This window comes from Tympanuchus pallidicinctus, unplaced genomic scaffold, assembly GCF_026119805.1.
Source record: "Tympanuchus pallidicinctus isolate F22 unplaced genomic scaffold, pur_lepc_1.0 scaffold46, whole genome shotgun sequence".
Lineage (NCBI taxonomy): Eukaryota > Metazoa > Chordata > Aves > Galliformes > Phasianidae > Tympanuchus > Tympanuchus pallidicinctus.
Window position 1 is genome coordinate 1,486,469 of NW_026294765.1, and position 125,806 is coordinate 1,612,274.

General features: G+C 54.5%; 11 protein-coding genes, 2 long non-coding RNA genes and 1 other non-coding gene across 21 annotated transcripts; 8 read left to right on the forward strand and 6 right to left on the reverse strand.

The window, feature by feature from the left end:
• Nucleotides 1-3,017: 3,017 nt before the first annotated feature.
• Nucleotides 3,018-11,087, forward strand: FSTL3 (follistatin like 3). The gene is made up of 5 exons (XM_052702686.1): nucleotides 3,018-3,160; nucleotides 6,215-6,400; nucleotides 8,423-8,638; nucleotides 9,769-9,996; nucleotides 10,101-11,087. The coding sequence occupies exons 1-5, from the start codon at nucleotides 3,094-3,096 to the stop codon at nucleotides 10,151-10,153; spliced, it is 750 nt and encodes a 249-aa protein (XP_052558646.1). The 5' UTR covers nucleotides 3,018-3,093; the 3' UTR covers nucleotides 10,154-11,087.
• A 2,068-nt stretch (nucleotides 11,088-13,155) lies between these two features.
• Nucleotides 13,156-14,765, reverse strand: PRSS57 (serine protease 57). Its single transcript, XM_052702671.1, has 5 exons — nucleotides 14,711-14,765; nucleotides 14,444-14,597; nucleotides 14,160-14,304; nucleotides 13,623-13,883; nucleotides 13,156-13,544 (listed from the first exon to the last, which is right to left on the reverse strand). The coding sequence occupies exons 1-5, from the start codon at nucleotides 14,763-14,765 to the stop codon at nucleotides 13,275-13,277; spliced, it is 885 nt and encodes a 294-aa protein (XP_052558631.1). The 3' UTR covers nucleotides 13,156-13,274.
• Nucleotides 14,766-15,710: 945 nt separating this feature from the next.
• PALM (paralemmin) lies at nucleotides 15,711-30,428 on the forward strand. 3 transcript variants are annotated; one of them, XM_052702670.1, is made up of 9 exons: nucleotides 15,711-15,981; nucleotides 23,117-23,165; nucleotides 23,939-24,019; nucleotides 24,124-24,254; nucleotides 25,246-25,369; nucleotides 25,501-25,522; nucleotides 25,850-25,912; nucleotides 26,797-26,928; nucleotides 28,126-30,428. In XM_052702670.1, exons 1-9 carry the CDS (start codon nucleotides 15,977-15,979, stop codon nucleotides 28,677-28,679), a joined length of 1,161 nt encoding a protein of 386 aa, XP_052558630.1. In that variant the 5' UTR covers nucleotides 15,711-15,976; the 3' UTR covers nucleotides 28,680-30,428. The 3 variants fall into 3 exon arrangements, with proteins under 3 accessions (XP_052558630.1, XP_052558629.1, XP_052558628.1); XM_052702668.1 differs by lacking the exon at nucleotides 15,711-15,981 and adding an exon at nucleotides 17,093-20,088; XM_052702669.1 differs by lacking the exons at nucleotides 15,711-15,981; nucleotides 26,797-26,928 and adding an exon at nucleotides 17,089-20,088.
• Nucleotides 29,258-37,334, forward strand: MISP (mitotic spindle positioning). Its single transcript, XM_052702611.1, has 6 exons — nucleotides 29,258-29,360; nucleotides 32,712-32,830; nucleotides 34,106-36,068; nucleotides 36,266-36,456; nucleotides 36,550-36,588; nucleotides 36,817-37,334. The coding sequence occupies exons 1-6, from the start codon at nucleotides 29,258-29,260 to the stop codon at nucleotides 36,901-36,903; spliced, it is 2,502 nt and encodes an 833-aa protein (XP_052558571.1). The 3' UTR covers nucleotides 36,904-37,334.
• Nucleotides 37,335-37,961: 627 nt separating this feature from the next.
• Nucleotides 37,962-42,916, reverse strand: LOC128090360 (uncharacterized protein KIAA1958 homolog). Its single transcript, XM_052702632.1, is given in 4 exon segments — nucleotides 37,962-38,902; nucleotides 38,905-39,177; nucleotides 40,926-42,105; nucleotides 42,819-42,916. Coding segments are annotated over 4 exon segments (2,016 nt in total). The 5' UTR covers nucleotides 42,822-42,916; the 3' UTR covers nucleotides 37,962-38,342.
• On the forward strand, nucleotides 38,778-57,261 carry LOC128090361 (uncharacterized). Of its 2 annotated transcripts, XR_008210921.1 has the most exons (5): nucleotides 38,778-38,959; nucleotides 39,339-39,424; nucleotides 42,464-48,673; nucleotides 51,770-51,851; nucleotides 51,973-57,261. It is a non-coding gene; the product is annotated as an uncharacterized LOC128090361 (long non-coding RNA). The 2 variants fall into 2 exon arrangements; XR_008210920.1 differs by lacking the exon at nucleotides 38,778-38,959 and having other exon boundaries at nucleotides 39,147-39,424.
• Nucleotides 45,117-58,151, reverse strand: LOC128090363 (uncharacterized). The gene is made up of 4 exons (XR_008210922.1): nucleotides 57,823-58,151; nucleotides 48,869-48,971; nucleotides 45,475-46,934; nucleotides 45,117-45,196 (listed from the first exon to the last, which is right to left on the reverse strand). It is a non-coding gene; the product is annotated as an uncharacterized LOC128090363 (long non-coding RNA).
• A 102-nt stretch (nucleotides 58,152-58,253) lies between these two features.
• PTBP1 (polypyrimidine tract binding protein 1) lies at nucleotides 58,254-86,470 on the forward strand. 4 transcript variants are annotated; one of them, XM_052702605.1, is made up of 15 exons: nucleotides 58,254-58,370; nucleotides 61,687-61,717; nucleotides 71,219-71,294; nucleotides 72,207-72,379; nucleotides 73,549-73,695; nucleotides 74,982-75,152; nucleotides 75,938-76,048; nucleotides 76,384-76,558; nucleotides 77,126-77,215; nucleotides 78,485-78,630; nucleotides 81,259-81,292; nucleotides 81,831-81,923; nucleotides 82,477-82,693; nucleotides 82,935-83,012; nucleotides 83,404-86,470. In XM_052702605.1, exons 1-15 carry the CDS (start codon nucleotides 58,363-58,365, stop codon nucleotides 83,534-83,536), a joined length of 1,683 nt encoding a protein of 560 aa, XP_052558565.1. In that variant the 5' UTR covers nucleotides 58,254-58,362; the 3' UTR covers nucleotides 83,537-86,470. The 4 variants fall into 4 exon arrangements, with proteins under 4 accessions (XP_052558565.1, XP_052558566.1, XP_052558568.1 ...); XM_052702606.1 differs by having other exon boundaries at nucleotides 77,126-77,203; XM_052702608.1 differs by lacking the exon at nucleotides 73,549-73,695.
• A 3,120-nt stretch (nucleotides 86,471-89,590) lies between these two features.
• Nucleotides 89,591-92,323, reverse strand: PLPPR3 (phospholipid phosphatase related 3). The gene is made up of 7 exons (XM_052702692.1): nucleotides 92,094-92,323; nucleotides 91,736-91,921; nucleotides 91,533-91,662; nucleotides 91,244-91,439; nucleotides 91,115-91,172; nucleotides 90,871-91,044; nucleotides 89,591-90,792 (listed from the first exon to the last, which is right to left on the reverse strand). The coding sequence occupies exons 1-7, from the start codon at nucleotides 92,166-92,168 to the stop codon at nucleotides 89,599-89,601; spliced, it is 2,013 nt and encodes a 670-aa protein (XP_052558652.1). The 5' UTR covers nucleotides 92,169-92,323; the 3' UTR covers nucleotides 89,591-89,598.
• A 1,745-nt stretch (nucleotides 92,324-94,068) lies between these two features.
• On the forward strand, nucleotides 94,069-96,380 carry LOC128090391 (complement factor D-like). The gene is made up of 5 exons (XM_052702687.1): nucleotides 94,069-94,193; nucleotides 94,494-94,647; nucleotides 94,751-94,895; nucleotides 95,123-95,380; nucleotides 96,037-96,380. The coding sequence occupies exons 1-5, from the start codon at nucleotides 94,133-94,135 to the stop codon at nucleotides 96,214-96,216; spliced, it is 798 nt and encodes a 265-aa protein (XP_052558647.1). The 5' UTR covers nucleotides 94,069-94,132; the 3' UTR covers nucleotides 96,217-96,380.
• Nucleotides 96,381-97,370: 990 nt separating this feature from the next.
• On the reverse strand, nucleotides 97,371-106,278 carry MED16 (mediator complex subunit 16). The gene is made up of 14 exons (XM_052702672.1): nucleotides 106,029-106,278; nucleotides 105,766-105,873; nucleotides 105,090-105,259; nucleotides 103,979-104,410; nucleotides 102,996-103,101; nucleotides 102,252-102,407; nucleotides 101,705-101,916; nucleotides 101,242-101,448; nucleotides 100,656-100,866; nucleotides 100,353-100,486; nucleotides 99,999-100,191; nucleotides 99,527-99,743; nucleotides 99,116-99,199; nucleotides 97,371-98,123 (listed from the first exon to the last, which is right to left on the reverse strand). The coding sequence occupies exons 1-14, from the start codon at nucleotides 106,252-106,254 to the stop codon at nucleotides 97,997-97,999; spliced, it is 2,583 nt and encodes an 860-aa protein (XP_052558632.1). The 5' UTR covers nucleotides 106,255-106,278; the 3' UTR covers nucleotides 97,371-97,996.
• A 298-nt stretch (nucleotides 106,279-106,576) lies between these two features.
• On the forward strand, nucleotides 106,577-106,683 carry LOC128090465 (U6 spliceosomal RNA). The gene has a single exon (XR_008210951.1). It is a non-coding gene; the product is annotated as a U6 spliceosomal RNA (small nuclear RNA).
• Nucleotides 106,684-106,805: 122 nt separating this feature from the next.
• On the reverse strand, nucleotides 106,806-111,776 carry R3HDM4 (R3H domain containing 4). The gene is made up of 8 exons (XM_052702680.1): nucleotides 111,640-111,776; nucleotides 110,755-110,909; nucleotides 110,522-110,640; nucleotides 109,765-109,888; nucleotides 109,367-109,452; nucleotides 108,290-108,375; nucleotides 108,078-108,133; nucleotides 106,806-107,525 (listed from the first exon to the last, which is right to left on the reverse strand). Exons 1-8 carry the CDS (start codon nucleotides 111,690-111,692, stop codon nucleotides 107,422-107,424), a joined length of 783 nt encoding a protein of 260 aa, XP_052558640.1. The 5' UTR covers nucleotides 111,693-111,776; the 3' UTR covers nucleotides 106,806-107,421.
• Nucleotides 111,777-112,019: 243 nt separating this feature from the next.
• Nucleotides 112,020-117,785, forward strand: LOC128090388 (AT-rich interactive domain-containing protein 3A-like). Of its 2 annotated transcripts, none has more exons than XM_052702682.1 (3): nucleotides 112,020-112,145; nucleotides 113,755-114,632; nucleotides 115,190-117,785. In XM_052702682.1, exons 2-3 carry the CDS (start codon nucleotides 114,223-114,225, stop codon nucleotides 115,908-115,910), a joined length of 1,131 nt encoding a protein of 376 aa, XP_052558642.1. In that variant the 5' UTR covers nucleotides 112,020-112,145; nucleotides 113,755-114,222; the 3' UTR covers nucleotides 115,911-117,785. The 2 variants fall into 2 exon arrangements, with proteins under 2 accessions (XP_052558642.1, XP_052558641.1); XM_052702681.1 differs by having other exon boundaries at nucleotides 112,020-112,138.
• Nucleotides 117,786-125,806: the final 8,021 nt, after the last annotated feature.

Genomic DNA, 125,806 nt, shown 5'->3' on the forward strand with positions numbered 1-125,806 from the left:
TGCTGCCCCGGGCATAGGGCGAAGCTGCGTGTCAGAGCTGGGGGTGGAGTGTGCCCAACCAGGGATCGAAGCACAGAGCATTCAGCCCTGTGCTCTCTCCCCAGCGCCGGTGATGCAGCTGTGAGCAATACATAACTCCCTGGTTTGCCTGGCTATGCAGACACGGCAGAGAAAATCCAACCCCCTGGGGCAGCACCCAGCAGCTCACCTGGCTTTGCAAAGAGGGAAACTGAGGCTGGGGTCAAGCCTTGCCCTGGCCTTGCTGCAATCCGGTGCTCAGCAGGCAGGCAGCCAGCCCCAGCACCCCAACAACCCTGTCCTGGGGGCACACAGGGGGTGGTGCTGCTTGCACAAGTGCTGCTGCAACAGGGAGGGTGGTGGGCTGCTGGGGCCTCCTGCTATGCTTCATGGGGGAATCAGCATCTGGAACTCTGCTGGACTTGTCCAAAACCTCCCAGCTACACCCACAGGGTCGATATGAAACCTCTGTGCCCTGACCCTGGGTTCTGGGAGAAACACTTCTCAACTGACTGTCTGCTTGTAAATTGCAGCTCTAATCGGTTTAGCAGAGTTTAATTAGCCTGAACTGATGAGAGAGGCGAGATTCCCTCCTTAAAGGATCCCGGCAGTTCAAGGGAACAGAGCCATAGCTGCCTCTTGAACCTCAGCCTGAAATCTCGCTGCAGACCAAAGCGTATCGGGAACCTCCTGACCCAGCACAATACCAGCACCCAGACAGAAAAGGTCAGATGCGAGGCTGCCATTCACTGCGGCTGCAAAAAGCTCCTTTGTCCCAGCTCTGCCCGCCACCCCCGAGCCCCACGTGTGGGCCGATGGCTTTGGCTCCCAATCTGCAAGGAGCTGAGCTCCAGGAGAGCAGCGGGGCCTTAAACCAGCCCTAGTGCTGCAGCAGGGCAGCTTTCTCCCATGGTTCCCAGCCTTCCTTTCTCTCCCTTTGCCATAACAGTGCCGACCTGCTGGCTTGCAACTGCTACCTGCCCCATTGGTGCGTGCAGCAAGGGATGCAGTGGGACCCCCCCAGCTTGCAGCAGACTGCTCAGGTGGGTTCTGCTCCCAGTGCTGCTTGAGAACCAGCTCCGGCCCCCTCCCCAAGACCACCTCCTCACAACCATCAGTGCTTCCTGGACAGCAGAGCACGGGGTGATCCTGAGCCCTCGGCACACTGCTGCCCTTCGTCACTCAGTGAAGGAGGAAGGGGCCTGAATTGCTCCCCTCCTGGCCTCCAGCTCCTTCTGTCCACAGCCAGAAAGCAGAGCCCAGCTGTGCTGCTCCATCCAGATGTGGTGGCTTGGAGAGAGGTACGACCCCATCCCTGCCAGACACTCTGGTTGTGCAATGCTGCTCTCAGCCAGGGAAAATCCCTTCTTGGCCTCTGTGAAGCTTCTCTGACATCCATGAACATGTGAGCAAGTGCATCACTGCCCGCTCTTATCGAATCCAGCTCAGGGATTTGGCTCCCTGGCCCTCTGTCCTTACATGGGCAATTGCTTGCAGCGGATGGCACATGCTGGGAACACACAGATGGGATAGAGGCAGGGACAGCTGCTCAGCCTGAGGCCGGCACCATGCTGCAAACCTGTGCTCTCCGGGCTCCCAGGTCCTTCCATCCTCTCTGGGACAGCAGGCGCCTTGCCGTGCCCCACAGCACACGCTCTGCTCACAGGCAACGTGGCACTTCAGGCCCCAAGGGCTTCTTCAGCGATGCTCTACAGCTTATACCAAAGCCAAACCCAATTCTGCACTCCCTAGTGGTGCAGAGGGAGAACAGAGAGGAGACTGACCTCAGTGGAGAGCTGGCAGCTCCCCATTCCCACTCCCTGGCAGGGAGGGACAAGGCAGTGGCAGCAGACACAATCGCCCTGCCTGTGGTCCTGCTGGCATCACACCCCTCTCTGGCCATGTGGCCACTGCTGTTCTGTGTCTTGCTGGACCCAAACTGCATCCAGCCAGATCCTGCACCAGAGTGATCTTCTCATGCTGTGCTGGCATCAGCTCGGAGCGAGGCGGTCGCTGCCGGAGCAGAGGGGTGGTGCGAGCTCCCCAGGGCCATCCGTATGGGGCCCCTTCTCCTGAAAGAGCCAGACCAGATCTGTTGAAAACATGACCTCAGCTGAGGCCAGTGCAAAGGGTAACGTGTTCCCCTCAGCTGCACAGCGTGGAGGGACAGGGAGGTTCACGGGCTGGAAAAGGCCCCTGGAGCAGCAGCGAGGAGGAGTGAGGCAGGAGGGACCCCGTGGTCTGGCTCTCTGCTCTGGGCTGATGGTTGAGGACTCTGGTTGTACCCCAACATGTTGTTGGCATGATGGCACCAGGCAGGAGACCACAGGATGTTGGTAAGGACCCCCGCCCTCAGTGACAGTGTGTGTCGTGGGGGGTACAACCCCCCCAGACCTTCTCTTTGCTCCCACACTGTGCAGGGCTTGCTCTGACAAGGGCTGCTGCTGCCAGAGGAAGTGGGACCTGACAGTGCCTCAGTTTCCCTATTGGCACAGCGTGGGTGATGCCAGACTGCGGAGCTGCACAGCTGCTCGGGAAGCAAAGCTGAAAGGAGCCACGCAGCACAGACCCAGCAGGGTTCTGAGGTTCCAGATGGGATCGGGGGGCTCACTCTGGCTGCAGGGGTACAGGGTCAGGCAGGTGGGCACCCTCCCCTCCCCCAGCAGCAATCAATTCATCGGGGTCTCCCCATGCAAAACTCTCTCCTCCTGCTCCTTGTATGCTCCTCAGCTTGGGGGTACCCCAAAAGCTGGCTGTGCCACTGCTCCCTCTGTATCGCCAGCCAAGGCAGTCCAGCCGTGGACATACGGACACACGGACACACGGACCCGTTCCCCCCACGCCATCACCCCTCACCCCGTACTCCCCGCTCCCCCCCTTTCCCCGCTCCCTTTCCCCGCTCCCTCCCCGCCGCCCCGTTCCCCCCCCGTCCCGCCCGCCGCCCCGCCCGGTGATTCACGCCGCCCCGTCGCTTTATAACGCCGCCGGCCCCCGCCGCCGCCTCACAGCCAACAGGTCCCGGAGCGTCCCGGTCGCGTCCCGTCCCGCCGCCGCCCGGCTCGGCCCGGCCCGGCCATGCCGCTCCGGCTGGCTCTTTGCCTGCTCGTCCTTTGCAGCCTCGCCGGCGGCGACGCCGCTCACGGTAAGGGAGCTCGGGGCGGGGGGAACGGGGCAGCCGCGCCCGACGGGAGCTGACGAGCCGCGCCCCGTCCCGTCCCGTCCTGCCGGCAGGTGCCTGGGGCGGGGGCAGGGGCGGCCCCGAGTCCCGGCGCCGTTACCGGCTTGTCCTCCGCTTTGGTCCGATCCGTCCCGACCCCGCCGGTGCTGGCTGAGGGCTGGTGCTGATCTTGGAGCGGGAACGGGGCTCTGCTGTCGGTTCGGATCCTCTCCGTCCTGTTCGTCTCTTATCAGCGTCGGTTGTGGGGCACAACAGCGGGTAGCGAGTGCACGGCTGGGCAGCGCGACCCCGCTGACACAGCTGTACCGAGGCGGTGCCGTGCATCGACCCGCTGTCCTGGTTCCAGCACCGGGGCTGGAGGTGAATGCAGCCGCTGGAGCTGCCCGTCCTGCAGAGGGTCCCGCAGAGGATCTCACTGCTCGTGGTGCATCGAGCTGTGCAAACCACTCCGCTAAGTTGAGAAGGACTGGGAGCCACGGCCAGTTCGTGGGTTGGGTGTGGAGTTTCCAGCTCCAACCCCTCCCTGTTCAGATGACTGTGCTGGCAGCTTGTACGGGCACTCGTTGGCATCCAGGCGGCTTGGTGGCCGTAGCCATGTGGGGAAACCACAGAGTGCCTGGGTTAGTTGAGACCCCTGGGCTCCAGTCACCCTTCCCAGTCCTTCTCAGCCCTGCTGTGCTCAGCAGAGGCTGCTGCCTGCCAGCACTGCTTCTGCAGCACTGCTGGAGTTTCCATCTTCCCCTCCACACGATCACGTTTGTCTCCATCACACGCTGCCAGCATGGGCAGGGAGCAGCACTCCCTGGACAGCACGGCGTTGAGGTGCCCCAGAGGACAAGAGGGGCTCTTATGAGATGCCCAGGGGTGCTGCAGCCTTCAGAATCAAGGCAGCATTGCTTCACACCGTGGGATTTCCTCTCCCTGCTTCACAAGGTCCCATTCAAACACTGAGAAGCCCCAGGTGTGAGCGCTGTGTGCTACCTCTGGCTTGAGCCCATGTCCTGCAGACTGCTGCAGGTAAGAGCATGGAAAGTGATACAGCCAATGTGCCAGGGAAACGCAGAGGATGGGGTGCCTGGAGAGCCCCCACACATCCTGGGGCACATCCACTTCCCTGCTGTCTGCTGCTTTGAGTATGTGGGGTACGTGCATGGGGATGGAGCAGAAGCTGGGAGCTGCAGGGTCTGGGGAAGGTGCTCCTGTGTCAGTGGGACTCAGCCCTGTGGAAGTGTGAAAGCAGCTCCTGCTTGCACGTGTCACAGCTGTCCTCTTGCTCAGCTTCCCTGCGGTTCCCTGTGAGCACTGGAGTGCCAGGTCCTGAGCCATCCCCTGCTGCATAGCTGCGTGCTGCCAGATGTGTTCACAGCACAGCCCGGAGCCCTCCTGCCCATTGCTGCTGGGGCTGCCATGCATGAGGGAATATTGGAACCACAGTGCTGGGGTGAAGGCGGGAGTTTCCAGTGCATGGCATCCAAGGGAGGCTTCACATTTTCATATTTTGTTGGTTTTACTTAAAAGCATGCGAGCAGCCAACTCACTTTTTGTTGGCGATGATTCTGCAAATGAAGTAGCCGAAGATCCCTGCTGGGATGCTATCAGACTTACATACCATCTCCTGGGCTCTGGAGGCACCAGGAGGCTGCTGGGTTTTACTGGGGACCATGGGCAGGGTCTGGCTTTGCTACCAAGCTCCCACTTTCCTGGCACAGCAAGCATCGCGTGATGGGAATTTCCTGGGCTGTTTCAATGCAGCTCCTGGCTCCGTGCCGGCTCTTCCCTGGAGGTCTCTCCCTCCAGGCACCCATGAGCCATGGAAAACCCAAGGAGAGTTTTGGGAAGCTCTAGGCTTGCAGCGTGCACGTGGGCAGGTGCTGTTGGCATGAGCACATCCCAGCTCCTACCTGCTGCTGGCAGTGGGAGCAGAGCCGGTAGTAGAGTGAGCTTGACCTGGGGCTGCATTCTACTCCTGCCTGCTGCTCAGGCCATGCCTGGCCTCCAGGCTTCCCCTGCAGCAGCACCATTTGCTCAGGCTGCTTCTTTCACAGTCCAGAAGGAGCAAAAAAAAAAAAAGCCAGTGAACTTTATGCAGGGTCCCCACACCGGTGCTGGGATGCAAAGGCTGTCAGTGCGGGTGCCCGTAGCAGCAAACACAGCTCCGTGTGCCAGCACCCCACATCCAGCAGCGTTGGCATTGCTGCAGCCCCAGGTGCTGCAGGTATGTGGCTGTTTCTGGGTAATGTAGGGGGAATTGGGATGGCAGGATATCATGGAGGAAAAAGGGGCTTCAAAGAACCATTGGACAAATTCCCGGAGGGTGCAGGGCCACGCTGACATCGTGCTGCGCTCCGTGGTGCCCAGATGTGAGCTGTTGGATGCCCACAGCTCAGGGCCAGTGGAGTTTGCTCCATCCATGCCCACCCTGATGGGCTCAGGTCCTTGCAGGGAGCTGCTGCCAGCACACCAGCATTCCCTTGTGGAATTCCAAAGCGAAATGGGGCTGGGGGAGGTGGTGTGGGGGGTGCTGATGCTCCGTGGATGAGCCTTTGCTTTGGAAGAGAGCAGCTCCAGCCCCGTGCTGGTGTCTGGCAGTGGGATCCAACCCTTCCCCCAACCCTGAGCACATCTTTAGCCGTTTAACAGACCTCAAACGCAGCTAATGAGAACATAAACCCAAATAAGCATCAGAAGAGGCTGCTTCGCAGAGGCGGAAATTGCAAAGGAATCACTCACAAAAAAAAAAAAAAAAAATAGTATAAATGATTTGCTCATGAGGTTAAGGAACAAACAGGCTTTTGACTCAGTGGGATCAGATGCCGCTGGGCTGGCCGTGTCCCAAGGGCTGTGTCAAGTGCCCTGCTCACAAAGGCAGAGTGTGTGGGGCTGCGTGCTGCAGGGATGGTCCCTCCGTGGGGCTCATGGTGCTGGGCAGGGGGTCCTGAAAAGCTTCGAGGAGATGTTGTCTGCCTGCTGCCAGGCATCACACAGTGTGCTAAGCCCCGTCCTCTGCCCTCCTTGCAGGTGGGATCTGCTGGCTGCAGCAGGGGAAGGAGGCCAAGTGCACCATGATCCTGAAGACAGGCGTGACGTGGGAAGAGTGCTGCGCCAACGGCAACGTGGACGTGGCCTGGTCTAATTACACCTACCCAGGCAACAAGATCAGCCTGCTGGGCTTCCTGGGGCTGGTGACCTGCCATCCATGCAAAGGTGAGTGTGGGGCTGCGGGATGGGGACGGCGGCGGGGCCGAGCTCTGTGCTGGGGGTGGCACTGAACCCACAGCTGCAGGCAGTGCCGCAGTTCCCGGTGCCTCTCTGCATCCCCAAATGTGTTCCATGGGGCATGGCTTGTGGGGCAGCCCCTGCCCCCAGGTAGCTCTGCTGTAACAGAGCGGGGTTGCGTGCCATGGTTGTGGCCATGAGGTGCAGGGCTGAGCTCAGCCAACAGATCACTGGGGCTGCCCGACCCCGCTGCCCTCTCCAGCTCTGATCGGAGGGAAACTTCTTTTATTTATATACAGATATATATATTTTTTTTTCACGGGAAGATGCATTTCTTCCCCTTTGCTCCCCCTTCCTCCTCCCTCCCATATGTGTGAGATGGCTTTATATAACAGACAGTTCCAAAAATGGAAACCCTCCAGCTGTGAGTTCCAGGCCCTCCAGATGTTTTGGCACATGCCACAGGCACGGATCCCCTCGCAGCACTTGCGTGGTCGTGTGAGAACCCACTGAGGACCTGCTGACCACAGGAATCAGGAGCAGGTCTTTGGAAGGTCACTGAGTTATTTGCTTAAAGAGGGGTGGGGAGAAAAGCTCTTAAGAAAACAACTCCTTCCAGTGCCTCCGAGGTCCCACTGCGGCCCCAGTGCTTGAGGTTGGATTCTGTGCCCTGTGAGACACATAGCAGGTGCTCAGCAGGGATGGGGGCATGCAGAGCAGCCCACAGAGGGGCACTGTGGCTGCCCAGGCTCTGCGAGTGGGATCTCAGCACAAAGTGGCCATGAGGAAAATGGGAAAGCTGTGCTGGTTGGTCTGGAGCTGGGTGGGTTCCCCAGGCTGAGGGCTGGGTGCTGGGGGGGTCACTCCAGGAGAATTGCAGCTGGGTGCTGGGGGCTGCTCTGTGGCTTTGCTGGGAAGTGAAATTCCTGGCTCTCCAACCCCCCTGGTGCCAGGGCTGGGGTCGTCACGGATGGATGCTCCTGCGGTGGGACAGATGGACCCCACTGCAGTGTGCATCAGCCGTGCTGTGCCCCCCTCAGCGCCATTCAGGGCAGGCCCCAGCTATGGAAATCAGAGAGCAAAGCAGGAAACTGCCCGTCTCCCACCGGGGAATTTCTCCTGGGAACGTGGGCCAAGAAGACAGGGGATTTCCCCTTCCCCCTCCTCCCCTGGCTGTCTCCCGAAGTGACCCGGTTGCTGCAGGGAAATCCCCCTTCTTTATCTCCCTGCTGACATCTTCCCAGCACACACCCTGTCTGCAGGAATCCCTCCTGCTCTGGGGTGAAGCTCGGGCTGGGGAGGGCTTCCTTCCCTCCTACTGGGTGTGATGGAGCTGGGTCCTGGTCCCTTAACTCCAGGTGGCATCTGTGGCCATTTGGAGGCAGAGATGAGGGGCTCCCAGCCCTGTGTCGTCGTCCCCCCCCTCCCCACAGGCTGTCTTCTCCCTGTCCTTTGCCCTCAGGGATGCAGTGGCTGCAGAGTCCCTTTGAGCCCAGTGCTGTCCCTGCAGGGAGGCACCCAGGGGACAATGCTTCCATCTGTCTCTCTGGGAAGCGGATGGGATGGGGGGGATCTGCCTCTCTCTGCTGTGACCTGCTCTTGTGTTCAAGTCACGGAGGCCTGGAGCAAAACAGGGCTGGGTATTGTCTGATTAAAGCAGAGCTCTTGATTGCCCAGACAACTCGCAAAGCCCAGTTCCTTCTGGAGGATCTGGGGCCTTACAGAGATAGATTTTTTCCATTGCATAAGAAAAAGAAATGTTTCCTTCCAAAAAAATAAATCCGTAGAAATGAATTAGCTGGTGCTGATCTGAGGGCCAGCTCTCTGGCTGGGTTAAGTGTTGGATGATGGCTCTGCGCTGCAGCCAACGACCTGCTCCTCCACAGTGCTGAGCAGATCCAGATGCTGCTGCGAGCGGCGCTTCGTGCTGCTGGGGCCCAGGGGCAGCTCCAGGTATCTCTCCATGGGTGCCGCTGCGAGTCACGCTCTTGTGCTCCCTTCTGTCCCCAGAGAGCTGTGAGGGGGTGGTGTGCGGCCCCGACAAGGTGTGCAAGATGAAGCACGGCAGGCCCCAGTGTGCCTGCGCCCCCGATTGCTCCAGCCTGCCCCGCAAGCTGCAGGTCTGCGGCTCTGATGGCTACACCTACCGTGATGAGTGCGACCTGCTGACGGCCAAGTGCAGAGACCACCCCGACCTGGAAGTGATGTACCAGGGCAAATGCAAAAGTAGGTTCTGCCGCGTCCCTGCTTTGCTCCCATCCCCTGCCCCATGGCTCTCGCTGCTTCCAAGCTGCGTCCAGGAGGGAAAAAGGGATGAACAGCGATGAGCTCCCCAAATTACACTGCTTGGCAGCGATGATGAGAAGCTGCGCTGCTCTGTCATGTTGTGCCAGCACGTCAGGTCACTGTCCCCACCTCTCCTGCCCTGCACAGCCAGATCTCTCTGTTAGCCTAGCCATTGGGGAGCTGGTCCTGCCCTGTGCAGACAGAGCTGCCTTTGCAGCTTGCTCCTCTCCCACGGGAACAGATCTGCAGGCTGGGTTTGCTCTGCACAGGGGCCAAGCGCAGCCCCCACCTGCATCTCCCTGCCTGGGGTTAACTCACGGCTGAGCTCTCTGGCCCTGTGTCGCCTTCACTGCAGGGTGGAGCAGCAGAGCTGGCACTGTGGCAGCTCAAACCGGGCGGCCAAGGGGCTGCCTGGGATGCTGGAGCAGCTCATCGATACGATGGGGGATTCAGCTTCGCTGCAGCTGGGGAATAGCAGTCCGTAAAATGTCACTTCCAAACATCGAGCCCCTTTTTTGTTGTTTTGTTAAAGAGAGCAGTAATCCTCCTCTACCCTGCCAAGAACTGTCAGAATTATTATGATTATTTTCGCCAGCCCTCCTCTCTGAAATGCTTTGCCTGTCAAGCTCTGGACTGCACAGTAAAATTTGGGGCAAGAAATGTGAGTTGCAAGCTGGGAGTTGCAGATGCCAAGTCTCCTTCCAATCCAGCAGGAAAATAGAGGGAGGAGAAGGGAAGGCTTCGAGCCGTGTTTACAGCATCCGGGGAGTACGGCGGGTCTGCTGTGCTCCAGGGCTGCTGGTGTGCAGAGCCCACAGGACGGGGTGCACGAGCTCCCTGCTCTGCTATGGGGCTCAGAGCCCTTCCCAGGTCCTGATCAGCCCCGCTCCTTTAAAGGCCAGGTGCTGGTAGCTTGGGCACTGCAGTGAGGATGTCAGCTCCCTGTTGCATGCACGATTCCCGCTTCCTCCTTGCTTCCTGGCTGCACTGACCGTGGGAGTGGGATGCTGAACTTCACAACTCGCTCTTCCTGAGATGCTGAGCCTCAGACTCGACGTGCTTCCCTTTAGAATCCTGTTCCAGCGTGGTGTGTCCAGGCACCCACACTTGCGTGGTGGATCAAACGGGCAGCGCTCACTGTGTGATGTGTCGGACGGCTCCGTGTCCAGAACCCACCAGCCTGGACCACGCTCTCTGTGGCAACAACAACATCACCTACCCGTCCGCGTGCCACCTGCGCAGGGCCACGTGCCACCTGGGGCGCTCCATCGGCGTGCGGCACTACGGGAGCTGCTCAGGTGAGCGGGACCAGGAGCTCGGCCATCGGTGGGGCTTTGCACATCCAAACCTTTTTTTTTTATATCCCCTCATTCCTTTTCTTCTTTTCTCTCCTCCCTTCCAGCCTCGGCCAGGTTCTCCCTGGAGACGGATAACGCGGAGGAGAACTACGTGTGAATCCTTCCCGCGCCGCGAGGCTGCGGCCGGCAGACAGGGGCATTATGTGTATACTGTACAAAGCATATACCTGATATTTATTAAGATTAAAAGGTCCTTATTTATATCTGTATGCTACGCAGATGCAGAGGGACGGCTCCTGGCCGTGCCTGCTCACATCCCCTGTGCTGCTCCGGGCATCAGGGGAGCGCCTGCACTGCCGCACCCCCCCATAACGTGTCCTTGGACGGCCGCCCCGGGCCTATTTATTTTTGGATTGAATTCTTGGTACTGTGCTGACGTTTCTGGCCAGGACCTCGGGGTCGAGTAGGAATCTGCTCTTTATCTTTCCCCGGAGGGGCTCAGCCCCAGCTGCCAGCAGCACGGAACGGAGCGCGGAGCCGCGCCACGTTTGAGATGGATAGATCTCTATTTTTCTATGTCGTTTTTATTCTCCTGCGGTTTATAGCAACTGATTGCATTTAGGTTCTCCCCAGCCCACCAAGACCCGGCTTCCAGCTCTTCTGGAGGCAATACTGGAGCCGCCCCGAGGTGCTCCAGTCCCCACTCCCAGCACTGCTGCTGCTTGTCCTCCTTCACCCATCCGTGACCAAACCCACGTGGAAGGCAAAGGGCTGCAGGGCTGCTGGGACACCCAGCCCCGCATCCCCACTCCCTCTCAACGCCCTCTGTATTTATTTTAACTTCCTCTCTCTCTTGTTTTTGTGCGTGCGTTGTGATCTGTGTACATACCATCTCATCTCTGACACCTCGCCTTTATATAAATACCGTATATATAATATATATAAATACCCTATTTTCTATTTTTGTATGATTGTGTTCTGATTGCTGAGGCAGGCGTTATAGGAACGTATACATTTCCTATTCCGTATCATTTAGGAGCATTTTACGACTGTGTTACGATTCGGATTACAATTAAAAAAGAATAAAAGCTGCTGTGGTTCTGCTTTTGTTGCGCTGCTCCATGGCCCTGCAGGCTGCTGCAGCCCCGCATTGGAGGAGCGCTTTCCCCTCTGTTACCTGCAATGGAAGCTGGCTGGAGGGATCTGCAATCAATTGGGTCTGTAACCTAAATTGGAGCAGCCTCAGCCTGGTAGGGTAGCAGGTGAAGCCTCAGCTCAGCTCCTGCTCTGTGGCTGCACCCGCCCGGGCCACCACCACATCTGTTTCAGCTTTGTGTCGTGGTTTTTCCACCCCAGCCAAGTCTGTGAGCAGCAGCGGCGAGAAAGGAAAGGGGAGAGAGAAGCAAAAAAAAAAAGAGCAATGCAAATCAAATGTGTTCCTAATATCAGTGTGCGCCGTAAGGGTTTGGTATTTCACAAAACAATTCCTGCCATTAATTGAGTCCTGATGTGCAAAGCGGAGGCGCGGGAGCTGGGCTGCAGCCTGCAGCGTGCCTTTGGTGGCTCCCAGAGCAGTGCTGCTGTGTCCCCAGCTGTGTCCTTGTATGTGGGGATGAGGGACAGCACGGCTGCGCCGTGCCCCTGCTTGTGGGATGGGTGCTGGGGAGCAGCCGTGGTGCTCAATGGGGCTCTGCAGCGCTCGGTGCCGTGCAGCCCAGGCCTGCAGCAGCTGGAGTGGCTGCGTCTCACAGCTCCAAGGTACCGACCTCATGGCTCTGGTGCTGACCCACGCCGTGCAGCAGGCATGGGCTGCAGCAATGACATCAGCAATACCAGTGAGCAAGAGATTTCAGCTTCCAGAACGGCCCTGTGAGTCAGCCGTCTCCTTGCCCCAATGTTTGGGTGGTCTGGGGTGAGCTGGGACAAACGCAGCAGCATCGTGCACACCCTGGGGGCTGGCAGCCCTGCTCTGGCAGCATCCTCCCTGGAGACCCACAGGGATCTGAGGTTCCCCTGTGTCTGGCAGCCTGGTAACATCCATCCTCTGCTGAGCATCCCCAAGGCCTCTTGCTGCAGAGACCATGAGGGCTGTAGGCTGATCTTGGAGTGCTGGCCACGCTCTGCTATTTGTGCCCTCCACCGCTGTCTGAGGGATGCCCTGTGCCAGAGTGCCAGCAATTGGCAGATGAAACAAACAGCTGGGAGCAGGGAACGGCTGAACTGTCCCCAGGGGTGGCTGCAGAGCTGGGAGAGAGCCCTGTGCTGCGTGTTGGCAGAGGTCACGCTGCTGCTCACACACATTCCTGGGTCCCCGGGGTCAGTGCTTGGCCCCATCCCCGGGGAGGAGTGCAAAGTCAGAGCCTTACAGCAGCATCCCAAACCCATCTGCCTGTATGGGTGGGAGCAGGTATGCTGGGAGCTGATGGCTTTGGGATGTGGCTGTTCACATAACACAGTGATCCCGTGGTGTGATGGGGAAGGGGTGGTGTGGGATGGGGCAGGATAAGGAGTTTGCCCCAGTCAGAGGGATGCTGAGATGCTCCATGGGTGGCAGTGCCTGTGTGCAGATCCTGGCTCACAATAGTGCCTGGTCCTGAGCAGGGTCTGCTCCTCCTCTCCTCTCTGCATTTCCATTCATGGAACCCCATAAGGCAAGCTGGGCTGTGGGGTAGCACCAAGCCCATGATCCCAAGAGGGCACTGTCCATCCTCCCTGCGCCAACAGCAGGGGCAGGACATGAGAAGGGACAGCTGGAAAAGGCAGGAGGTGGGCAGCAGCTGCCTTTGGCAGGGCAGGATGAAGGGTGGCCGCAAACAGCCTTTCTGGGATCAGCCACCCAAGGTGGGATTAAAGGGGGCAGGCAGCTGGGGTTGGGTTCTGCAGGCTGTGAGTAGGTGAGGCTGTCCCTCAGTCTGTCCCTCAATCTGTTCCTGCAGGGTTCCTGCAGACTGTGGCAGGATCAAGGTGAGGTTATGCTGGGGTGGAGAGGGGGAGAGGGTCTGTGGGGTTTTCTCCTACACCAGAGCTGGGCTGGGGGCCCCATCGGAGGTGGAAGTGAGATGGGTAAAAAGAGAGCAAACAGACAGAGGTATGGGAATGAGGTTTTATTTAGGGAGCAAAATGGTGATGCAGCAAGGGGGGAATTGAGGCACTGGGGTTCTCTGTGCAGCCGGGGGGATGCTGAGCTCCTCGCTACCATCAGCCTCCTGCATTGCCTTGGAGCACGTAGGGAAACTGAGGCAGGAGTGATGAGCCCTGGTGTCAGTTCCCATTGAACATCAAAGCCTTTGGAGCCGGAGAGGGATGTGGGAGGCCTGGTCTTTCCCACCCCGCTGCTCCTTGGTCCCCCCCGCCTCCTCTGGGCCTGGTTTGTGCTTCTTCTGCCCGTGGGGCTGGCGATGGCTGAGCACAACTTGATGCACCCAGTCGATGTAGTTGGAGATCCTGGTGAAAATGTCGGGGTACCGGCGGTCCCCACATCTCTCCCCGGAGAACGAGACGACACCATAAACCTTCCCTTTGAAGACCAGGGGTCCCCCAGAATCACCCTGTGATGGGGAGTGGATTAATAGCAGCCTTATGGGCCAGGAAGGCCGGGAGGGTTGGGGTGGCTGCGTGGCACTCACCGCACAGACGCCCTGCAGCGTGGCATTGCGGCTGGCCCCGCACAGCATGTTGCCTGAGACACGGCCCTTCCATAGAGTCCGACACAGGCTCCTCTTGATGATGGTGGTGTTGGCTTCCATCAGCTGGATGGGCCTCTCGCCGTAGTTGGAGATGTCCCCCCAACCCACCACGGAGCAAAGGGTGCCTGGTTTCAGGTCGATGTGTGGCCGGGGCAGGCGGATGCGCTTCACGAATGCGTTCAGCGTGGCCATGTGGTTCAGCTGGGCACGGAGTGGGGGGCACGGCTCCCTTCCTCTTCCACACAGACCCCAAGGAAGAGCCCCTCCCCGCTACTCCTGGGCCCGGTTCCCACTGCCCCACTGAGCTCCCAGCGTGCTTCCACGTCCCGGCCCTTCCAAATGGAACCAGTGCGCACCGGAGGCCGGGGGTGCCCGGAGTGCGGGCATCATCCATCCCGGGTGCAGCGCTTCTCCGGAGTACACTGACACCTAGTGTCGGTCCCCAGCCCAGCCCGTGGCACAGGGCGCGGAGCTCACCTTGAGCAGTCGGATGTCGTTGTCCACCGTCCGAGGGTCGTAGAGGGGATGCGCGATGGATTCCTCGATGCCGAACTCTTGCTTGGACTCTTCGGGCTGCTCCAGGCTGTGCGCTCCCAGCACCACGCGGACGGAGGGGTTGCGCCTACGGGGGAGCTGTGAGGAGGGATGGGAGACCTCGCAGAGGGAGAGGGGACAGGGAGCTTGGGGAGAGAGCTGAGCAACGGGGTTTTGCTCCAGGGTGAGGATATCCATGTGAATGGGAGCCAGGGGAAACTACTCACCTGGGAACGGGGCAGTGGGCGGCTGTCATCACCCACCTGGGCCACACCAGGAAGCCCCCACAGAAGTGCTGCCCGTCCATCTGGATGGAGGCGATGAAGGGCCGCGAGTGTGGCACCACTGCCTTGCCCCCGATGACCCAACTGCTGTGAGCACCTGGTGGGTGCAGGAGGTCACCAACCGGGGGGGGTTTGGACACCCAGCACTGCTCATGAGCACAAAGTCCTCAGCATCGCTCCCAACCCTCCCAACTGCTGCCTTCCCATCACCTGTTGGACCCAGCGCAGAGACCCCCAGGCTGAGGATGAGCAGAGCAGGGAGCATGCTGATGCAGCGTGGGCCACCACCACCTCCTGTGAGGCCACCTGAGGCTGGGGGGGGGGTTAAATAACCCTGCAGGGTGGTGCTGTGGGCACAGCCGCTGTATGGGCACCGGCGGGTACCCCCCTGCTTCCTCCTCTCAGTATTTCTGCCTTGTGCAATCATTTTGGATGGAGATATGCAATCCTAAGGGGGTGATGGGGGGTTTGGTTTTGCTGTCACAGAGCTGTGGGGGCAGCTTGGCCTGTGGCACTGCCCGGTAGCTTTTCCTTGGGTGGAGGAGACGTTGCTTGCTGGGAAAGAAGGAAGAGAGAAAGCAGAGCAGCTTCCCAGCCTGTGCCTGGTTGCTTTTACGCCTCGAGCTAACTGGGATGAAATCCCCCATGGCACAGAGGGTGCAAGTGAGAACAGAGCCCTGCCGTGGCCCAGGGACACCTTCCAGGATGTCCCCAGGGCTGACAGTGGCCTGGTGCTGCCTGCTGTGTTGCCTTTCATCCTCCATCAGCTGCTGCCCCTGCTCTGCATTCCCATGGGTACCAGCTTGAAGGGATGGGGGTCAGAGAGCCGGGCTGCCCCTGCTGCAGAGCTGGATTTAAGGAGATCTCGTGCCAATGGTGGGCAGATTTCTTAACGCCACCTTGGTTTGCGACTTGCCCTGGGCTTCCTGTGTCAGTTTGCCAGTTTACCCAATGCAACCGTCATCAGGAAATGGAGGAGCCGACAGAGGAGCAAATAATCCAGGCATCCCTCTGCTGCGGGGGGGGGGAGGAGTGCCTTTGGCACCCTCATGGCTTCGGGGACGCGTGTCGGGAGCAAAGCCTTCGGCACCCCTCCTGCCTCCGCCCTCCATCCCCGGGGGGGGTGGTTCGGGCAGCACTCGCGACCCCTGCATTGCGCTCCCCCCTATCGGGACCCCCGCACCCCTGTAAGCATCCTCGGGGCCGCCCGGGCGCGGCGGCGGCAACGAGAAGCGACGGGCGGAGAGCGCCGCGCCCCGGGGCCGGGTGAGGGGCGGTGGCAGTGGCGGACCGCGCCCGGCAGACGGAGCTGTGCGGGAGGCGGGAGCACCGGCGCGGCCCCGACATCCCTGCGCATCCCGCAGCCCCGCCGGGGATGCCGCCGCCCGCCGGGCCCTGAGCGCCGGGACGCCGGCGGCTGCCGGCCACGCTCCGCCACGCCTCGCCAGGCACGACCCAGCGGAATCAGCCTGGAAAATGGAGTGAGTACCGAAGCCGTTCCCCGCGGGACCCCCGCAACGGGCCTCGGGGCTCCCCGTGCTGCGCACCGCAGTGTCGAGGTGGGGGCGGCCCTCGGGTGCCGAGGTTCGGGACCCCCCCGGTTGGGCTGCGGGGACCCGTTGACGGAGGGTGGAGAAGTCGCTCGCATCGATTCGCATCGCCCCTCGGCGCGGGGATCCCGCACCCCACTCGTGCGGCTCGCATCCCCCCATGCTGCGGGTCGGGGCCCTCAATCACGGCGCGTCCCCGCACAGCGGGCTTGGAACCCGCACCGAGGGGCTGCGGAACCCCCGATGGCGATTGCTCAGACCCCCATAGAGCTCATAGAGCCCCCCCTGCCTCTCCAACCCCCCTCGGTTCCTGCCCTACTGCGGGGCGCCGAAGCGACCACCCGTGGTGCGTGGATGGAGGCCCCGAGCGGGTAGGAGAGCTGCGGGGCTGGAGCGTCTGCCGACAGCGGTGCGGGAGGCGGTGGCGGGGGGGGAGGGGGGAAGAAGGGGGGATGGGGTGGGAAGGGCGTTTATTTTTCTGTTTTGAACCTGTTGTTGCTGCTGCACGTAGAGCTGGGGGCGAGTGGGTGGCTGGGAGCCCGCGGACCCCTCCCTCTGAACGCGGTGCCGAAGGGCCCGGCTTGGAGCGGGGGGGGGGGGGGGGTTGCAACCATCATCGTGCTGGGGAGGAGACCCTCGGGAGCTGAGGAATGCTCCCTGACCTTCTTTGTGTGCTGTTGTGGGGCCCTGCCCTGCACGGTTGGAACCTGCAGGATCGGAGCTGAGGACGGGGCTCTGCAGCCCTTTGCTTCCCTTTGCTTCCCTCCAGCATCTCCTGGGTTTGGCACTGAGGTCTTTCCAGGGGAACCCATCCAGCCCAACCCAGGGGTCAGTGACTGTCTGCTCCTCGTGGGCACCTCGCCCTGATTAACCAGCTGCCTGCTAACGAAGCACTGAGTACTCAACAGGCTCAGACCATCTGCCATTTAGCCCCAGTTTGGGGCAGCCCCACAGGGGTGTTGGAGGGCTTGGGGTGCTTGTTTCCTCCTGTCAAGGCTGGGCTCTGGTTTACTATGCTCAGATAGAGAGCTGGGGAGTGGAAATGGGGTGGGGGTCAGCTCCCAGCCTGGTGACAGCATAGGTGACAGCTCTGCTCCTCTGTGCTGAGCCCCTCTGTCACTGGAGGCTGTAGGATCGACCCTACTGGCTGGTTGTCAGCAGGGGACGAGGAATCCCCTTCAGTCCCCTTCAGAGCTGTGTTGGGGCTTTTGTTTGTGTGCTGGAAATACCAGATTGTTCCTTTTGGTGACTACAGACCCTGCTGGGGAAATGTGCCCTGAAGGTGAGAGTGTGGGGCTGAGCAGCAAAGCAGAGCCAGTGCATGCACAGTTTCTGTTTGGGCAGCTTTGGTGCAGCCCCTTCTGGTCGTTCAGGTTTTGGCTCTTATGGAGATGAATCTTGAGATCTTGGGCTGGAATACACGTGCAAAAGTTGGTGGTGGTTGAAATGCTGACGTGTTTTCCCTGGGTATAAGGACAGACCTGCAGCCCCAGTGTTCCTGCACAGGGTTTCACCAAGGGTCTGGTTTGCTCTGCCAAATTCACACCCTTGTCATTGGGATGGGAGCTTAGGAAAGTCCTGGGATCAGTGGAGCCCCATGGCCAAAGGCTCCCCAGGCACAGGCCTGGCTCTGTGGTTGTTGATGTGTGCTGGGAAGTGTTGTTCCTGGGCTTGGCTCTTGCTTTCCCCTGGCTTTGGCAGCAGCTGGAGGAGGGTGCTGGACACCAGGAGCTGCTGCTGCCAAAGGAGGTTTGGCTAAAAGCTTGTGTCTCTTACAAAAGGCTCTGCTGGTCCCATCAGGGCTGCTCTTGTGTCTTCTGCTCCTCCTGCTAGTGATGCTGTTGAGTAAGCTGGAGGTTTAGCATCTCCACTTCTGGCTGCTGACAGCTCCTGCTGATATCTTTGCACCTTGCTGTTTCTGCTCTCCTTGGGAGCCAGCCGCTCTCCTGTTCTGCCCTCTCCATCACTCCAGCTCTGAACAGGAGCCTCACAGAGGGGAAGAAGGGCTATTTCTGCCCTTAGGGTAACCTGGGACACTCCTTTGGGGTGGGACTCAGCGTCCTACACTCCCCTCCATGCTCCTCTGTTGAGATGCAAAACCCAGTGAAGCCCTGTTCCCAAGGTCCTGGAGGAAGCCATAAAGCCTGGCTGCAGACAGCCACACAATGGCACCTGGGGAGCAGGGGCTCAGAGTTCAGCCCAGGAGTGCACGAGTTGGGGAAGGAACTGAAACAAGAGTGGGTTTCCTTGGGAAACTGCTGCTGGCATTCCTTGTTCCTGGCCAGAAATAGCCACTTGCCCCCATGCAGGGGAAAGGGAAAGGACGTGCACGAGGGATGGGGGCTGATGGAGGGCGGAAAGCTCAGGGCTGGAGGCAGAGGCGGGTTCAGGAAGCCTGAGCTGAGTCTGTATTTACTGCTTGCACCCGTCTGTGAGGCAGCAAACCCCTCGGGCCTCAGACAGAAGCCGGTCTCAGGGGATGAGGATGAGTCCTCAGCAGCCCTGGAGCTGCTGTCGGGGTGGGGAGCAATGCTGGCTGTGCTTTGGCAGGTGTTTCCTGGTGCAGAGGAGCTGGATGGAGGCTGGGAACAGGAGCAGAGCTCTGGGCTCAGTGTCCAGGCAGGACTCTGCACGTGAACCACGTCCCCATGTACTCCACAGAGCCTCGTGTGCCCTGGTGTTCATGGCAGCGTGGGCGCCCTGTAGGACCGAGGATGCAGCCACAGTGACCCCAGTGATGGCAGGACCTGAATTCCACGTCCCTGGGCTGGTGCTGGAGCTGCTGGGCTGCCGGCCTCAGTGGGTTGAGTGCTGCCAGGTGTGGGGAGCTCTGCTTCATTCATAAATCGTGTGGGTGTTTCCTCGTGGAGCCTTGCTCCTCTAGCTGGAAGGGAGCTGGAAACCCAAGCGTTTGGAGGGCACTTGAACCATTGTTTGAAAGATCTGTAATTTTCCAATCAAACTCCCTCCTTGAGCCTCTGTTCATCAAATATTCAGAGGATCCATTTTCTCCTGGCACTTCCAGCCCACGTCTCAGCCTGAAGAATCAATCAGGCAGCTCTGCTTGTTCTAATGCATCCTGCATTTTTTTCAGGAGCCTGGGGCTGCCATCTCCTCCTCCCACCTCATCTCCTCCCAAAGCAGCCACTCGGGATGGGGCTGTGCAGGCAGTGGAGCTGGTGTGGCTCAAAGCAAGCAGCTGGGGGCCCTGGCATCCCCTTTCTGCTGCTTGCTCCCAAGCAAAGCTTTATCCATTCCCTCCTGACCTGCTGGGAGGGATTTGCCTTTACCATGGGACCATTGCTGGACTTGGGCTGTCCCTCTGATCTGCACCCCGCTGTGAGCAGCAGTGCATCAGGGCAGGGGTTGTAGTTTCCCAGCAGCAGCAGCACTCTGGACCCAATTTATCTGGGGTCTGGCTTTTGGCACAGGAACAGCAGTGTAAATCAGTGCTGCTCCATCTATTGCCACCCGTGCTGCCACCAGCTGTACTGGGGCCCATCTTCCCAGAGCTGCAGGATGGAGTTTGGCTTGGAATGAGCCCTCTCCCTTCCTTCTCTTCTGTCTCGGAGCTGAGCTGGTGGGAATGGAGCAGAGGTCGGGGGGTGGAGGAGCAGCTTGAAACGGCTCTTCACACATTTGGATGAGCTAATGGGAAAAAAATAGAGGAAGGCAAATAAACATTATTGTTTCATGTCAGGCGGGGAGGAGACAAAAGGTCATGGGCTTCCCTTGTGATGGGAGGAAACAGCGGCATCAGCAGGGCTGGAAAGAGCTGGAGAGCCCAGGGAGGGAGCACGGGGTGTGCATGGGGTGCGTGTGCACTCACATGTGGGTGTGCAGCTCCATCCAAGGGCTGCTGCTGCAGGTGTGAGTTCCTGGCGCTCGGTCCCTCCTGCATCCCGCCGACCTCACCTCTCTGCCACAGCCACGCAGAGCATCAACAGCTTGAGGAGCTGCCCTGGGATCGGCGGAGCTGAGACCTGAATGCACCGGGCAGAAAAGCATGAATCTGTTTGCAGGAGCTCACGAGACCCGGTGAAATTATAATGGAGGAGGAGGAGGGGAGGGGGGGGATCTTTTTTTTGGTGTGTTTTTTTTTTCTGCCTTTGTGATTCACGAGGAGGACGGTAACCGTGCACCCGGGGTCACCTTTCCAACCCTTCGTAGTGTCCCGGCGTGACGTGGAGCTCACGCCGGCGTGGCTGCCGTCTCCCGGGAGCTTTACAGGTTCCGAATCCCGGCCCGGCTCCGTCCCGCGGTCGGAGCGCAGCGCAGCGCATCGCGCATCCCCCGGCCGGGTGCCGTCTCTCCCGCGTTGCCATGGCGCTGTTGCCGTGGTGACGTTGCCATGGTGACGTTGCCAGGGCAGCCGCCTCCCGACTCCGTGCATCCGCCGGGCCGGCCGTGAGCTGCGGGAGGGGAACGGAGGGAGGTGCGGCCACTCCGAGCCTCTCGGGCTTCATCCGAGTGTGGGTTCCCACCTCGAAACCCGCCCTGAGGCTCTGATCAGCCCCCAGCCCCCATCGGAGCGTGCTGGCTGTAGGATTCCTTCCATCCTCCCGTCTCTTCACCCCATCCCTATGTGCACCAGGCTCGGGCTCTGCCCCTTTTCTGTCTCTCAGGGTGATGGAGAGGAGCCCCGGGTTGGGTGCGTGGGGTCTGGTGCTGATACGGTGCAGTGAGGGGCATCCAGCCTGTTTTGTGTCTTTCCCTGGGCCAGGAAGATTTCTGGCTTTCACCCCGGGAATGCAGAAACTTTAGCAAAATAATGGAAAATAAAGAGGATGGAGGAAGAAAAGCAGAACAGAACGTTTCAGGAACGCTGAAAAAGCTTGGATCAGTTGAACAGTGCGAGATCCAGGAGAGAAAGAGGCTTCATTCCAAAGCCCTCTGAGTCTGGGGTGTGAAAAGCTGGGCTCAGAAGGCACCCCTGGCCCTGGAACAGGTGGATGCCCTGGTGTGGGGCACCCCGAGGCCATGGGCTGCTGCCAGTGTTGTCCCACAGCCCCCATAGTGTGGGGAAGGGCGATGGGGAGCGGCGATTTCTTCCCTGCAACCTCAGTGCGCAGCGTCTGCACGGAGCCATCCCAGCTGCCTGAGCCCAGGGGTTACTTGAAGTCCTGGATCTCGCTCTTGGAGGGGGAAGGGGAATGTTTCACCTCCTGGGCTGCTGCCTGTGGCAGGGTTAGAGCTGTGACGTGGGTGTTACAAGGCCTGGGGATTGCTGCTGCCTGCCTGCTCCGCAGCCCCGACATCTCCCTGCTCAGGGCGTCTTGTTTTGTCATCAGTTCGTCACAACTCCATCTCCAAGTTTTGCAATTTGAAACCAATGCTGTTGTCCTGCTGGCTTGGTGCAGGTGCAGGGCAGAGCCAGTGCAGCCCGGGTGAGGAGCAGCACATGGAGCACGGATGGGGCTCACAGAGGTTCCAGTGGGCGCAGCATTGGGATGGCAGTGGGGCTGCTGATGGCACGTGTGCTCCAAGCATCACAGCCTCACCTCAAACTGCCCCAGAATAACTGCTATAAACGCAGCACCTTTTCCCATCGTGTTTGTTTGCTCTCAGTTTCATTCTCTGCCAAGAACTCTGCATGCACAGCACACGTGGGCAGCCCCGGTGCTGGGCTGGAGCTGAGCCATGAGCATAGAGGTGGTGGTGGTGGGTGGAGGTGACCGTGGGGCGTCACTTTTCCATCAGGAAACATCCCTGTTGTTTTTGTGGGGCTTTCTGGAAAGCAGCAATCGTTTGCACGCTGTGAAAATGTTTTGCTTGGGGTTGGGAAGGAGGGAAACAACCTCAGCACAGCACCGTCCGAGGGGGGGGTTGGAGAGGGAGGCGTTGATGGTTACCGGGGGGCGCCCTGGGCTCTGGGTGCTGTGCTGGGCCCCTCTGAGCTCACAGCCTGAGCTGCTGGTGCTGGCTCCTCACCAATGGCTTTCCCTGCTGCGTGCTGTAGACACAGCGCTGCCATCCCTCCCTGTCCCCATTTACCCCAGTTGAACTGGGAATGCTTCAGGTCACCAAAGCCGGCAGCCCTGAGCTGCAGCCGCCGTAGGGCAGGGTTGTCTGCTCTGCCTTTAATTGAAGCATTGCAAAGCCCTTGGGCCCAGCTGGGTGTGTGCAGGACAGGACCTGCAGGCAGTGTGCCCTGCTGTCCTCCCAGCCTCGGTCACCTGGCTCCAATGCTCTCAGCCAGGGCAGAAATTCCTGGGAGGTGCGAAAATGGATCCGCGCTTTATCACCGCTGGTGGAAATTAAACCAAGAGCTCTCACTGCCACCTCCTTCTGCTCAGCATCATCTGCTGGAGCAGCTTCAGGGTTTGGGGCTGGAGCTCCTTGCTGGGTCGTGCGGCCTCTGCGACTGCAGTGCCCACACTCCACGTGCTCAGGGACCCCAGAGCTCACCCAGCTTTCTCCAAAACCCCATTCCGTGCACCCAGGCTCTGGGAAATGAATGGCAACCAAGCCATCGCCTCACAACACCTCTGAGCCTCCTGCCCCAATTACCGCCGCGGCTAATTGCTTCGTTAGCATCACCTGGCACTCAGCCAGCCTGCTCCCCTCCCATCAAAGCCTCCCCACGTCCCCCCCCCAGGCAGGTGCCTGCAGTTGCAGCTGGTGCTGGGCAGCACAGCTGGGCCACGCGCGCGTGATCTGTGCGTCTGTGTGTGCAAACGTCTGCGCGCGAGCAGCCTGGAAAGGTCGTCGTGCAGGAAGGGTGTCAGCAGCCAAGGAATAGGCTTGAAATGGAAAGTGTGAGCCAGAATAGTGGAAGCAGCCAGAAGCAGTGCTCCTCTCCAACCCTTCTGTCGTGGGCTGTCAGCAGCGCTTGGCCCCAGAGGAAAAAGGAGCACAAAGAGGATCGGGGTGCCAGGAGGAGATGCGTTGGGGCAGCGCTCGGCTTCAGTGCAGCAGAGGGAAGGAGAGGAAGCAGAAGGGAAGAGCCTGGCCTTTGTCTGTGCGCGCTGTCTGGCTCCACAATGTCCCCATTCACACGGCTGCACTCCCCACATCTCTCTGTGTGGGCGACTGCTCTTCACAGCTTCTCTCTGCTCTCTTGCAGGGCTGTGGAGGCCAACACGCTTCAGCAGGAGAGGCTGCAGGCCATCGCGGTGAGTCCCCTCTGGGTGAGAGGGTGGCACCAACACAGCGACCAACACAGCCTGCGATGCCCTCAGCCCAATGGCAGCTCCTCCAGGGCTCGGTTCTGCACCCAGGGACCGAGGGCACAACTGGCAGCCGGGTTAATTAATGAAGCGGTGCCTTAATGAGCCCTGAGCAGGAAGGAAATGAGCGTGAGGGTCTCCCATGCCCTCTCCCAGTGATGTGTGTGAGGCAGCTCTGCAGGGGATGGGTGCTCTGCAGCAGCTCCCCTGCTGCCCCATAGCAGCTCCCTTGCACTCTATAGCAGCTCCCCTGCTGCCCCATAGCAGCTCCCTTGCACTCTATAGCAGCTCCCCTGCTGCCCCATAGCAGCTCCCTTGCTCTCTATAGCAGCTCCCCTCCTGCCAGCTCCCAGCCCCACGCGCTATCGGCCGATCTGTGCCTCACAAAGGGCAAATTGTTCTGGGCCAGAAGAGAAAAAGAGCGGGTGACGCTTCCCTGGACTGGGACAGACTCTGCTAAAGCAATCTGGACCGAAACCAGGATGTGCAGCAGAGGGGGGGCGGGGGGGTCGGGGAAGGGACTGCCTAGGGCTGTTTTCCCCTCGCTGCCTGGCTCACACTTAGCAGGGCCAGCCTGGGGGAAGGTGACATTTAGAGTCAAGGGACAGCCGGTGCTGTGCACCCTCTCTGCTCCCAGAGCTGCTGGGATGGAGGTTTCCCCCCAGCAGTTTCCAGTGCTGCCCCATCCCTGCACTGACCCCGGCTCTGTGTCCATCCAGGAGAAGCGAAAACGTCAGACAGAGATTGAGAACAAAAGGAGGCAGCTGGAAGATGACCGGCGGCAGCTGCAGCATCTCAAGGTGAGGATGACCTCCCCCCCCCAGGGATCCCAGTGTGTTCCAGGGATGCGTCGGGACCCCCAAAAAGGAGGGTGGTGAGACTGTGACCCTCTGTGCTCCCCCAGTCCAAGGCTCTGCGGGAGAGATGGCTGCTGGAGGGAGCCCTGTCCTCTGCCTCCGAGGAGGATGAGGCGATGAAGAAGCAGATGCAGGAGGATGAGGTGAAGACCAAGGAGCTGGAGGAAACCATCCAGAGGTAAAACAGGCTTTGTGCTGCCCAGCAGCACTGCAGGGCTGGCTCAGGCACGAAGGGGCCTTTGTTTTGGTGTAATGGTGCAGTGCATTCCTGTGGGCTCGGAGGGAAAAGAGCATTTTGCGAGGTGATGTGAAGCAAAGGGAGGGAACAGCGTGGACAGAGGTGCACTGATTCACGTGGGCTTCAAGCTGCAGAGTCCCTGCTGTGTCCCTGTGGGGCCACGTGGCTCTTGGTTGGGCTCGATGCTCAGGAATGGACTCTTGTTTTGCCTGGGAAATTTGCACATTAATGAATCTGGGCACAAAACCTGAGTGAAGTAACATTACCCCTTGCCACCAGTTGTTGGCACTGTGTGTGATGGGCTGGGCTTCGTCACTACGTGGATTTGGCCGCAGCAAAGTCAGGTCCTACAGATGCAGATCTGGTCCAGAGCTGTTCCAACCAGTGCACATTGTGCCCCTGGAAAGAGATGCTGAAGGCTGTGATGGGGATGTGTCCAGCTGAAGGGCTGCTGTGCAGCAGGGGCTGCATTGCCTACATGGAAACAGGGACATGGAGAGAGAAAGCAGAGAGCCTGAGTTGTCTTGTGCCTTCGCTACAATCGCTGCCAGCACTGATTCTGGTCCCCAGTTTGGAGCTGGGCAGGACTGGTCTCCCTGCAGAGCCCCTGCACGGCCACGCTGGCAGGGCTGCAGCAGATGGAGGGTTTATGTGCAGGATGGAACTTGGCTGGGTTTGGTTTTGTTTTCGAGGTGGCAGCAGGTCTGGTTGTTTTGGCACAGGTTGGTGAGAGGGGTGAATCCCATGGGGTTCAGAGCCCAGGGTGGGAGATGGAGCTGGAATCCTCATCCTGACAGCACTGTGCTGAGCTGTTCCAAGGCTCTGTGTGCTCTCAGTAACACAACAACAACAAAGAGCTGGGGGCTGCAGCTGAGCCCTGCAGGTTTGCTGTGGTCCCAGCACAGCCTCACATCCCCTGGTTTTCCCCCAGGCTGGAGAGGGAGTTGGAGTCACTGGAGAACAGCAGCTCTGCTACATCCACCAAGGAGAACCTGGCTGAAGTGGTGGCACCAACAAAGGAGGAGAAGGCAGAGAACATCCCCAGCGTGCAGAAGGTGGGCACAGCTGCTCCCCTGCAGGATCTGGATGGGAGGGGGCGAAGCAGGGCAGGGGTTGGGGCTGGGTGTGCAGAATGGTGAATGCGTGGTGCATCCACAGCTCGTATCATCTCTCTTCTGTTTTGCAGAGTCCCCTGGGCACAGCCATAGGTAGGTGACCCTGGATGCTGAATTGGTGGTTTTTTCCTCTCCTGGGGCAGCAGGAACCTCGTGCTGGGTTGGGAGTGGGCACCAGCAGGCCAGGGCAGGGGAGCAGGGCGGCCTCATCCCCACATCCCCATCCCAATGTCCCCATCCCCACATCCCCATCCCCACATCTCCATCTCCCCATGATGTCTTGTGGCTGGGGAACCCCATCCAGGTGGTCACCATGGAAGAGGCCCCATCCACCCCAGTGCCCATCCCAGGGTGCGTGGAGCACAAGGATAGCTGGGCATCATTTCACCTAAGTCTGCCACTTCTCCTCTCCATCCCCAGCTGAGAAGAAGGTCTCCAGCAGCCCCATGAAGGCGGTGCAAGGCACTGACATGATGAAGGCAGGTACGTGCCCACTTCCACGTGAGGACTGCTCCCTCCTCCCGCCCTGCAGCACCTCTCAGCTCTCTGCCTTCCATGCACAGCCCACCCTCTGCCACCAACGATCCCCACCGCTCAATGAGTTTCCGAGCCTGGGGCAGAGGATGTCATTTATTTGCCATCAGATGGTTCATTTTTGCTGGAAGCCTGCGGCTGATTTGCTGATCGGGGTCCCCACTCTTCTCCTTCTGTTCCATGTCACTGCTCTGGTTTAATCCTTTCCTCCTGCTCTGTTTGCTGCTTCTCGGTGCGAGGGAGCAGAGCGATGTGGGGCCAGGGCTGGGGGGGCTGCCTGAGCTTGGCAATGGGAGCAGTTGGGGCCACAGGGCTGCAGCCAGCTCTGCTCCTGGAGCGGTTTGCTCAGATCTGCCGATGGCTCAGACGAGAAATAATTCAGCTTTGGATCTTTGGAACAAAGCATCACCAAGATGAGGTGACAATGGGGACAGGCAGGATGCCCAGGAACGGCCGTCCCATGAAGCGCAGTGCTCAAACCTCAGTGCTGCATCCCACCAGCACGAGCCTGGCTCCACACTCAGGCCGGACAGACAGACGGATACGGTGGCCACCTGCCTTAATGCCCCCTGGAGCAAAGGTGGGTGCCAGCCTGGGGAAGGCAGCACCTGTGGAGGTAAGGGGATGCCAGCAGCTCCAGGACGGTGATGGCCTCGTGGGTCCCCATAGGAGGGCCATACCTGGGATGTCACATCTGCCTCTGCCTTCACTCCTCCTCGCTGCAGCCTGCTGCCTTGCTACCTCTGCTGAGCACTGCACCGCACCGCTGCGCCCACCCGCTGCTGCTCGGGAGCTCTGGGGCTGTAATGCTCACTGTGCTCTTTGTGTCCCAGCCATGTACTCAGTGGAGATCACGGTGGAGAAGGACAGAGTGACTGGGGAGACCAAAGTCCTGTCCAGCACCACGCTTCTCCCCCAGAACCACTGTGTGCAAGGGATCAAAGTATACGAGGATGAGCTAAAAGGTACGGCCCCGTCCTGCACCTCCAGCAGGATTCAGGAGCAGAGGGAAGGGGATGAGGGACCAGCTGCCGAGCATCCCAATGGGCAGCAGGGTGAGGAAGGGCTGGAGCAGCTCCTGCTGTCCTTGCTGGCTCTGTAGGGCAATGTCCTGTGCCCCATCTCACGTGGTGTGGAGCCCATCCGTCCCAGGGGCAGCACATCGATCTGTGCTGCTGGAGAGCAGAGGATTCATCGCATCTGAAGACCTAGGAGTGCATTCCAGCAGCAAGGGAAGGGGCATCAGCACTGTGTTATCCTGCTGTCATGGGCACCTCTGTCTGGGGAAGGGGACAGGGCCGAGATGTTGGGGTTCCCCGTGGCCCCACGGTGCTCAGGTTGGCAGCAGGGAACCTGTCCCCAGGGTGAGGAGAAGACACAGCTTTAGGGGAGAGAACACAGCTTTAGGGAGAGGTGCCTGCTCTGGGGAACCTGCTCAGATGGGGCTGGTGGAACCAAGGGGCAGCTGTGTCAGCAGTGAGGACCGACTTCAGATCTGAGGAACGTGTCCAGGTGCTGTGCAAACCCTGGGATCCATGGACTGAGTGCATCCCCAAGTGAGTGGCAAAGCACCACAGCCAGCCCTGCTCCGCAGCGCCTGATGCACCTCCATCACCTCCATCACCTTCATCACCTGTATCAGCAAAGTGAGACCCTGCACTGCCTGGGGTCCTGGCATCCCCCAGTCCCAGGGATCAACTCAGCATTGAGCAGCCTCGGAGGGCAACCCCAGCTGTGCCACATCCTCCTGGTTATTATCTACTGCTCCACCGAGTGGGTTCTGCAGCTACTGCACTGCTCATCACATGATGCTCCAGGTCAAGTGGAAAACGTGACGGGCTGGGTGCATCCCTCGCCGTGGCCTCGTAGCGCTGTGAGCGCCCAGCAGCACAGGACTCTGTCCCCCCATGGGCACTGGGATGCACTGCAGCCAGGTGCTCAGCTGGGGGTTGGCAGTGGTGGTGGTGGTGATGTGCTGCAGGGCGCTGCCACAGCCCTTACGCTGCAGCACCGCTGGGTTTTGAAGCTCCACAGGCACTGAGGGCTGGGAGCAGCTCCTCAGGCAGTGCTGAGGCGTCGGGCAGGGGCTGGGGGTGGTGGGGGGAAGCCCCAAGCGCCCCTCCTGCTGTCCCCCCCTCACCATCCTTCTCTTGTCCCCGCAGTGGTGCACGCGGTGAGTGCCGAGGACGGAGCTCTGCAGAACGGGGCGCAGCCGCTCAGCTCCTCCGAGGTGGATGAACTCCTGCACAAGGCGGATGAGGTGACCCTGGGTGAGGCCACGGCGAGCGGGGAGGCTCCAGGCAGTGCCACATCCAGCCAGAAGGCAACGCCACGGAGGGAGATCACTGGGCTGCAGGCGAAGCCAAGGGAAAACTCCACAGAGGGAGCGGAGCCGAGCCGGGAGCAGCCGGTCACCATGATCTTCATGGGCTACCAGAACGTGGAGGATGAGAACGAGACCAAGAAAGTGCTGGGGTTGGAGGGTACCATCAAAGCCGAGCTGGTGGTGATCGAGGACGCCGAGAGCAAGCCAGAGCCGGAGAGCAAGGACCACGCACCGCCCAACGGCACCGCGCTGGAGCCGGCGGCCGCCCCGCTGCAGGGGGACGAAGTGCCAGGCGGGCAGAAACCGGACACCAACGCCACGGAAGCCAAGGAGGCTGAGCCAGACATGGACGCGAAGAAGCAGCGCTGCAAATGCTGCACGGTGATGTGAACCCCCCCCACCCCCCCGCCGAGCCCCCCCAGCCCGCTCCCCGCAGGACACAGGGTTACTGACCGGACACGGCGCCCTTCTTGTTTTTCATAAGAACTGGGGAAATCCAACGCGGTGTTTGGAAAGCGTTCACCAAACGGCAGCGCGTCGAGGGCCACGGCTCCGCTCCGCCTGCCCGACACCCACTCCGTGCACATCCCTCCAGTGCTGCGTGTGATATTTATTAGAGACCCCCCCCTCCCCTTCCCCACACCCCGCTGCCCCCTTCCCCACAGCCCTGCCCACCCTGGGCGCTCTCCTGCTGGGACGCCCGGGAGCCTTTCCTCCTTCCTCCAACTATTTCCCATCCATCATCGGAAGACGGCGGCAGCCAGGAGGGCCCGTGCCCACCCAGCCCTGCGTGGCAGCTCTCATCACTTCTGGCACCTCGTTTCTTCAGCCCAGCTCTATGCTGTTGTCTGTGTTGTGATGCTGGGCCAAGGACCGGGCATGGCTCCCCCGGCGCTGGCACCAGCCTGGACCCAGCTGTGCTCTCCTGAAGATCCCTGCCCCGATCACACAGACGCCACCAGGTACCGATGTCGCCGCTGCTCCACGGCCGTTCCTCCATCTCGGTGTTGGATGCTCAGCTGTGTCTGGGTGCCCACTGCCCACCCAGGGGCACGGGGTTGGCAGCGAGAGGTGGGGCAGCTGCAGATCCCAGCCCACGGGGATGGGATGGGAGCTGGAATTTGCCCGCAGCGCTCGACAGCAGTGGGACGTGGCTCAGCACCGTGTGCCCTCTTGCCATGGCTGAAGCTGCCCTGGCAGCTTTGCAGAGCTCATTTTTCTAGCACTTCTGTCAGATCCCCAGCCCAGAGCGAGCTGGGCTTTTTGTGGTGCCCCCAGGTGCTGTCTCTGTGCCGGTGGTGCAGTGAAGGATGGGGTCACAGCTCCGTGGCAGCTGCTCTGCTCCCTGCCCTGCGCCCCAGCCGCCAGCGGGGATCTCACTACCAGCACCAGCGTTTCCTCCCCACTGTGACCTGCTGGGGCAGGAGGAATTGGGGGAGGGGTCTCTGTGGGTGCTGAGCCTTGTCCTTGGGTGCTGCCCTCAGCCTCCCCAGGACAGCCCCATTGCCGGCCCTAGGATGAGGTGCTTGCTGCATCCCGTGCTCCACCAGCTATTGATGGGCACAAGGCTGTGCTCTGAGCTGTCCCCACATCCCTGAGTTCTGGCCAAAAGCCTCTGGGAGAGGTGGAACCCCATGAGGTCAAGAGCAGAGCCTCTGCAGCCTGCTGTGGGAGCCACCAGCAGGGACACAGCCCTGCAGTTCCAGCACTTAGGCATGGGGTGCTGGGGAGATCTGCCCCACTCATCCCTGGGGATCCAGGCCCCCAGCAGGGCTGCACGTCACCTCCTTCCACCCCTTCCCTGGGTGCTGACCCCAACTTAGGGCCTCCTCCCACCCTCAGCATCCACTGCTCCTCAGTCTCCCTTGGGCCCAGCACCGACCCCAGGCAGGAGCAGAACCAGGCCCTGCAGGGCTGGGGCTGGGGGGCAGCAGCAGTGAGACCAGGCCGTGCCCCAGCCCCAGCCTGCAGAGCCTCACACCACCCTCCCCCCCAGCTCAGCTGAAGTGCACTTCCTGCGCTCCCATGCTTTTTACCTGTGATGAAGCCGTTTGAAGTTTCCCTTCCTCCCCACCCTCCCACCCCTCCCCGTTGTTTGTAAGACACCTGAACCAAGCAAATAAACTGTGTGAATAACCAGCCCGCTGTCTCTGCCTCTGACTGGGGAGCAAGCGACCGCAGCACCTCCAGCTGTGCTCAGCATCTGGGCGTGGGGGGGTTGAAGGGGCTGGGCTGGGGGTTGGGATGATGAGGATGATGGGGGTGGGATGTGCCATTCCCACAAAGTGCCACTGGTTAGATCCATCAGCAGGCTATGCAGCACGTCTGGCCCTGTCTCCCCACTCCCCCTGTGCAGCACTTCCCTCAGCTCAGCACGCTGCAGGCTCGGTGAAGCTGTGTTGGGTGGTCAGAGCTGTGAGCAGGGCTGTGGGACATCCCTACCTGTCCTCACACTGGCACCAAGTGCCCCATGCACCCAAAGTGCAGGGGCTGAGCCTGCCTGGGGTGGAGGCAGAGCTGCAGTCGGCCGGGCTGCTGCAGGATGCAACCCCTTGCTCCCTCCCCTCCTGTCAGCTGGGCACAGAGCCTTCACTCCCTGCATCCCCTGCCACTGCCACGGAGGTGGCTGTTCCCAGAACCACAGCAGCACGGAGGAGTGGAGGTGTTTAAGTACTCCTCACCATGGCAGGTCCTCTGTGCCACTCTGGAGCCCAGGGTGGAGGTGAGGGTAGGAGCTCTGGTTGTCCTCTCTCCATTCCCAGCCAGCTGCCAGGGGGAGTGGGGAGGAAGAGGAGGATGGACGGGCTGTGGAATGCTGCGAGGGGAGCGATGCTGGCGTGATGCTGCGTGCACAGTGATGGGGATGTGGCAGTCGGGGACCTGTTATCCCAAGGGGGCAGTGCTGGGGTACAGACCTCAGGGGATCACCACTGTGTGGCTACACCTCTCCGCCCATCTCTGCACTGGTGGGGGTCCCACGGATCTCACTCCATCCAGGGGGCAGCTTTGGCATCAGGTCATGCCCGGGATCCCAGGGCATATTTGGGACCCGTGCCCAGTTGAACCCGCTGGCAGAGCTGCCCCAGGGCTGTGCACACACGGCTGTGCCCACTGCAGGGTGTGGTGCTCCGCGGCCGCTGGCGTGGACTTTGTCTCAGCCCCACAGTAAAACAGGCATTGCTTTCCCTCCCGGAAACACAGAGCTGCAGGTCGCCGTGCCACCGACACCGTCTGCGTGGTAAGGGGGTGCTGGGCTGCTCCCATGGGAGCTGTGGGGTGGTACGGGGGCTGGATGGGGTAAATGGGATTTCCAAGTGCTCCACAGCCAGGACCAGTAGGGTATGGCACTGCTGCTCCTCTTGGGCCCAAGGCAGCAGGCAGGGAGGGATGGGCTGCGTGGGATGGGTGGGATCTGTTCGGTGAGAATAAGGCTGGGGCAGTCAGGATGGGGATGGGGATGTCCTGCCCCAAAGAGAAGAGCAGAGCACGGAGTGGGCACTACCCAGGGTCAGCCACGATGCCTGGTGCAAGGCTGGGTGCTGGTACTGGGAGCTGCAGCTCAGGACAGAGCTGTTGGTAACAGTGCTGCCCTGCTGGGCCCAAGGGCACTGAGATCACCACAGCCACTGCACTGCAATCCCGTCCTCAGCCTTTGGATGTGAAGGCCCAGTGTTCCTGTATTCACACAGGGTGGCTCCCTGCTGGCAGGGGATGTGGTTCCCAGGAAAGAAGAGGGATGGGGGGGTGAGGGGGGGCTGATGACAGGACCAGGAGCACCGAGGCTGCCATGCCAATGCCAGCGCCTGCCCAGCCCCACCTGTGCAAACATGGGGTTATCAGGCAGCTGGCATGGTGAGCACCGAGCTAGGAGAGGCCCCAGGGTGTAAACAGGAGAGTGAGAGCTGCCTGTGTGTTTGCTCAGCCTGTGGGCTGCTCAGGGGGCCAAGCTGCTGCAGTTCCAGCCCTGCGTGGCTCAGAGCAGCAAGATGTTGGTGGCACAGCAGCCGCGTCCCCATGCCACCACCCTGCCTTAGGGGAGGGAGCAGCTCGAGATTCACCTGAGCCAACCACAGAGCCAGGGCGCGTGGCTGGAGCAGAGGAGCTGTAACTCCACCTCTTGTTGGGGCTTTTGTAGCTGCAGGAAGGCAGACGGTGCCCGGAGGAAGGGGTGCGGGAGCATCAGCCCTGCATTGGCGCAGCGGCGCAGTTGAGCACTGGTGCAGCAGCGCGTGGTCGGTGCATGAATGCACACTGCTGCATTGGTGCATCAGCCGTCAGTGCTGTGATCCAAGCGGCTCTGCAGGCGTGGGAGCTCCGGCACAGGGCTGTGGGTGGCGTGGGGGGTTGGGAACAGGAGACTGAACAGGGGCCAGCGATGAGCCCAGCTGAATTCTTGGAATTCCTCCACCGGGGCTGGCTGAGCTTATCAGGGCCACGCAGCACCCGCACCACTGAGCCACTCCCCAGAGCACGCAGCCCAGCTGGGCACCCTCCACAGCCAGCCCAGGGCATGGGACCCCCACACCAATGGCTCCAGGACTGTAAGTGCAGCGCGGCGGGGCAGGAGAGAGGGCTGAGGGCAGGGGTGGGCACAGGAGGTGAGTGTGCACCCCAACCCTACGTGTGGTGCAGGTGCAGGGCTGACTGGGGCACCCCAACTTGCTCCTGTGTGTCTCAGCACAGCAGCAGGGCTGGGAGCAGGAGTGTCCATACGCATGGGATGCGTGGACGTTCTGGTACGATGCATGCCAGGGTCAGGCCAGCTGGGTGTTACTGTGTCACCCTCAGTGAGGACTTTCGTCCCTTCCTGATGTGATAAGGTGTGGGCAGGCAGTGAGTTTTCATTACCTGGTTCACCACACGGGCTGTAAAACAGCAATAATGAATTACAGGCAGGGAATTAACGAGGTTACAGGAATTTAGCCGAGGCACAGAGCAGCCAGGAGAGACCTTTCCCAGCAGAGCCGGGTTTGCACAGCACCTCTGATGCCCCAACTGCTCCTGTTGGCATCAGTGCTGCCCATCCCCAGGTTCTGCCCATCCCCAGGTTCTGCCCATCCCCAGGTTCTGCCCATCCTGAAAGGGGCAGAAATACCCCAGCAGGGCAGGGGGGTGGAATGCAGCACCTTGCAGCACTGCACTGCAAAGGCATGCAGCGAGCAGAGGGCACGAGGTGCTGCTCACCCAGCTCCTGCTGGGTTTCTGTGTCCCCCAGCACAGGGCTGGGCAGGCACTGCATACTGCATTGTGTGCTGCATTGTGTGCTGCATTGAGTGCTGCAGGGCTGGGACCCATCTGTGTCACCCTGCCCTGCCCTGGCAGCTGCTTTCTCATCCGGTCTCGGAGCAGTCAGTGGCAGCAAGACCAGCGCCAAGGTCAGGGTAGATGTTTACTCCTTTGTGTGACACATGGGTTAAAGTCTCCTATTTTTATGAGCCCCGAAACCATTTTTGTTATCTTTACTGTTTCAATGACTGCAGTTATTTGTAGTTTCCTTTCTGTAAACGGACAAGAAATTCCCAGGACGGTCTCAGCACCCATCCCAGCTGTGAGGCCACGTACCCAACGGTACCCATGGCAGCCCATGGTTGAGGGCAGGGTGTGGGTGTCGGCAGCTCCCTTTGCAAACGACCACTGCCCACAAACTGCCGTTTGTAGGTCAATGGAGCAAGAGAGTTTTACAACATCGTTGTTTCATGTGATGGCGTCTGCCTTCGGGCGTTGCTCATAGGAGTGACGCTGCGGGTGAGGATGTTCTGAGTCAGGGGGAGCTGTGCTGCTCCCTGAGCCTCACCTGATGTTTCTTCCACCCGCAGGGCCAGCAGGATCTCACTTTGCACTCCGGACACCCCCAGGTGAGCGCAGAGCCCACGCAGCCCCAGGAAGAGCTCAGCAAAGCGTTGGATGCTGACAGCGGCCACGCAATGGACAGGGTCACCCGGCACATGGTCTTCCAGTTCCCGCACACACGCGACCACAACGATGCATCCATGGATGGAGACGACGATATATTTGACTACAGCAGCCAGAAGGAGAACGGCTACGAGCAGAAAAGCAGGCTGAAGTCACCTTCGTATTTCCTGGAGACTGGGAAGGATGTGTGGAACCCATCCCCAGACAGGGAGTCCCAGCTGGAGGTGGTGCGGTCAGGGAACCTGTATGACCTGAGGGCTTACAGGGGCGAGAGGAAGCCCTCCAAGCTGTACGAGGATGATGAGCCAGACCCATATAGGCTGCAACCCCCAAACATCTCCCCCGAAAAAGCAAAGGAGCTGGAGGACAAGAGGAGGGAGGTGATCCGGGGCCAAGTGGTGCGGAAGAGCTCCACTATGGCTGAGAAGTGGAGCTCCGCGGATGAGCTGAGCTCCGTCACCGCAGGTGGGCAAAGCCACGGCGTCCCCGGTGCCTTTGCCATCCACTTTGATAAGCCCTCCCCGGGCCGGGCTGTGACAACCGTGGACCCGGAGAGCATCGACAGGGAGCAGATCAACTTCTCGGCTGCGCGGCAGCAGTTCCTCATGCTGGAGAAGAGCAGCCCTGGTGCTTTGTTCAGTCCAGGGTACGTCACGTCCCCGAGGCCGGAGGTGATGGTCAGAACCTCCAGGCAGGAGTGGCACAGCCCTGACACCACCACGAGGGCTGAGAGGGGCCGTGGTGACACCATAGAGCCCACACAGGGCAGGATGGACCAGAGCATCTACACGGTGTACAGCGTGCAGCACCAGGCCTCAGGGAAGGAGGATGGCTATGCCCGTGGGAAGGGTAACACCAACGTGTCACATCCCACAGGGAAAGCACCTGGCCTGGCCAGAGCATCGTCCAGGGACGACCTGGACTCGGGGCTGGGGGAGATGTACAGTGCTGGATACAGCAGCAATGGCAGCGATGTCCCGAATGGCCTCGGGGATGTAAAGGATGCTAGGGGCTCAGAGGAGGGCAGCGGCGAGACGCCCATCGAGAGGGAGATCCGGCGGGCAATGGAGAGGGAGGAGAGCCTATGGAAGGAGCGGGGCATGCAGAGGCTGACGTCCAGCAGCGAGCTGGTGGAGATCCAGACCAAACCACTGCTGTCCCTGAACGCGGCCCCAGCTCAGGGAAGGAAAGGGAAGGACAAAGGCCGCGCATCCTTTAACGTCCAGAAGGAAATAGAAAAGGAAACAAAACGTGAGGAAGACCTGCGGAGGCAGGGCAGGCTGCCGGGGCTCTACGACCGCGGCACGTCGCAGGAGCTGGGCGAGCTGCGGAGGGTTTTCGAGCAGGAGGAGCAGCCGCCGTCCTCCAGCCGCCAGGTGACCGAGCGGCCTCGGAGCCCCGGAGACGGCTTTAGCAACGGCACCCGCAACGGGAAGGCCTTCTCCAGCCCCGCTGCGACCCCTCCGCACCAACGGGGCCGGGATGAGCTCTGGCTGTACGAGCGCTCTTCCGCCGGCACGAGGGCGAGGGAGGATTCCGCGGGAGGAAAGCTGCCCGGCTCCACCCCGAGCCCCGTCCTGCGCAAAGAGCATTTCGCCCTCAGCTTCTGGCAGCCCCGCATCTCCGTCTCCGACTCTATGGGCACGCGGAGCGCAGCGAGAAGGGAGCGGAGCCCCGACGGTGAGCACGGCCGGGATGAGCAGTACACCCTGCGCACGTGGAGACCGCAGCGCTCGGCGTTGATCGACAAGGAGATCCTCCGCGATCTGCAGCGAGAGGAGGAGCTGCAGGAGCAGCGGAGGAGGCGGTTGATGGACGGCGAGGACGGCACGTCCAGGGAGAGCTCCCGTTCGAGGCACAGCTCGGGTAAGAGCAGGGCTGACCGCGTTCATCGAGTCTGATGGTGTCCGTTTGGGGACCGGAGCGCACCGTGCCGCGTCCCGCAGCGCCAGGACGGCACGTCGGAGTGCGGGGCTGCGGGCAGCGAGCCGTCAGCTGTAGGGGCAGGGAGGGACGACGCGGAGCTCCGCACGCAGCGTCTCTTTCTTTCTCTCTGTCCGCAGCCGCCTCGGGTACCAGCGGCACTTACTCGGTGTCCAGCTCGCCGGTCCTGGCCCCGCAGCAGCCGGGCGTTCTGGGCCTGGTCTCGTCCTTCACCCCATTGAGGCTGAGCTGCTCCGAGAGCTCCGGCCCCGATTCGTTGCGGTGCAGCCCGTCGGAAGAGAGGAGGAGGAGAACGAAGGAGGAGGGCAAGGTGAGACGTGGGGGTGGGAGCGCCCCGGTGGTGTGAAAGGCGCTTCCCTCTTTTCCTAGGATGCGCTGAACTTTTGTTTCTCACTTTTCTCAGTACGCGGGCATCGAACCCATTGACAGAATCAACACGGAGGTACGGCCCTGTCTGTGCTGGGGCTCCGGGGGGGGCTGTGCCGCACGATGCGGTGCGGGGCTGAAGGCTGAGTCCGGCCCTGCTCGTCCCGCAGCCGCCGGGGGGGGGCAGCGGAGCGCGGGGCTGGGAGCGTTGGTTGCGAGCGGGGCGTCTGTTCAAATAACTAATTAATAATAATAATAATAATCAAGAGCTTCTTCATTTAATAAAAGCGTTCTGTTTCCGCAGGTGGTGGAGAGCACGCGGGTGGTGCGGCATCAGAGCGCTATGGGGCAGCGCTGGGAGAGCGGGCAGCTGAGCACCGACAGCGACTGAACGGGGGGAGGGGGGGCTGCGCAGATCCCAGCGGCTGATCCGATCCGTTCGACATCCGAATTGCTTTCACCTTTTTCCCTTCGAGGTGAAGCAATAGTTTGTCTTTATTTAAAGGAGGGGACGCTGATCATTTTGTTTAAAGGCTGATCATTTTGTTTTAATTACTTCTGCAAGGAGGCGGCTGGACGGAGAGAAATCATACGGTGATTGAAGGTCCTTCTCATTGCAAGCTGTGTTTGTGGCTTATAAAAATAAATGTTTTGTTTTGGAGTGGTTTTAGGCTTTCAGGCAACACCCAGGAAAGCCCCGGGGCTGATGTGCAACACTGAGGGGAAATCGAGGCTTCTGATCGAGTCGTTGATCTGCTGAGGCACAGCCATAGATGACACAATGCTGTTTATATTGCTAATTTATTAAAGTTGTCACTCTCACTTGGTGCAGTCTGTGTGTCTGGCAGTGCTGGGGGCCCGCGTGGACGCCGTGCTGCTCCCCAGGGCAGCAGCTTTGCAGGACTCCCCTCCTGCTTGCAGGAAAGCACTGCTGCACTTTGCTCACGGGTGCAGCACGGTTCCCTTCTGCTGCTTCCCCTTTCGGTCTCAGAACCGACAGTGGAGGGGGGTGGGTTGAAATCCCCCCTATAAAAAAAGGGAAAAGAAAGCAGTTTTGCAGAAGCCTTCAGCAGTCACTTCCTTTGGAAGGGCTGCTCAGCACCCACATTCCTGCTCTCTGAGCCTGGCAATCCCAGAACCACAGCAGGGGGGTGGGAAGGGACCCCCAGCCCCACCAGCTTGTTGGCTTTTTATGTGGTTTGGGGTTTTTTTTCCTCACGGTGGCCCAGGGAAGCAAAAGACAGCGGTGTGATTGTGAGAAGGGCTCTGCTGAGGGGTGGTGCCACCTGGTTTGTGGGGTGTCAGCCTCCCATGAGCCAGCTTTGGGCTGTGGACTGAACAGATCAGCACAGGGGAAATGAAAGGCTGATCTGTCGGCATCTTCTTGTTTTGTTCTGCTGTTTTAGGACAGGCAAACAATGTCAAGAAAACTGTTTTATTCGAGTGCATCAACAATTCAATCCAACAACTTGCCTGGACTGGGAGAGAATATATTGAATGAATGGCAACTGAACAGCTGAGGAAGTCGATTGTGTCAGCTAACGAGCCCTATCTCAGTTAATGCCAGCTTTCTATCACATCACTAATAACTGCAGAACACTGACTTTGTGCAAACACGAAAACTTCACACCTCTTTTCTAACTAACTGAATTATCAGTGCTGTTTGTAGAACAACAGATTTTCACTTCACCTGAGAATGAAAGCAGTGCAAACCTGTAGGCGTTGTGTTCTAAGGGATGGATGTTCAACCTTTGCTAAACATTGCTATTAAAACTTCTCAAACCCAACTTCAGAACACGCTCCTTTCCAGCAGAAATTAAGTGGACGCCTTTATTTCCTGAGCTTCTTTTCAGACGCTTTGACTTGCTGGAGAATGACTTTCAGCATCTTCCCCATTTTGGCCTTGGTCAGCGATTTCCTGCTGTACCACACTTGGTCCCACATGGAGCACATGTGTCTGGGGGAGAGATACAGCGGGTCATAATCGTGCAGCATGTCCCCCGGCCTCCTCTCTGCATACTTCTTATAAGCTTGGACTGGGCAGCTTTTGGGGTCGTTGGGTCTGGCAAAGAGAAGTGGAGCCGATGGCCCTGAGGCTTCCTCTGCATTGAGGTCGTGCTTCCACTCCAGGTACTCCAGCCCTGCCACGTTCCTTCTGAGCACCAGCTGCCCCCAGTACAGATTGTGGCCCTGGTTGTGTGTGCTCGCCCCAAACCCCCTAATGATATTTACAAACATCAGGTGCAGAAAGCCCTGTGGGTCGGTCTGACTTAACAGCCCCTTCTTACAGAGGTTATCCACGTGCTCATCTGTCAGGTTCTCCAGAAGAGCCCACTTTTCCTCTCTCTCTCTTTGAGACAGAAACTGGTGCTTCTGTTTCAAGGCTTCTGAGATGCCCTGAATTCGGGTCCTTTCAGCACGCTGTACTCATAACCGTGCTTCATCAGGTACTTGTCAATGCTGCTCTGAAAGAAACGCAAAGACCCAGGGGAGAAATCCATGCCGTTCTGTTTCTTTGCAGACGTGTAGAACAAGGCCAGGTAATGATCAAGGTCTTTGGGTGGCAGCTTATGGATCTCACGTGTCTCAGAAGGGCAGCGCACATCCAGCCACTCTCGGAAAACTTTGATGCTGGCAGCACTGCGGTTTCTCTTGCTCAGCACATCTAAAAGATAAGAAAGAGCTTTGTGATCAGTGACAACTAGCGAGGAGATCAGTGAAACAGAAAGAGATGCAGAATAATGTTCCCCTTCCCTTTAAAAATCAGGCAGTCACAAAGCCTCTCCGTTAAAGCTTTGGTTCTGACTTGCCCACACCGCTCTGTAGCACTCGTCTGGACGTGGAAGGACAGCCTGTCTTCTCTTCCTCACTTAAATGGTGAATCTGCATGCTGCCATCCAGATAACTGCAAGGTATTTTCTTTTTGAATCATGTTTTAATTAGGAGAGAATTATTGGGAGCTGTAATTGTCATTGCTGGCTTGTCTTTCTGTCGGTAAGGGACTGAATTTTGCCCTGGCTGACTTTGAGGTCATAACCATGCTCATAACCATGCTCATAACCAGCAGCTCCACTCCTGCTGCTGCAGCATTAGCCACAAAGTTCAAACAAGCCAAAATGGCCCTGGTGTGCTTTCAGCAATTTGCAACTGCTCTGGCTTGTGTTTCGTGGTGACCCCAGGGGCCAAAGTCTGCTCTGTTCAAATGAATGGGAGGCAGCCTGGATGTGGATCCTGTCATCTGCCTCAGGACCGAGCGCCCTGCAGTTCATACATTGAAAATGTTGAACCTCATTATGTAAGACATATTTCAAAGCTTTCCTCTGCCCTGAAATCTCTTCAGGGCAGGAAAGCTCTCACTGTAAAATAAAAGCGTGAACCCAAAGTTAGGGGTGAATACTAAGGAAGAAGAGAAGATGAATAATATGTTTAAAGGAAGGGAAGCCAGCTGGGGTCTTTCTAAGTTGCTGTGCAGTACCACATCTACAAGTTCCACATGGCACGAGACATTAGTTCTTTGGGTTGCTGTACAGCCCCATCTGCCCACCTGTGATTTTTCCAGGGCTGAAGAAAGGATAGATTAAAAAGGGTTCTAAGCCAACATCTAGAAGTTCTTCTTCTGGCACTGAGCTATTTTGTATGTGCTTAGCAATCATAAAATGCTGTGACTGGATGGAGGTGGATTCTGCTGTGCTGCTGTCTCAGTGTTTTGCCTGTTCTGTTTTGTTAGTGAGCAGTCCATGGGCAGAGATGGATGCCTCAGTGCTTACACCTGGCTGCTAGAAAACCAAGCCATGAAACTGACTAGCCAGCAGCTTACATGGATTGACATGGAACAGCACCTGCAGGCATGCAAACAGTTATCAATGCAAATGATGTGGCTCACTGTAATGCCCTTAAAAACCTGGGCATTTGCATTTTATTTGAGGTGTTTAATCATTCAATCAAATGATGTGGAGCTGGTATGTGGTAGCAAGGCTCCGGTGTAGCACATATCTATGCTAAGCCAGAGTTTCAGCCAAAATTTCTGTTTTGTTGCTTTAAAAGTTACTTCCTCATTCTTTTTTTCCTTCTGTGAGACCAGAGTTCACATCTCTGGTTCCAGTTTCTCACAGGGATTCTGTCTTAAGTACAGCCAACATACTGCATGGTGATACCAAATGAAAGACCAAGATATTCAAAGTGGGTTAAAGCTACAGCCAAGGCAACATCTGGGTATCTCAGTAAAAGGCATTATCTGTGTAGGAATATTTTTAGTCCCTTTTGGTAGAAATGGCATGACCTAAATAGGACGCATTTATTTAGATGCTACAATACCCATTTTGCCAGCTAAAGGAAGTCACCCTCCTGTAATTACTTGGGAAAGTGAAAGGTGCCCACAAACCCTCCCGTGATTAAAGCTCCAGGGCATCTTACTGGTTTTTGAAGATTCAAGAGGTTGGGTGGCATTCCTGCCTTGTGGGCTCAGTGAGGCTGAAGGACGAGGGGCCTGCTCAGAGCCTGACAGCCTGCTGTCCTCTGCAGAGCCCTCGGTGGCATTGTCATTCAAGTCCAAGGTTCCTGAGACGCTGCATTCAGTAGAGCTCAGGTGCATTTGCTGCTGGACATCCACTGTGGCTTCAAGCTCAAAGAACATCACAGGGGCAGGTGGCTCTGGCTGGGCTTTTCCTTCAGTGTCGGAGATAGGAATCGATTCTAAATCTTCTTTTGGTGCTGCTGACCCAGCAGAATCCCTCGCTCTTGAATTTTCAGACACTGTGGGATTGAGGGGACCCACACCCAAGAAGCTGCTTTCCAGGATCTTTCGATCCCTCCCAGGAGATTTTAGAATACAGCAAAGAGGTGGGGGAGGCGTTGCCATGGGGGTGAAGCCAGACGTAGAGGTGACTGCCTGCTTGTTAATTTCTGTCTTCAGATCACGATACATCTGCAAACCCACCTCAGCAGTTACATCTTCAGGTGGTGACCATGAAAGAACATTCTGGTCGATTCTCTCTTCTTGGTTTTCTGCACTCAATGCATGCTGCTCATCATCAGAGATGATGTGCAGATCTTCATTGTATTCTAGCTTCACCTCGTGGGGGTCCGTTCTGATTTTGCCTATGGCCATTGACAAATGCTGCTCTGCTGCAGAGCCTGGTTGCATGGATTTGCAGTTTCTTTGGATTGGTCTGGCTGCTGGTTCGTTACGTATTTTGCAGACAGAATCTTTTTGCTGAGGGCCACGTGATCCCATGGCAGCGCTGTCTCTTGGAGGCCTTTCAAAAGACGAGGCCATCCTGATCCTGCTTTCACCTGCAGCAGCACCTCGTGACGGAGCCCCAAAGGATGTTTGCCTCCTTCTCTTTTCTGCAGCCTTGTTCCCTTCCTTGCTTCCAAAGTGTAAATCTTCACACGTCCAGTGATAGGCATGTCCAGCTCCACAAATCCACACGACAGAATTCTCCTGGTGAGGCTGACCCACGTTCTGCACGGTTTCCAGGGCTGGGATATGAACGCATATGGTGCCATGTGTGTGTGCCCAGGTCACAAGGTTGGAGAGATCCTTGCAAAGCGAGCTGGCATTGCTGCAGGCTTCATCAGCCACGCTCTCAAACTGCAAAAACACGTTGGAAGTAATTAAGTGAAAGGGGACGTGCATAAAGTGGTAGTCCTGGGGGCTGCTTTCAGCCCCATCCTGCAGAATAACAGCTCCACATCAGTGATCCTTCTCTTGATCCTTTCTAAAACAGTAGATTCTTTCTTTAAAAACAATCATCATCATTTAAAAAATCCTCCTCTTTGAAGACCTGGAGGGTAATTGGGTGTGGTTCTGGAATGGTGAGTTTATAATGGATACAAATGCAATTTATGCATAGTTGTGGGCTTGTGCCTTGATCAAGTAGTCGTGCTTAAGAATTTGTCATACTGCAGCTGAGCCACAGCAGCTGTTCACATGTGTCCTTAATTTTCAGCACAATTAAGGTGAACACACTTGCTGAGTCACCCAAGCAGGTACTGCAGCTCAGCTGAGGGGGAGGCACCTCACTGAAGAGGATCTCAGTTGTGCCCTGAGCAAGCTGGCACCTATCACCAATTCTGTACTCACTGATGGAAGACAACAAGAGGAAGCATCAGCAATCAGCTCCTCTGCCTCCCTCCTCCCTGCAGCCAACAGGGCTCATAGTTGTGCTGCTGGGAGGATGCTTCCCAGAAGCTGAAAAATGGGCCTCACATCCACGTGTCTAAAACTCTGCAATTTTAATGCTGTAACTGATTCTGCTAGAAACAATTGGTTTGGGTCGAATTTATGCTGTAAGATGTACTCACCATGCTGCTGTTTTTATCTCACTGGGTGTTCTTTCGTGTGGAATTCAGTAGAATATCCTTTCTTTTTCTCTCAGGACCTAAAATAACCATCATACGTGTGTGTGTATATTTAGAGAGAGAAAATATATTTGTACATACATATATAAAATGTCTGGCTGGCAGATACTGCTACTTTTTTCCAACGTTCAGCCCAAAATAGATGCTTCCACAGGACATGTATCTTCACAGAGGTAAGCAATCACATTTAGTCCAAAAGAACTCTATATAGAATGCTTGGCTTATGTAAATATTTGGAAGATTTGCCTATAGAGCATACCAAAAAAACTGGAACAAAATAGAAGTATTGGCAACAGGATTTCAAAAGGGAGATGTTCCTTCCAGCCCTGGCACTTTGTGGCTATTAATCTGAAGTTCTCCAAACTGACATGCAGAAACATTTCTGTGTCATAGTCTGGAAGGATGCTGTAATTCCTGCATCACTGGTTACACACCTTACTGTCAGTGCAGATATTGCAACAGAGCCGAGAAGCCTCACGATGCCCTGTGTGACTGCGACTGCATGAATTCACCGTTCGTAATGGCAGCCTTTACTCCAGGCTTAGTCTTAATCTGTTATTAATTACAAGTTTTACATCAAGTGGCAGCAAAAGATGCCTGACTGAAAGCACTGTGCACTGGAATCCTGTCTGAACTGGCTGTGGGAGCAGCTCTGGCCCTGCAGGCTGTGAGCTTGAGCCTGCAGGGCTGGTTGCCAGCTCTGTGTGCTGCTCTTCCAAGCCAGCTGCAGAAGATGGAAGAAAACCATCCCAGCTGACAGATGTAGGGCCGCTCTGTGAGCTGTGAACATGCTGTTTGTCTGCAGGGATTTACTTCAGGTTAGTTAAACTGAGAGAAAGACTGTAGGTGCACAGTTGTACTGCAGGTATCCAACTGTGTGCCAGCACCCTGGCTCCACTGTGCCCTCAGCCCCCAGCCATGCTGTGCTCCCCCAACCAGGGCAGGCCAGGATGAGGCCCAGCACCCAGCCCAGCTGCCAGGAGGAAGGAGTGGGGCTGGGGAACACAGGAGCCACGTGGTGGAGGCAGCCCTCGTGTCGTGACAAACAGAACGCAGGGATTGGGAAACCACTGCTTGGCCACATTCCTGTGCTGAAGAGCTCCTGCAAGTGTGTTTACACAAACCTTGCTCTGTCGATTCAGAACTTCCAGAAAGCAGCACGCTCTGGGGCCGCACAGCAGCCCGGCTCCACGGCTCAAGCTGGCACAGCACTTAGGAAAGCTGAATTTTAAATGAATGCTTCAGTCTGCTGATGCCAAAGCAAAACGTGCTTTGCTGAATGCTGAGCCCAAGTGAGTAAGCATGCAAAATGTTCAGGCAAAAGCGTAATTGTTCTAAGAGGAAGGAAAACAAACGGCCATCAAAGCGGTGTGGACTTCTGAACTGCTCAGCATGAGGGAGTTCTCTTGAACCAGGCAATAACAAACACCTGCGGAACAATTAACAGGTTTTCTTTATCCTAATTAGGCAAAGCACAAGCTGAAAAGTTCTCTCTAAGCTCAGGTGATGGATGGTGGCACTGAATGTCCCTTTCAGCAAGAACAGCACAGCTCGAATCTTTCTGGTCAGGTCAGCTTTACATCCCAGTAAGGAATGAGCAGCAGGCATCAGAACCACTGCAGCTTGGAGTGAAATCGGTGCATGTCAGCAAAGCTCTGCAAAGCCTCCTGCTCTTTACACGAGCATCAATCCATGCGTTCCTTTTTAAGGCTTCCTATTGATAGCAAAGCATTCTGGGCTAAAATTATCAGTGCTGTTTGCAGATGCAAGCCTGTGAAATGTGCAAAGCCAGGATTTTTAAGGAATTTTCTAACAGAAATCTGCTTGCTTTAAAGTAGTGGACTGGGCAGCTCCCCGCAGTGCTCCTCAGCCTCCGTCTGCCCATTAAAAGCTGAACTAAGCTCTGGGAGAACTGTTTTGCTCTTTCTGAAGTTAGAGCTTTATCTTGGAGCTCAGCGTGTGTAACTCGTCCCCAGGGGGCAGGACAGCTTGGGCAAACAAAGAATTTCCATGCATCACTTTGGCCCTTACCCAGTGTGGGAAAAGGTAACAGAAATGGAAGCTGTGCGTGGTCACAAGGCCATGAAGTTACTGAGTTGGCAGATGATCATCTTGATTTCTATCATGGGAGCCCTTAATTGGAATGCTTTTATCTCTCCTTATCTCCAAGCACACGTCTTCCTTTTCCTGATCTCACTGAAAAAGCCTTTTTTTCTCTTCAGATTTAGGTCCAAATAAAAACTCTGGTAATCATATGAGGGTACTTCTTCAGCCCAGCCCTGCTTTCTTATTTACATTGGTTGAGAGCACCTCCAAAGAAGCTGTAAAGTGGAGGAAGACTGAATTTACTGTTAGAACTGAGCAAAAAGGGGGGAATTAAAGAAAGGGGGAAAAATGTGTTTACAGCACTACCTGCTTCCAACAACAACAGGCTCTGTGTGGGGAAGGGGCTCAGAGCTTGGGGTTTGTATGTGGAACCCACACCTTCGTGCAGAAAAGCAGGAAATTCCAGAGCTGTGCAGGGAATGTTTGTTTGCTTTTAACCCATAGGGAAATCACTGCATTAATGGAACCTGCAGTTACGTGAATTCATGCTCACCAGGAGAAAGAAGGGGAACAAAAAGTTGTTTTGCTCTCTCGTGGCCCCGCACCGGTAAGCTTTCAAGATGCTAAGGCAATATATGCTTATTTTCTCTATGGATTAAACAACAAAAACGTGGTCAGGTATTTTAAAGAAGCCTGCAGCATTTCAGTGGAGCCCTTAAAGCTGACTACAAGCATTGAAATGCTGCTTCCTATTTAAGACTTTCCTGTGCCTAGTTTGTGTTGTGGGGAAAAGATTCAGTCCTTTCTGAGAACAGTTCTTTAGTAAGGTTGCTACCCAGAATCACCTGACATAAATATCCATGCTTTACCCTTTTACATTTCCATGAACTCCATGCAGCACTACAGGATGGGGGTGGTTGTCTGAAACTCTCTGTGATGTACGCAGGCTTATGCAAGCAGGAGAACTAAATAAAGAGCCTAATTGTACAGACACTGGAAGCCCTTTAACCACGCTGTTCCTGTCCCTCCACCCTGTAATAGTCCTGGATGTGTTTCTCTTATGTCTCATAAGGTCTGTTTCACAGATTAGAAAGCTGAGGCATGCACAAAGCAAGTAAATATGAGAGCTTTGGCTTTTCAGCTCTAGATAAGACAGTGCAGGAAACTGGAACAATCCCGGTTGAAAAACAGGATACAGAGCAGCAGTTCTTAAACTTGGCTCCCACCCCCTCCCCCAGCATGGGTTGTTTGTTCCTGCTTGCTTGAGTAACACTTATTGGAGGTGGAGGGACACAGGACAGCTGTAAAACATGCATAGAGGAGGGGATGGGCTGCCAGAGAGCTGCAGAGAAGGGGTGAGGGACGCTGCTGGAGGGACAGCAGCGAGAGGAAGTTGTGCTTGAGCACGTCGGCTTGAAAGGAGCAAGCAGGGGGCCGAGAGTGGAGGAGAAATTGCTCGTGGCTGCCAAAAACCATTGAACTTGTCCCACAACTTCTTAGCGAGGGCCTTTGGGGTGGATTAATCATTTCCCAGCACATCGTTCTTCCTGTTCTCTGCCACGTTTGTTCCTTTCCTCCCCGCAATGTGCCACGGCCTTCTCAGCGCTTCTGCTCTGTTCTGCTCCACCTCTCCTTCCCTGCTTGCAGAAATGCAGTTCCCGAGATACTTTGTACTTGCTACAGGGTGGCATGTCTGTATTTTGAGAGAAAGCAACATCCAGCTGTGTGAGAGAGGGCCGGAGCTGACTGCACGAACCAGCCCTCAGAGTTAAATGTTAAATGTTAGCATACAGTAAACCACATTCCTTAAACAAGAGCTTTTTGGTCCAAAGAACTGGACACATTTTTTCATCCGAGTCCTAATTATGTCTTCTCTTGAGGGTCTGCATTACATGGCTGCCGTCCTTGTAACAGAACTGTGAGCTCTAAATCAAGTCTTCTTCAAACAGAGCCAATAAAAGCCTGCAGCCAGCTGGCAATGGCTCGCCTGCTCCAACAAGCAGTAATCAGCCTCTAAAAACAGATGTAGTAAAGGAAAAAATTAATTTTAAAACACGAACTGCTATAAATAGGCAAAAAAAAAAAAAAAAAAAGTAAAAGCTGAATTTGGAATAGGGCAAATCTGTTACTTGGGTGGAAAATGCTACAGCATCGATCACAATTGTGTTGCTTATCCTGTTAGTGCTGCCATTTGTGAGCAGCCTCACACTTAGAATGAGTGCCATCAGGGGGGAGGGGGCTGTTATTTTCCATAACTATTCTACATGTAGGCTGATTTATTTTTCCTTTTTTCTTTTCTTTTCTTTTTTTTTTTTTTCCTTCCAGACCTGCGCTAGGGGTGAGTGCCCCATTGTGTCAGCAGGGAGCAGACTGTGGGAAATTGCTCTATTCCCCAGCAGCCGATTGTGTTAAAATAATCTTTCACTTAATTAACAGGAGAGGATGTCTGTTGGCAAGAAGGTGTTTGTACAAGTTTTCCATTCTTGTAGCTGTTCGCCTCACTCTTTGCGGTATTTTTCAGGAAGCTCGAGCTTCACTAGTCATGTGGTAACATCATCGTCTATGGTAATTTCCTACGACGATTCTAACCCTCACCATTTCACGAAGCCTGCGCACGCCACAGCCATTACCTGCGCTCCTCCCCGCCTCTTCTGCAGGGAGCGGACTCACGGCGCGGCCCCGCCAGAGGGCGCTCGCCCGCCGGGATGAGCTTTGCGCCCCGCCCACCGTCAAGTCCCCGCCCACCTCCGCCTCCCCGCCAATCAACACCGTCCCTTCCATCGACGTTCCCCGCCCACCGCAGTGGCAGCGCCAATCAATACTGTCCTTCCCATCGACGTGCCCCGCCCACCGCAGTGGCCCCGCCCACCATCACGGCTCCCCCTGCTCGATTGCCCAGCAGGCGAGAAGGGCGCTGACAGCAATGGCGCTCGGGGGCGGTCGCAGTGCTGGGCTGCGGGAGGTCAGGCTGGTGCTTGGAGGTGATGATCTCCAAGGTCTTTCCCGCCTCAAATGACTCCACGATTCTCTGCACTCGATGTGCTGACTCGAAGGAAGCCGGCCGTCTTGCTGCTGAAAATACAGCGCTGCGCAGTGCTGACTGGTGGTGCTGCTCAGCTGAGCACCTCCCCGTGCGCAGCCCTCGCATCAGCGATAAGGCTGTTAGTGTATCTTCAGTGCTTTCAGCGTCTGTTCTCTCCGTTATTTTTTTTAGGATTTAATATTAACATCCCATTTGTCAATCTGCTAGAAGGAACTTGCTTCTCTTCTGTTCCGTGGTTGATGTTCATTGCAGTTTTATCTATTTCTGGACAGTCTTTTTAGCTGAAGTTATAAAGGCGCATTTCCTAACATCTACTGAACTAAAGAGAAACCTGCAGTGCTGTTGGCTGGAAGGAGCATCACCCAAAGTTCCCAGCGCTGACCTGTGCATTTGATTTGACCTTAACCCAAACGCTTTTTCATCTGTTCTGCATCACACATTGCCTAACCACAAGCAGGGGGTAAATGCTTCATAAAACACTCTGCATGAAATGCGGTAGAAAAATTGTTATTAAATGATATTTGTGGTGAAACCGTGACTTGTAATTAGACCTAATTGTTCGCAATGAGACATACTAACCTATATATATACATATGTATATATGTAGCAGTAGGGAATGATTTCAACTACTGACACCTTAACTCTTTTCCAGGCTTGAGGATTTCACCTTTTTGGAAGCACTTTGGATCTGTGCTGACTCAGTATGGGGGTAGGTGCAAAGTCAGTTTTGCTAGCAACAGGCAAAGAGCTAATTCCCATTTTTGCACCTCAGGTGTTTATGAAGGTTTGCTTTGGATGTGATACTAAATTGCTGTGGCTCCTGGAAGCAGAATTCCCACCACAGAAGCTTTTGCTCTGGCAGGATTTTCTGCTGTTGTCTTTGAAGTGTCACTGTGTCCCTTACCTCCTCCTGGGTCTCTGGAGGTGCTTCAGGAAGCTTCTCACAGAGCAGTGCAATCTAGGGAGGGAAGACAAGGACCTCACCAGCACTCAGAGGACAGGGTAGCCTGGAATAAGAGAGAGAAAGAACATATTAGTTATTTAGAAAAGTGATCTTAAAGCAACTTGAAGATCCTTTGTGTGGAATAGAAACGAATAGAAGGTTCTCTGCCCCGAGAGCTGAGTCTGCAGTCACTCCTGAGTGGCATCTTGAGGCAGAAGCTGGCATCAGCATCATCTGGAGAAGCACCCTAACAGGCAGCAGCTCCCAGTTTCTGTCTCCCACCCAAGTGCTGCATTCAGCAGGAGCTGAGTCTCACAGGTGAAAAATACCACAGGTGGATGGCATCTTGCCTCTGGAGAGACAGCAAAACCAGCACTGACACACCTAACCACTAATTTGGAAAAGAGAAATACACTCTGGCATAGCATCCGTAAGAGCTTGCCAACCTTTGTCCTGCAGCAGTGATAACACTCTTTCCAAAGTGTGAGCAAGAACAAATAATTAAGTCTGTTCTCTAAATTCAAGAAAGAAAGATAAAAAAAGAGGTAATGAGTGAGTTCAGGTCTGGGTTCTGTGCTGTAATTGTCACAATTTGGAAATCTCTCCAAGCCCATAACCATAAACCAGCTGTCTCTTACTGGATCTTCCAGTGCGTGCTCTCAGCTGACTCAGGCATCAGTTAACATGTCTGAGAAAATCACCGAGGCTGTTGCTTTCCTGCAGCCTAAATATGCTCCTCAAACAGCTGTCTGTGCTGTGCTTCTGGGGACGTAGGCCTGGCTGTGAGCACTGGGTTACAGCCACAGCCCTGCTCCTGTGTTTGCATTACAGCCTTTTTGCTCCTCTGCTGACCGCAGCGCTCAGGCAAAGCTCAGCAGGGCAAATCTTGCTAGCTGTCTTACATTGTTGCAGAAGTAACACACTGAGATTAAGTATCTTCTCAATAAGTGAAGTTAGATACTTATTTGTAAGCCTGGTCCTTAATGCGAGAGAGCACCTACAGCTGTCCCTCTAAACTATACTTGGCTACGTAGGAAGAATGTCTCAGTTGAAGTTGACTTCAGCTGCTTGCAGCGTGAAAGGCAGAATTAAGTCAGTACAGATCTCCAGTGCTCAAGATATGCCTCTGCTCCTTCCTTTCCAAATGGCCCAGTCGTCAGGAGTCTCTTCTGTGTTGATGCAGTGCTTTTAAGGAGAACACACATCGAGAGGTGATGTTTAGAGAAGGCACAGGTAGCTGTGCATAAGGTTCTGCAAACCAGCTGACACGAGGCACTGCTGGTACAGTGCTGTCACTGCACTGCATTCACTGCCCCCGCGTCTGAGCATCTCACCCAATTAAATATGAAACATCCTAGAGGATATCGTGTTCCTTTGTTTCTTTGGCAACAGAGAACTTGAGCTCTCTTGATCCTCCCCGACTTCACGTTTTGCAGGTTCATGTCTCGATGTTCTTTTGATGCTTGTTTTAACACCCTGGAGATCTCAGTCCACTCTCACGTCTGTTACACAGAAAATGTGGTGTACAATCGACTAGACAACGAGAGAGCTGCTTAATGAGCAGACATTTCTCATCAGCACCCAGACCTAAAGGTGACAAAGAAGTGCTGTGGGCAGAGCAGCAGGACAAGAAGCCACATCTATTCTTAGCATCATAGCAAAGTGCCACTGATCACAGTGACCACTCCTAACATTAGCTAGGTGGAGCATGGACTTGCAGAGAGCAGCTGTAACTAGTATGTATGTAAATAATAACAGTAAGTAGCCAGTCTCCCTGTTAAAAGTCTGGTTTGAGGACACTGGACGTAGGTGACTGCTTCTATTTGTACACTTCCATCTACTTTGAGCAAATAAGACCCACGCTGGTCTGAGATCAGAACATTTCTTCCCATTTTTTTTTTGCCATTGGAAACATAAGCAAGTCCTCCTAGCACAAAAGCAAAACCCCTCAGCCCTGGAGCAAGGCTTTGCTGTGCTGCTTCCATTACATAACATCCTCCAGGAACATATGGGCCAGCAAACAGAAGACGTCCGCTGCATAATTATGGCACTGACAAACCCATTGAACCTCAGCAGCTGCCACTGGGGAGATTTCATTCATTCCCAGTATTGCCTTTTAAACTTAAGTGGCACTGAAACAAACACATCTTTGATCCAAGTAGGAAATCATTTGGAGCTCTGTGCTTAATAGAGCTGAAGCCCTGGGAAAATGATGTCTTTATTAGCCTGTATGACAATGCGGGCCTCATGGCAGGCATGCAGCAGTCTGATGTCAGCCCCATTACTTCTTCAGATGTATTTGGAAATATTTGTTCTTGAACTGATGTGGAAAAAAGTGCTTTAATTCAGCTGTGCTGCTGAAGCACCTATAAACTGCATCTGGGACCTCAAAAGGAATGCGAGGGAAGGGGGAGAGGAAGCATGGTTGTGGCAGTTCCAAAACAGAGCCGTGTCTCTGCATTTCTCCCCTTGGGCTATTCCATGTTCTTTGGGGGTCACTTGTTTCTCCCTTACCTCAAAATGCCAATGAGAGATTTCCCTGGAAAATCACTCTGTCTTATTCCCTGGTGGAGGTAATTGTAAATATGATCAATCTAAATATTACTCCTAGTTACAAACAATTACATCAGCTGAGAAGGGAAGCTGGCTCTCGCACAGACAAATCTGGCACGCTTACAGTAAGTGAGCAGCGGTTTGCAGATGTATACATCTAATGGAGATGTTCAAGATGCTCTCTGTGTGCCTCTCTATCTCTTTTAGGGCTCCTTTTTTTTTTTTTTTTCATTTAAATGAACTGCGCTCAGAGTCTGAAATTCCCTCGTCTGGAGTCATCTAACATCTGTGTTATATCCATTTATACAGCAGATGCAATGGGAGACAGCCTGACGACAGAGGACAGAGGTGATGAGCTAGCATTTCATCGAACAATACCTCAGCCTGGCAGGTGAGCAATGGAGAGCTTTCAGAAATAATGCATGAGCTTCAGGCTCCCCTGCCACAGGAGTCTGTTACCACGCTGCTCACCTGGTAGCTGCTGTTTCTTTTACCACTGATCCCTTTTACAGCGTCACCTGTGCTGATGGAAGAATCAGTGTCATGCAGCAGCCCAGTAATGGAGCTGGGAGAACCAGGTTCCCAAGCAGCAGTGAGACAAGCAGGCACTTGGACTTGCAGTTCTGAGTTACACAAAGCCCTCCGAGTTCCCACACGAGTGAGATCTCTTTAAACCCTGCTTGCCGAGCCATCGAGACCCCCTGGGTGGTTTATCAGGAAACTGGCACCATCATTAGAGCACAATAAAATAAAATCCTTGTAAGGAAATAGAAGAGCACGCCGGTCTCGTTCTGAACAGATTTGTAGCATGGAAGGTGATTGAACTGCACCAAACTTTTATTGAGAAAAAAAAAAAAACAAGAAGGCTCTGAATAAAGAAAAGAAATACAGAACTTCAACAACACAGCAGAGGACAGAAATGAAGTTTATTTCACTGCCCTGGGATAGCACAGGGAGATGTGCTTGTAAGGATGGTTGTTTGTATAAATAAATGTTCATTCTTGGCAGTGGAATGCAAACTATGCTGAAGGGCTGGAAACAGACCACTTTGTAAGGCTGAGGCCAGAGTAAGGGAAAGATGAAGCGAGGTTGTGGAGAGGAAATTCACATTCATTTTTAGCAACTTGGAGAGTTTCTCAAGCATGTTTGACATTTTTAATTATGCTGATGTAGAGCCTATTCAAGGACAAAAGAAGTCAGGATTACAGGGTGAACAATTAGGAAATTTCACAGCGGCCAGCTAGGGATATTGTTGCCTGTGGGCCTGGAGACTTTGCTGAAATATGGGATCATCTTTCCTACTTTCGAGACAAATGGAATTTGAGCATCTTGCAGAATCCTCCCCCAGGTCAGGAGCCTCAGATCTGCACTGTTTTACTAAAGGTGCATTTTTGATGGCACTGCAAGGAGATCAGTCTGAACTGTTGCTTTGTGTCCAAGCTTTCCTGCAGGGCTTCCTGAGGAGGCGAGGAACAATCTCACTGCATCTGCACCAACTGTTTCAGAATCCATAACAATTACAGTGGGAAATAAGACCGCATTTTCTTGTGGAGAAGAGGATCAGCTCTGCTGCATCAAATCACACAGCCACGGCCTGTTTGTCCACCCTCCACGCTCAGACTGTTGTACATCATGGCCACAGCATCTCGTTTTGTTTGGGTACCACTGGAGGAGGGCTGTGAGCGCTCATTCACCAGCCTTCCCTGCTGAAGAACTCGCAAGGACATCCACCTGTATTTCAGTTCCTGTCTCGGTGTGACACGCACAGCACTGGAATGGCAGGAGTTCACCATTTGTTGCTGAGCAGAAACATTTTGGAAAAAAAAAAAGATAAGGGAGAGGTTTTAAATGCACCCCTGCTCTATTTGCCCAAGATCCCATGCCTTGTGTGCTAATGCGAGGGCTGCTACTCGTGCTTTTAAGCGTGGTACAATTGAATAGGAACCTGCATTCTCTTTGAGCTAATGGAAAGTCACAGTGGAGGTATCCAGCTTCTGGGCATGAATAAATCATCAAGGGTATGAATTATTCAGTGAGCATCCCCACAGCATGTGCTACATTCAGACTCGAGAGGCAGAATCCTCACTGTGTGGGTTTTTATCCCCCCAAATTACAAATGGTACGACAGGCTAATGAATCTAAATATTCAAATGAAATCTTGGGAAATTAGATTAGAAGAATAATTTAGTAAAAAAAACAACAACAGAACAGTAAAAAGGTGCATGAAAGAGCTGAGGTACTTCAGCCTGGCTACAGCTACAATGATCAGATGTTCTTCTTAGCTCGGTGACACCGTTGAATCAAGCTGTCCACAACAGTCAGAATCACACTGGGAAATATGAATAAATAGTGGCTCAGGAAATTGGAAACACCGGTTGGAGGAAAGAGCTGAAATGATGTGGGCACACAAACAGGGCAGAAACCGACCTGTGCCTCTAGCATCTTGTGTGCGGTTCTGGGGGTAAATTAGAAGGGGGCATCACCAAACCAGACATGAATCCACTCCGACACAGGCTGGAAGAAATAAAAAAGCCCAATGCACTCAACAGCCAGGAAATGGCTGGTTCATCCCTCACAGGAAATGAGTCACCCGAAAGCAACTGCGAGGAACAGCGAAGACAGGGAAGTTCTGAAATAACACGAGCTGATAACAGCGTAACACGTACAGATAAGTCTTTCATTTTGTCATTCGTTAGCAAGGAGGCAAGAAAGGCAAAAATTCAGATTTTGTGTTATTCTTGCAATTTTAATTTGGTGTAAATACTTGCAGCACAAAACCAAACCAGGGGACAGACGGTTCCAGTGCTGCTGAATGGGGGATATTGTAAAATGGCAGCACTAATGAGAAGTTTCATGTGCAGATAAAATTGCTTGCAAAGTGCTAACCATCTCTGTCCTTGGAAGGGAAGCATCAGATTGCTGTGTGGCACAGCAAACACAACATTCAGTTTTGCAGCTCGAGCTGCTTTGAAACTTTTTTTTTTCCTGTCTAATATTGAAAATATATAAAGCTCAATTCCAAAACAGTGCATCAATCACCTACCAACTGGTCCCCTTTTTGATAACTCTACAGTGCCAAACTCTTCTGGATCAGTGGAAAAAATACTTCCTTTGCTAATGATGAATGCTGCTGGTAAAACTGAAAGCCTACCGTTAGGAAACGACCTCAGCACCGAGCCAGCACAGCTTGTGTGCTCACCCCTCTTCCTCCAGTAACCCAGCTCTCTGCCTGTGCAGCTTGTAACTCCTGTCCTGCAGTGCTGCTGGTCCCCCTTCCTCTCCATTCCTCAGGCTGATCAGCAGACACACAGGTCTTATTTTGGAGTGATGAACACAGCAGTGAGATTGCTCTTTCTCTTCTAGCTCCAGCCTAACCATTTCCAGGGCTGTGATGTGGCATCGTGAATGATGCACATAAGAATGTTCTTGGCATCCCAAGATGTTGCTAAAGCTGCAAATATTCTTTCAAACAAAACAGCCGTGTTAATTGAAAGTGGCTTAAAAGAAATAAGAGCAACAAAAAGAAACCAAGTTATTTGAAACATCCCCTGCCACTCCAGATTGCATTGGGGCTATACTATAGCAGAGTTATAAATGAAAGTGTTTCCTGGTTTAGAAGTTTGCAAGGTACTGAGAATAAAAAGGGAGAGGAGGGTGCAGGAAAGGAATGTTTTGTCATTGAAGCACTATCCAGGATATACACTACAGACAGTTCATTTTCCTCATCAGAGACCACATTTTTGGAGGGTTCCTGTTTTCAGTTCACTGATAGAAGGGCAGGATTTAGCAGTCAGCAGAAGAGGGAAAAAGCTTTCTAGTTTGCCAAGAATACAGTTACACAGAAAAGCATCCTGTGACCGTAGCACAGGCTGCAGGGCTATTTAAAAACACAAAGAAAAAAAGGCAGGAAAAAGGTCCTTTTCATTTCAGAGGGTTCTCTTCCCAGCGTGGTAGATTAAACTCGGGCAGATAACGTGGGCAGGAAGGGCTCAGAAAGAGAAAAACCTGGGTGTGCCTCTCCAAGGCCTTTCTGGCCATGTGAGTAACTGGAGCTGGGGGAGGGTGGGACCTTGTGCTGGATTCTACCAAAGAGGCTGATTCATATTTTTTTCCTTCTCCTCCTCTTTTCTTTTTTCTCTTTTCCTCTTTTTCTTTCTCACGTGGCTATTTTCACGTGGGCTTCTTTTTCAAAACAAAAAGATACAGTCAGGTCATTCTCCCAGATACTGGCGTTGTTTGGTTTTGGGGTTTTTTTTTTCTTCATAAGGTATTATCTTGTTCTCAAATGCGTTTTCCTGTTTGGCCCAGAGAAATGCCGCGTTACACAATAGCATCCTTAGTCAGTTTGCTACCATTGTGTCAAAAAAGATACTGGAGTTTCAGTTAAGTATTACAGTAAGATGATAAAAGGCTGCATCATCAGCATTTCTGCTAGAGAATCTGAGTAAGCTTGCACAAATTTGAACAGTTTTTTTAGTTAGGCCACAACTGCACCAGAGGTCTTTGAAATATAATAAACCCTTGATGGCATCCACCCATGTTTGCTTTTCCAAAGATATCTGAAAAGCAGCTGGAATATCTGCACTTGCAATAAACTAATTTCAACAGCCACCAGAAAGTGAGATGTTAGATAATAAGAAATGAAACTCTTCCATGTGAAACACAGCTTAAAATAGGCACAGTTGGAGAAAGTGTGTTATGGTTTGTGAGGCAGGAATCAAATTCCTGCTCTGCTTTGATCAAATCAGGTTTAACTCTCTGGCTCTCAGCTCAACGACTCTAAAGCAAATCACACAATCCCATCATTTTCCCCTTCTCTGACTCATCTAAGTTGTAAATCTCTTATCAGTGGCACAAGCTAAGCTTCCTTTCATATGCAGCGCCTAGCAAATTAACTTGCATTTCAGAAGGGGCCTTTGGTCGCCTGTAGTAATAGGGAAGAACATAACTCTTCTCCATTTTGAACTTTACTGTTGCAGCAAAGGGCAAATGGCTGGGAGCCCGACGAAGCTCTTGATAAAATCTGAGCTCATTGGGAGCTCTTGCGTGTCACAGACGGTGCCAAGAGTGAGCTGACAAGCGAAGCATCCCACCGCTCTATGAGAAAACAGGGCTCTGGGCTATAAGAACCAACACAGGAATACGTATTCAAGAAAAACTTACAGCTGGCTTCACATTTTGAATGTTGGTTTGTTTTTTCTTTCTTTCTCCTATAGTTACCTGTCTAGTGTATGCTTCAGAAGGAAATGAGAACGCAGAAGGCATGCCCATACCTGTCAGAACTACCTAGCATTAAACAGAAGCGCTGCCCAAGGACACGACTCCATGTTTCATCTGCACTTTTAAATCTTCGCCCAAACCCTTTGCAGGTGCCACAGACACCGTTGTGTTACAGCTCCTATGCTTCCATCCATGTGTTTGTTTACTGCTGACAACAGAGGCAAGATTGGCAGATGTGTACAAATGTTTTCACAAAAATGTCAGCAGTGGGTGTGCGAGTGAGGGATGAGGGATCCTTTCTGCAGCAAGACCAGTATTATGTTGCCTAGAAACACTCAAAACAGGGCTGCAGCTAATGAAGCCAAGATCAATGTCGACCGAACGTTAGATATTTGATTCAGTGCTACACAAGGGACTCGTAGGGAGGCCTGGGACAATTAATTTTTGTGCTGCAGTCAAAGGATAAGGTTATGACAAGCAAGGCAAAGACAATAAATAAAGCTGGTAGAATTCCCAGCGAGCAAATATTGGCTATATTTAAACAGAAACATGCAGCCTTTCATCCACATGGCGTGAGCAGGAGGAGCAGCTCAGGGCTGCCAGGTGGGAGTGCTGTGGGGTGAGCACTGCTCAGCCTGCTGGGACCACCTGAACCACAGGGATGCTCCCAGCTGCTCCTTTTTCTCAATGATTTTAAAGGATCCGCATCTCTTGGCATGCAGAGGAGGTGGATGGTTATGGTTAACATATCCATATGTTTGCATTGCATATAAACTCGCTGTAGCTGACCCAGCACCTGCAAAGGTACTGCTTTTAGAAGTTTGGAAAAGCGCAGATTTTTACCTTAGCCTCTGGGAGATATGCAGCAATTGCACACATTCAGCACGAAGCACGCTTATCTAAGTAATCACTGACTGGAAAAGAGGTGTTTCTGTCAGCAAACGTTGCCAGAGCTGCACCTGAGGGGGTCGCCGCCTCAGGCAGCACAGCCTTACCTCAGGCACTCCCTCTCTACATAATCCTTATCCTTAAGACATAACCCGCAAATAAACGAGCAGATTTTACCCTAGATTTTAAGAAAAAAACACCTCCTAAGTGTTGTCTAACTTCATCAGCCCCCCAACTGATCGAGTCTCCCTTACTCGAGATGGCGGCTGACAGCAGTGCGCGGCTTCTCTACCCGTAGCCAAGATGGCAGCGGCCGCTCTCCGCGCAGGAGGCTGCAAGGCGCCGGGCCGCGCCACGGATGATAACGCAATGTGCGCGTTGGCGCCCTTGCCCGTACTCAAGATGGCTCCCGATGAGGTTATTTCATGCCCTGCCCCCAATCAAGATGGCGGACGCGTGTGGCATTTCGACATCCTTCCCGCTCTCAAGATGGCTCCTCCCAGCCGTGTCCCGGAGCCTATCCAATCGCGCCACACACTGGGGCTGAGAACCGCCCCTCGCCCCGCCCGCAGCCAATAGGCGCGTGGAGAAGCTCCAGGGCGCCAACCTCCGGAGGAGGGCAATCCCCGCCCCGTCCATCAAGATGACATCTCCAGTAGCCAATGGGATACTGGCGCGGGTGAGGCGGGCCGGGTGGCGCCGCCATTTTGTGAGTCTATAACACGGAGCGGTCGGGCTCGTTCCTGTTATTCCGGCGTCTCCACTCCGTTCCCTGCGGGTCTCCTCCGTGTGCAATGGACGGGTGAGTCTCGGCCGGCGCGGGCGGGGCTGCGCCGGTAGCCGCTCCAAGGGACCGCGGGGAGCGTTACGGGATCCCTCCCGGGGTCCGAAGGAAGGGATCGAGTTGTGGTACCGCGCCGGGGGCTGGGGCGGTACCGGGAGGGGGGGAGGGGGCACCGTGGGCGCGGTCGGACCGCGAGGGGAGGGGAAGGAGCCGGAGCCGGGGGGTGCAGAGGCGGGGGTTCTTTGCCACCGGACGAGGAGCGGCTGTGGGGGGCGAGAGCCGCACTGAGGGTCCCCTCTCCCCCACTCCCAACAGACGGCCACGGTTGCGGGGTTCGGGAAGGCCGCGCTTAGCGCCGCACCGCTCCGTGCCCGGAGGTGGGAGCGGCGGCTCCGCCCCGCTGGGTGCGGGGGGCCCGGCGGCGCCGCGTGGGCGTGAGGGGCTGGAGCGCGTCCCCGCGCGCGTGTGCGTGTGTGTGTGGAGGGGGGAGGGGGGTGGCGGGAGCGGGCGCACCTGAAGACGGGAGCGCGCACCTGGCGGCGGGGGCGCGCTTGCGGCTGATTCGCTCCCATTGTCCGCAGCGGGGAAAGGCGCGGGGCTTCCCGTGTTTGTGGGCGACTGCGGGGCGTGGAGGAGATGTGGGAGCGCGGAGACGCTCTACGTGGAAGTAAAGGCAACTGAAACCCTTCTGAGATGTGGGGAGGGAGGGGGTGCAGAGCCACGGGTTCGGCTTTTCGTTTTTCAGATCCTTTGGCACGGAACTCTCTGCCCCGCTGGTTTTGCTCCGAGGATTCCCCCGTTACAGCCGTGTTTGCTTTAAAGCTAACTGTGTTTTCCTGCTGATCCGATCCTCGTTCCTTGCTGAGCGCGGTGTTGAGCTGCGGTTCTTCCCAGAGCCCCCAAAAAGCAGTTTGTGCTCCCAGAGCCTCGTGCATCGCGTGGCTTGGGATGTAGTGTGCTCTTTACACTGAAATAACGTCTATTTTCATTAAAAACAAAACAACAAAAAAAAAAAACCAACGAATACCACATCCCAAAACTGTATCTTACAGTACATGCAGTTGGGAAAGCTGTTTTGCTGCATATGTTACAATAGCTTCTAATTTACGTGTCTGAATTATTCCTGGCCTATGGAAGATCTCTGTGTGATCTGCTTACCCCAAGAAGGCTGTCGCCTGTTAGAGTTTGAGCAGCTCCTCTGGCTGGCACTGTGTGCCCTCAGCAGAGCTGTGATTTCTCCTACCCGAAGTGATGCCTGGTTTGGTGTCTGGTTGATTCTTACTGCATGCAGGGAGTTTGTATGGAAAGGCTGTTTGGGAAGGGATTCAGGTTTTGCCCTGGTTCTTAATCTCTTATCTGTTAGTGCAGGAATCATTTCATTTTATGTTAAGAGTAACTTCATTACAGGTTGTATTGCCAGCTCTTCTAGGAAGTGAACTATGAATCCCATATTGGAGCTTGTTAGGTGATAACAACGCAGCTGAAGATATAATGTGCAGGAGAAACAAAATATCACATTTAATGAAAAATAGATCAGTGCTGCTGCTAGTTCTGTGCAGTTTATCACATGGGTTGCAATTCTGGGCTCAGTAGTGCTTGGCATGTGAAAGCTTTTCCTGTTGGATAATTGTAAAGGCTGTCCCCTGCTAAGGCGACTTTATGTAAAACATTTCCTGTGCCTGAGGCCCGCAGGAGGAACAGGAAGCAGGAGCAGTTGCTGGGGGTAAGGCTGAGAGTTTTGGAAACTGGAGAGATTCCTTCTTCGTAATGCACTTTGCTGGAAATACCTTAATGACTGAAACCCGTGGGTCAATGCATGTATTTTAATGGAAGAAATGTATACTCATAGCATATGTAGCAGTTGCTGGAGAATGATTCTCTAAGCTGATACGTCCAGGTGGGTGTGATTTGCTCGCTAGTGGTGGCCCTCGCAGTGCAGCAGAACCCGTCTGAACCTGGGCAGAGCCTGGAGAATCCCAACCCCTGCCAGGCTGCAGCTCCAGCTGCAAACTGCTGCGGTGTGATGACATGGCAGGTTGGGTTGGAGGAGGAAGTGTGAGGAGCTGAGCTGGCCTGGGCGTGCGTGACAGCTCATTTGTGGAGCTGGGGAGATGGGAATGGCTTAATAATAAGATGGAGCAGTACTTAATTCCCTAAAAGATGAAGCGGTGCAGAAGGGCAGGGAAGGAAGAACAGGTCTGTAAGTTTTCTGCTGTTATTGGCTGAGGTTTGAGTGGTGTTCTTGAACACTTCAGATTTCATGTTGTTGTAAGAATGACTGCAGTGCTCTCTGTTAGTGCTGTGTGTCCTTCCTGGCTGCAGCTAGCCATGCTGGGTCCTCTGCCCTGGACGTTTGGACTTTGTCAGCGATCCTGTTTGAAAGATAGGAGCTGAAATGGGTGGTGCTGCAGGTGGTGCTCCTATCTCAGCTGTGTTACGTTGCTGCTTTACCACGAGTTGGATTTTATTTATAAAAATAAGTAAAAATCTTCAGTGCAAGGGGGTAATTGAAATCCTCTGCCTGCCTGGAGCGCGCCCACTGGAAATAACATCCAGGTGTGGTGATGCTCTGGAAGGTTCCTGGGGTGCAGTGTGACAGGCTGATCCCAGTCTGTGGTGTTCATGGCAGTGATGTGTGCTGCTGACAAGAGCTAGCCCCAATGGCTTGGCGTCCAGCTATGTTACTGTTCACGTTGATCAGTTAATCTGAAATTCTCACTTTAAAAGCTTAAGCATCCGTGATAGAGTTGTTTTTTCCTTCTGCTGTGTTAGGCTGGGAGCTGCCTGGCTGTGCTCACGTGGAGCTGGGCTGTGAGCACCAATAGCTCTGAGTGCTGCTGGTCCTCAGTGCTGAGCTGACTGCTCCTTCAAAGTTAAGGGAGGGTTTCTTTACAGAGCAGGGGAGGTTACTCCTCCAGTGTCAGGTTTTTAAGCATGGTGGAGGTGACTGTTGGTGATGGAGCTGACTCTTGACACTTCTGCCCTTGGTTTGGTCAAAGGCTGCGTTCTCATCACACTGCATTGCTGTGAAGGGAGAATGCTGGAGTTGTGCAGCCTGGGGTCCTCAGTTTCAACCCCACAGCATTGTGCTTAAAAAGGGACACGTTCCATTCTGGGCAGTGGAAGAGCTGCATTTTTATTTTCCTAGGACTGCTGGGTCTCGGGTCTCCACCATCACCATCTAATAATTTTCCTTTGTATGAACTGTCCTTGGCTCACCTGCAAAGACAACTGTGCACTTTGACTTGCTTTTTTTCTTACTGCTGTAAACTATGCTGGATATTTGTGGCAAACCTATCTAACTTTTTAATCCTTTTCTTTCTTTTTTCTACAGCATTGTCCAAGATATAACAGTTGGTACAAAGGTAGGCACTTCTCACTTTTTCTCTCTTTTTACACTGCTCAGCATCTTGACCTAATTTTAGCCTCGCCAAATGTAGATCTTGAGCTTGAAGGGGTTATTTCTGGTACCATGTCCAGAAGGTAATTTAGTTTCATGTGCATTAAAACTTTTATTATAGCTCAGCACTTAGCTCTTGGCATTTGGACATTGATTATCAACTGTCAGAAGAGAATGTTATTGCATTTAGGAACAGCCCTTTTCCCCTGCTAAAATGTCAAGCTGTGCTTGTTGTGTGTGCTAGATAATGGTTCTCAATGGAGAAATTGGTCCTTTCTCTTTAGAATTCCCCTTCTGCCCCAAAATGGAGTGTTTAGCTGCTGATTTCTATCTCCTGTGAGTACAGTAAATATGACCTTTACCCTCCAGCCTCAGGTTTTGAAAGTGCAGACCTAGCCCTGAAACTAAAGTGCTGACAGGAGCCTCCTTATCTGTGCTGCTCGGTAATTGCTGCTGCGTTCACAGGATAAAGCACATTCCTCTGAAATGCTGAACTGGAATGTGTGGGACAGATTGGCTCTCCTGGGTGTATTGAGGGCTTTTTATTTTCCTTAGTGAACATGGTAGGTAATGTTCTGGGCTCAGGGTCACAGCAGGTTCAGCCCTGCAGGTTCTTATTTGGTAGTGCGTGGATGTGGATGTTGGCCTTCGGAGGAACGGCCGTACAGCTTTGTGGCTGTGTTACATCTTCAATGCTTGTATCTTGAGTAAGGAACAGAGATGTGTGCGAGCTCAAATAGGTGGGGGAGTGATGCAGTGTGAGATAGGGCTGATGTGGAAGGGAGCTGAGCTGGGGTGGTGTGAGCTCTGGTGGGTCTGTGCAAGTGGAGAAGTATTAGAGAGAATTTGCTCCTAGAAAGCAGATAGCTGTAATATTGAGAATACAGAACTGGATGCGAGTGCTGTAAGCACAGGTGTGTGTGTGTGTTAGTGCTCCAGGGTTTCTGAGGAGCATGAAACATGAAGGAAACCTCTTTAGCAGCTTGTAGGGGCAAGGTTGTTCTCACTTCTGCAGTGTGATGATCTGAAATCTGAATCAATCATGGTGACAGCACGGCGTTCTCAACCAGCACTGAGCACTGTGCTGCTAGGAGCTGAGCTTCCAGTAAGGAGGAGGGGAGGTTAGAGGATGGGCAGAACAGCTGGCTAATAGTTCATAGCTACTTCACAAAGTGAAGCAAGCAGTCTCCTGACCACCGCTCTGAATAATCTGATTAATCTAGGTGGAAGCCCCCTAAATCGGAATGAATGTTGCATCTGTTAATCTGCAGCTTTAAGCGACGCTTCTACGCAGCTCAATGTGATTAAGAAGCTTCTGGAACTGTAATTGTGGTCCTCTCAGTCCATCTTGAAAAGCTTCAGGATGTGGTACAGAGTGCCTCGTGGTTCTGTCTGTGGGGCACAGAGCAGTCAGGTGGTTACAGTGAGGGCTGGGAGAAATCCTGAGCTCGTGCTTTCGCTCCTTGCATGACGGAGCTGTAACAGCTTCTGTGCTGTTTGGGCACTGGGGCAGAGAGGAGAAGCGCACTGAAAATGAAGCCGTGTGTTAAGGCAGGGAAGGGGAGGGTTGAGATGGTTGAATCGGACCTCAGAGCAAAAAGGGAAGTTGAAACATCTTGATAAAGGTAAGTTCTTGAGAACATTTTCTGATACAGCCATGTTATCTGATTGCTCAATCAAGTCACTGAGTGTGTTGGTGTAGCTTATGCAACAGAAGTTGTGTTGTCTAATGGTAAACTGTAACACTTCATTCTTACCGTGGGTTTTGCTGTAGGTGGGTTAAAATCTTGTCTGCAGCAACAAAGCGAGGGCTTCTCCTAGAGCTGTGTGCACGGAGTGAGGTGCAGGCAGCTCATCACCGGGTCGTGTAATCAATTGCTTGTTGAGAGCACTTATCTCAGTGGTAACCATTAAGCATCATCGGCTGCAGCTCTTTGTGATGCTGCTGTTGCTTCTTTAGTACTTCTATTTCCATCTGCTTTCCTTTGGTTTGGCAGAAAGCGGTTGGAAGGGCTGCAGGAGGTTTCTGTAACATCACAGAAATATTTCAGGCTTTGCTACAATAACGACATTGATAGAGCTCTGTTGTTCTGGTGTCATTTTTCTGACCCTTGGGGCATCACTGAAATCGCTTTGAGGATTAACTGATTTTTTTTCCCTCCCCCCCATTCAGAAGCAGATGTTCCTTATAATTGCTTGATAACTTACCATAATGTGTAGCTGCAGTTGAGTGATCTGCTGCCTTTATAAAGCATTTCTAGCTGTGTTCACAAGCTTGCTGGCTGAGCTCCTAGGCTGGACATGAGCGCTTCACCTGGAGAAGTGTTCTTGGCCTGGGGTGTAAACCGACTCATTTTTACTATGGATGTGCAGAGAAGGTAGGAACACAATTCTATCAAGTTCCTTAAGGCATTAGGAGATGAGTCTCAAGAGCTGTGAGCTCTCTGTTTTGTTGATGAGAGAACACTGGGCACCTTTTCAGACATTCTTGGTGTGACTGAAATATCCCAAAGCTGGAGACTTCTCGAACCAGCAGGGAAAGTGTCTGTAACCCAAAAACACTGCAGAGCAAACTGTCAGGAATGATTTACAGCAACGACCTCTTGGTTGTCTCCCAGATGTTCTGGGTTACTGCAGTCCAGCTTTGAAATGGAAGGCTTTGTAGAAATGTGTATGTTTGCTCTGCTTTGTTTTAGAGGTGAAGTACAGGCACCTTTTGTAGGATTTTTCCCCATCCTTCACGTGTTATGAATTCTGACACGTTTGTGTTCAGTAGACAGAGATCAGTGTTGTATCTATGTTCTGTAACTGATGTTCTCAGGTGTTCTCATGGCTGAATACCTGAGTGCTGTGCTGCCTGATGCCCTCCTTTCCATTGGGTGGCAACTGTGGCCATTCCTGGGAATTCCAAATCCTCGTGCTCTTCAGTCTGAAATATGTCAACTTGTTTAGGAAACTCATTACAGTTCTGTTACAGGACTCTCGATGCATGGATTGCTGGAATGTCCTGTAGATTGGAAACACATGACTTGAGTCTCACATCTGTCCATGATTTAATATCTGGGAAGGAAGGAAGCATCCCCTTTAGGTGGGGGCACAGTACTTGGACTTGAAGGTGCTGGGCCTGGTCTCTAAGCAGGATTGACATCGAGTATGAACTATGATATATCATAGTTGTATTTCAATTAAAAAATGTTGCTGGAAATGCTGGACAATCCTTGTAGTTTCGCTGTTAAATTGAGCTCTCTTCAGAAGATGGCACTTCGAGGGGAGGGAAAAAAATACAGTACACTTTTGTGACATCTGAGAAGTTAATTTTTAAAATGGGGTTTGCTGGAGTGTGATACAGACTGCCTGCATAGAAGTGATTTGTGGTCAAGCAAGGATTTTTGCCATGGGAACAGTAATTATGGCTTCAGGCAGAGGGCCAAGAATGCTGTGAGGAAATTCCAGTCCTCTCCTATGGCTTTAGCGAGAGGCTGCAACAAGCTGGCTCTTGTGGCCTGCCTGCAACAGGCGTGATCACACATGTAGGGCACATGGCTGCAGCACAGGGCGGGGGGAAGGGAAATGCTCCATCTCATCTGGGGGATCTGCTGTGCAGAGGATGCTTTTGTGCACCTGTGTGCAGTTCATAGGGGACTCCTGTGCAGAGGAGCGATGGTGGGTGATGGAACTGCCTCAGTTCTTTGTTAGCAGGGTTTAAAGCCATCAGTTGAAGCGCAGGTGGAAGCAAGGTTGTTGTCAGAGGCTTACCAGCTGTCAGAGCTGCCTAAAGCAGTCTTCACTCTGCATCTACAGCACTGTGTGGAAACAAGCTGAAGCTGTGTCCGCTTAGAAGAGAGTGGGGATGCGCTCTTGCTAGTGAGATGATGACAAACATGGTGTAGTTTAATTTCTACCTCCGTGGGGCTCTCATACAGCTGTCTGCTAAGCTTTGCATGAGAACTCATCAAGCTCTGCTCTTAGTTCAGCGTGTGTTGTGGTAATCTCAGTGTAATTGCTTGGTCTGTGCCAGAGCAGTTTCTGGTTATTGCACAATAATGATTTGGAAGAGATGGAATTAGTGTGGGGTTCCTTCTGAACCTGCATGCTCAGTTTGCTGGTTTATGGGTTAGGTCACCAAATATTCCTTCATCGCTTCCATCTGTTCCAAAGTGATTCATCCAGCAGTGTTTGTGTGCTGGTATTTGCGTTCAGCTTTAGGGAGAACCTGTCTGCTCTGCTGTAATGATTAGAGGAGCTCAAGGCTGACTGCTAGTTAAGTTTCAACTCGGGAACAGTGGATCATAAAGCCTGGGTGTGTGCTGTCCTACAAAGCAAGAATGACTGCATTGCTGCAGCGCTTGCCGTTTAGGAATTTTAGAGCTATTTGCAATGGCCCCACCTTTTATTTGCTCAGAGGGCAGGTTTGTTTCATGGAGTGTCTCCATAGCAGCTGAGAAAGAGAGCCAGGGAGGGGCTGATGTGATGAGGGGGTGAAGGATCTGGCTTTGGAAAGCTGCTGTGTGCCGGAGCTGAGGCGTGCTGTTGCCAAATCCCACCTCGGGTTGTGGCAGCAGTTGCTTACTGTGCTGAAGTTGCTGGTGTCTCATAGCGTACGTATAGATTGGAGTTCCTATAGATGTTGTACCAGGTGTTGTGGCAGGATGTACTGTAGCAAAACAGGCTTTTGAGTGCCAAGTTGTACGCAGTGCTACGACCGGCGAGTCTGGGTTCCAGGATGCTGAGAAATGTGTGTACCCAGTAGGTGAGGCTTACTGGGAAGTTCAGCATGCTGGCTCTCATGGATGGCTGTTGCACTGACTGTGGACCAGACAGACGTGGGGCTGCAGCAATTTAAACAGCTCTGAGTTAAAGGTGCCAAGTGCTTTCTGTCCCCAAATGAGCAGAGTTTTTAAATAATGCTTGAGATCCAAGTGTGCTAATGCCCATGTAGCACGTGGCTGGATTTGGCTTGCAAGTGTTCCAGGGCTTTCTGCATTTGAATCAGTGCATCAAAATCAGCCATGAGTGGACTGGATTCTCCTCCAGCTCTTGTTTTTGGGTCTGATCGGATGATGTCTCATCTGTGGGAGATGCAGTTACAGCCGAGAGCCACTGCATGGTGCAGTGCCATGGCTCACCTCACAGCCACAAAACAGGCTGCAGGCCTCAGTTGCTCTGTATTAACCTTAAATCTCCTCCTTTGAAGGAGAATGTGCTTTTATCATGTGTTTTCCAGAAGTGTTTTCACGCACAGATAAGAATCTGCTATTTTTCTTGCTGCTCTACCATGAAACAGGTAAAGAATACCGGAGGCAGAGGGGGAAAAGGAGCACTGGGGGTAGAAGTGAGCCTTGCTTCGTGTGAGGCTGCTGTGGGAGATGAGGAAAACTGGCACCATTCTTCCCAGTAGTTGAAATTTATCTCCATTCCTATCTCTTGAATCTCAGCAGAAAACACTGGAATGTAACTAAAAATGTGTGTGAATGAGGTCACTGCACTGGATTTTCCTTAGCAGCTCCTTTGCAGAGAGATTTGAGTCTCAAAAGCATGCATTTTTCTGTTCCTTTGGGACTGAGCTCATGTGGAGCCTTTGAAACACACTTTGGAGATGCCCAGTTCTTGCTGTGCCTCTACTTTTAGCAGAGCAAAAAAAGGGTTTGGGTAATGGTGTGTGGAAGTTATTATGGCAGTCCCTTACAGGGTCCAAAATCTGCATGGTTTTAGGAAGCACATAGTGTAAGAATGATGCTGACGGGGCAGACTTGCAGGGCTGGAGATGGCGCTCAGAGGGATGCTGGTGTGTTGATCCCATCTGTTAACATATATATATATATATTGGCCAGCTGGTAGCCTGTGCTGGCCTTCCCATGGTGGCTGTCTTCCCCTGTCTCCTGCTGGTAGCTTCGTGCTGCTTTCTGCCAGTAACGCTTACCTTCTGGTAGCTGTCAGCATGTACTGATATCACCTGGTGATCTTTAGGTTCTTGCTTTGATCACTGTGTGTATGTTAAGCTTTTTTTGCACTGGCAGAATGAGGTTGGTTTATTGTAATGTGAAATGAATGACAGGACGTGGAGTGGCTGAAGGTTGACATTGGGCAGCTGGACATTCCTGTGGAGTTTCTAGGTGTGCCTTTGTTCATTCCCAACCATGGTGAAGTTCAGGTGTAATTGTAATGAGAGTGAGCCAGATGGTTTGTGCGTTGTGAGCTAAATACTGATTTTTAAGCTGTGAAAGCAGAGGCTAATTTGAAATTCTTACAACTGAGTTGTTAAAATGTGCTTTTAAAGCCCAAAAGGGTTTTGGGGGTGGTTGAGAATGTAACCTGGAAAACTAGGGAGCACTGGGATTCTGCCTTGCAGCAGGTTTCCCATCTCTAATTCATGAAAGGGAGCTAAAATGTTGATAATGAGCCCACATGAAGCAGGAGTGTTGCATTAATTGAATGCAGCTTGAGCAACAGGCCCTCCATAGCTGTGTGCTGAGGACAGAAGGAGGTTGCTGTCATAGCAACACTCCCAGGCAATGCTTTACCTGTCAGCAGAGTGTGTCTAATTGGTGCTGGAAACAGCCTTCCCCTGCACTAGGTAAGGTTTGGCAATGCAGCTTTAAAGATGGTATTTTTTTTTTGTGTAAACAGGAAGAGGTTTATTAACTGAGCTGATGAGTTTCTGCAGAGCGGTGTTACTGTAGTGTTGCTTCTGTTAATCTCTTTGTAAAAATACCAGCTGCAATAGAATGAGCTGAGCAGAAATGTCAGTGTGAATTAACATCTGTGAGTGGGCTGGCTGATTTTAATGTGAAGGGCTGGCTGATGTGTGGCACAACTGGGCTTCTCCCAGGTGCTTGGGAATACAAAGGCAGAGCAGTGCTGTGGGCTGAGCCTGGCCAGCAGCCCAGCACCCACACAGCTGTGTGCTCACCTCCTTCCTTCCTTATGGCTCAATGAGTTCTGCCCTCAAAGAAATAAAGGAATAAAAACATCAGATAGTTCAGGACCTGCATTTTTTGTTACTAGCCTTTTCAGTAATGCTCAGAATCCCCAAGGGAGATGGTGCTGGCAAGAAGCTGCGTCTTCTGAAACAGCCAGATTTGTTTCTTCTGAGTCTGATGCAACACATTGCTTTGTATGGGGCATTTGAGTTTATTTATAACACAGTTTTAAAGAATAAAAGACCTCTTGGCAATCGCTGCGACTGTAAAGGCAACTGCTGAGAGTCCCACTGATGTTCCTGCCATGGAGTGCGGATGGACGGAGCTGTTTTTGCTTTACCTCAGGCAGCATGTTATTCCAGAAAGCATCCACCACCAGGGACTTGCAGTTAGGTGGGTCCCAGCAGCACCAATGAAGGAAGAAATGCAGAGGAAAAGGCAGCAGCTGGTGGGGTTTCCTTCTGCTGAAGGCTTCCCTGCACTGACGGCCTGGTGTCACCCCAGCTATGGCCTGTTCTAAGCTCGTTCTGGCACTTCTGTGTGGGGCCACCAGAGCTGGATGTGCAAAAACCAGCTTGCCTCTTGCTTGCACTCAGAAATCCCAGTGCTAATTACAGCAACTGTTAAAAGAGCCATTGCTATTATGACTTTGTTCAGTGACATTGCCATAGGTGCTTCTTGCCTTTGCAGGACCAGGTCAGTGCTGTGCAGGTGACCAGCAGCAGCACATGAAGCATGGCATTGGAACCTGCCCCAATTTCACCTATTCAGTACATCAAAGTCCTCGAGCTCAGCTTTGAAGAGCAGCACTGAGCGGTCAGACAAGAAATTCAGGATCTGAAGAAGAAAAAAAGCCCAATCTCCTGTCTGTAATTCAGTGTGCTGGGCTCGGTGTGTGACCTACTTTCCTGACCTGTTCCCTGTGCAGCCAGCAGAGCTCCTGTTGCTGTGCAGGTCGTGTTACTGCAGGTGCCAGCAGATACTGGGTGGGGGGAGCAGCATCCTGGCAGCTTCCACTGGGGTGCCTGGGTGGGAGTGAAGGCAGGGCTGGGCTTTATTTCCTATTGCTGCTAAGGGTCTTCTACTGTGACACTGCTATGTAAAAGAACTTGGAGATGAGAAGGGGCTTTTGGGTGCTGAATTTGTGTTTGCTCGTGCTCACGGTGAGCTTTGAGGTCCTGTGCATATCTTGTTTGAAATTCCTACTGATTTGAAGTATAGCTTGTGCTAAATAGTAATGAAATGTAATGTTTGCTTTTAGTCATAGCGATGCCTTTTTTCAGCCTTCTTAGTTTAGATGAGTTCTGGTCAGTTCAGATCATTTGGGTCACAGGGACTGCTGTCATGAGCTGAAGTTGCACGCAGTGCTCTCAGAGCCACTCGGTGTTGTTCTCAGGGAATGAAGGGAGAGCAGTGCAGGTGTGTGAATAGATGGAATTACACCTTGCCTGCAGATAGCAGAAGGCCTGGAATAAATAAATGCATGTCTATCAATTGTGTGGTATCAGTTTGCTTGGGCAGAGTGATTCTGGTAGGAGCCCTTTTGGGAGTTCTGGTTAAATAAGCTCGGGAAGGCATGGTGCTGCACTGTGGAAAACCAAAGGGAGATGCTTTGTTCTGCTCTGCAAGTAGCTGTGTTACTTCAGTGTGGAAGTCCTCCTGCCCCAGAGGCAAGGGAGGATGTGGTTGCAGACCTTGTACCTGTGGTGCTTGTTTCTCAGCTTCAGAATGCTCGGTCCTTTGGCTGAAGTGTGTGCTGAGGTATTGCTGTGCTATTGCCCTGTGGAAGACACTGCTGCTGTTCTGAGGACTGTGGCTGCAAAACAACCCTGTGGTCTGATAATACACATTATCCTGTGTGATTCTACTTATCTATGTCTTAGAGCAGCTTTCTTCAAGGAGCTTCATTTTCTTTTCTTTCCCTTCTTTTTTTTCTTGGGTGAGGAGGGGGGGAGTTCCATCTATTTCTTAATATCTCCACGTTGTCATCCCATTTTCACTGGAGAACAGCAAATTTATCTCATCATTAAGTCACAAATTGCCTTTTGCTTAAGACTTCCTCCAGTCTTGGTAGCCCACGGTAAAATAATTGATCTAATCTTCATAATGGCATTAGAAAACGTACTAATGAGTAGATGTCACTATCTGCTTTGCTATTTCAGATCAACTAGCAATGCTCAAGCTTAACCTTAAAGAATGAAAATCAGCCTGACACCAATCATGAGGAATATGGTTCTGTTTATTAGGGAGCAGTGAATATCAGTGCCCAGTGCTCGACACTGGCTTCAGACAACTCAGCAATGCTTCAGCTCCTGAGATTCCTGGTGTTTACCTCAACGGAGCCATTGGATAGTGCTATTCAATTACCAAATTGGATCTTACTTATATTTAATTGATGATGATGAGGTTGACTGTCAGTATATTTTCACTTGCGCTTCTGTTCAGCTTCTCTGCACCTTCATATCAGTTGTTCTGTTCAGGTGTTCTGAAAACAGCAGAGTTCAGTAGAAATGCTGTCAGTTTACCTTTCTTCTTTTCTCTTCCAGCGGGGATCTGACGAGCTTTTCTCTACTTGTGTTACTAACGGACCCTTTATCATGAGCAGCAACGCTTCTTCTGCAGGTAATACTGCCTCTAAGAAAGGAATAGCAATTGGTGGGTGTTGCAGATGCTATCAGGCGGTCTGATTTGGGTTTTTTATATATATACATTTAATTTAAAAGACATATCTCTTATACTTACTAAGCCTTTGTAAGTTTGTTGTTCAGCACCATCTTGTCTTGCACCTTGATGGTTAGCAGACTGAAAAAATGGGCTTCAAAACATTTGTTCTAATGATTTTTACAGTAATAAAGTAAGTTTTGCTGCGAACTGGTGTGCTTGAAACATAGTTGTGTTTCACACAGGGTTATTTTGGCCATATATAGCAAAGTGCTGTTGTTTATTCCGGGAGTCTGACACCATCTAGAGGTCAGTGATCCCACCAGAACAGAGTTTTGCCTAATGTGCTCATCAGTGCTTTGAATTATCTTACCTTGAGCTGCTGTTCTCTTTTGAGCCCCTGGTTTTGCCCTGCCAGACCCTATCAGCTGTCTGATAGTGCCTTAGATGTAATCCAGATGTAATCTACTGGGTTGTATTTATTGTTGTCATATCAGTTGTTTGAGAAGGATGTCATCAAATCTGCTTCATTGCTAAGAATGCTGGAGTGAAGAGAAATAAAGCAGCACTTTGAAATAACGGATTGGAATTAAGCAGTAGAAATGTGAGTGTGTGGAGATCTGCCTGCTGCAAAATGGCCACTGGAGAGTATGTTCCATTGCAGTGACATTCAGCCTATCACTCACATTCATGTAATCTGAAAAGGGGTAAAACTGAGTATTCAGACTCAGGCTAAGTTAGGCAATAGATTTTCTCTGTGATAGAAATAAATGGACAGGCAGCACAGGATGCACATCAGGGGTACTGCTGGTGTGTTTGCTCATCAAACTCGCCCTAATGAGCGGCTGCTCTCGTTCTGTTTTGTTTTTACAGCTAATGGAAACGACAGCAAAAAATTCAAAGGGGACAGCAGAAGTGCTGGGGTCCCATCCAGAGTAATCCACGTCCGTAAGCTCCCCAGTGACGTCACGGAGGCTGAGGTCATCTCTCTGGGCTTACCTTTTGGCAAGGTCACCAACCTTCTGATGCTGAAAGGCAAAAACCAGGTACAGTGTCCACAACTGACAGCGGAGGTTGACAAAGACTGGAGTTTGTCATCAGTAAAGCAGCTCTGAGGTGTCAGAATGGCTGTGACTCATTGGGATTGATAACTTCTGCGTGCTGTGTTTTACTTTTCCGTGGCTGCCCCATGAGCTGTAGAAAATACTATTTTCTGGCTGCTCAAGTAGCTGAGTCCGTAATTATTGGTAGTCATTTATAATTAGCATCATGCTTGTTCTTGTAGATTACAGGCCAGGTAAATGGTTTGGCCAGCAGTGCTGTGAGTTGGCCTTTTTCACTGCAGCCAGTTTGGTTGTTGAGTAACCACCACTGTAACTTTACATATTAAGGATACCTTTCCAAATAGAAAAAAATGAGCTGAGTGAAGCTGAAGCACCACTGGATAATGCAGAAGGTGTGTGTGAGCTTTGTGACTGCAATTGTACCAATTAAGGAGTTAAAAAGCAAGCCAACTTTAATCGTTGCTTCAAGTACTGTGTCTTTAATCCCAGTGATTCATCGATGTGCCTCTGATGTGTAGTGTGATTTCATGGAAGGGCTGCTCCAAAAGTAATGCTTATTGGTTTACTGTGTTGGCTAGTGATGTCACATGCAGCTGCTGGTGGGACAGCAGTGCAGGCTGAACCTTCCATCAGTCTTCTTTTACATTTGGTTGCTGTGCCACACGTGGCAGCAGAGGGGTGTTCTGACACAGTGGCATCTGACACACAGGGGTGTGGAATTTGGCTCCTCCAATTGGGCATCACACAGAGCAACCTCTGTGCTTAATGTAAATGACTTGCTAAAATTCCTTGCTTTTCTTCTAAAATAAAGAAGGCCACAAAGGTGTGAAACACTGAGTAGGTTTGCAGAAGTGTGGGAAGCTGCTTGTTATAGTAAGTGTTGAGAGTCTGGATTGCTGCTCTACTCCAGTGTTGCAGCAGGCACTTCTGTCATTGCCAGTCCCCCAAATATATGTAGCATAAAGATCTTAGGATGAGTTGGGTGTTGCATTAATGGCCTATGAGTGCAGCTGTGAAAATTAAACGCTGTTCATTTCGGCTAGAAGCTCCCTCTGAATTCATCAATCACATGCTACTGATAAGCATTCATGTCTGCTAGTGTGAGCTGCTTTGCTAATGTGCTGAATTGATTGATTTGACTTTCTGTGTAGGCTTTCATAGAAATGAATACAGAGGAGGCAGCCAACACCATGGTAAACTACTACACCACAGTCACTCCAGTCCTTCGAAGCCAACCCATCTACATCCAGTTCTCCAACCACAAGGAGCTTAAGACAGACAACTCACCAAACCAAGCAGTTAGTTTCTTTCTTAACATTGTCACGCAGGTGGGAGGGAGAGATGGTTCCCAGCTGGTGGTTTTGCTGCTGGTGTAGGCCTGGAAGGGTTTTGAGATGAACTATGTCTGTGAAAGTGTTAAAAAGAGCACGTTGTGTTTCCTGAGGATTTGATTGAATAGAAATGCCTCTCATCTAGGTTCTCACAGGCTGTCTTTCAGCATGGCTGCTTCTGACCACCTTTTTCCCTTTGCTTGCAACTTTCTCATTTGCTACTTGATTTCTACCCCAAGCTTCCACCTTATGGAGGAATATCTACTGTAAGAGCTTTTGTCCAAAGCTTCGGCAGACTATTAAATGAGCTGCTAAAACTTCCTTAATGTTGGGGGGAAAAAATAAGTGAGATCACAAAAAATTACACTCCAGCATTCTTTAATTAGAAACTGTAACAGTGCCTCTCTAAAGACTTACAGTGCTTCAAAAATGCTGCTGGTGCTTAAGAAGTTTATGTAGAATGAAGCTCTGATGGAGGCAAAACCTGTAAGTGCTGGAGAGAGGCTAGCTTGGAAACAGGCAGCACTGAGCACAGTGGTTCTTAATGCCTTGGGCTGTCTAGATGTGTAAAACAGGCTCTGCATAGTAGAAAGTTCCATTTTTGGCTTAGCTGCTCTTGGCAATCTTTCAGGACTGGAGCATTGGAAAGAAGTTCAGGTTACTTGCACCTCCTTATCAGGAAAGGCTTCCTAACATGTCCAGTTTGCCTCCTCACTTTTCAGCCCGACTTCCATCGGCATCAGAGCATCTCCTGCTGTGCAGATGAAGTGCCACTGCTTGGTGCCTCTGACAAAACCACAATTTGCTGCACATGTCATGCAGAAAGGACACTCAACAGCAACTGCCAAGTCAGTTCTCACTGCTGGAGCCCTATGGCAGTTGTGCATTGAAGTTGTTAGTTTCTTTTGTCAGCTTCAGTATTGGAGGTTGATAGTATTGGAGGTGATACTGCATTCTAAAAGAATCTTTTTCCTGAGCAATGGAAAAACTGCAGCATTAGTGGGTGCTGAGCAAGAGTATAGATAACAGCAGTGTAAGCAGCATTTTCTTTAGTGTGTTTTGCATTGCTGTTATTGATTGAGGCGACCTTGTGTTTCCCATGTCTGAAATGTGCTGAAATACTGGATTCTCAGCTCTAGGAACAGTAAAATTGCTGCTTGTTGTTCTGTAGTAAATAGATGGGGAAACTCAAAAGCTGAATGTGTATTTTTGCAAGCAGGAGTGTCAGTCTAACAGGATGTTTGGTTCTGCAGCGTGCCCAAGCAGCTCTGCAAGCAGTGAACTCTGTTCAGTCAGGAAACCTGGCACTGCCAGCCCCTGCTGCAGCTGTGGATGCGGGGATGGCGATGGCTGGCCAGAGCCCTGTGCTGAGGATCATTGTGGAGAATCTCTTCTATCCTGTCACTCTAGATGTTCTGCATCAGGTAAAAAAAAAACAAAACCAATGTCCTCACAGCTTGCAGACTGTCCTGGAGGAAGGGAAGGAAAAAATAGGGAGTTACACGTGTTAGAGTTGTAACAGCACGTGTCTGTATCTGTAAAGCAAGCTCTGGAAAGAGCAGCTCTGACCACAGCTGTTGGTTTTCTGCTTTCTAGAGACCCTGATGCCTGCGTGAGGCTTAGTTTTGTTTTCAGTCTGGCCAGTCTCAATTTGCAGAGGTTTGCTGGCCTGCTGTAGTGGGATTGCGACCTGGTGTGGCTGAAAGGACAAATGTTACAGTTTCAGAACTGGTGTGAATACACTGCTTCCTCCACCCACAGTGGTGCTTAGCCACCATGGGAAATACTGCACTGTACCAAGTGTGCCTATGTCACTTGAGCAGTAACCTATGTGAAAACTTATTCCTGCTCTGCACTGCAGTCACTCAACTTGCATTTTAAACAAAGATCAAGTAGGATTGCATGTAAAAATCCCCAAAATTCTGAAAATGTTTGAGTTTGTGAAGGTCTGTATGCATCTTCCCATATGAGTGATGTTAAAATGAGGACTTTAATAAAGATGCACTGAGCTGATCCTGTTTCTTCTGTAGGCAGTTGCCATGATGTAGGATAAAACAGTGCTTGTGGCGTAGTTTAAAACCTACTTTCAAGTTGGGAAGCTTACAGGCTGACAGGACAGTTGTTGTTTTTGCTTCTAATAATGTGAAATGTGAATATGATGCTCAGCTCTGGTGATGGGGTGACAATGTGTGCAAATATTATCTTGCAGATTTTTTCCAAATTTGGTACAGTCTTGAAAATAATTACGTTCACGAAGAACAACCAGTTTCAGGCTCTGTTACAATATGCTGACCCCATGAGTGCTCAGCATGCCAAACTGGTGAGTACCATGCTTGCAGTGCTAAATACCTGTGTTGTTTCAACTTTTCACCTTGCTTTTGTTATCCTAGGACAAATGTGTGCATGTGGCTTTGTGAAAGCATCTCCCAGGTGGCAAATTGCATGTGTGAGTGGGAGGGAACTTCACCACTGAGAGCAGTGTGGTGTAAGGAGGATAATTGTGGAAGGGATGAGTGGAAGAGATGTTAATTCTGCACAGGTTGTTTGTCTTCAGGTGCAGCACTCCATGCAGTGATGCAGCCCTTTCTCTCCTCAGAGGTTTCATATTTAATATGAATTCATGTTGTGCTTAAAAAGGGATTTGTTTCCTTGCAGTCTTTGGATGGACAGAACATCTACAATGCCTGTTGTACGCTGCGCATAGATTTCTCAAAGCTCACGAGTCTCAATGTAAAATACAATAATGACAAAAGCAGAGATTACACACGACCAGACCTACCTTCTGGGGATAACCAGCCTCCTCTTGATCAGACCATGGCAGCTGCTTTTGGTGAGAGTTCTTAACGTGGGAGCAGGGCAGGTGTAACAACTCCTGGTAGTTGGGGAGGAGAGGATTTAATTCAGTGTGTTTGGTTATGAAGAATTTTGGAATGGCATGAATGAGGAATTTTGGGATCACTGAATCTGAGTGCAAAATACTGGCGTGGGCATGTTTGTGGCTGCATGTTGCTGCTGTGAAGGCTGTTTGTGTGGGGATTTAGAAGGTTTCAGCAGCTGTCTGTGCTTCGAGTGCCATCTGCCGTTCTGTTTGCAGCACAGACTGAGCAGTAATTTGGGGGTGTTGTAAGCCATGCTTCTGGAAACTGTACCATGGGTAAACAGTGATGGGAGCTGGTAAGAACTGGTCAACAGCTGCCTTCTGGCAGTGTCAGCCCAGCAGGGCTGGAGGAAATGGCTGCTGCCATTTCTTGAAGAAACTCAGTGTTGCTTTAAAGACATCTTTGACCTGGTGGTTAGAGTTTAGCTTCCAATTCATACATAGAAGGACAGATGAGGACAGTGAAGCCTAGAGTTTTCTTGCTGTTGAGTATCTGTATAATGTGTGTCTCTTTCCCAGGTGCCCCAGGAATAATCCCTGCCTCTCCATATGCAGGAGCTGGCTTTCCTCCCACCTTTGCAATTCCTCAGGCTGCAGGTACTGTACTTCGTAAGTTGGAATTTTATATAGGTTCTCTGGTTGTTGCTGAAGCATCTTGATGTTTTCAAGCTAAGTAGTGGTGGTTTGGGGGGAGTGGAGTGCTTGAAGTCCTAAAAGCTGACACTTGGGCATGGAGGGGAAAGATTTTTTTCAATATGTAATGTGAACCAAGTGTGTAGCTGTAGTTACTCTGGCTAGGCAATATTCACATGGAAGGAAGAAAATCAGAGTGGGAGCAACACTAAAAACAGTATTTAAATATTACTCTATTGGGAGATTTATTGGTAAGTTAAGGTTTTGCATTTAGTTTTTCTTCGTGGGGCTGCTGAGTTTGGGAAACCCACCGTTATGTCTGTAAAAGTGAACAGAAGCAAGGAATCTTTGCTTTCCCATAAGAACTGAGTAAATCTGGTATTCAGTATGAGCTGAGTTTACGTTTTTACAGTTGCTCTGAAGCTTAAAATTCATGTTGCTGAGAACAAAATATTTCTGCTTAAATGCCTATCCAAAGATGAGACAAATACTTAAGCTTTAGGTGCTAAATATACTTGTGAGTGTCAGATAAGCAGTTCTTAGCTTTTCATAGCATACCAAGCTATGTTGACTTCCCAGTAACTCAGTGGGATTTCCTTGCTTGTGAAAGAGCAGTCACAAACCAAATGCTGCTATTTTGTTAGTATGCTTTCCTCATGGGACACAAACCATGTCCCTGGAGCTCATCCCACGTAATTCATTGCTAACTGTGTCTAAAGCTTCAGCCCTCCGAAGGGCAGCGCTGTAACGCGGTGAGGTGTTCTGTGAACAGCCTAGAAAATGAAGCCTTAATGTTTCCTCATTCAATAAGAGCTCAGCCGAGGGTAGCATGATAGCTGACGATTTCTATATGCATGGTTAAAGAACAAAGCATTTTTTGGCATGCACTGGTTGGAAAGACCCTTCCAATGACACCGTTTGTGAGACCTTTCCTGCCCCACCAGAGCTGAGGCTTTGTGCTGATTCCGCTTCTTGTGAAACGTGCAAAATATTGTAGTCAACAAGATCGTGCTGAGGCATCTGTTGAGCACCAGGCACTGCAAAGAGCAATTCCTATGAGAAACGATACCATACTTCCTGCAGCACCAGAACTGGAGGCTTCTGTTGCTGTTAGAGTAGAGTCACTGTGTTTCGAATGGTTACTTGCATGTTACAGAAGGTGTGCTGTTCTCCCTTCTGGTGCAGCAGATACACTAGAGTACGTGCTGTTAACTTCTTCACTGGTTAATATTCTTTAATTTCCAGGCTTGACAGTTCAAAATGTTCATGGAGCTCTAGCTCCTTTGGCTATCCCAGCAGCAGCTGCAGCGGCTGCAGCAGGACGGATTGCCATTCCCGGCCTCGCTGGGGCAGGGAACTCTGTTCTGCTGGTTAGCAATCTGAATCCTGAGGTTAGTGGAGTCCTAATTTTACTTTTTTTCTCCTTCCTGTTACCTCTACTTTCACTTTCTGAATGCAGATTATGCTGAAAATCATTCAAAGTGAAACCCTACTGTGTCCTAAAGGAAACGGCAAAGTTAGAAAAGCAGATGTGCTCTGCCAGCTCTCAATCTCAAAGCAGTCAGTACTCTAGTTGCTGAAAGGAAATCAGAAAGTCCATCTCTCAAATTAAAACCTTGCTGCTCTTTAGTCAAAAGCTGAGGATGCTGCCTGCCTGCTCTTGTCCCACAAAGACTACAATACCTGTCCCCTCCCTCCCTTCATTTGGAATCTCTCTGCCATTCCCATGTAGTATTGTCACTGGGTCAGAAGAGTCACGTCCATTCTTTCTTTCCCTTAGCATGTTCTAGATTTTTAATAACATTAATTCAGAACTACAGAGTTCATTCTGACCTTTGCTCTGTATAGTGTCTGGACCCCTGCCAGCTTGACTTCACACTTGTGCAGTTATTTCCTCTGCCATGTGCTTGCACATTTTTCCTTTCCAAGATTTCGGGAAGGTTTTCCTTAGCTAAACCCCTTAACAGCTCACAGTTTACATTTTCAATTCTATTTGACCTAGTGAGTTGAAATGCTTGGGTTTCCTCAATAACAAAGCAGGAAATTATGTGCAAAAAGTCTTTAACAGAAGATTGCATCATAATAAGAATTTGATATCTTGAATTTTTCCCAGTCAGCTTTTGGCTCTGTGTTGGATTGAAAGTGTAGCATCTCCTGTTGTGTGTGATAGCGTGTGATCAGTCTGCTGAGCACACTTTAACTGGTGGGACTGCACACACAACTTGATCCTACTTTGCAAAGCTATAAAACTTAACAGTGATGGCAGAGTAACCACAAAACCTCTTTTGCATCAAAGGAGAAGCCTGGATGTGATGAGTAATCAATGAAAAAACACCTCACTGTTGGTGAGAGGCACCAGTTGGAGCAGTGTTTCAGACTACTCCTCACCTGCCAGTACTGTTTTCTCCAGGGCATAAAGTAATGCTGAGGACTGCAGGCAGCCCTGGTTTGGATGAGGTGTATTTTGCCATTCCAGAAGCTGTCATCTCAGTCCCAGTGTCATGCTTGCTCAAGCAAAACACTTTTAAGAGCTGGCCTTGCTGTTCTCAACCGTTGTAATGCTGCCTAGCTTGGTTTTCTGGGGGATGATTTTGTGTTACCTGGATGGCAATGTGCTTTTCACCCCTATTTACTTTGCATGTGTTTGCTGCTCTCCAAGAGTGGCATCTGAGGGGTGTGTGCCTTGTTCACATATTGGGTTATTTCATGCCTTGTTTTGATGAGCTCCTCACTATCCATCCAGCTTATCTTTGGGCTAGAGAGACTTTGATACTTGTACTGAAGCTGTGAACTAACAGACCTGATACCTGAAACTTTTTCCATTGCCTGTATAATCAGTGTTGTAGAAACTTACCTGTGCCACAAACAGTTAGTTAAGAGACAGTATTTCTCCAGAGTGACTGCTGCAATAAGGTGGGAGGCTTTTTTTCTGAATCAGAAGCACGCAAATGGAAATGACTCCATCTTTTTTTCCTTCCCATGGCAAGCTGCAGTCGTCTCAAGTCTTCAGCTTGCTTTGACTTTCACTTGGAAGGCAGTTGTCAGTGGGAGCAGAGATGCTTTCCCTTTCTGGATCACTAGCAGCAGTGCTGGGATCCTGCACAGCAACTCCAGCCCCCAAGACAGATGGAAGGGAGCAGGCTTGGTTGTGCAGTGCTACCAAGCTCCTTTCATTGCAAGCTCTCCTACCGGGCTTTTTTTTGGCAGCGGTGCAGCTGCTCACCCAGATGACTCTGCTTCCTATCTGAATTGGCTTTTCCCTCTTTTACAATTAAAAATGCAGTTATGGATTGCTTCCCTTTGTCTTCAGTCCTCGAGGAGCAGCTCCAGCTGTTCGATCTGATCTGAGAAGCGTTCCCTCTGCAATGGCAGCAACTTGGAGTGCTGTCTCAGGGATTGTTGCTGCAGTGCAATGAATGGCAAAGCCTGCAAAGTCATTCTGCTGCGATACTGTCTCTTACCTCTTTGTATATCCAAAGTTAAAAATGCCTTTTCTTTATCATTGTGTTCCACTAGGTAAAACCTATTAACTGTTTCTGTAAGCAAGTTATTGTATGTAGAATTCTATAAATCTGACTGATGGAACACTACATATTTCCTTATGTATTTACTGACCTGTGTTTTTTGCTACTTTTTTCTTTTCTCCCCCATCCCTGAATATTTTTTTTTCTTCCCCTGATCCGGAATTTCTTTGCCAACTGACTGCACGGTACTTCTGCTTCCTGTTGTTGCTTGAAACAAAAACCAAAACCCAACCTACATATTCCCCTTTCAAAACAAACAAAACCAAACCAAACCAAACCAAAAAACAAAACCAAACCAAAACCAAACCCTGCTCTTCGGAAACCAACCTGCCCTTCAATATTAACCATCTTGAAAACTTCATCATCCATCAACCAATTTCGCCATTTCCGGGGATTCTGCCCTTCCTCGTTGTGGACGATTTGTGCCTCGCTCTCCCCTTCGATTCCTTACCTCTTCCCTGTCCCTCCGCTGCCTTGCTCTGCTGTTCTCTAAAGAGAGTTACACCCCAATGCCTCTTTATTCTTTTCGGTATGTTATCATTCACACTTTTTATTACCTTGTTTTTTCATTTATTTGAGATTTATTTTATTTTATTTTTGATACTTCAGAAATGTACAGTTTGCAGTTTGCCTTTTTTTTTGTTTTGTTTGTTTGTTTTGAATGCGTAATTTTACGTTGTTTAGTTTGCTATTTAATTTAGTTTGCCTTTATTTTACGTTCAGTTATGCATGATTTATTGCTTTGCATGTCTTTTTTTTATAAGAGTTTTAAATTGTGATAGCATGCTAAATTGTTCAGTCTTCTGGCAGTTAGATTTTGGCTTTTTTTTGTTTTGTTTTTTTTTTGCTGAAACCCAGTATCTTTTCTTTAATGTATTGTTCCATTATTATTCTGCTATATAAGAATTTTCCTTAAGTAGAGCAGAATAAGTAAAACGTGGTTGGAATGAGATCAGTTCTGATTGTGAATGTTTTTTGCTCTTGGATTGGTTAGCTAAAAATGAAATTGTGTGAGGCTTCCTTCCTACCCCTCCCTAAGACTGTTTTTGTTTCCTCACTTTCTGAAGGAGTCTATGGTGATGTGCAGAGGGTGAAGATTTTGTTTAATAAGAAAGAGAATGCCCTGGTTCAGATGGCTGATGGAAACCAGGCTCAGCTTGGTAAGCAAGCTTAAACGTATCGACTGGTAGCATGAAGAGGCACAGGGTGCTCAGAGCTTTCTGCTCTTTAAGACAAAAGCAACTCCTTGTGTTAATTGCTCGTCTGCATCTGTGGCATTGATTTGATGCAGCTCTGAAGAAGCGATGGGTAATTTGTGCCAGATAATCTAGGGGTAAAATAATGGAATTATCAGTACAGGTTTTTGCTATGAGAGCGGTGAGGTGCTGGAACAGCTGCCCAGAGAGGCTGTGATGCCCCGTCCATCCCTGGAGGTGTTCAAGGCCAGGTTGGATGGGGCCCTGGGCAGCCTGGGCTGCTGTGAGATGCAGAGGTTGGTGGCCCTGCAGTGGTGGGGGTTGAAGCTTCATGATTCCTGAGGTCCCTTCCAACCCTGGCCATTCTGTGATTCGAAGGCAGAATGATGCTGCCTGTCACTGTGCTCCTGGGAGGCGCAGCATCCTGCCTGGGGAAGAGCTAAAATGAGGCTTTGATAAAAGTGCCTGAGCAGAACTGAAATGCTGCTGTTCTCAGCTCTGTGTCGCACCGTTGCAGCCATGAGCCATTTGAATGGCCAGAAGCTCCATGGGAAGCCAATCCGTATAACGTTGTCCAAACATCAGACAGTGCAGCTCCCTCGTGAGGGCCAGGAGGACCAAGGTCTGACCAAGGACTATGGGAATTCTCCTTTACACCGTTTCAAGAAGCCGGGCTCCAAAAACTTCCAGAACATCTTTCCTCCTTCTGCCACTCTCCATCTGTCCAACATTCCGTGAGTATCAGTGTGGGGATCTTCTTGTGGTGCTCGGTGTGGGGATGTCCACAAGTTCAGGGTGGGGGTAAAATGTGACTTTAAGTGCTGACAGGAGGGAAGCATGCTTGTCTTGCTGTCCTTCAGCCTCTCCAGTCCGAGGAGCTGTGCTGTTGGTAGAGAAACTCAGCAATGGCTCTGAGGGGAGCTGTTTTACCAATCTGATGTGTATTTGACTGAAAAACAAAATTATTGATTTCAGGCCTTCAATAGCTGAAGAGGACCTCAAGATGTTGTTCTCAAGCAATGGTGGGATGGTCAAAGGCTTCAAATTCTTCCAGTAAGTGGTTGGTTGGTTGTTTTTTTTTCCCCTCTTAAACCCTGTCCTGACATCAGGCTGAGAAGGGTAGAATTGCCTGACATCAAAATCTGAAGCTAAGGGAACAGTGAGCAGCAGTGTCACATAGCAATCCAACTCAGCTGGAGGAAAGAATTCAAGAGCAGCCCTGGGTGTGGATATGCATGGTTGATAAAGCTGTCAGGTAGCTGAGTGAGATTCTGGGGTAAGCATGTTGATCTTAAAGTGAACTTTATCACATAAAGACATGGTATTGCATTTATCCAGGCAGTTAACATTCTGCTTGACCTTGAGCACTAAGGGATGAAGCTTGCACTGACTTCAGCTGTGTGCACTGGTGCTGAATGTGACTTAAATCTCTGCTTCTTGTCAGGAAGGACCGTAAAATGGCTCTGATCCAGATGGGCTCTGTGGAAGAAGCCATTCAATCCCTCATTGACCTCCACAATCATGACCTGGGTGAGAATCACCACCTGCGTGTGTCCTTCTCAAAATCCACCATTTAAAGCTTGGGAAGGCATGAGGCAAAATGGACTTGACTTAACCTCTTGAGTTCAGCCTTGACCCTAAAAAGGGCTGAACGCGAGGGTTTCAACTTCCATCATTCCAGAAAAAAAAAAAAAAAAAAAGCCACTTTAAAAATGCAGCTGAAGTGACCTTAAAAAAGACCAGAGATTTTATTTTTTTAAAGAGAAATCAGTTTACCGGTTTTTAAAAAAAGAAAAGAGAAAAAATTAAATCTTAATTCATATTGCTAACCTTGCGGTGATGGGTAACAATCTTGACTGTTCCAATAAAATATCACAAGTTGAAGTTTACACTTTGGAACCTGCTCTGGGAAATTCCCCTCCCTTCCTGTTCCTTCTCCCCCCCAAAAAGCAGATCCCAACAAGTTTTATCAGGTTTCACATGGATGCCTTTTCTTTTTTCTTTACCCATCCATGCCTTGAAAGACCTAAAACCACTGTGTACGTTCACTTTTGCGCCTTTGGAGTCAGGATTTTGCAAAAGGTCTGGTTGTAGAGGAGCTCCCAACCCAACTAGCACAAAACCGAGTTGCATTGATCCTACCTAAACTGTGCATCTGCTACCCTGTGCCTTAAACCTTTTCCTTCTTTTTTTGGGGGGGAAACATCTGAATTGTGGAGGTCGGATGGGAGAGCGGAGGGGAAATGAAGGAGTTCTGGCTCACTAGATGGACTGGTAGGGAAGAACTAATCAAGCTGGCAGAGTGGATAAAGAAAACATTGGGCTTTGGCTCTCCAGGCAGTTGCATCCCACTGCTGTGACTTGTCTCCATGGCGTAGCATCACGTGTTCTTGTGCCACTTTCCAATCTGCTCGTGGTTTATCTCTAAGATCCCTGGTGTGACATTCAGACCACGGAAGGGTCTGGGTGGGGGGACGTTCCTGAGACCAAATGGCATTCCGTTGTCAGCAGGGAGCCAGCAGGCTCTGCCCTTCACAGGAAGAGCATTGAGATGCAGCATTAACCACTGCTGGACGTTTGTGAAGACAAATCATTGAGAATTTGTCACAACTGTACGTGTGTGTATATAGATCTCTAAATACGTGGCTAGGATTTGAGGAGTTATCGGCTATCCCACATCTAGAAAGGTGTTCATGCAAGTCGCCTTCGTGCCCCCGATTTGAAATTAACAAGACCAGTGTAGCTCTGCCATCATTCTTATAGCGTGTCTTCAGCATTCGAGCTTTTTGTTTTAATTCTTGTATTATACTTCTTGATGCAGTTGCTGTCATCTGTGCCTAGCAATATTTCCAGTTGACCAAATATTCTAATCTCTTTATATGCAAAAGAAATAGTTTAAGTACCTTTTTATAGAATGGTAAGATGGTATAAACGTAATCTAAATTTACTCCTTTGTGATATTACCCTTGTATACTGTACTTTCTCTTTTTTTTTTGTTGTTGTTTTATAATTGAAGCTGTAGGGCAGTGATTTAGTTACCAGGCTGAGGTCATGACTGAGGATGAGGATGTGATGACGTGGGTGAAACACGCTGAGCAGGCTTTTAAAGCAAGGTATTGGAGAAACCAAGCGCCATTAGCTTGTGGATTTAAGGACCAGGCTCAAGTTTTTCCACATTTTTAACCTATAAGCCCAGATATTTTTAAGTTATAGGAAGGGAATTCATGATGAGTAGAACGCAGCAGATCGTTTTCTCCCGGTGATGAAACAACCTCTGTGTTTTCTGGCTTACGACTCTTTCCCAGGCCGTTCTGCCTTCTATTTCGTGTAATCCAACGTTGCCTTACATTTCCCTCTAACCTGCAACCTGTTTGGATGCAAAATAACAAGAATCTTGTACTTTATTTCAGGGTTTTTTTTTTCCTGCAAATTGTGGACCAAAGTTTTGTTTCTAATTGTCTTAGTGTTGCAAGTTACGGTTTCCTTGCTCGCTGTGGGAGCTCTGACTTGCCCAGCACTGAGTGCTCAGAAAAGTCTTAACTTTTCTTCGTTCCTCCCTGAACTCTTGAGGATGTGAATTATGCTGGAGAAGTGTGTGAAGTCTGAGTGAGGGTTCAGCTCGGGTTGCTGGCGTGAGATCTGGAGCGCCGCCTGCCCCCAGCTTCGCTTGCTGGCTGAGCTGCAGCCGTCAGCGCTGCCTTCGGTTCCCTGGCCGTCTGAGCAAAGCCTGCTTGTGGCACGGCAGATCTGCCTCTGTGAGCTCCGTGTTTCCTTGCATTCAGCAGTGCAAATCCAGGTGTCTCGGTGGTAGCTGGAATCTGTTTGCTCGTCTCCCTTCTTAATGGGGGGGAGCAGCGGAGGCTGCGTCCTGCTGCAGCTCCTGCCTGCCCTGCAGCCGCAGATCCTCGCGCGACCCAGAGCAGAAGGGCTGTGCTGTAGCTTTCAGATGCGTTCCATCCACCTCACCCGAGATGCTGGGAAGAGGCTCATTGGAATGAAACCTGTCTGGGTGGCCTTGAAATGTTCTTTGGCCGACCCGCAGGCCGTGTGTGTATTTAGCAAAAGGCAAGCAAGCGAATTGAGGTAACCCCAGAACCCAGACGCGGTGGGTTTTTCCTTTGGATCCCTGTGTTTGCATGTAAAGAATGTGAGTAACAAAAGGGTGTACATATTTATAATTTTTTTATACCTGTTGTAAGACATGAGGGGGCAGCAAAACCCAGTTGTTTTTTTTTTTTATGGTGAACAGATGTATTGTATATTTTGATACCAGCTATTACAGGTTCAGTATTGTGGAAAGTGGGGTGGGGAGGGTAAGCGTACACAACATCGAGAATTCCATTGCCTCTTTCAAAGAATGTTTGTAATGCAAAAAGAAATTAAAACTATTTTATAACAACCTTTGTACCTTTCTGTAGCTCCATTATTTACTGTTCAGATTGTAGAAAGCAGTTATTGGCCAGTCTGTACTTGTGCTTTCAATAAATTTCTTCTGTATTCTTTGCTTCTGATTTCCCTCTCTCTTTTATTGTGCCTATTTTGCTTCTGATTATTTTGTTGTTTTTTTTGTTGTTTTTTTTTTTCCCTCCCTTCTGTTGTAATTCCAGCTGCCTCATGTGTTCACTTTGACCTCTCCCATACCTCTGGGTGCAGCAAAGGATGCTGAATGGGGGCTGGTGGGGGCTGGAGCACCGCTCAGAGGTATGGGGTTACAGGGCCTTCACTGATGCTCTGCCTTTGTCCCATTCCAACTCTTTTTGTTTTATTTTTAATTCGTGTTCCTAAACTTTCCATATATTTCTAGCTAATATCCATGAAATAACCCAGCTTTCCAGTCCGGTGATGTCGTGCTCTCTGAAGTTTCGTGCTTTGGATGTTTCCCAGCTGCCTGGTGCCACAGACCAGAGCCCACCACCACCAGCAGCCGCCTTCATTCCTCTTTCCATCTCTGTTATTTCAGTTCTTAGGCTTTGTTCTGCAAATGCTGAAGCTGTGCTGGTGCACAGAGCCCAGCTGGGGCCACAGAAGCTCAGCCTTGTGCCCGGGGGGGGGGGGCGGTTGGGGTCCTACCAGCACATCCAGCTTAAGAGCCCTTTCTGCAGCTCTTATAGAAGCAGCGAGGCACTGACAAACCCCAGTGTGAGCGCAGGGTGGATGCAGGGCTGCAGGGGCTTCCTGTCGCCTTCTGCTCGCTGCCCAGCCCTGCAGCTCCACTCTGCTGCCCTTCCCCCGGTTGCAGGCTCAGGAGCTGCCCCGTTTCCCCCCTCGGCGTTGCCCTATCAGCTCCCCGAGCCCTGCTGCGTGACATCCTCACTGTGAGCGCTGCGCATCGCTCAGAGCATCCCGTGCTGCCGGCGCTGTTTGCTGTCCTTCGGCTGCTTTCGCACCGGCGTCGCCCGCTGCCTCTTCTGTCACGGGCTGCAGCCTCCGAGGTCACGGCGCTGCGGGAGCCTCGGGCCGTTGAAAAGAGATCGCTGTTACTCCTTGAAAGCCTGATAGGATTTGAAACAGCTGCCCCTTCACCTGCTTGGCTCCGGTGCGTTGGAAGTGATGCTGAGCCCCCCCAGCTGCCGGGATTGGGCGGGGGGGGGTTGGGGTGGAGGTGACGCGGCGGAGCGGGGATGGATGCTGCGTGTGCACGGATGGGATGCGATGCTCCGAAGCGACGCTGCGGGATGCTGCGCTGCCTTTTGTCCACGTGCTGAAGGACCAACGGCCGCCCTTCCCCGTGTCCTTAGCCGGGAGGTGGGGGGGGGAACCTTCGACCCCCGGAGCTTGGAATCGAACCCGGAGGGCGGCCCTGAGCCCAACGAGAGCCGGCGCTGCTGCGTGCGCCCGGGGTTCCAGGAGCAATTAGCGATTAATGAGCTTTCTCCCCGGCATTCCCAGCGCCCCGTCGGTCCCAGCCTTTTTTATTTTGGGGGGGGGTTGATGCTGGTTGCTATGGGAACGGCGGGGTCCGCGAAGCGGTGCGTGACGGCGTTTGTCACCGCGAGGAATGGGGACAGCGTGGGGTCACCGGGGTGGGAGGGGGGGGGGGACGGGGCGAACCTCCGGGAACCCCCCCCCGTCGTGGGTATTCCTTTGGGAGCGACCCCGCGTTAATCCCCGCACGCATTTCCAGCCCCGCGCGGGGTGATGGCGGATAATCCATATGTTTGCCAGGCGGATGCTGCGGGATTTCCACCGCTAATCCAATTGGCAGAGGCGCTTTAGGGCCATCTTCCCATCACCGCGGTGCTGGAGGAGCGGGGGCCACTGCTATCCCTCCCCCCCCCCCCCCCCCCCTTTCCGGCTATGTTACACCGCGGGGTTCAGCGCTACGGAGCTGCTCCTGGAAACCGGCGGTCCTATAACCAACCCCCCCTTCCCCCCCCGGCCGGTTTATGGGCTGCGACAAAACGGCAGCAGCTCAGCAGCTGCTGCTCAGCGCCGGGCCGGGGTCGCTCAGGGTTCCGCCGCCACCAGATGGAGATGGACCGGGAGGGGGGGGGGTCCGGTTGTCGCCTCCCCGCTCGCTTAGCCGGAGCTCTGTGTACCCCAGGGTGATGAGGGGGGTTGGGGGGGAGGAGGTGAGGACAGCTCGGGGACCAACGCAGCGGCGGTGCCACGCGGGAGCTGAGCTCGGAGCACGCATCCCTTCCGTTACCACAGCAACTGGGGGGGGAAACCGCAGCGGTGGCACTTCGTCGGGCGGCTCCGCAGCCGAGAGGGGACCCTGTGCTCAGCACGAACACCGCAGGATCCTCAACCCCCCCCCGTCCCCCGTCCCCCGAGCCTCCCTGGCCCCCATCACAGCTGCGAGGAGAGATCTCCCCCCTCCCGATCTTCCCCCTCTCCGGTTTCCCCATAGCGCAGCGCCCTCCCGGGCCACGTTCACACCTTTTATTCACTTTTCAAACCACAGCGGTTTCAGCCGACGCCCGACGGATGCGTTCGCAGCTCCGAGATCCCCCTGGCCCCCCTTCCCCCCTCCCCTCGCCCCACCCGGAGCCTCTGCCCTAAAGCTCATTGCAGCCCAACGCAGCTCCGGGGGGTTCCCAACCACCCCCCGCCCCCCGATGCACTTTCTACTTTCCCCAGTGCAGTATTTACAGCTTCACATGCCCAGCGCTCAGCCCATGGACACGCAGCCCCTCCCAGCACCGCTGCCCCCATCTTCCCCCCTCCCACATCCCCCCAAAACAAAGCAGCAGGGGGGGCTGCACCCCCCTCCCGTGCGGCGCTGAGCCCCACAGCTCCCACACACAGCCACGTGCCGCCATTCCCCAAAGCCCTTTTAACACCGACTGCTCCCCTGCCCCACACACCTACAATGCCATCATCCGAATAAATTAACACCCCCTCAAAAAAAACCCAAACCAAACCAAACCAAAACAACAAAAAAAATTAACCCAAAACATCAGCACCTGTTTTAGAGAGAAAAATGAAGTCCAAAGTGCTCAGGCCAACACCCGAGGGGGGATGGGATGGGATGGGATGGGATGGGATGGGGTGGGATGGGGTGGGATGGGATGGGATGGGATGGGGTGGGATGGGATGGGATGGGATGGGGTGGGATGGGATGGGGTGGGGTTGGATGGGATGGGATGGGGTGGGATGGGATGGGATGGGATGGGGTGGGATGAGGTGGGTGGGCTCAGTCCTTAAACCTGCGCCCTGCTGGCATTTTCCTATAGAAGCTGTCAGCATCGCAGTCCGTGAGCACGTCGCGCTCAGCCGCCTTCCTGCGCAGCGTGGCCTCACGGCTGGCAGCACCCAGCAGCCCCTCACCCACATCCCCCCTCTCTGCACCCCCCGCTGCCCCATGGATGGCCGCCAGGCTGCCGTACCGCGGCTCTTCCTGCTCCACGTCGCTCAGCGAGGAGCCGGGCGAAACGCCGGCACTTTTGGCCTGGTGGAAGGCACGAAATTCCTTCCCCACCTCGCCCAGCTCGTAACCATCCTCAGCACTTTTAGGGGCCGCCTTCCACTCCCAGGGCCCGTTCCCGGCGTTGAGATGCACCACGGGGTGGTGAGGGGCGTGCGCGTCGATGGTGACGATGCTGGAGCTGTCGCGCTCCGAGGGCGAGCGGTACTGCGAGGAGTCGGAGCTGGTGGAGGACGAGGAGGTTTCCGAATGCTTGGGGGTGCTGGGGGCCGCGCTCTGCGGTTTGGACATGGCGATCACCTGCATCAGACGAGGGGGGTTGGCGGTGCGAGGGGCGCTTTTCTCAGCCACCATCACCCACTTGGCCCTCACGGCCCCGCCGCCGCCCGCCGCGCTCTCCTCGGGGATGTGCACCAACGGCGCTGCGCCGGGACGGGGTGGGAGGAGAACCCTGGGGCCCAACGCCGTGCGCTCGGGGCGAGCCTGCACCGTGGGGTACAGCGCCGGGGGCACCTCCTCCTCCGCCTCGTCCGCCCCTCGGCCCTCCATCGCCTTCTGCTTCCACTCGGAGATGAGCTGCTTGGAGCGCGAGGCGTCCAGCGGCACGTGGATGGTCATGTGGCGCCGCGCGGCGTCCTCCATGGAAGGCGTGCTGACGCGCGGCAGCGTGTTGCTGAAGGTCACCATGTTCTCCTTGGCCATGGGGCTGCGCGGCGCCAGCAGATCCACGTCCACGCTGGCGCGTTTCAGGCTGCCCAGAGAGTTCTTGTCGCGTGGCACCGGGCGCACGGCCGCCTCCTCCTCCTCCAGGCGTGGGGTCAGTTCGTCAGTGCTCACTGATTTGTTCTGCTGGTACACAGCGTCGTGGCCGCGCTGCGTCAGCGCCCGGAGAGCATCCTTGGCTGGAGCTGGCACAGGGATCCTCTCAGTGGGGGCACGGAAGTTGCCCACCGCATGGTACGCCTGTGGGGTGGGGAAGGGATGCGTTTTGTGTGGCTGCAAGGCAGCACGCGGCACAAAACCCCGGCCTGTGGAACCCACCAGGTATGCGGCGATGCCGGCGCCGATGAGGAAGCCCACGTAGACGTCGGTGGGATGGCTGCGGTACTGCGTGATCTGTGTCAGCCCGCAGATGCCGGCGGCGATGGCGAAGGCGAAGACCAGGATGGGCTTCAGGAGCTTGGTGCTGTCCGAGATGGTGGAGTTGAAGTACATCTGGAGGGGAGGGAGGAGAACATCAGCCGTGCGGACTCACGCGTGGAGCCACGAGGCGTCCCACACTCACCGACACATAGACAGCGGCGAAGGCGGACAGCGTGGCGTGCTGGGATGGGAAAGTCTTCCTGCAGGAGAGCACAGGGCTGAGCTGCAGCGTGCTGTAGGGCGTAGGACCGCTCTGCCCTATGGCACATACCTGGCAGATAGGATGGCGTGCTTGTCGGTGCCAGCGCAGATATCCTGTGTGATGTAGGGGTTGGCATCGCAGGGCGTCCCCAGCAGCGTGTAGTTGGGCTTGCAGACGGTCAGGAAGAAGGGCGCATGGTAGCCAGTGGCCAGCTGGATGACATCGGTCACCAGCGCAGTGGCGCAGAGCCCGAAGACGTGGACGCCTGTGGGGGGCACAAAGGGCTCGGATTCCACCTGCAGGGTTGATGCTCCCACCCCAATCCCGATCCCCTGGGTCAGGCGGTGGCACAACGTACCCACAAACCTTACGGTGCGGCGCAGGAAGGAGTTGAAGTTGCAGCCACCAGCGTTGATGCTGCCCTCGGTGCCGGTGCGGCCCTTCAGCCGGGACTGCAGGCAGTACACCAGACCCTCCCCGAGCATGATCTGCAGGGGGAAACCGTGCTCAGTGCAACCCCAAACGCATCAGGACCCGGCCCCATAGCGGCGTGGGACGCACCGAGGCGGCAGGGGCGGCGAAGGCGAGGCTGAGCAGCATGAGCAATGGGATGAGCTCCTCACTGCTCTCCACGTAGGGCATGGAGAGCGCGCGGTCGTGGCACTGGAAGCCCACCTTGGCCGGCTTGAAGAGGTCGGTGAGCTCCAGGAAGTACAGCGTCACGATGGAGGAGGCCACGATGGGCAGCTGGTGGGGTGGGGGGAGGCAGGGAGGGCTCATTGCCCACCGCAGTCCTCCCAGGTCCCATTCGGTGGGGCAGAAGGTGGTGGCAGAGCCCCGTGCATAGCAGGGGATCAGTGCGTGGTGGCATCGCAGGTTGGGGAAGATGTGACTCCCCTCCCCTCCCCTCCACACCTACCTCCACGAAGTAGAAGCAGGGCAGGAGCGTCATGCTGTCCTTGGGAGCCTTGGCCTTGTCCTTCGGGGAGATCATGGTCCTGGGGGGATCCTGCTGTGGGGGGGCTGTGACAACAGGTGGGGTGGGGACTCGGGGTCTTGGAGGATGCGGGGAGGGGTTGTGCCACCCTCAGGGCAGAACAGGGGGTGGGGGCCCGGGGAACCCCCCTGCCCTCAGCTCCCAGAAACTTCCGACAAGTACTGAATGCAAGGAGGGATGGAGGGGGGGGGGGAGATGGGAGGGTGGTGCGAGGGGGAGGGGGGGCAATATAGCGATATAGGGGTGCAATACCGGGGTTGGGGGCAGTACCGGGGGGATGGCAACACGGAGGGACGCTACGGGGTGCAGCACCGGAGTGGGGGAAGGGAGGGGGGCAGCCCCGCAGCAATCGGGATCGTAGCGCGGTGCCGCAGCCCCGGGCGGGGGCCGGGAAGGGAGGGGGGCGCGGAGGGGGCGCGGCCCTTTGTGTCCCCGCGGCCGCCCCCCCCCCCCTCCACTCACCTCGGCTGCAGCCGCCCCTGGTGGGGGGGGGGGGGGAATCCGGGCGAGGGGGGGCACGGGCGGAGCCGGGGACGTCCGCGGGGCTCCCGCAACGCTGGGCTGCTCTGCCTCGGCGGAACGCGGCTGTATCCTCCGCCGCCGCCGCCGCCTCCTCCTCCGCCCCCTCCCCACCGCCCCCCGCCCCGCCCCGCCGCTCCCGGCCGCTCTCGGGGCGCTGAACCGCTGCGGGGACGCGGGGGGTGAAGGAGGGGGGAGGGCCGGTAAAGGAAGCGGGCGGGGGTCGGGTGCGAGACAAAGGGACCGGAGGGGGGGGGGAGGTGGCACCGAGTGGGGGCGGTGCCCCCGTGCTGCTTTATGTCCCCCGCCGTGCGGCGCATCCAACCCCCCCCCCCCCGCGCTGCTCCGCACCCCCATAAGGCGGCTCTGCCCCCCGGGCTTTGCAGAGGGTCCGGACCCCATCTGCCACCCCGCTCTGGGACCCCATCCCACCCCTCCCCATCCTCCCTCCGGGAATCGGTCTCCTGACCCCTAAGCAGCCCCCACCGCTCGGCTCAGGGCCCCCCCCACCCCCCCGGAGCCCCGCTGCCCCCCCCGTGGGGTCAAACGCGGCACCGCCCCGAGGCTCAGCCCGGCTCCCAGATTCGGGCAACTCCCTGAATTCAGGGCCGGGGCATCTGGCAGCAGCTCTGTGCCTCTGCGCTTTGCCTTCGTTCCATTTTCGACCCTAAGTGGGCAAAAATCTCCTGGTGTATTTAACATTAAATCCCGAATCATTGCAGTTAAGCCGCTCTGACTGGGCCCGGAGTGCAGAAATCCCGATGTCAGGCTCTGCTCCCGTGGTGCAGACCCCCAGCACGGCCCCCTCCCCACGTGGATGGAGGCAGACATCGCCAGGCTCACGGTGAGTCCGGAGCGACGGCTTTGGCACAGCTGCAGCTCAGGATAACTGCGCCGTAGCCTGAAATAAACCCCAAGAGATTTCATGCTGATAAAAAGCAAAAATAAACCCAAAAACCTGCGGTTCCAGTCGAGGTTCCCTTCTCAATTCTTCACTTAACATCACAGAGCAGCTGCCCATGGGCTGTATGGGGTGAGGGCTGTGCAGTAGGGTTGGGTTGGGACAACCATCCCAGTGCTGCCCCACTGCTCTGCGCGGTGCTAGGAAGGGCTCAGGGCTGTGGCTCTGCTTTGTGGCACCAAGTTGAAGGGCAGAGGGGCCGTCACTCCTTGGACACCCCCACCTCTTCATCCCCACATCCACCGACCCCTCAGTGCTGCAGAAATCCCCTCCTGCTGCTGCCAGACCCAGCAGCTGGGAACGGCTGCTTCCTCCTGAAGTTGTTTGTCCAGGAATGCTTGATCTGTTTTATAATGGAGAGTTGAAGCGAGTTTGGCATCGCCTCGCTGCGGAAATCCCCTCCTTTTTCCCTTCCTGACCTCCCCGTGGCCCCAAACTGGATATAAAACCAATCCCCATCCCATCCCTGCTCACTGCAGCCATGGGGCCGTGCGCTGCTGCTGGATCTGTCCTCGTCCTGATGCTGGGGGCCGTGGTGGATGGTGAGCATGGCATGGGATTGGGATGGGGACAGAGCTGAGTGTCCCCAGGAGGGCTGTGGGCTCTGGGATGGGTTCGGTTGGTGGGCAGAGACCCATGGCGGGGTCACAGTGACACAGAGCAGCATCACACTGCGCTTCTCTGGGGGTGGCTGTAAGGGACATCGAGGCACTTAGAGAAGGGAGACCTCATGTGGAGACAGGAAACCGCACTGCGGTCCCTAAGGGTGTGGGGATGGATCTCGAGGGGTCTCTCATTCCGGTGTCCCCCAATTAACGCTGCCTCTCCCCGCCCTGCACCAGCACAGCCCCGGGGTCGGATCCTGGGGGGTTCGGAGTCGCAGCCCCACCTGCGGCCCTATATGGCCTCGTTGCAGCTGGACGGGCAGCACGTCTGCGGGGGATTCCTCATCGCCCCCCAGTGGGTCCTGAGCGCCGCGCACTGCACCGAGCAGACGTGAGTGATGTGGGGATGTGGGGGGCTGCACCTGGGGGGACGGGGACTCCGGGCCCTGCAGACCCCCAGCTCCATACGCTGAGCTCCTTCCCTCGCCCCACAGGGGAGATAAACGCTTCCAGGTGCTGCTGGGCGCTCATTCACTGACCGAACCGGAGCCCCACAAACGGCTGTATGGTGTGAGGGCACAAATCGCCCACCCCGGCAGCAATATCCACAACAACCGGGACGACCTCCTGCTGCTCCAGGTGGGCTCCCCTCACCCCCTCCCCACCTCCCACACCGCGCTCACCTTCCTTCCTTCTCCTCTTGGCCCCTTCGACCCCTTTGCATCCCACGGAGCTCCGAGCCGTGTCATAACACCTCCACCCATCCCCACGATGCCGACCCCAAGCTGCATCCTGGGGGCTTCAAGAGGGATCCCGGCTGTGTGTCGCATCCCCCTGACCCCTCTGCCTTTGTCTCTCGGTGGCAGCTGGAGGAAAAAGCGGAGCTGAACGAACACGTGAAGGTGCTGCCTTTCCAACGCGAGGACCGGGAGGTGGCGGCCGACACTTTGTGCGATGCTGCGGGGTGGGGGACGGTGACACACAGCGGGAAGCGAGCGGATCGGCTGCAGGAAGTAAAGCGTCCGGTGATCAGCAGAGAGCTTTGCAACCACCGCACCCGCCACGACCGCACCATCACCGAGAAGATGATGTGCACCGACTCCCGTAAGAAGGATACGTGCAAGGTCAGAGCCCTGGGAGGAGATGATCCCATGGGGGGGCTGGGGAGAGGAGAGGGAAGATGCTGGGGACGGGTGAGAGTGTGGGGTGGGATGGGGTTTCATCCCTGCACCTGGTGAGAAGAGGGGTCCCAGTGTAAGAAAGACAGGGAGCTGTGGGAGAAGGAGCAGAGGAGAACCACAAAGATGAGCTGAGGGCTGGAGCAGCTCCCCTAGGAAGACAGGCTGAGGGAGCTGGGCTTGTGCAGCCTGGAGAAGAAAAGGCTGCAGGGTGACCTCAGTGCAGCCTGGGGTACCTAAAGGGAGCCTACAAACAGGAGGGGAATCAACTCTATGAAAGGGGAGATAACAGCAGGACAAGCAGGATTGAGGTTGGACGTCAGGGGGAAGTTCTTTGCTATGAGAGCGGTGAGGTGCTGGAACAGCTGCCCAGAGAGGCTGTGATGCCCCGTCCATCCCTGGAGGTGTCCAAGGCCAGGTTGGATGGGGCCCTGGGCAGCCTGGGCTGCTGTGAAATGGGGAGGTTGGTGGCCCTGCGTGTGGTGGGGGGTTGGAGCTTCGTGATCCTTGAGGTCCCTTCCAACCCTGGCCATTCTGTGAGGGGACAGCAGCGATTCTGATCCAAAACTGCAGCCTGAGAGCAATGAGTTTTGTCTCCACAGGGTGACTCCGGGGGTCCTTTGGTCTGCAACGGTGTGGCTGAGGGGGTGGTGACGGCCGGCTCTCGTGTCTGTGGCAACTACAAGAAGCCAGCCATCTACACCCGCATCGCACCCTATGCTGAATGGATTGACAGCATCATGGCCTCCAGGGATGGGGACGAGGACGTGGCCAAGCGTTGAGCCCACGCTGCTGGGCACAGAGGGGGATGGGGACCCTGAGCTCCTGCTTATGAAGTGGGGATCCAGGGGGGGGGCTGAGATGCCCAGGGAGGGGGAGGCACTGCTGCAGGCTTTGCTGGACACATCTGTATTGCAACCACAATAAAGCAACACCAATTGCTGCAGGCAGAACTGCACTGAGCAGGGGGGGGGGAGCAGGACTAAGGGGGAGGTGGGGGGATGCTGAGATCTGAGGGTGGCACAGCCAGGACGGCCCCACATCATCCCCATCATCCCTGCCCCCATCCTTTAGTGCACACAGACCCTATAAGCCACAGGGGTTGGACCCCATGCCGCCCTCCCAGCGCTGCCCTGAGCATCCCAAAGGAACAACACTGCACCCCACAGCACAGCAAGGTGGGATGCTGCCCAGGAACAGAGCACTGCTCTCTCCTCTGTGTGCCACAGATGTTAAATAACCCCAAAGTGCCCCTCCAGAGAAAGGAGACGAGCAAGGGCCCACGTTGATGAGTTTTACTTACAGGGAAAAATCGCCTCGACGAGGAGTTGTAGTTTCCTAATTAGCCATCTGACTGTCCTTAATTAGCAGAAGAATAGCGAGGCACAGAGCAGCTCTGCAGAAAAGCAGCAGAGCTGAGGGCTGAGCTCTTCCCCACCAGCTCAATTTTTCACTAATAAATGAAAACTCACTCCCAGAGGGATGTGAATATTAAAAAAATGGCATCGTCCTCCCCTTAAATGCTCTCAGAGGACACCCAGAGGTAAATCCAGCTGAGCAGGAATTCAGCCAGGCCCCAGATTGGCTCCAACCACCCTCACAGAGCAGCTGAAAGCACTCAGATTTCGGGCTGAGTTGCATGCTAGGAAAGCTCTTCCTCCAGCACACTGCAGCACGCAGCTTTGTCTGAAGCTGCAGACTTACAGCATTCTTCATTACCCCAAGTTTTCTCCTCTCCTGCCCCTAATAATCTGATGGAAAGTTGAAAACCATTCCGTTTTGCAAACGCTTGCAGCTCCTTTCCTAACAGAGGTGCAATTCACACCACTTTCCTGCTTCTCTTGTGTCGATGCATCAGCAGCCCTGGGCTCACAGCACAACCAAAGTCACATGAAAGGGGGCTGAAGTTCTGCAAACAAACCAAACATTCTGTCCGAAATCAAGGGAACTTTTATTTACAAAAGAGCTCAGTTACTTGGCTGGGTTTGCTCCAGGCAGCAAACCTCATGTTCCTGCTCCTGCATCCATCAGAACACAGATAAACACAGTGATGAAGTTCACTCAAAGCACCGAGATGCAGAAGGAAACAGGAACCGACCAACCCTTGCCACGCTTCCCAAGCAGCCCACAGCAAAGGAGGAACACAAGGAACCAAATGTTCGCTCCTCTCTCCTTGGAGATTCTCTGTGGACCCCCAGAGCCCCTCATCACCACTCACGCCTGCCTGCAGGGCTCAGTCCTGCTTGGTCAGCCCACAGACACAACGAGGGCAGCAGGTTTCCCCCCCCCCTCCCTGGCCCTTGGCTTCCAGCTGTCATTGCTTGTGGTAGCAATGGGAAAACTTTACAGAGTAAAGCCTAAAAGGGAGCCCCTCAAAAGTCCCTTTCCTTCCTCCCCTCTTTTCTTTTTAGGGCTTCAAGTGTTGCAGCTGGAAGAACAAATCAATGCTCCCAGCCAACCGCTGGGTGCTGCCTCACAGGGGCTGCAGCTCCTCGCTCCCAAAGCGCCTCCAGCTCTTCCACCTGGCACCCACTGCTCTCTCTGTGCCCCACGGAGCTGCTCTCAGGAATAGCTGAGGGGCATCCTCCTCCACAGCCCCCCACACAGGCAGTTTTTGACCCAGCGTTGCTCCCACTGCTTCACAGCAGTGACTTTGTTTGGAGATTTCAGCATCGTGACGCAGCCACACCTGGAAAGGAAGAAAGCAGAAGAGAGGTAAAGCCTGGCACAAAGATGGGAAGGCCAGGAGTTAAACCAGCAATGCTGGCACTTCTGGTCACTCAGCGAGCAGGGAATGAGGAGGAAATCATCTCCTGCCATTTGCAGGTGATGTTTTTGAGCACTGAAACATCTTGGAACAGAGGGATGTCTTCACACAACAGCCCCCAGCTGTTATTTAAACAGCAGACACTCAGTCTTGTATAAATGATCTGCTACAGAGACTTCCTATTAAAGCTCATCATTAGAGCTAATTGCATCTCACGATGGGTCGATGGCTCTTTGGTGAGGGGGCAGCACAAAAGAAGTCCAAAAGCAAACCGAAGTTTGAAAGATCACCCAAAACCAGCAGCGTGGGTGCTGCCATTATTTGCACTCACTGCCTCCTCCTCAAGAACAGGGGAGCCTGCAGGCTGAGCCAGGGATCTCATCTCCAATAAAGACCCTCCAGGCAAATTCTGGTCTCTGTTGACCTTTGTCATCTGACCACCCTCACATTTCTCTGCTAAAGCAAGACCACATTTATCTCACGTTGCAGCATTCAGCCCTTAGATAAGAACTACTTCAACTGACGGTGAGGAACAAAGTTAATTCTCAAAGAGCTGTGGTTACTCTGCAAGGCAGGGAGGCTTAAATTTAACAGCTGCACTTGCAATGATAGTAGCAGCTATCCTGAGTCAGCCCTGCTGCTTTCCAACGAGCATTTAAGGATCTTCCTCTCCCACATCAGGGATATCTTCAACATACCCACAAATGCTTTCTTTAAATGCAAAGTGCCATAAACGAAGAGGCCTTAATTTAGAAGCAGCATTTCCTCCTGCAGGCGTAAATCACAGGAGAAGTTACTGGGATACCAGCTGGGATGGTAAACAGAGACCAAGGGAGCTTTTGAATGACAAAAGACAGTTTGAGTTTCTGCCAAGGCCTCCCTCTGCATGGAAGGGATTCGTCTGCATCACTTACCTGGTGCACGACTTGCATTCCTCTGTTGGGAACGCTCCTAAATGAAGCCTTCTCAGATGATCGATTTTGGGCTGACCAGGAGCCCTGTGCAGGAAGAAGAACCGGATGGTTTCTAGGCTATCATTTTCTACAAGCTGTTGCCAGGACAGTGAGCTGCATTTCAATGGCCAGTGGGGCCCAGGCTATGACTACAGACTCTGTAAAGTGCCACCGGATTCAAAGGCGTGCTGACATCAATCTGAACACAAATGAGCACTTTTCCCCCCCTCCTCCTGCCATCTCATTTCAGTTCTTTAACTCGCTAATGACTGGGAGCAAAGAGAATAAACCCACTTGTGACACAGGCATCCCAGACCCAACGACCCCCCAGAGCTGGAGAGATCTCAACCTCTTTGTTTCACGTCTTTGTACCTTACAAAGGCATCAAACTGGGAAGAGACAGTGTGACCGATGAGCCCAGGAGCTTTTCCAAACTGCAGCCTGACAAGCTGTTTGTTTTGCAGCTTGCTGATAATGCCATCGTTGATAGGCAACCAATCGATATTGGGAATGAGCAACTGGCTGGGCAGGAGGCAGCACTCATCTATCAGGGTATCATCTGGCTCTGTGATGTGATTTTCCTCACGACCTGCGTGGAAAATGAAGCAGAAAGAGAGAAAAACCAGTGTGATCTTTACACCTCTCATTTACAGACTGAGAGAAGTGGATGCAGTTTCCTCCTCCATCCGCCAACACAGCACAGGGAACAATAAAGCTGGCAGCTGCACTTGCCCTTTCTAAACACTACAGACCCACTCAAGAGTTATTCCCTGCAATTACTTCTAGCATGCACAATCCAAAGCAGGCAAGATCCTTTTGTTTGAGGAAACTGGCAAACACTTACAGCACAGCCAGAGTTTAGTTAGAAGCCTGAAGAGGAGGGACATGCTGTCCTGAGTGTCAGAGGTTGCTGTGTAGACGGGGAGGCAGCTTGGTTTCAGCAGCCCCCATATGCGAATCACCACCATCAGCTCCCTGAACATGCCCAGGGATGGCCCATCTCGCAGGAAGCTGTGGCCTGGCCTCACAGGAGAGCCCTGCAAAGAGGAGAAACATTTTGGGCTTGGGGCTTAAATTCAGCCTGCTGGAGCTGTTGTTCCATTTACAGGACAGGAGACAGGCTGGTAGAGGATGGCACGGAGCTTAGAGGTGTAAGAGGCTCATAAAGGACTGTTTTTGGAAGGCCAGGCTCTCTCACCTGGTTAGGCAGGCTGGCCAGTAGATAGAGCACAAAATCCCCCACCCACTGGATGAGTTGCTGCAGAGATTGCAGTGTGTTCATCTCCAGGACAAACTCCTCTGTCTTTAAGTTGATCATCACCTTGTCAATGTCTGAAACAGAAGCAGAACACGTGGTTCAATCAGGAGATGCACCCACGCTCCACCCTCACTTCCCTCTTCCTCAAACCCAGGAAGCAACTACGAGCTTATGACATTTCACACCGAGTCTAAAAGGAGCTGATGCAGGACATCCAGAGAGCTGTGCACCAGCAATGCCCACCTATATCTGTGATCTTGGAGCAGATCTCTGTGAGCCGGTCCCCAGGACTCTTATCTGGGGTGTTGAGGAAGTGTGGGCGCAGCAGCGACTTCAGGGTGCAGCTGATGGCAATCAGGAACAGCTTGGCATGGTAGTCACAAACACGGGCAATCGTGCTGGAGGAGAGCTTGCAAAGAGATGCTTTCATGGCAACTATGCGTGTGGCGAGAACCTGAGGGACAGAGGCATGAGAAAACATTCAGGAGCGAAGGCACAAAGAGGATCAGCTCATAAACTGCTTTATCCTCTGTTCTGCATCGCTGCTGTGTGAGCAGCTGGAACAGGGAGGGCTGTTTCATGCGTGTGCAAACGGCCCTATTGCTCCCAGTGCTCTGACACGACCTCTGCCAAGAACGGGCTCCAACATCTCACCAGAACTTCCCAACAGGTAGAGATGGGTGACAACAAATGGCTCTTCACACCTCGAGCGCTGCTCAAGCAGAGCATTCAAAGGCAGCGCAGGCAGGCTGCTGCAGCCCTGCTGCTGAGACCTCACCCTGTGCCCGCTCCCTCTGCTGTAAACCAGGGAGATTCCACTCTTGCTGACCTGCTGCAGGGCTGCACTCTGCCGTGTGTATTCTTCATGCAGCTTCTCCACCAGGTTTTGGACCATGTTGGGCTGGACGTGGAGCAGGATGTCCCACCAGTCGTAGCCAGTCACCATGCAGTACTCCAACAGGAACAGCAAGTGGCGGAGGGAGGTGTTCATGTCCAGCACGTGGCCCATGGAGGGGGAGATACGAAGCATGCTCAGCTGAATGGAGGAGGCAAAGGAAAATTCCTATCAAGAACTGGCTCGAAAGCCCTCCACAAAAGCTGCTGCATAACACAGGGTGACTTGCAGCTCATTGCTGGCCCGAAGATACAAAGCCTGCAGTAAAGGGATGCATCACACCCTGTTTAACACGGATCACACGGCATTCCCAGAGCTTTCCAGAATGATCCATCACCATTTAGAGAGATAAAGAGAGAGATCCCAGGAGAGCAGCCCACATAGCAGAACACACTACCTTCCCGTGGCTATCAATGCCAGCCAAGGCCAGAGACGTCCAGGAGAGCTGCATGGCTTTGAAGTGAACCAGGGGGCCGGTAGTCCTCTGCCTTTTGATCGTCTGCTCATCCACTGGGCGCTGGGAAGAAGAGCCATGGAAGACAGCCATCATTTGCAGGGACAGGCGATGAACGATGTGGACGCTGCCATCGTGAAAAGCCAAGGCCAGACCTGGGGAGAGATGATAACCAAAGCTGAGCGAGCAAATTCTGGTATAACCCTGACCTCACCCAGCAAAACAGCCACTGAAAGCACATGTGGCAACAACACAGCACCCAAAGGCTGTGGGCTTGCAGGCACATTCAGGCCTCGAAGCCACACCAGCGTTTCAGAAGTATGCATCCTCCCATGGAAAGGACACAGGACGAGCAGTGCCTTGGAAAGTTTCTGTACCAATCTCTCCTATGTGTTGCTCTGAATTCTTCCTTCAGCTACAATTGAGAAGACGAGGGAAAGTTTCAGGCAGAAATCGTATATTTAAGAGAAAGAAAACAGAGACTCCTTACCCAGTCCAGGGAAGAATTTGGTGTCGTTTGCCACCTTCAGATCAGTGTTTGTGAGGGAGATGGGCAACTTGGGCAGAGCCACAGCTGAGACACGATCCAGATCATTGGTGGCAGAAAGAATTCGCCATTTCAGGATCATGGGTTGTTTGTCTCCAACTTGGAAAAACAAAGCGAGACACCTCAGTCCAAAGGGCTCAGAAAACAGCGCCCCTGCCCGACTTCTGCCCCCTGCATCTCCCCCACGTTCTTCTGAGCTCAGTAACCACACCAATGACGACTTGTTTCGCTGTATCTGATTTGATGGGAGGCTCTGCTGGCAACTCTTTATGTTAAACAACCCTTTGCATTCCAGCAGAGCAAACAGCACGGATTTGATGCTGTTATGTTTGAAATCGAGTGGAAGGGATGTGCAGACAGGGCAGCTCAATGAAGCTACTTGCACACTGCACCATTTTTTCCTTTAGAAGGCTCAGCTTGCTCTGCTCTCAGCAGGAAGAGTGGCTGCACAGCAAAACAGAAAATGTCTTTTATTGAGTGAAAGTAACAACTACAAACCACTTCCTAGAAACCATCAATTTGTCACCTAAGATGCAAACAAATGGACGGAACAGAGCGTGAGGCCGAGAACACCTGAAATACAAATAAATATGTGATAATGGATTGGAGTCCCTGCCTTATCACAGCCATTCAGAGCTCCTCAAGACCAGACACTCCTGTTCCCAAGTTCTTGGTGCTGGAACTCACCCACAGGAGAGATCTGCTGGAAGATGTTGTTGACAGGCAAGCCCTCTTTCCGCAGAGACCAGCACTCCACAATGCTGTTGTTCTGGTTGGAAGCACAAAGCAACACCTGCAGAAGGGAAAGCCACACTGTTTGTAGGCACAGCATCCACAGTGGGGAACCACATTACTCAGGAGCATTTTCAGCCCCTCTCCCACTCTGCTTTGAGGCTCTTTTTCCTAATTAGCCCGCACACCACTAATGAAAAGCAAAGGATTTGTATCAGCAACACAGAACGGTGAAGGCTCCAGCTCTAGCTAGAATGAAAGAAAGGCAGAACTGTGCAGTGTTATCACAGCCTGTGCTTCTTCATATCACTGATGATCCCATCTCTCACAAATCTGTAACCTGCCAGTGCTGCCCTATACATCACAGACTAAACGGGCAAAGGAACAGAACTGGCTTTGAAGCCAAAACAGACGCTGTGTTCTCCAACGCGGCACACTCAATCCTGACCACAGGGAACAGGACAGAGAAGAGCTTTTCAGCTTCATTGAACCACTTTGATTTCCACGGTCATATTACCCTGGCAGATAGAGTTAAGCTGCTAAATGAAGTCACATGGATCAAGAGCTCCAAGTGTTCTGGAGAAGGACTGCTTTGAAGTCGAGATGCAAAGATGAAAGACTTCGTATCTCAGAACCTCTCCGGATTGTCCAGCAGAACACTCACTATACCCAATGGCAGAGTGATAAAATAAAGACAACACATCATCAGGTTAATGAAGAATGGGGCTTTTCACACTGCTTTTCCAGGAAGTGAAGGCCCAGACCTATCGAGTGCAACCTGCTTGAATGAAGCTGAACAAGACAAAAACAGCAGAGAATCACAGCAGGACGCGACTGCTCCCCATCCCACAGCTTTGAGATGAAGCCACGGGAGGAATAAACTGCTGCCTCCTTTGTTACCCCCTGAACTCCTGCTTCTTTCAACAGCAGATGCTCACCTGTTCTGACATATCCCGAGCAAGGAATTTCAGGTGAGTGATTGCTGGGTACTTGTCCTTGCGGGCAGGGTCGGTGGTGCAGCGCATGAAGAGGGAAGGCAGGATTTCAGTGTCTATCTTGCATTTCTCATTCACCACGCTCACACAGACTTTGTAGAACTGGATGGGGGAGGCACTGCTGCCATCTGAAGTGGCCACCACGATGTTCCCCCCACCAGTGAAGGCGACATCCGCCAAGGCAACGCGGCAACGGAGGCGGCAAAGGCTTTCTGTGGATGTCAGCACCTGCCCGTTGGGCTTGAGGAGGGAGACAGTCACCAGCCCACTGATGGTCACAGCAATCCAGCCCTCCATAGGCTTCCCACCAAACAACGTCAGCGACGGAGAGAATTTGACCCTGGAAAACTTCTCCCCGAAGTTGGATGCTCCCGACTGCGAATAAAGATTGGCAACGCAAAGATGTCAGCATCTGATGCCTGCAGAGCACCCAGAGCCGCAGAGTTTTGCTCCCCCGAGTCACTGCAGCAAGGTCAGCAGAGCTAAACGGAGTTCAGGCATCGAGCTCATACACCCAGCTCTGAGATGTGACGGTGGGGAAGGCTTCCCCCCAAGTTATAAGCAGTGCCAGCTGCTGCCCAACACAGCGCACAGCCCCGTTGTGTTCCTGTGCTGGATTTAACATTTGAGAAAGCAGGATGTTGATTTGCACTTGACAGACTTCCTCTTTTTCTGAATCAGAATTAGATGTGCTTCAAAACAAACAGTTGGCCTCTCTACATGTTTGGCTCACGTTACCAAATCCCTGGAACAAACCTCCTCACCTCAACTGCATTTCTGCTGAGGTACCCCTGGTAGGCCAGCAGGTAGGTGTGCTTTTATCTCCATTTTACAGCCATGGAGATTGAAACAGGCTGACTAAGACAAGCTTAAAGCACTGAGAGAAATGAGGCACCCCACCTGCATTTCTCAGCAGGAGCTAGGAAACATTTAACTTGAAAGATTCCCCTATCTGACATGCCCAGCACCACGGAAGAAACCCATGGCAGAGCACAAACACGCAGAGGAGTTTCCTAGCTCCCCCACTAATGACCCAAACCAGCCCTTGACAAACCTTCTCCACATGCAGTGCCAGCTTTACACCATTGTGCAGCCAGGATAGGGCCACCACGGGATCTCCCTCCACCATGCTGCCCACGGTGTTCTCCCAGCTGTTGGCCAGGTGGTCGGTCATGCTCCAGCACTTGATGTGGCCGTCTGCATCCGCTGAGAGCAGCCTGGAGCCTGCAGAGACACAGCCCTGTAAGAACCCTGGGTGCTGCCAATCGCCAGGTGAGGAACCAAGCCATTCCTGTGCAGCTCTGACAGAGCCCAGCACTTTGCAGCTGTGAAGCAATGCCAAATTACATTGAGTGGCACAGCACTGCTATGGAAAGCGGCCTGAAGTAGGAGTGGTTTTCCTACAGGAAAGCTGGGGAAGAGCTTTTTATAAGAGCAGGTAGCAATAGGACAAGAGGAAATGGTTTTAAACTGGAAGAAGGTCGATTGAAACTGGCTATTGGGGAGAAATGCTTTACTATAAGGGCAGTGAGACACTGCACGCTCAGCCTGGCTGCGGATGCCCCTCCCTGGAAGCATTCAAGGCCAGGCTGGATGGGGCTGTGAGCAACCCTGGCTATGGGAGGTGTCCCTGCCTACAGCAGGGGGTTGGAACGAGGTGACCTTAAAGGCCCCTTCCAACCCAAACCTGTTCTGTGATTCTGTGAACGCTGAGAAGGCCTCGAGCTCACCCGACTGATCCCATTCCAAGCAGGTGATGGCTTCCACGTGGCCGGAGTTGACGGAATGGACGTCCCAGGGATGCTCCGTGTCGATGATGTGAACCATGTGGGTGAGATCTGCGCGAAGCCAGAAACAAAACCCCCCCAAACCATTACCGGCCTGCAGCAGGGAACGGGGTCTGCTGGCACTGCTGGAATGGCAGAGGGACCCCGAGAGCACGGCGGGGTTGGGGAGGGGGGGGGTTGGAGAGTTTATGGGGAGGGGTCCGCACCGCGCTCCTCCTCGTTCCTCAGGTCGGTGGTAAAGGCGATGAGGTTGCGGCAGGACCAGGCGCACACCAAAGGGATGGACGGGCAGTGGTCGCTCTTCGGCCGCTTCTCCCATTCGCACACGTACGCCAAATCCATCGCTGCTCCCGAAGCGATAAGGAGCGACCCGGTAGTTTGGGGAAGGGGGAGGGGGGTGGAAAGGATGCCACCTGGAGCGGCACCACGCATGCGCCGCAGTGCCAGGACCCCGCGGGCTGCCCGCGCCGCGCCGCGTTCTTTCAGGCACTGCCTAGGACAGCCCAGGCAGAGGTCCTCAGTGCCGGTTGGTAATTTGCATAAAGAACTACCCAGAAGCCCTACGGTGCGAAGGATGGTAAAATAAGGCTTGAATGTGGAAATATTGCGGTGAAAAACGTTAAATTGGGGAAATTACAGTATATGTGTGCGTTATAAAGTAGAGGCTTTTTAGGAAGTAAATGAGAAAATCACTCTATTCTAAAAATCATTATTATAGTGAGCTTTATGTACTGCCGCGGAGGGCCGTGGTATCGTGCTCGCTTCGGCAGCACATATACTAAAATTGGAACGATACAGAGAAGATTAGCATGGCCCCTGCGCAAGGATGACACGCAAATTCGTGAAGCGTTCCATATTTTTTTTTTCATCCCTACAGAGGATCACAGCCTTGTCCCTTTTAGCTCAGCACCACGCCCCAGCCCCACCCTGGCCCCACAGTTCCAACCCCCGCCCCCCAGCCCCAAAACACAGACCACAGATCATTGGAGCACCACACTTTTATTGTCCCGGCACGAATGCCGCCCGTTTCTGACGCACACACACAAACACGAGGCACCACCCTTGCTCACGCCCCAGCCTGCTGCAGGTGGCTGCACAGAGCGCGTACCTGGGGCCAGCACTTCTCCCTTCCCCTTCCCGCCCCCACACGTACAAATATACACATAAAAAGACAGCTATGATACATTTAAAAACAGCCCTGCTCCATGCTGCGGCCAGCCAGCCAGCTCCAGGGGTGCCTGAGGGCTGCGCCTGTTGGCATGGAGGTGTCAGAACACAGACAGGGCTGCCACACAGGCCCCAGGCGCTTCCGCTGGCTGAGCCCAGAAGCATCCAGCCCAGCAGCATGCCACGGGCCTGGCATCATTAAAAGCACACGGGCTGTGGGCACATCGTGGACAGGGCCAGGATGCGTGGCTCCTGCCGCGGCCCATCTGCAGCCCCACAACACACTGCAGCGCCTACAGGGAGGCTCAGCCCACTCAGTGGGGAAGGGATGAGCCCCACGTGCAGGTCACGAGGAACGAGGCCCATGGAGGCCATCAGTGGGCAAGCAAAGCCTTCAGCGTGCTGAGCATGGGGCAGGGCAGCCCCTCGCTGTCAGCTGAGCTGCTCCAGGTAGTCCGAAAGCAGCAGCTCTGGGGGCAGGAAGACGTGGTGCTTGTTGCTCACTTTCATTTGGCGTTTCCCTTCAATATCCGAACCTGGGGGCAAGATGGAAGAGTTAACACAGTGCTGCAACCCACAGCCCAGCCCCTCCCAGCAGCGCGCTGGGTTCCTGTGGTTCTGTTTTATGCCCTGCAAAGGAGTTGCCACCTCCAGCCCCCTCCACAGGCACCTCCTCTGCTTCATATTATCACGGCTCTCATGCTGTTTTGAACAAGGAGCCACAAAGACACAGTGTGGAGCTTCCCTCCCCTGCTATGGCAAAGACACCTACAGAGAAACCCACAACCAGGCTCTGCAAGGGGAAGCAGTGAGTGGGGGTGAGCACAGAGATCTGCTTTGAGCCACCCAAGCCCAGAAACAAGAGGGGAAGCCTAAGCACTGCTGCATGTGGCATCATGAGGTAGGGCTGCTCTGGCTATGGTCAGGCTATGGTGCAGCCTGGTGCAGGGGAGCAGCAGAGTATGGTTATCTGCAAGCTGCAGTGAGAGGTGGGGCCAGGGGAGGCAGGGAGGAAGAAGCTGGGCTGGAGAGGGGAGATAGTGACAAAAAGGAAAAACAAGGAACAAAAACAAACATGAGGCTCTTACTGGCAGAGACGAGGTCCATGTACTGGCAGAGTGCGTGGAGCAGGAGTCGCTCAAAGCTGGGGGGAGGCAGGGGACTGGGTTAGAGCTGATGTGCTTCACACCAGCACTGCCCTTCCCTGAGCTGTGCCAGGGAGCCCGAGGATCAGAGCGGGAGCACAGGGAGCCAGGAGCTCTGGGCTCAGCTCCCCCTTGTGCACCCACGACAGGGATACCTGTTGTCCATCAGTGCCGTGTACACAGAGTGTGGAGTGACAGAAAAGAAGGTCAGCAGCTCCTCCTCCAAGCACTCCAGCATCCCCTGCAAGGAACAGCAAAGGAATCAGTGAGGAGAGGGCAAATCCCATTAAGGGGAGATGGTGTGCCATGCCCAAGCTGCCATTCACCAGGTAGCTCCACACCCCACAGCCAGAGGACTTTGCCATTGAAGAAATGCAGCCCCGCCAGCAAATACTTGGCTTTCCCCATCCACTGCTAAATCCACGCAGCTCAAAGCACAGCAGGAGATGCAGGACAGCAGGGAGGCACGTGGCAGTGAGGCCCAGAGCAGAAAGGAATCCAGCCCTGCCAGCTCCACACTTTGCGTGCCAAATGCTGGCATCGTTCCTCACGAGTGAAGTGGCAATAGCCAGAAGAGCCTTGAGCCTTCCATCTCCTCCTCTCCTGACAGCCAAAGTTCAGTTGGAGTGCAGCTCTCCAGAGCACTGCGACCCCAGGGACAAGCAGCAGCCTCAGTTGAGAGCGAATTGAGAAGAAGCCAAGAGGCAGGAGGAGCTGAGGCTGCTTTTAGAGACAGAGCTCTAATTAGAGTAGGGAAAACAAACAGCAGGAAAACAGCACCACTGAGAATAGAGCAGGGAGCCAGGCACCCTGGGCTTGGGCACAAGGCCACCGTGTTGCAGCACGGGTTTGCCTGCTCACCACATTGTGCAGTTTGACCCCTTTCAAAAGGCAATTAAGTTTTTGAAAGTATCTCTGTACAGACAAGTCTGAAGACCCCAAAGGTTGGACTGTTGCTGCAGTTGGCAAGCATGCTTGGCTTCCACTTACTGAACTGAGGCAGGGAAACAACCAGGTAAAAAAAACAACCTGCAAGTCCCAGAAGACCTCAGCTAACCCATGAAAACCTGTCTGCACGGGGAGCTGAACATCTGCTGTCAGCAAGCCGCTGCTCCAGAGGTCACCTAAGAGCAGGTGTGCATTCCCAGGAGCTCAGCACCTGCTGGCAGCTCAGGAACAGCATCGAAACACACCCCAAAGCCCTGCCCCCACCCCTCGTGTCCCCAGCTCACCATAGGGATCCTGCCACGCTTCAGGGTGGAGCGCAGGCGGCGGCTGATGCGCTGGAAGCACTCCTTGGGTGTGTAGGCAGGGTGCTCTGCAGCCAGCAGAGGGAAGAAAAGAAGGCATTTAAATGGGGTCTGCAGCCCCGTGGCGTCACCTCACTTAGGTGCTCAATGAGCCCCCAGGACCCCAGCCAGCTACCGCAGCCACAGCTGGCCCACATAAACTCCCACTCAAGTTCATGATGGGGTTTTGTGGGGCCTCCAATCCCTTCAGGCACTGTCGCACCCCTGCCCTGCCATGACTGGATGGTGCAGGGAGCACCTCAGGAAAAAGCAGCCTTCCCAAAGTGCATGTAAAGGAGGGAAAGGAGAGGCTCTCCCCACCCGGCTTCCCCTCCCAGAACCTTTCCACTTCTCTTTGTTTTTCAAGGGCAGCTTCCTCTTGTGCTTCTTCCCGGCCTCCTCCTCCAGGTAAAGCAGGACACGCTCTTGCTCTTCTCCTGACCGGTTCATGAAGTCATTCCAGATCTGACAACACAAGCATGAAGCCCCAATGCAGACATCACAGGTATGCTTCCTGGTATGCCCAAGCCTCTGCCTCGAGGAGATGGATGTTTGGCACTCAGAGCCAACAAGAAGGTGGCTTTCTGCAGGGAGTCCAAGTGATGACACCTCCATCCATCCACGCAATCCAGCCAGACAGACATCAGGCTTTCCAAGGCTGGATTGAGTAAGAGCGGAAGAGCTTCACAGCACCCAGAGTGCACAGAGACCACACGTATAGCCCTGCAGCCAGAGCTGTGAACACCTAACACAGGAGAGGTGCCAGAAGACGAGGTCACGGAGGAGGTACAGCAACACCACCCGGGCTGTATGGAGCAACCGAGGTGTTTGGCAAGAGGCCTGGTGTGGAGGAAATGCTGCAGCTCACTCAAGATTACCCTCTGCAGCTTGCCCAAAGCTACGCAAAGAGCTCCCAGCAGCACTTCAAGTACAACAAGAACAGCAGCAGACCCCAAACCAGTCAAAGCACAGCACCTACTGCCAAGCCAGGCCCTTATATGGACTCTGAGGGAAATGCAGGCAGCCCCTCTGTCAGGGGCAGCAAGGTACAAGCACTCCACGCACTGAATGGCAGCAAAACAGGCAGCCACATCCTACCTCCACATAGGTCTCATTGTTGCAGGCCTCGGTGAAGATGCTCGGGGTGGCAGAGTGGGCGAGCTCAGCCTCACTGCTGCCACATTCATCTCGCTCCAAGAGTGACATCAAGTAGCGAGCTGGGGAGGAAAGCAACAGCAAAGCCCCTGAGTCCGGGGGCAGGGTCCTCACAGAAGTCCTCACTGCAGGCAGTGTAGGGAACTGGGGGTGGACTGCAGCCACCCAAGCCTTACTGTTCTCCAGCCTCTGCAGGCTCTTGCGCCCCTTGGCTTTAGGGATGAGGTCAGAGTTGCGGATGGCCTTGTTGATGTAGTACTGCTTCCGCTTGGAGGGGGAGAAGCGCTTGGATGGGGAGCTCTCCAGAGGTGGCAGGCAGTCCTCAATCCTCCTGCAGGGATGGGACAGAGGGGCTGAGCTCCCGAGGCCCCTTGGGCCCATAGTGATGGCAAGGTTGTGCAAACTAAGTAGCCTCCAGCAACAGCATTACTGCAAGAAGGCAACAACCCTGAGCTCCACCGAGACACTTGGAGGTGTTTGGCTTTTATTAGTAATGATTATGTAGTCAGGGTGTTGTTTAGATGTAGACACAGTTGAAAGAATGATCATAAAAGGGCGGATTTAACAGGAAGGTTGAACTGAGTGATCAGCAAAAGCTCCCTGGGCACCTACAGCAACTGGCTTTGCTATCAAAGTTGACCAAAGCCCAGCCAAACACAGGAAGTTTCACTGCCTTTTGCTCTTTGCTCACTTGCTAAAGTCTCTGCACCACCAGCTTCCCCTCTGCTTTGTGGGGATTTCCTTTAGCAGAGCAATAAGAGAGGGGCAAAAAAAACACCCAAAACCAACCCAAACAAACACAACGAATGAAACAGCAGCAAAACAAACAGCAGGCAGCAGGGCAACAGGGAGCACAGCCAGCACAGCCGCCCAGGGGCCGGGCACAAATCGCTCCTCACGGGTCGAGAGGTCGCAGCCCCCCCAGCCCCCATCAGCACCCCCAGGCCCGGACAGCGCCCTTCCGGCTACGTTCCCGGTACCGGCGGAGGGCAGCGGCCGGGGACACGTCGCTCCCGCAGCCCCCAGCAGCACCACCCGGATCGCCCCGCAGCGACACTCACGGGAAGGGCTCCGGGGAGCCGCGCACCGCCGCACCGCCCGGCAGCACCACCATAGCTGGGCTTCGCGCCGCCGCTTCGGCCTTAAAGGGACCGCGGAACCGGGCCCCGCTCGGCCCGACAGGAAGTGACGTCACCAAAGGGCGGGTCTGAGCGCGCTCGCCCACCCAGCCGCAAGGCGGCGCTGTAGCAGCGCCCCCAAGCCGCCTCCAGGCTCCGCGCCGCGATATTTGCATGCGGCGGCCGCTGTACTCCAATAGGAAAGTGGGGCGGGGCGAGGCGGCAGGAGACAGCCAATTAAAACGCGAGGCGGGGCGGAATGAGGCGTGGCGGGAGCGGTGGGCCAATGGCAGCGCGGGGCGGGGCACTGCCGGGCCCCCCTGCCCGCCCGTCCGGAGAGCAGCCGACGTGCGGGCACCGAGCGCAGCCCCGGCCCCGCTGCAGCCCGAGCCCCGGGCGGCCGTGGCTGCTATGTGGCTTCGCGGCGCGCGGCCTCCACCGGGTAAGAGGTGCGCACCGGGGCCGGTTACCGCGGACTGGGGCTCTTCTCCTCGCTGCCGCTCGGTGGGTGGCTCTGGGCTGCCCCGCGTTCGGTACCCGAGGTCACGGACGAGTCTCTCTCCCGCGGCGCGTTACCGGTGGACCGCGGTGTTTTTCCCTTCCCCTTCCCCCTCTTCCTCCCTCTCCGTGGTCGGTAACGGCCGCAATGCCGCGCGCCGTTTGCTCGGCCCGGGACTTCCCCTCCGTCCGACTCGAGCCGCGCCGCCGGCTGCCCATCCCACGGTCGGTTACCGGAACCCCGTTGGTGGCGTTGAAGCCGGCGGGGACCGCAGGAATCCCCGCGGTGCCCACGCACTGCGAACGGGGCTGCGGAGGACGGCACCGGGCACAGATCGCAGAGCCGCCCCGGCCTTCTTCTGTTCCCCCCCGTTCCCCCCTTCGCCGTGCCTCGTTCCCGGCCGCTGCCACGTGCCCCGGACCGAGTCCATCCCACCCCCCCCCCCCTTCCCACCCCCACCTCCGTCTCCCCTTGGGCTCCCTGTGCCCGTCCCCACGCGCAGCGGCACCGCCGGTTCCTCCTCCTCTCTGTTTCTCCTCCCTGTGCTCCCCGACTGCGGGCCGGACCAGGGAGCGTTCAGTTCCAGCGCCGTCCCCGCGCGAGGGTGAGCGACTGCCCGTGGGGCTGCAGGCATAGAATGGGGCCGGACAAAGGGGCTCGGGGTCACCGTGCTATGGAATTGCAGACACGGGGATCTGTGTGCCCATACAGTTACCCCACAGCTCTCTATTTCTGTGGCTGCAGCATAAATTGGCCCCAAATACTTCCAGTGGGAATAGGCAAAGTGGGGGCAATGGGGAATCTGAGGCTTGGGAAGCTGGTAACCCCCAATGGCAGCCAGTAGCCCTCCACCCTCGGGGCTGTGTAGGTGTTCCCCACCGTGAGCCATTGCAGGGAATGGATGAGATCTGGTTGCCAACCCTCGTAGACTCGAGGTGATTTCCCCTTTCCTGAACGAACACCCAGCAATGCAGTTTGATGAGGGGAGGGGGCTCCTGGCGTGCTGCTGGCTGAGCCCCCGTTCCTCATGTTGTTGGATGGTGCCAGGCCAGACACCTCAGTGTTTCTAGAAGGGGATTAACTGTGGGACAAGTGACCTTGTGGGTGGCTCACCTAGGAGAGGGCTGTCCTGCCCTGCAGCACAGTGTCCACGGGACCCCTACAGGATTCTGTGTTTTGGGACCATGCTTGGGGTGCTGACCGTGGGTGCTTCCCACATGTGGCATCTGCAACTCTGGGGAGCAGTGTCTGCCCCAAGGATGGCGACGCTGCACCCCACGTGTCCTCAGTGTCCCAGAGTGTCCTGCTTGGTCCCAGCAGCAAGGGACAGGCGGTGATGATTCCCTGTGTGGCCCCAGCAGGGTCTGTTATCTGCACTGCTGCTATCCGAGCTGCCTGGAGGCCCGGCTGGGCTATCTGGATGCAGGCCCCTTCCCCCTGCAGCAGCAGGGCCCGGCCTCCCTATCTCATTAGCTCGAGATTAATGAGGCTCCTGGGCTGTCTTTAACTCCTTCCTGCTCGCTGCCTCCTGACCCTCTTCTTTACTTGTCCCTGTGCAGGTTTGCGCCCACGCCTGGCCAAGGCTCAGCTGCCTGAGGACTGAGGATACTTTGCAGCCAACGGGGGGCCAAGGGCTGAACGCAACCCCTGGAAGTGCCTGGCAGTGAGGACGGAGCCATGCGCCTGGCAGCCGCCTGCTGACCCCACCAAACTCCTGACGACAGCCGAGCATCCCGAGCCCACATTCCCAACAGGAGCCCTGCTGCAAAACAAAGCGTGGGGTGGGCCGGGGGGCTGCATCGTCCCTTTCTGACCCACCTCGTGCCCCCCACGGCCTCGCAGAGCCCCCCAGTGCCTCTGCCGCCCTCCTGGGGGCTCGGCAGCCCCCTCACAGGGCTGCCCGCCCCACCGCCCTCGCCTTGGCCTCCCGCCCTGCTGGAGCGCGGCACCCTGCCGGGCGCTGCCCCCCGCGCCCCCAGGGCATCTCCCCCCGCCCCCCCGGGGCCCTGCCTCCCGCTGGCAGAGCCATGAAGCTGCAGGCAGTGATGGAGAACCTGCAGCGACAGCAGCGCGCCCGGCTGCAGCAGGCTCTGGAAGCACGGCAGCAGGAGCAGCAGCAGCAGCAGCAGCAACGCTCCACACCCCCCCCGGCGCAGCCCCCGCCGGCCTCAGGACAGACCCCTGCCCGGGGACGAGGCCCTGATCTGGCCCCAGCCCCTTTGGAGGAAGGCACAGAACCTGAGAGCGCTCACATCCAGAGGGCACAGATGGCTGCCCTGGCTGCCATGCGGGCCGCAGCCGCCGGCCTCAGCCACTCATCCAGCCCAGGGCTGTCAGAGGAGAGCCAGGAGGAGGAGGAGCGTGGTGAGGAGGAGGAAGAGGAAGAGGATGGCGGTGGCTACCAGCAGGAGATGGGCTCCGAGGAGGAGGAGGACCTGTGAGTACATGGCAGCACATGGGGCTCAGGGAGGAACAGGGGAGCCGGGGCAGGTGGGCAACAGCACCAGGTCCTCCCTTGGAGACGATGCATGGTGCCTGGGGTGGAGCTGCTGCCCTGTTGACAGGCACTGGAATCGGCTGTTTTCACCTTTCCCAGACCCATGTGGAGCCATCTGCCTCATGGCACTGGTTCCTGGCGCTGGCTGGGCAGTAGGTAAAATTCAGCTCTGTCTGAGAGCCACGCTGGGGCAGTGATACGGGATCCCAGTCTGGTTCTGAATGATGACGGGCCATCGGTGGTGCCTCTGCCCGACCTGCAGCTCCCTGGGCAGATCACAGACTCCCAAAATGAGGGACAGCCCACAGGGATGGCTGGAGGCCCAACAGACCTCATTCATATGCTACTGAGGGTCTGGGAAAGGCTTCTGGAAGTAGGGAGGGCTCGTGGGAATGTCTTCCCACCTCCTGCCCACGAGTCTGACTCTGCAGGAGTGCTGTGCAGATGGGCCACCTTAAGGGTGCTAATCACACATCTCCCCCCTTTCCCTGCTCTAGGAAGGGCAAATGGGATGAAGAAGAATTTGAAGAGGACCTGGGCGAAGAGGAGGAGGAGGAGGAGGAAGAAGAAGAAGAAGAGGAAGAAGAGGAGGAAGAAGAAGAGGAGGAAGACTATGAGGAGGAGGAAGACATGGGCGAGGAGGGGCTGGGCTCAGCGGAGGCGGTGCGGACAGGCACGGGGTCCCTGCTGCTCCGAAAGCCGCCGGCACCTCAGCACTGCCGGGGTGAAGCACAGCGGCTGCCGGGCGCACAGGAGCGACTCCCAGCTGGACTGGGCCCCCAGGGCCACGCACAGCTCCCACAGCCTGCACCCGACCACGGCGACTGGACCTACGAGGAGCAGTTCAAGCAGGTAGGAGCCGAGGGGACGTGGGGTTGGAGGGTTGAGCTGGGTTCGGTGCTGCTAAGAAACCGCCGGGTTCTTCTGGGGTTTGAGTCCCTCGGCTCGTTGCAGGGAGCTGGGAGAATTGCTGGGAACGAAGGGCTTGGGGAAAAAATGTCACTCTGGGTTTGCAAATGTGAAGATAGCTCTTGGGTTTGCCCTTCTCCACGTTGCTGGGGTTGTTTTGGTGGGCTCTGTGCCAGCAGAGGCTGCAGCCCTCCAAGCTCCGGACTCTCTTCCACGTGCCTGGCCGTGGGCTGCACAAACCCGAGCTCGGGGCTAATAGAAGGAAATAGTGTAAAGCGGGGCTCCCCGGGGGCTGCCCCGGCCCTTTGATGTGTGTGTTTAAGTACATCTGAGTTTAGGGCTGGGGGAAGGGGGCGAGAGCAAACAGCAGCAGATGGGACCCAGATGGAGAGTGTGATGTTTTGGGAGGGGTGCAGTGGCCGCTGCCCCTCGCTCAGCTTGGGGAGGTGGGCTGGGGGCTGCTGCTGCTGGGGGATAAGGCAGCACTGTGCCATCCCATTGCCTCTGTGCTGTGAGAGGAAAACGGCTGCCCAGGGCTGGAGGCTGTTGCACAACTCCCGGCCGCCCCAGCAGCGTACAGCCAGGGTTGGAGAATTTCACAGCGTGCTGGGGCAGGGAGGAGAACGCCCTGGACTGCATTCGCCTCCTGGGTGAGCAGTGCTGTGGGGTCTGGGGGCTGCCCTGCTGGCTCTGATTGGGGGAGCAGCAGGACAGGAGCTGTGCGGATCCCGCAGCGCCTGTGCACAGCTGCAGGGCTGGGAGCCTTTGCTGGAGCAGGGCCACTTGGCACCATTTGGCACAGCACGTGGCTGAGCTCCCTGTGCTGCTGCCATCCCCGTGCCCACCATCCGCAGCACGGCAGGCAGCGAGGGCAGCGTTCAGCCCCTGCTGCCCCTTCCCTGGGTGCTTCACAGCAGCCCTGGTGCCTTCGGTGCTCCTCCGTAACCCCAACGTACGTCCGTGTGGGTTTTATGAACACATTGAACTTTTCCTGTGCTGTCTCGAGTGCGTACATATCCTCACCTCCTGGCGCTGCATCGTCTTTCTTCTTGTGGTTTCTCTCTTTTGTACTTCCTGTAATTAGAGAGTGGGGGACGTAATCTTTTTATCTGTGAAAAGGCTTTTAGATACCACGGCTGTGATCTTCCTGTTTGTCGCTGTATGAGCGTATCCCAGCCCTGCGCAGGGAGCTCCCGGCCGTCGGTGCCCGGCAGCACAGCGTGGGGCTCAGTCCCACCTCTCCCACCCCACAAATGGATACGAGGGGCCGTGCACCCATCCCTCTGGGCACCACCGGGACAGCTTCCTGATTGTGTTGGAAGCACCCAGCGTTGAAGGGGAAGGTGCCTGCTGCCTCCGTGCCGTGGGTGGAGGCAAGGAAGCAAAGCGCCCGCTCGGGGAGAGGCTTCCCCCGGCACGTCAGCTTGGATCCTGGCCTCTGGATTGAGGCCAGGGGCTGTGAGCAGCGCCTGCCCGGGAGCTCCTCCTGGCTGCCCTCCAACGCGTGCCTCCCAGCTCGCCCCGGCCCAGCTGACGGGCTGGGAAGGAGCAGCAGGAATGTAAACACAGCGCAGGCAGGATGCGCCCGGCTCCGGGGGGCGCGGGGGCTGCAACCTCTCTGCTCTGTGCCTTTAACCCAGTGTGGAAAGAGTCGACTGCGAACGCAGTGCTGCAGCCCAGGGATGGAGTGGAGAGGGATTGTGGTGCTGGGGGCAGTCCCTGGGTGCTGGGGGGGTTCTTTTATTTGCTCACCCACCGCTCGGGGCTGTGAGCGCTGCTGTGCAGTGATGGTGTTGCTGTGATGGGGACGTGCAGCTTGAGGAAGGTGCTATTTCTGGGTTCCTCTTTTCTTTATTTTGCAGCCGAGCTCCTTGCAGGCCAGCTCTGCTGGGATGCAGTTCCAGCAGCCCCCCACAATCCCACCCTCCCTTTATGGCTGCACTGCCCTGGGGGGGGCTCTGCGCTCCCCTCTGCCGAGGCACTTTATTGACTCATTTGGGGCAGATTCCTGCAAATCAGCCCTCTGGAAGCTGCTGTGCAATGGGGCGAAGGGGAAGCGTGCGGGGTCGGGAAGCCAATGCGTGGCACCTCCCCATCCCTGGGGACGGCCACTGAGAGGCAGAGGTCAGCTCCTGCTGACCTGGGCGCTGCCCGTGCAGCAGCAGAACAAAGGAGCCTGCAGGGCTGGGGGCTGCCGGGGGCTCCTCAGTGGGGAGCTGGGGGGCTGCAGGCTGGGGGCTCAGCTTGTTGCTGGTGCCAGGGCAGTGCTGAAATCCTTTGCTCTTGCTGGCTGTAAGCACGTCGCTGAGCTTATGCTGGGCTGGGTGAGGAATGTGCCTTTTCCTGCAGAGGAAAATCCCCTTTGCAGGATGATGATACTGAGACCCGCAGCAACCAGTGCCTGGGGGAGGGCACAGCTGGAGGCAGTCGGAATGCTTCTGAGAACCTCCCTTCCTGGGAACCATGGGGTTTTTGGGCCCTTTACCCAGTGCAGGGCTCGATTCAAGGAATGACCCCAGCCCACTGTCCGCATCCCTCCCCAGTAACAGAGAGCAACGTGGCCCTCGCTCTTCGTTTCGCCTCCCTCCCTCTTCCTTCCTTCCTATAAAAGCCTGCAGTGGGGCTGACCCCCTGTGCCTTTGGGGCAGGAAAAGGTTTGTGCTGGTTGCCTTTCATCTGCCTCAAGTGGGATGCTGAGACCAGGGCTGGCGTCAGCCAGGCAATGCCACTACATCTGGGCTCCCAGCATCGAGCCTGGAGCTCTCAGCCGTACAGAGGCAACTGGAATAAGGCAATCCTGGAGCTCTGTGGACTGTCCCCATGCCCAGAGACACCGCAAGCTCTGGCCACGGCCGTGCTGGGCTGTGCTTGGGTGAATTGCTGAGCACAGGCAGCTCAGTGCCTGCAAACGAGCCGGCGGTGCAAAGTGCTGCGTAATGCTGCCCTGGGGAGCACAGAGCTGGAGGAACCTCAGCATAGGACCCCAGTGCGCAGTGCAGTGCCCCGGGAGAACCCCTCTCCTGACCTTTCTGTTTCGGCTGAGGATATGACTGCACCCCACTAATACCAGGAGCCTGAACCGGGGGTGCGCTCGCAGCCCACGCCATCGCAGTTTCCTGTCCCTGCCCCTTTTGGAGTTTCCTGTGCTGAATGTGAAAGCCAGCTGCTGGTTGTGCACCGTGGGCAGGCGCACGGCTCTGATTCAGCAGCAAGCCAGGTGTGTGCACCCCATCACCCCGCAGGGGAACCAGGGCTGCCCTGCCACAGAGGTGTGCGTGTGCCAGATTTCGGAGCTGGCAGCAGGGATGGGGCTGGGAGGAGCTGATTGCGCCCTGCACGTGCTTAGGGTCGCTTTGCCTCTCTGTGCCTGCCATCACAGCTGGGCTGTTGGTGAGAGCTCGGTGCCATGACTTGGTGCTGCAGGCAGGTGCTGGAGCCCCGTGGTTCTGTTCCTATTTAAAAGCAGCTTTAAAAAAGCCCACGGAGTGGGGGGAGGTTGGCTTGTGGTGAGCTGCTGGTGCTTTTAGGGGAGACGGGAGGTTTCTGAAGCGTTCCAAATTGGGATGCCTCAAACACGCTGGTAGCACAAAAACCTCAGTCCTTATCTGCTGCTGAGCAAAGCCTGCCCGAGATACGGGGTTTCAAAGTGCAACGGTTAGGATAAAAAAGCAACAAACCGAAAGCAACTCAGTAACCCCAGCACGGAGCTCAGGCCGTGTCCAGCCCTGTCCCATTCCTCACTGGTCTGGACAGGGAAAAACACCCTGGGCTTTTGCTGATAGATGTGCTGTTTTCGTTCTCCTCTCGCCGATGGCAGCGTGGTGGGTGGGGGTAATTGCAGGCAGCCCCCAGAACTGGGTGGTTGTAACACGAGCGTCGCGGTGCCCCTGGGAACGATGCTGGTTCCTGGGTCAGATTCACCCTGCAACTCAGTCTGTCCATCAGTCCGTCTGTCCGTCCGCCTGCACGGCGCTGGGGCCGCAGCCCCCGGGGCAGGTGCCCTCAATGGTTTCATGCTGTTCACATGACTCAGGCAGCAATTAAAACTGAAAAGGGGGAAATGCAAGAGGGGCCGAGGAGGCAGAGGAAATGGTGATTTCTTGCTCAAAGGCGCCCTTTGAATGCAGCCGGTGCCGCTCGCAGCGCGCGAGGATCCAACGCCGCTTTTGTTCCGGATCGGCCCCCTCTGATGGCTCTGGGGGAGGCAGTTGGTTGTGCAGCCCCAGGGACGTTCATGGCTTCTGTGGTGAGCACAGCGATCCTCTCCCGTGGCCATTTGTGGTGAAGGTCTTAAAGCTGTTCCTTATAGTGCTCGTTTTTTGGGGGGGTAAAAGCCCAAATGGTGTCCGGTGCTCAATGGGGTTGGCTCCATGCTCCCCACTTTGCTGTGGGCACTGGGGCTGTGGTGGAAGGGAGACGAAGAACCCCCCCCCCCCCAGCTGTAGATTTCCATCAGCTACACACAGAACAGCAAACTGCCAAATGCTGCTCCCGATGGGTGTGGGGAGCCTTCCCCATAGCAGAATTGAGATCAGCCCAACCTCTCCTTTCACTGGGGGAGGGAGGGAAGAGGGGGAACCGGGGCAGATTCCCCCCCTGCAGGGGCTATGCCTCTCTTAACAACAGTAGAAGAGTCCATTTACTTTCTTTTAAAATATCGATCGGAGCTTTATTGCGTTAGCGAGCCGAGCGGATGAGCTGCCCCCAGGGAGGCAGAGGGGCCTCTTCCTCGGGGGGTCCCCCCACCTTGTGCCCTCCCACACATACCCTATGGCAGGGGGGGGGGAGGTCAGGCAGATAGAGCTGGGCCCCAACCCCAGGCACTGCTGCACCCGGAGGACAGCGATTGCAGCGCCTGGCGGGCAGATAACGGGGCTGAAGAGGAAATGGGGGGGTATGGCAAGGAGAGGGGGGTGAGGGGGGAGCAGGAGAAGCGCTGGGAATGCGTGGGGTGGGAGTTGAGTTGCGTGCGGATGAGTCGCTTCCAAAGGCGCTGGGTTTGCTCCTTGTTCGGGTTTTGTTTGCTGTAAAGTGCAAAGCTGCAAATCTAGAGTGTCGGGGGTGGGGGGGAGGCAAGAAATCCTTGCCCCTCTCTATCCCCGTCCTGCTCTTTGCCACCCACTGAAGGGTGTTCCTGGTGAGGGATCCATCATGGTAATCAGCTCAGGGTGCTCCAGGAGCCTTCCCGCAGCCCTAATCCCCCAATCCCAGCTGGGGGTCAGGGACTTCTCCTCGGCTTAGCCACAAAGTGCCTCCCAGGCTCAGGTATCTCAGCTGCTGGGTCATTGCTCTGGAGGTGCCACCTTCAACCGGGGCACGCTGCTCCCTGCAAGGCGCTGGGATGCCCGGTTGGTGTGTGCCAGAGGGACCGACCCAATGTTCAAACCAGGGGTGGGAGGAGAGGACGGAGCAGGGCCAGCCCTGCTGCTGATCGTCACGCTTCTGGGCTGGGGGTCCCGAACTGCCGCCTGCACCACGAGCATCACCCCCTCCTTCAGAGCCTCAGGGCTGAATCACAGTGCTGCAGAGGAGGCAGCAGCCTCACGGCTCCGGCACAGCTGAACCAACAGGAATAAGGGCTTATTTAAAAGAGAGGGGGAAAAAAAAAAAAAAAATTGTTGCAGAGAATAGAGCACAAACCCTTTGTCAGCAAAGCAAACAGCCGTGCCGGGAGCAGAGCGGTTGGGCAAGGGTGCAGCGTTGCTCCATCGCCCTATTTCTGGCCGAAACCACAGCAGAAACACCAGGCTGCTGGGGGCGGCCGGACGTGCTGCAATCGTGGGGTGGGGGGCCCTTGGGTGGGGGGCGGCCGCTCCCCGTGTGCTCAGCCCTGATAAGGCACCTGCCTGCATGGCTGCCGTGCCGGGAGCTGTGGGCGCAGCCCCTGACCCCCTCTGTGACCCTCGCTGTAAGTCCCTTAATCTCTCCACGCCTGGGTCTCTTGTCTGTAAAGTGGAGCTGATGATAATCCTGCCTTTGTCGTGGCTGCTCCTGGGCAGGGACTCTGCTCGCTGCGGTGGAGGGAGCCCTGCTGGTACCTGTGCTCTGCAGGATGCTACGGGGAGGGGGGCGAGAGGCTTGGCCTCCCGCCTCGGTTCCCATCTGAGCATCGCCCCCGTCTGCAGCGCAGCGTTGGCCGTGGAAACGTTTCGGTGAGGTTCTGCCGTGCGCCTCAGCAGATTGGCAGCGATGGTTTGCGGGGCTGACACCCGCAGCCGGCTGCTACCAGGGCCATCCACAGCCAATGGGCCTCCCCAGAAGGGCTGGGGGTGGCACAGCCTGACCAGGACCAGCTCCCCCCCCCATGGGGACAGCTTGCTGTGCAGCGCCCGCCAGGACCGAGAGGCACGAGGCCTCGCATTTCAGGAACAGATTTGCAATTACACAAATCCCCAGCCCTACCGGGGCTGAGAGTGGAAACCCTGGGTGACTCATCTGCTTTGGCTTACAATGATCTCCTTTCTAAGACGATCATTTACATATGGTGGAATTTAAACCCCAGCTTGCCTACAACGGCTAATTCAGCCACGCTCCTGCCCCTTCTCTCCTCTGCCCGTGCAGGTGCTGGAGCTGCACACCCTGCCCATGCACCCTGCCCATGCACCATGCCTGCAGCCCCAACCCAGGCGTGCATGCAGCCAGCGGTGCCCCCCATACAGTCCCAGCTCTGGGGTGGGTTCCCCCATAGAGCCACTCACTCCTGGTGCCGGGGCGTTGCTGCCTTGGACACGCTTTCTCAATACTTACTGACTGCACTGAATTAATATTTGCACAGGGTCAGGTGTGATAGAGAGCATGTGTCAAGGGCATGCACAAACACATACGTGGCGAAGGGCTGCGGGAGCCGCTGGTGGAAGCTGACTTCCAAATGACCTTTCCTGGATGGCAGCTTTTGGCTGGAAAGAGAGGAACTGCCTCAAAACAGCGTGCTGCCGGGGCTGCCCCCCATCATGGGGTGGCTGTGGCAGTCGGGTTGCTCTGGCATGGGGAGGAAAGGGGCTCCTTGGTGACCTCTCAGCAGCCCACACTGCGCTGTGCCGTTTGCATTCCAGCCATGAACTCTGTGCGCTTTTATTGGAGCCGGAGCCCTGCGAGCTGCCACCAGCCCTCAGTCCAAAATAGTTGTTTGAAATGCAATTGCAGCAGAATTCACTTCCTCCTTTGTAAAAAAAAAAAAGAGGGAAACAAGCAACCACCCAACTGTCCCCACAGTGCTGGAGCTGGATCTGAACCCTGCTGTGGTGAAACCACAGTGGCACCGAGTGGCACCGAGCCCTCAGCCAGCAGACCCTGCATGGCACAGCGTGGTGCTCCAGGCCCGGGGTGGCTCAGACCCTTGGGGAGGGTCACACAGTGCAGGCAGGGACCTGGACGGGCTGTTCCTTCTGCTCTCTTTCCCCTCCCTGCTGCTGAAGCTGACAGAACCGGCTGAGCCGTTCCCATCTCAGGCGGGTGCTGGGCGCCTTTCCGCCGCCGCCAACCCCGGTGACTTCGTGGTGCTTGGCATAGAAGGGGGGGCAGGATCAGCCCCTCTACATGTGGGGCGGGTGGCTGACACGGGGCAGACAATGGGGGGTCAGGGAGGTTAAACGGCGACTAATTCGCTCTTTCAGTGTCTCCCTCTGCGTGGTGGTGACACCCGTATTGTTGGCGCTGACACCGGCCGCGTCCTCCAGCTGGCGGTGGTGGGGATGTGTCCCCGTGCAGCGCCCTGTGGCAGGGACAGCAGTGCAGGGGCAGCACAGGAGGGGCTGGGACCTCCACCCCAGCAGGAGACCAGGCTAGGGAGGGCAGGAGATGCCGGACGTCTGAGTTGGGGACTTTGTGATGGGCTCCCACTCATCCCTGTCCCCTGCCCCGTGTCCTGGGGGGATGGCTTTGGTGCGCCGCTGCAGGAGGGCTTCAGCACGCAGCCATAGCTGGGCTTGGGTTGGGTGCCTCGAGGCACAGCAGAGGGGATGTGGTCATAGCAGTGCTTGGGGATTTTACTGCTGGTGGCATCAGGAGGGGTTTGCAGCCTTTCTGAGAAATCAGGAGCGGATTTTACCCACGTGATGTGGGAGTGACGACATCGCCAAGGGTGCCCCTGGGATCTCTGGGTCCCTCTGGGTCCCTCAGCCCAAGGGAATGGCAGGACAGGCACCTGCGGCGGGGCCCCGTGCCCCCACTCCGGGAGGCGGCCGATCTGTGGAGGGGACAATGCTGGGAACCAGAGGGAACAATAGAGCCAACGGGAAGCGCAGCGCTGACGACCCTGTAAACCTCTCCCTGCAAACGTACCCAGGCTCCCCCTCCGGAAAGGGGCCCTCTCTGGGCTGCCCTGGGGATGGGGAGCACCCGTGCCCCCCCCGCACCCCAAGCACTGAGCTCAGGCAGCAGGAATCCAGCCGGGCCAGTCAGCGCAGCCGCCCTCAGTGCCGCCGGTGAGGCTGCCCCAGCCCTGTGCAGACCCCCACCCATGGAGAGCTCTGCCTTTCTGCTGCTTCCAGGCTCCGTTGGACCCTGCTTTTGGGGAGGGGGTTGAGCCCAGACGTGGTGCATCGCCTCAGGATCCCTGGGGAGTCAGGAGCGTTTGCATAGGGCAGGGATGGGGACAGCCCTGTGGTGGGAGGTGACCCCGTCCCTAAGCTGAGCTCTTTATCTGCCCACGGGATCGGGGATGTTCACCCTTCCTGCTGCTCGAGGGATGGGTGGAAAGGAGCCGGCCGTGCTCATCACGCGGTCAGCCGATACGAACCTGATACCTCAGCACAGCTGCTGGGCGGGCAGCAGCCCCTTCCGCAGTCCCCCCGGCAGCTGAACACCCTTGGGGCCGGGAGGGTCACACTGTCGTCCCCCTGGGTATGCCTGTATCATGCCTGTGGACCCCGAGATGTGCAAACTGCACTGCGGGCACCGGGTGCCCCAAAGCAGCAGCACAGCTTTACGGGAAACCATGTTGGAGCAGCGTCATCCGAAACGTTTTATTTCAGGACTCGTCACCAGAACTCTGGTTTTTACTAATGACTTTCTTTTTCTAAAGAATTCCACCTCCCCAACCCCCACCAGCGCTGTGCCCCGAAACCAGGCACCGGTGTGAGCAGCGCAGGGCCGATGGTGTGCAGTGGGACAGGGGCAACGCTGGGGGATGGCAAGGGGTGGGTGGGGGTCCTCACATGCAGCCCAGTTAGGAACTGCAGGGAAAGCCCTCTCCAAGTGTATACTATCCATGTAACACCTCCTGGCAGCTGAGCTGCCCCCTGCTTCGCCCCTCTGCTCTCGGCAGAAGGGAAGGAGAAGGGCAGAGCAAAGCCCTCAGTCACGCCAGCCATGCTGAAACACATCACAGTGTGCTCAGTTCTGCTGCTGCTGCACGGAGCAGGCTGGTGGCCGCTGGGTTTCCCTCTGTTCCCAGAAAGCTCCTGCATCGTGCTTTATTTGTGTGGGTTGTTGTTTATTTTTCTCCCTAAACAGCAGTCCTGACCGCTTTATTCCCCATAGCGCTCGGCCCATTGCTGGTGGGGATTTCAGGGCACCCTGGGGGGGGGGGGGGGAGGTTTCCCTTACCAGCATGCAGCCTGCACGTCACAATGAGCTGGGAAGAGAAAGGAGGAAAGCAGTGAGTGTGGAACCTGCTTGATGGTGGGAAAAAAAGGCCGTGGAAATGATTCCCTGGGGCTTGGAAACTCAGAACCGCAGCGCTGTGGCGTTTGCAGCTCGGGTCCCGGCGCTGTGGCAGAGCGAGCCTGGTGAGATCGGCACAGATCCCGCAGGGGCCTCATTACCAGCAGCCTCGTTAACAGCCGCTTCCTGGCTTTAATTGCCATGGGTGCTCACAGTGAGGCCTCCCAATGCGTTCGTTATCTTGGCACAGCCCGGCGCTTCCCGTGCCGCTGCTGCCGTTCTCCGGCATTCCTGGCATTGCCGAGAGGCTGCTTTCCATGAGCCCTTTGGAAGCCAGCAGGTCAGGATTTTCATGTAATCTGGTTTGAAGGGTTGATCTGGCCATCTACACCGTGCCAGCATCCTGCAGGCTGAAGCTCAGCACTCTTCCTGCCCAGGAAACAACAAACAGCCACATGGCACCACGATGCGCCCAGAGCGCGGCGACAATGATGGTGACACCAGGCACCACTCATGGGCTGGAGGAGCTGAGGCGTGGGCACCTTCATCCCCGGTGTCCTGGGGGTGGCTCTGCTCTAAGAGGATATCGTGGGGGCAGCTGT

Excerpts from the sequence above, each read along its gene's own strand:
- R3HDM4 (XM_052702680.1), bottom strand. The coding sequence starts at position 111,692 with ATGGTGGTGCTGCCGGGCGGTGCGGCGGTGCGCGGCTCCCCGGAGCCC. Across the intron at positions 110,910-111,639 it reads GGCTCCCCGGAGCCCTTCCC|GAGGATTGAGGACTGCCTGC; the intron begins GTGAGTGTCGCT and ends CCATCCCTGCAG. Across the intron at positions 107,526-108,077 it reads CATGGACCTCGTCTCTGCCA|GTTCGGATATTGAAGGGAAA; the intron begins GTAAGAGCCTCA and ends TCTTGCCCCCAG.
- PTBP1 (XM_052702605.1), top strand. Across the intron at positions 76,559-77,125 it reads GACCATGGCAGCTGCTTTTG|GTGCCCCAGGAATAATCCCT; the intron begins GTGAGAGTTCTT and ends TCTCTTTCCCAG. Across the intron at positions 81,924-82,476 it reads TGGAAACCAGGCTCAGCTTG|CCATGAGCCATTTGAATGGC; the intron begins GTAAGCAAGCTT and ends GCACCGTTGCAG.
- LOC128090391 (XM_052702687.1), top strand. The coding sequence starts at position 94,133 with ATGGGGCCGTGCGCTGCTGCTGGATCTGTCCTCGTCCTGATGCTGGGG. Across the intron at positions 94,648-94,750 it reads GCGCACTGCACCGAGCAGAC|GGGAGATAAACGCTTCCAGG; the intron begins GTGAGTGATGTG and ends CTCGCCCCACAG. Across the intron at positions 95,381-96,036 it reads GTAAGAAGGATACGTGCAAG|GGTGACTCCGGGGGTCCTTT; the intron begins GTCAGAGCCCTG and ends TTGTCTCCACAG.
- PRSS57 (XM_052702671.1), bottom strand. The coding sequence starts at position 14,765 with ATGCTCCCTGCTCTGCTCATCCTCAGCCTGGGGGTCTCTGCGCTGGGT. Across the intron at positions 14,305-14,443 it reads GCCCACTGCCCCGTTCCCAG|GCGCAACCCCTCCGTCCGCG; the intron begins GTGAGTAGTTTC and ends GCTCCCCCGTAG. Across the intron at positions 13,545-13,622 it reads CGCTGCAGGGCGTCTGTGCG|GGTGATTCTGGGGGACCCCT; the intron begins GTGAGTGCCACG and ends TCCCCATCACAG.
- MISP (XM_052702611.1), top strand. The coding sequence starts at position 29,258 with ATGTCGCCGCTGCTCCACGGCCGTTCCTCCATCTCGGTGTTGGATGCT. Across the intron at positions 32,831-34,105 it reads ACACCAATGGCTCCAGGACT|GGCCAGCAGGATCTCACTTT; the intron begins GTAAGTGCAGCG and ends TTCCACCCGCAG. Across the intron at positions 36,589-36,816 it reads TTGACAGAATCAACACGGAG|GTGGTGGAGAGCACGCGGGT; the intron begins GTACGGCCCTGT and ends CTGTTTCCGCAG.
- LOC128090388 (XM_052702682.1), top strand. The coding sequence starts at position 114,223 with ATGAAGCTGCAGGCAGTGATGGAGAACCTGCAGCGACAGCAGCGCGCC. Across the intron at positions 114,633-115,189 it reads TCCGAGGAGGAGGAGGACCT|GAAGGGCAAATGGGATGAAG; the intron begins GTGAGTACATGG and ends TCCCTGCTCTAG.
- FSTL3 (XM_052702686.1), top strand. The coding sequence starts at position 3,094 with ATGCCGCTCCGGCTGGCTCTTTGCCTGCTCGTCCTTTGCAGCCTCGCC. Across the intron at positions 3,161-6,214 it reads CGGCGGCGACGCCGCTCACG|GTGGGATCTGCTGGCTGCAG; the intron begins GTAAGGGAGCTC and ends CCCTCCTTGCAG. Across the intron at positions 6,401-8,422 it reads GACCTGCCATCCATGCAAAG|AGAGCTGTGAGGGGGTGGTG; the intron begins GTGAGTGTGGGG and ends TTCTGTCCCCAG.
- MED16 (XM_052702672.1), bottom strand. The coding sequence starts at position 106,254 with ATGCGTGGTGCCGCTCCAGGTGGCATCCTTTCCACCCCCCTCCCCCTT. Across the intron at positions 100,867-101,241 it reads AGAGTGCAGCCCTGCAGCAG|GTTCTCGCCACACGCATAGT; the intron begins GTCAGCAAGAGT and ends TCTGTCCCTCAG. Across the intron at positions 99,200-99,526 it reads CAGTTTGATGCCTTTGTAAG|GGCTCCTGGTCAGCCCAAAA; the intron begins GTACAAAGACGT and ends CTTCCTGCACAG.
- PLPPR3 (XM_052702692.1), bottom strand. The coding sequence starts at position 92,168 with ATGATCTCCCCGAAGGACAAGGCCAAGGCTCCCAAGGACAGCATGACG. Across the intron at positions 91,922-92,093 it reads CCTGCTTCTACTTCGTGGAG|CTGCCCATCGTGGCCTCCTC; the intron begins GTAGGTGTGGAG and ends CCACCCCACCAG. Across the intron at positions 90,793-90,870 it reads CCGGCATCGCCGCATACCTG|GCGTACCATGCGGTGGGCAA; the intron begins GTGGGTTCCACA and ends CCCACCCCACAG.
- PALM (XM_052702668.1), top strand. The coding sequence starts at position 20,057 with ATGAATCTGTTTGCAGGAGCTCACGAGACCCG. Across the intron at positions 23,166-23,938 it reads AGAGGCTGCAGGCCATCGCG|GAGAAGCGAAAACGTCAGAC; the intron begins GTGAGTCCCCTC and ends GTGTCCATCCAG. Across the intron at positions 24,255-25,245 it reads CTGGAGGAAACCATCCAGAG|GCTGGAGAGGGAGTTGGAGT; the intron begins GTAAAACAGGCT and ends GTTTTCCCCCAG.